Source organism: Mustelus asterias, chromosome 14 (assembly GCF_964213995.1).
Source record: "Mustelus asterias chromosome 14, sMusAst1.hap1.1, whole genome shotgun sequence".
Classification (NCBI taxonomy): domain Eukaryota; kingdom Metazoa; phylum Chordata; class Chondrichthyes; order Carcharhiniformes; family Triakidae; genus Mustelus; species Mustelus asterias.
In genome coordinates, this window is record NC_135814.1 from 653,539 (window position 1) to 797,717 (window position 144,179).

A 144,179-nucleotide genomic window follows, 5' to 3' on the forward strand; every position below is an offset into this window, starting at 1 on the left:
AAAGCTACAGCACAAACAGGCCCTTCGGCCCACAAGTTGCGCTGAACATGTCCCTACCTACTAGGCTTACCTATAACCCTCTATCTTACTAACTTCCATGAACTTATCTAAAAGTCTCTTTTGACTTTAACCTGGTGTTGTTAAACTTCTTACTGTGTTTACCCCAGTCCAACGCCAGCATCTCCACATCACAGGAGAGGTGCCAGAGGACTGAAGGACAGCTAATGTGGTTCCATTATTCAAGAGGGGAGTAGGGGGGGGGGGGGGAGGGAACAGGTAATTAACATCAGTGGTAGGAAAAGTATTGGAAAAAATTGCAAGCTTCAGAATTAATCTCCACTTGGAGCAGCAAGAATTAATCAAGAATAGTCAGCAAGGCTTTGTCAGGGGCAAATTGGGTTTAATAATTAAATAATTAATCTGTGCAGAGGGATCTGGGTGTCCTTGTACATGAATCACAAAAAGTTGATTTGCAGGTAATTAAGACGGCGAGGTTATGTTGCAGCTGTACAAGGTGCTGGTGAGGCCACACCTGGAGTACTGTGTGTAGTTTTGGTCTCCTTATTTGAGAAAGGATATACTGGCACTGGAGGGGGTGCAGAGGAGATTCACGAGGTTGATTCCAGAGTTGAGAGGGTTGGCTTATGAGGAGAGACTGAGTAGACTACGACTATGCTGTTTAAAAACAGCTGCAGGGAAAAGCCTGGGAACTACAGGCCAGTGAGCCTCGCATCTATGGTGGGTAAATTGTTGGAAGGTATTTTGAGAGACAGGATCTACAGGCATTTAGAGAAGCAAGGACTGATTAGGGACAGGCAGCATGGCTTTGTGAGTGGAAAATCGTGTCTCACAAATTTAATAGAGTTTTTTGAAGGGGTAACCAAGAAGGTAGATGAGGGCAGTGCAGTTGACGTTGTCTACATGGACTTTAGCAAGGCCTTTGACAAGGTACCACATGGTAGGTTGTTGCACAAGGTTAAATCTCACAGGATCCAGGGTGAGGTATCTAAATGGATACAAAATTGGCTTCTGTCGTGGTTGTAGAGAATTGTTTTTCAAACTGGAGGCCTGTGACCAGCGTTGTGCCTCAGGGATCAAAGAACAAAGAACAGTACAGCACAGGAAACAGGCCCTTCGGCCCTCCAAGCCTGTGCCGCTCCTTGGTCCAACGAGACCAATCGTTTGTATCCCTCCATTCCCAGGCTGCTCATGTGACTATCCAGGTAAGTCTTAAACGATGTCAGCGTGCCTGCCTCCACCACCCTACTTGGCAGCGCATTCCAGGCCCCCACCACCCTCTGTGTAAAAAACGTCCCTCTGATGTCTGAGTTATACTTCGCCCCTCTCAGCTTGAGCCCGTGACCCCTCGTGATCGTCACCTCCGACCTGGGAAAAAGCTTCCCACTGTTCACCCTATCTATACCCTTCATAATCTTGTACACCTCTATTAGATCTCCCCTCATTCTCCGTCTTTCCAAGGAGAACAACCCCAGTCTACCCAATCTCTCCTCATAGCTAAGACCCTCCATACCAGGCAACATCCTGGTAAACCTTCTCTGCACTCTCTCCAATGCCTCCACGTCCTTCTGGTAGTGCGGCGACCAGAACTGGACGCAGTACTCCAAATGTGGCCTAACCAGAGTTCTATACAGCTGCATCATCAGACTCCAGCTTTTATACTCTATACCCCGTCCTATAAAGGCAAGCATATCATATGCCTTCTTCACCACCTTCTCCACCTGTGTTGCCACCTTCAAGGATTTGTGGACTTGCACACCTAGGTCCCTCTGTGTTTCTATACTCCTGATGACTCTGCCATTTATTGTATAACTCCTCCCTACATTATTTCTTCCAAAATGCATCACTTCGCATTTATCCGGATTAAACTCCATCTGCCACCTCTCCGCCCAATTTTCCAGCCGATCTATATCCTGCTGTATTGCCCGACAATGCTCTTCGCTATCCGCAATTCCAGCCATCTTCGTGTCATCCGCAAACTTGCTGATTACACCAGTTACACCTTCTTCCAAATCATTTATATATATCACAAATAGCAGAGGTCCCAGTACAGAGCCCTGCGGAACACCACTGGTCACAGACCTCCAGCCGGAAAAAGACCCTTCGACCACTACCCTCTGTCTCCTATGGCCAAGCCAGTTCTCCACCCATCTAGCCACTTCTCCTTGTATCCCATGAGCCTTAACCTTCTTAACCAACCTGCCATGTGGGACTTTGTCAAATGCCTTACTGAAATCCATATAGACGACATCCACGGCCCTTCCTTCTTCAACCGTTTTTGTCACTTCCTCAAAAAACACCACCAAATTTGTAAGGCACGACCTCCCTCTTACAAAACCATGCTGTCTGTCACTAATGAGATTGTTCCGTTCTAAATGCACATACATCCTGTCTCTAAGAATCCTCTCCAACAACTTCCCTACCACGGACGTCAAGCTCACCGGCCTATAATTTCCTGGGTAACCCTGCTACCCTTCTTAAACAACCGGACCACATTCGTTATCCTCCAATCCTCAGGGACCTCACCCGTGTCCAAAGATTTCCGTCAGAGGCCCAGCAATTTCATCTCTCGTCTCCCTGAGCAGTCGAGGATAGATGCCATCAGGCCCTGGGGCTTTGTCAGTTTTAATGTTCCCTAAAAAACCTAACACTTCCTCTCTTGTAATGGAGATTTTCTCTAACGGGTCAACACCTCCCTCCGAGACACTCCCGGTTAACACGCCCCTCTCCTTCGTGAATACCGATGCAAAGTATTCATTTAGGATCTCCCCTATTCCCTTGGGTTCTAAGCATAATTCCCCTCCTTTGTCCCCGAGAGGTCCGATTTTCTCCCTGACAACTCTTTTGTTCCTAACGTATGAATAGAATGCCTTAGGATTCTCCTTAATCCTGCCTGCCAAGAACATCTCGTGACCTCTTTTTGCCCTTCTAACTCCCCGTTTGAGATCTTTCCTACTCTCTCTGTATTCCTCCAGAGCTCCATCTGTTTTCATTTGCCTGGACTTAACGTACGCCTCCCTTTTCAGTTTAATCAGATCCTCAATTTCCCTGGTTATCCACGGCTCTCGAATCCTACCTTTCCTTTCTTTCCTTTTTACAGGCACATGCCTATCCTGCAGCCTTATCAATAGTTCCTTAAAAGACTCCCACATGCCAGACGCGGACTTACCCTCGAACATCCTCTCCCAATCAACATCCACCAATTCCTGCCTAATCCGGCTATAGTCAGCCTTCCCCCAATTTAGCACCCTGCCCGTAGGACAGCACTCATCCTTGTCCATTACTATCCTAAAGTTAACAGAGTTGTGGTCACTATTTGCCACATGTTCCCCTACCGAAACTTTGACGACCTGACCGGGCTCATTTCCCAGAACTAGGTCCAGTATAGCCCCCTCTCTAGTCGGGCTATCTACATACTGTTCCAAAGAACCTTCCAGTACGCATTTTACAAATTCCTCCCCGTCCGGTCCCCCAGCTCTAAGCACTTTCCAGTCTGTGCCAGGGAAATTAAAGTCCCCCACTACAACAACCCTATGTTTTCTGCACCTGTCCAGAATCTCCTGACATATCCTTTCCTCCACTTCCCGTGGGCTGTTGGGTGGTCTGTAGTACACCCCCAGCATAGTGACTGCACCCTTCCTGTTTCTGAGTTCCACCCACAGCGACTCAGTACATGACTCCTCTAAGTTGTCTACCCTCTGCACCGCGGTAATATGCTCCTTAACTAATATCGCTACTCTCCCACCTTTTTTAGCCCCTCCTCTGTCTCGCCTAAAACACTTATACCCCGGAATATTCAGCTGCCAGTCCTGTCCTTCTTTTAACCAAGTTTCCGTCACCGCAACCACATCCAAATTCCGCACAAGCATTAAGGCCCTAAGTTCGTCTGTTTTACCCGTTACACTCCTCGCATTGAAGCAGATGCACTCCAGACCTCCAGGCCCAGTCAGGTCCTCCTCCTCCAGAGTGCTCCTCTTCTTAGCTAGCCTTGCCCTGGCCCCCAGCTCGACCCCAGCCTCAGTATTTACTGACCTCCTGTTTTGTTCCCCACCCCCCTGCCACACTAGTTTAAATCCTACCGAAACACTCTAGCAAAACTCCCAGCCAGGATATTTGCTCCCTTCCAGTTAAGGTGTAACCCATCCTTTCTGTACAGTTGCCATCCTGACTTGAAGATTTCCCAGTTATCTATGAATTTAAAACCCTCCCTCTTGCACCAGTCCTTTAGCCACGCGTTCAACTGTAGAATCTCCCTGTTCCGAGCCTCACTTGCACTAGGCACCGGGAGCAGTCCAGATATTGCTACCCTGGAGGTCTTACTTTTTAGCCTAGCACCCAACTCCCTGAATTTCTCTCGTATGGCCCCCCTGCTCTTCCTACCTACATCATTTCAACCAATGTGTACAATCACATCCGTTTGACTACCTTCCTTTTTAAATATGCTTCCTACCCTCTCGGAGACATCCAGTACCCCGGCACCAGGGAGGCAGACTACCATCCTGGATTCTCGTTCAGTCCCACAGAAGCGCCTGTCCGTGCCTCTAACCATTGCGTCCCCCACAACTATCGCTCTCCTAAACCCCTTCTTTCCCTTCCGGACCCCTGAGCCTGTCTCCGTGGAGGCGATCTGGTCCTCGTGGCTTACCCCTGGAGGGTCATCCCCCTCCACAGAATCCAAAACAAGATACCTATTTTGGAGGGGGACAACCACAGGGGATCCCTCCACAGACTGCTCACTCCCTTCCCTTCTCCCATCTGTTGCCCATTCCTTTCTTTTATGGGAGACTGCCACTGGGGTATTTTCTGGCACATCACCCTTCTGACTATTACCCCTCCTAACTGTGCCCCACGTGTCTTCCTTCCGAGACCCTGGTGTCACTACCTGACTATAACTTTTATCTATTACTCTCTCATTTTCCCTAACTAAACTGAGTTCATCGAGCCTCAGCTCCAGCTCCCTTACACGATCCTTCAGGAGATGCAGTTCCACACATCTGGCACAGATATGGACTTCCGGGAGGCAAGTTGTCTCCAGGAACTCCCACATCCCACACCGAATGCAGTATACTGGCCTCCCACTCATACCAGCCATGTCCTTTTTAGTTTTGGGGATAAAACAAAAAGGGGGTGTAACCGAAGAAAAACAAACAAACAACCTTCCTCGCCTTCGCCGAAGCCCTGTGAGCCAAAGCCCTTTTAGCTCTCACTCTGTCCCCTGCTCACTCCGCTGCCCGCTAATGACGCTGCCCGCTCAAAGGTAAGGATACATTTTTGAACAGTAAAGGAATTAAGGGTTATGGTGAGAGGGCGGGTAAGTGGGGCTGAGTTCAAGAAAAGATCAGTCATGATCTTATTGAATGGTGGAGCAGGCTCAAGGGACCAGATGGCCTACTCCTGCTCCTAGGTCTTATGTTCTTAAATAAATTTGAGTGTATTTTTCAAGGTGGTGACCAGGTGTGTAGATGAGGGCAGTGCAACTGATGTAGTCTACATGGGCTTCAGTAAGGCTTTTGACAAGGTCTTGCATGAGAGACTGGTCAAGAAGGTAAAAGCCCATGGGATTCAGGACAATTTGGCAAATTGGATCCAAAATTGGCTTTGTGGCATGATGTGGAGATGCTGGCATTGGACTGGGGTAAGCACAGTAAGAAGTCTCACAACATCAGGTTAAAGTCCAACAGGCTTATTTGGTAGCACAAACTTTCGGAATGTCGCTCCTTCTTCAGGTGAAGGAGGAGCAACACTCCGAAAGCTTGTGCTACCAAATAAACCTATTGGACTTTAACCTGGTGTTGTGAGACGTCTTTTTGTGGCATGAGGCAGAGGGTGATGATCAAAGGTTTTTGGGATTGAGACTGTGTCCAGTGATGTGCCGCAGGGATTGGTGTCAGGTCCCTTGTTGTAGTGTATGTTAATGATCTAGATGAGGCACGATCAGTAAGTTGCATGCGATACGAAAATTGATGGTATGGTAAATGGCAAGAAGAAAGCCTTTGCTTACAGGATAATATAGGCAGGCTGGTCAGATGGACAGAACAGTGGCAAATGTTACCCTGAAGTGTGAAGTGATGCATTTTGGGAGGACTAACAAGGCAAGGGAATACACAATAAAGTAGGATGTTAGGAAGTACAGGGAACCAGAGGGACCTTGGGGTCCATGTCCAAAGATCCTTAAAGGCAGCAGGACAGGTAGATAAGGTGGTTAAGAAAGCATATGGGATACTTGCTTTTATTAGCAGAGGCATAGAATATAAGAGTAGGGAGGTTACGATGGAACTGTATAAAACGCTCATTAGACCACAGCTAGGGTACTGTAAGCAGCTCTGGTCACCACACTGCAGGAAGGATGTGATTGTGCTGGAGAGGGTGCAGAGGAGATTCACCAGGATGTTGCCTGGACTGGAACGTTTCAGCTATAAAGAGAGGCTGGTTAGGCTGGGGTTGTTTTCCTTAGAGCAGAGAAAGCTGAGGGAGGCACTGATCGAGGTGTATAAAATTATAAGAGGGTGGATAGTAAGGAACCTCACCCTTTAGTAGAGGGATCAATAACCAGGGGGCACAGACTTAAGGTAAGGAGTAGGAGATTTAGAGGGGATTTGAGAAAAAAAACTTTTTCACCCAGAGGGTGGTGGGAATCTGGCACTTTCTGCCTGAAAGGGTTGTAGAGGTGGGAACCCTCAACATTTAAGCAGCATTTAGATGAGCATTTTAAATGCCAAAGTGTACAAGGCTACAGTCCCAAGTGCTGGAAGATGAGAATAGAATAGACAGGTGCTTGATGGCCAACGCAGACACAGTGGGCTGAAGGGTCTCTTTCCATGTTGTAAATCTCTATGACACTCTCTGCCTGGCTGGCCTTGTCTGTCCAGTAACAGATAAATGTGAGGACGTGTCTCAAGAGAGTGTCAGTGACGAGCTTGACACAACTGTGCCGGGCTGATTGAGACACAGCACACAGATCCCTCTGGAAAGAATCGAAGTTGAGGGTCACTGGAATGGGTGATCCCCCACACAGCTGGAAATGTTTCCCAGCCCAATTGCCATCACTGAGCTTCTTGTGACGACAAGGGACCTCGGACATTCGGAGGTGGTTGGAGGGTTGCTGCAGATTCTAGCTGCTGGAGTCACCTGCAGACACGACCACATTGACCATCCTGTTGGCACTGCATCAACAGAGCCTGTGCCCCTCCTCCCAAAGGTCCCTCCCTGAGACTCTCACCTGGCCTCCTCTGCCTCCTGTACTCTATTCCTCTCCAGAGGAGGTCCCTGTACCCAAGTATACAATCCCCATTGTTTCTCGCAACTAAGGGTCCACTTTGCTGCAATCCTCAGACAAAGCTTCCAGGGAAGAGGAAGTCCTCAAAAACAGCTAGACAGGCTTAAAAACTACAGCAATCAAAGAAATCTGGCAAAACACTGAACTAAGAGCAACAAATTCATAAATAAACTGAAAGTTTGTGGGGCCAAATTCCCTCCAACTTGATTTTCAAATTTGCTGACAACACCACCGTAGTGGGTCGGATCTCAAACAATGACGAGACAGAGTACAGGAATAGGCCGGTTAGTCTTACTTCGGTGGTCAGTAAGTTGATGGAAAAGGTCCTTAGGGATAGGATTTACGACCATTTAGAAAGATGCAGCTTAATCCGGGATAGTCAGCACGGATTTGTGAAGGGCAAGACTGGCCTCACAAATTTGATAGAATTTTTTGAGGAGGTAACTAAATATGTCGATGAAGGTAGTGCAGTTGATGTCATATACATGGATTTTAGTAAGGCATTTGATAAAGTCCCCCACGGTTGGCTTATGAAGAAAGTAAGAATGTGTGGGATAGAGGGAAGTTTGGCCGATTGGATAGGTAACAGGCTATCTAACAGAATGTGGAGATGCCGGCGTTGGACTACAGAAGACAGAGGGTGGTGGATGGAAATTTTTTGGACTGGAAACCGGTTACCAGCGGAGTGCCACAGGGATCAGTGCTTGGTCCTCTGCTATTTGTAATTTTTATAAATGACTTGGAGGAGGGGGCTGAAGGGTGGATCAGTAAATTTGCTGATGACACCAAGATTGGTGGAGTAGTGGATGAGGTGGAGGGCTGTTGTAGGCTGCAAAGAGATATAGATAGGATGCAGAGCTGGGCTGAGAAATGGCAAATGGAGTTTAACCCTGACAAATGTGAGGTGATTCATTTTGGTAGGACAAATTTAAATGTGGATTACAGGGTCAAAGGTAGGGTTCTGAAGAATGTGGAGGAACAGAGAGATCTTGGGGTTCATATCCATAGATCTCTGAAGTTTGCCACTCAAGTGGATAGAGCCGTGAAGAAGGCCTATAGTGTGTTGGCGTTCATTAACAGGGGGTTTGAGTTTAAGAGCCGTGGGGTTATGCTGCAACTGTACAGGACCTTGGTGAGACCACATTTGGAATATTGTGCGCAGTTCTGGTCACCTCACTATAAGAAGGATGTGGAAGCGCTGGAAAGAGTGCAAAGGCGATTTACCAGGATGCTGCCTGGTTTGGAAGGTAGGTCTTATGAGGAAAGGTTGAGGGAACTTGGGCTTTTCTCTTTGAGCGGAGGAGGTTGAAAGGAGACTTGATAGAGGTTTATAAGATGATGAGGGGGATAGATAGAGTGAACATTCAAAGACTATTTCCTCGGGTGAATGGAGCGGTAACTAGGGGGCATAACTATAGGGTTCATGGTGGGAGATAGAGGAAGGATGTCCGAGGTAGGTTTTTTTACTCAGAGTGGTTGGGGTGTGGAATGGACTGCCTGCAGGGATAGTGGAGTTAGAAACTTTAGGAACATTTAAGAAGCTATTGGATAGGCACATGGAGTACTTCGGGATGATAGGGAGGAAATAGCTTGATCTGGGTTTCAGACAAAGCTCGGCACAACATCGTGGGCCGAAGGGCCTGTTCTGTGCTGTACTGTTCTATGTTCTATGAGATAGAGAATCTGGTGAACTGGTGCGGCAACAATAACCTCTCCCGCAATATCAACAAAACGAAGGAGATAGTCATCGACTTCAGGAAGCGTAGTGGAGAACATGCCCCTGTCTACATCAACGGGGATGAGTTAGAAATGGTCGAGAGCTTCAAGTTTTTAGATGTCCAGATCACCAACAACCTGTCCTGGTCCCCCCCATGCCGACACAATAGTTAAGAAAGCCCCACCAACGCCTCTACTTTCTCAGAAGACTAAGGAAATTTGGCATGTCAACTACGACTCTCACCAGTTTTTACAGATGCACCATAGAAAGCATTCTTTCTGGTTGTATCACAGCTTGGTATGGCTCCTGCTCTGCCCAAGACTGCAAGAAACTACAAAAGGTCATGAATGTAGTCCAATCCATTACGCAAACCAGCCTCCCATCCATTGACTGTCTACACTTCCCTCAGCAAAGCAGCCAGCATAATTAAGGACCCCACGCACCCCAGACACTCTCTCTTCCACCTTCTTCCATCAGGGGAAAGATACAAAAGTTTGAGGTCATGTTTCAACTGACTCAAACAGTTTCTTCCCTGCTGTCAGACGTTTGAATGGACCTACCTCACATTAAGTTGATCCTTCTCTACACCCTAGCTATGACTGTAACACTACATTCTCCACTCTCTCCTTCCTTCTTTATGAACAGTATGCTCTGTCTGTATAGCATGCAAGGAGCAATACTTTTCACGGTATCCCGATACACATGACAATAATAAATCAAATGAAATCAAAACGTACTTGTGCTCTGGAGGCCTTTTATCCCACCCTTGGACAGCAATTTGCTAAATAAATGTTGCATGCCTGTCTGTTTAACCATGCAACGTGCGAAAAATTGCACGGCAATGGGAAATTGCAGCCATTCGGCTTTGCAATGGCTTTAATTGACCCTTTAATTGCTGGCGACTACAGCTCTAATCCTCGCAGGTAGCTGCTGACCTCAGTATTACACAATTACATTGGGATTCCTGACCAACGTCAGTGTGTGCAATTTTATACGCGTTAGGGTCGAACTTACGCTCTACATCGGAATGTAACAATTAGACCATAAGCATTGGCAGATATTTATAAAAACATACAACTCTCAACAATATATTTCATTGAGAAAAATGAGAAGGATCTGTGGCTGACTAAGGACGTTTAGGGTGGTATCGAATTGGAAGAATAAAATATTACAGATTAATGGTCGGCCAGAAGATTGGGAATTACTGTTTTTTAAGAGAACAGCAAAGGAGAACTATAAATTACAACGAGTGTAAACTAGTGAGAAATATAACAAGAGGTTCTACAAGTCTCTAAAAAACTAATGGGACTAAAAGCTGCCAAGTCTCCTGGAGCTAATGGCCTGCATCCCAGGATCTTAAAGAAAGTGGCTCAGGAGATAGTGGAAGCATTGTTTTGATTTTTATTCTTTCATTAGGATAGAGAGTATATCACTCCTCCTTTTCACCAGTATCTGAAAAGTCGGGGGCTCATTCTCTTCCATGGCCAGGTATTGTTGAACAATATAATATTCAGAAATGATTGGACAGAGTGCTGCAGGAATATAAGGAGATGTGATAGCACAGCAGGGATAAAGCGAGCGGGCCAGGGGGCACCGCCACCGGGCACCACAACAGGGGGAGCAGGCACCATGACAGGGCCAGAGGGGGAGCGGGCACCATGACAGGGCCAGAGGGGGAGCGGGCTCTACAATAAATCTGGAGCTGAAAGCTCGTCTCAGTAATGGGGACCATGAAACCATAATTGATTGTCATAAAAACCCATCTAGCTCACTAATGTCCTTTAGGGAGGGAAATCTGGTGTCCTTAATCCAGTCTGGCCTGCAAGCGACTCCAGACCTACAGTGTTTGACTCTTAACGGCCCTCTGTCATGTCTAATAGGCCACTTCAAGGGCAATTAAGCATGGGCAACAAATGCTGGCCCTGCCAACAATGCCCACATCCCATGAAAGAGTAAAAAAGACGAGTTAAACTAATTAAACTACAAATGAGTAAAGCATTAAAGCTAACTCCTTATAAAATAAAGTGACATCAGCAAAAAGGAAGCAGCTAACTGGTGTCGCTATTTATTTAAGTCTTAACGTTCAGTGGGAGTGCTCTGAAGGATCACCAGCTGAAACTTTACCTCCATTTCTCTCCACAGTTGCTGCCAGGGCAGCAGGAGCACAAATATAAAAAGGAATTGGTGCTAAATCTTTACAAATCATTGGTTTGGCTACAGCTGGAATATTGTGCACAGTTCCGGGCAGTCACAGCACAGGGATGATGATTAGGGCTTTCGAGACATCTGCACTCACTTTCTCACAGACACCTCCACGTGGAGTGCTGCACTGTCAGAGGTGCTGTTTTTCAGATAAGACTAAAAAGAGGCTGTCTGCTCTCAGGTGGGTATAAACGCGCCTACATACTATTCTGAAGAGCAGGGTTGTTCCCCCCGCCCCCAGTGTCTGGGCTCAATAGTTATCCCTTGACCAAGGTCACTAAAAAGAACAGTTCTGGTTATTATCACAGTGCGGTTTGTGGGATCTTTTCTACAAACCAGTTGTCACAATTTATACATTACATCAGTGAGCACACTTCAGAAATAGCATCCTCAAACTGTGAAAGACACAAGAGTGATGCGAGTCTTCCTTTTGCATTCACACTCTCACAGCCCCTTTGCCCATTTAGTCACCTCTGAACCCAGGGAGCACTCAGCATCATCCTGGGCGAGGTTAGATCGGTCAGCACAGATCAGGGATGGAGCATGGGGTTTTCAGGCTGTGTGTAACTCAGTACCACATCAGGCAAAGCATTAACCAACTGAAGAAAATCTAGTCAATAAATTTAATGAGCTGTGTACTAAGTAAACATTGCTGCTCTTGTAATGAGAATGTGTGTCTGTGGGAACGATAACCCACTGAAGAGGCTTTTCACCTTGGACTGGAGACAGAGGTCCAGTAGTACTACACAATAAGGGACTGGGGAAATAGGTCTGGGAATGGCAGTGCCACACACACCAAGGGACCAGGCATGGGTTCAGGGGAGGTTCGATGCCAAACAATGAGGGGCACAGCAGGTCTTTCTAACTAACCCAGTAGGCAGGCTAGCTTCTGACACTAGCTCTTCCTGAACTGCTGGTCTTCTGTAACCTGCAACGTGCTCTGTCCCCTGTCCACCTGTCTGAGTTGCTCATTCAGACCAAGCTCTTTGTCCATCTGATCCAGCTCTCCCTGGTCCAGCAGCTCAAAATCATCCACCTCCTCGTGGGATTCTCCCTCTTGCGGTTCCAATTCCATCGATCCCACCCGGGAGAGGCGCTGCTGCGATTCAGTGGGAAGAAATTCTGAGCTCTCGGAGTGGCTCTCTGTCAGTGGATTAGAAAGCAGGGCAGATAGTGTGTTCTGGACCACCGTGCTGATTGTTGAGTTTACAATCTCCTCACTGAAGGCCTGTAGATTCAAGCTTAGAGCAGACACTTGGTCAGTCTTTGGATTGTTCATTGTTGCCTCATTCCCATTGAAATGTGTGTTTACAAAGTGCAGAGGGGAGCTCAGGGTCTGAATGAAGAATTGAGTGTCCAGACTGCTGATACCGGGCTCCGACGAGACCTGCGAGGGGTTCCCATCATTAGCCAGGTCCTCCACAGAGGGAAACTGCGGCAGGTCTTTAGCAAAAGCTTCTTCTGGTTCACTGTGCAAGCTCTGCTGGTCCAAATCTGAAATCACAGGAAGGTGATCACAATCTTACTGCACAGGAAGAGTTTATTCAACACAAGTACCTGTGCTGGCTCTTTGAAAGAACTATCCAATTGGTGTCACTCCCTCTGCTCTTTCCCCATACCCTGGCAAATCTTTTCCTTTTCAAGAATCTGGAGGAAAATGAGAAATGTTTGAAACAGTGAAAAATGATTCAATTGTAACGTTCCAAAGGGAACGGGATAAATATTTGAAGGGGGAACTATTTATGATGCGATGGGAAAGAAGGAGGGAGTGGGGTTAATTGGATAGATTTTTCAGAAAACTGGCACACATACGATGCGCTGAACAGCCTCCTCTGTGCTAAAGGATTCTACAAATATACCAGCGCCTTACAGGACATCTGACTTACCTTCTGACACATCTGAGAGTTGTGGGGTTGTCCCTCGGGACATTGTGAATCCTCCACTTTCTAGAATAGAAGCCTCTTCGTCCGACAGTTCTGAGTCGGTGATAGCAAAAGCCAGAGCAGTCGTCCTGACATCTACCTGCCAATATTGAGAAAGTCTCAGACTGAGCAGCTCACACATGGACAACTTTCCCTTCCCCACCAAAACTTCACCCTCATTGATGCCAACCTCTGGAAAACCCCAGATATCCAATCTCACCTCCATCCACACACCCACTACACGTCCCCGTCTACAACCACAACTCTCCAACCCCAAATCCTCCGACCTTCATCATTTCCGACTGATATTCCCATCCTGACCTTGCTGATTCACACACCTCTGACCCCAATCCTGAACCCCACCAGCTCTGCGCCCAATAACCTCCCTGACCTCCAATAACTTAAAACCATAAGAAATAGGAACAGGAGTAGGCCATTCGGCTCCTCGAGCCTGTTCTGCCATTCAATAGGATCATGGCTGATCCGACATTCCTCATGTCCACTTTCCTGCCTCCCCCCCCCCCCCCCCCCAACCCTTGATTTCCTTACTGATCAAAAATCTATCTCAGCCTTAAACATACACAAGGGCTCTGTTCCCACAGCTCTCCAAGCTCCAAAGACTCTCAACCCTCAGAAGAACACATCGGATGCTCGAGGAGTATAAAAAGTGCAAGAAGCTACTTAAGAGGGAAATCAGGAGGGCTAAAAGAAGACATGAGGTTGCTTTGGCAGACAGAGTGAAGGAAAATCCAAAGAGCTTCTATAGGTATGTTAGGAGCAAAAGGATAGTGAGGGATAAAATTGGTCCTCTTGAAGACCAGAGTGGTAGACTGTGTATGGAACCAAAAGAGATGGGGGAGATACTAAATGGTTTTTTTGCATCCGTATTTACTGAGGAAACGGGCATGGAGTCTACGGAAATAGGGCAAACTGGTAGGGAGGCCATGGAACCGTTACAGATTAAAGGGGAGGAGGTGCTCGCTGTCTGGAGGCAAATCAGAGTGGATAAATCCCCAGGACCGGACAGGGTATTCCCACGGACCTTGAGGGAAGCTAGTGTTGAACTTGTAGGGGCCCTGGCAAACATATTTAAAATGTCAGTATTCACGGGGGAGGTGCCGGATGATTGGAGGGTGGCTCATGTTGTTCCGTTGTTTAAAAAAGGTTCCAAAAGAAATCCGGGAAATTATCGGCCAGTAAGTTTGACGTCGGTGGTGGGCAAGTTATTGGAATGTGTGATAAGGGATAGGATCTACAAATATTTGGATAGACATGGACTTATTAGGGAGAGTCAACATGGCTTTGTGCGTGGTAGGTCATGTTTGACCAATCTATTAGAGTTTTTCAAGGAGGTTACCAGGAAAATGGATGAAGGGAAGGCGGTGGATGTTGTCTACCTGGATTTCAGCAAGGCCTTTGACAAGGTCCCTCATGGGAGGTTAGTTAGGAAGGTTCAGTCGCTAGGTATACATGGGGAGGTAGTAAATTGGATAAGACACTGGCTCAATGGAAGAAGCCAGAGAGTGGTTGTGGAGGATTGCTTCTCTGAGTGGAGGCCTGTGACTAGTGGTGTGCCGCAGGGATCAGTGTTGGGTCCATTGTTGTTTGTCATCTATATCAATGATCTGGATGATAATGTGGTAAATTGGATCAGCAAGTTTGCTGATGATACAAAGATTGGAGGTGTAGTGGACAGTGAGGAAGGTTTTCAAAGCTTGCAGAGGGATTTGGACCAACTAGAAAAATGGGCTGAAAAATGGCAAATGGAATTTAACGCAGACAAGTGAGAGATATTGCACTTTGGAAGGACAAACCAAAGAAGAACGTACAGGGTAAATGGTAGGACTCTGAAGAGTGCAGTTGAACAGAGGGATCTGGGAATACAGGTACAGAATTCCCTAAAAGTGACGTCACAGGTGGATAGGGTCGTAAAGAGTGCCTTTGGTACATTGGCCTTTATAAATCGGAGTATCGAGTATAAAAGTTGGAGTGTTATGGTAAGGTTATATAAGGCATTGGTGAGGCCGAATTTGGAGTATTGTGTACGGTTTTGGTCACCTAGTTACAGGAAGGATGTAAATAAGATTGAAAGAGTGCAGAGAAGGTTCACAAGGATGTTGCCGGGACTTGAGAAGCTGAGTTACAGAGAGAGATTGAATAGGTTGGGACTTTATTCCCTGGAGCGTAGAAGATTGAGGGGAGATTTGATAGAGGTGTATAAGATTTTGATGGGTATAGATAGAGTGAATGCAAGCAGGCTTTTTCCGCTGAGGCTAGGGGAGAAAAAAACCAGAAGGCATGGGTTAAGGGTGAAAGGAGAGAAGTTTAAAGGGAATATTAGGGGGGGCTTCTTCACGCAGAGAGTGGTGGGAGTGTGGAATGAGCTGCCGGATAAAGTGGTCAATGCGGGGTCACTTTTAACATTTAAGAAAAACTTGGACGGGTTCATGGATGAGAGGGGTGTGGAGGGATATGGTCCAAGTGCAGGTCAGTGGGACTAGGCATAAAATGGTTCGGCACAGACAAGAAGGGCCAAAAGGCCTGTTTCTGAGCTGTAATTTTCTATGGAAATTCCTCCTCATCTCATACCATTAAATTGGCACCGCTTTATTCTCAGACTGTGCCCTCTGGTCCTAGACTCTCCCATGAGGGGAAACATCCTCTCCGCATTTACCCTGTCGAGCCCCTTCAGAATCCAATATGTTTCAATGAGATCACCTCTCATTCTGCTAAATTCCAATGAATCGCAGCATAGAACATAGAACATAGAAAGCCACAGCACAAACAGGCCCTTCGGCCCACAAGTTGCGCCGATCACATCCCCACCTCTAGGCCTATCTATAGCCCTCAATCCCATTAAATCCCATGTACTCATCCAGAAGTCTCTTAAAAGACCCCAACGAGTTTGCCTCCACCACCACCGACGTCAGCCGATTCCACTCACCCACCACCCTCTGAGTGAAAAACTTACCCCTGACATCCCCCCTGTACCTACCCCCCAGCACCTTAAACCTGTGTCCTCTCGTAGCAACCATTTCAGCCCTTGGAAATAGCCTCTGAGAGTCCACCCTATCCAGACCCCTCAACATCTTGTAAACCTCTATCAGGTCACCTCTCATCCTTCGTCTCTCCAGGGAGAAGAGACCAAGCTCCCTCAACCTATCCTCATAAGGCATGCCCCCCAATCCAGGCAACATCCTTGTAAATCTCCTCTGCACCCTTTCAATGGCTTCAACATCTTTCCTGTAATGAGGTGACCAGAACTGCGCGCAGTACTCCAAGTGGGGTCTAACCAGGGTCCTATAAAGCTGCAGCATTATCTCCCGACTCCTAAACTCAATCCCTCGATTAATGAAGGCTAGTACGCCATACGCCTTCTTGACCGCATCCTCCACCTGCGAGGCCGATTTAAGAGTCCTATGGACCCGGACCCCAAGGTCCTTCTGATCCTCTACACTGCTAAGAATGGTACCCTTCATTTTATACTGCTGCTCCATCCCATTGGATCTGCCAAAATGGATCACTACACACTTATCCGGGTTGAAGTCCATCTGCCACTTCTCCGCCCAGTCTTGCATTCTATCTATGTCTCGCTGCAACTTCTGACATCCCTCCAAACTATCCACAACACCACCTACCTTGGTGTCGTCAGCAAACTTACCAACCCATCCCTCCACTTCCTCATCCAGGTCATTTATGAAAATGACAAACAGCAAGGGTCCCAGAACAGATCCCTGGGGCACTCCACTGGTCACTGACCTCCATGCAGAGAAAGACCCCTCCACAGCCACTCTCTGCCTTCTGCAGGCAAGCCAGTTCTGGATCCACAAGGCAACAGCCCCTTGGATCCCATGCCCTCTCACTTTCTCAAGAAGTCTTGCATGGGGGACCTTATCGAACGCTTTGCTGAAGTCCATATAGACCACATCCACCGCTCTTCCTTCGTCAATGTGCTTGGTCACATTTTCAAAGAACTCAACCAGGCTCGTAAGGCACGACCTGCCCCTGACAAAGCCGTGCTGACTACTTTTGATCATACTAAACTTCTCTAGATGATCATAAATCCTGTCTCTCAGGATCCTCTCCATCAACTTACCAACCACTGAGGTTAGACTCACCGGTCGGTAATTTCCCGGGCTGTCCCTGTTCCCTTTCTTGAATATAGGGACCACATCCGCAATCCTCCAATCCTCCGGAACCTCTCCCGTCTCCATCGACGATGCAAAGATCATCGCCAAAGGCTCCGCAATCTCCTCCCTCGCCTCCCACAGTAACCTGGGGTACATCCCATCCGGTCCCGGCGACTTACCAACCTTGATGCCATTCAATAGTTCCAACACATCCTCTTTCTTTATGTCCACATGCTCGATCCTTTCTGTCCTCCGCAATCCAGCAGTACAACCACCCAGATCCCTTTCCACCGTGAATACCGAGGTAAAGTATTCATTAAGCAGCTCCGCCATTTCTAACGGTTCCGCACAAACTTTTCCCCCTTCACCTTTTAAGGGTCCTATGCCTTCACATCTCATCCTTTTACTCTTGACATATTTGTAGAAAGCCTTGGGATTCTCCTTAATCTTACCCGCCAAGGTCTTCTCATGACCCCTTCTCGCTCTCCTAATTTCCTTCTTAAGCTCCTTCCTACATCGCGTATACTCCTCTAAATCCTTAACACCTCCTAGCTCTCTGAACCTTCTGTACGCCTCTCTTTTCTTATTCACCAGGTTCATCACAACCTTCGTGCACCACGGTTCCCGTACCCTACCAACACCCCCCTGTCTCATCGGAACGTTGTCATGCAGAGCTCCAGACAAACATTCCTTGAAAATCCTCCACTTTCCTTCGGTACTTTTCCCCAAGAATGCCTCCTTCCAATTTACCCGTCTAATTTCCTCCCTGATGACACTGTATTTCCCTTTACTCCAGAGAAACACTTTCCTAGCCTGCCTGACCCTATCTCTTTCCAATGCTATCGTGAAGGAGATAGAATTATGATCGCTATCCCCAAGATGCTCACCCACCGAGAGATCCTCCACCTGTCCAGGTTCATTAGCCAGCACCAGATCAAGAACAGCCTCTCCTCTAGTAGGCTTATCCACATACTGTGTCAGGAAACTCTCCTGGACACACCTAACAAACTCCTCTCCATCCAAACCCCTAGCCCTAGGGATATTCCAATCTATGTTTGGGAAATTAAAATCTCCCATCACGACAACTCTGTTATTCCTACATCTCTCCAGGATCTGTTTCCCCATCTGCTCCTCAACATCTCTGTTACTATTGGGCGGCCTATAGAAAACACCCAGCAAAGTTACCGACCCCTTCCTGTTCCTAACATGTTTAACCTTTCCTCATTAGACAATCCCTCCATATCTGGGATCATCCTAGTGAACGTTTTCTGAACTGTCTCCAATAAAATAATATCTTTCCTTCAATAAGGGGCGACATGGTAGCACAGTGGTTAGCACTGCTGCTTCACAGAAGCCAGGGACCTGGGTTCGATTCCCGGCTTGGGTCACTGTGTGGAGTTTGCATGTTCTCCGTGTCTGCGTGGGTTTCCTCCGGGTGCTCCGGTTTCTTCCATATTCTGAAAGTCGTGCTACTTAGGTGCATTGTCCTGAACAGGTGCAGGACTCTGTCGACTAAGGGAATTACAGTATCACAGTAACTTCATTGCAGTGTTAATGTAAGCCTTACTTGTGATTAATAAATAAACTTTAAGGGAACTAACACTGCTCACAGTGCTCCAGATGTGGTCTCACCAGTACCTTGTACATTTGCAGCAAGGCTTCCCTACTCTAATACTTCAAAAGTTTAGTTTAAAAAGTTTATTTATTAGTGCCACAAGTAGGCTTACATTAACACTGCAATGAAGTTACTGTGAAAATCCCCTAGTCGCCACACTCCGGCGCCTGTTCGGGTACACTGAGGGAGAATTTAGCATGACCAATGGACCTAACCAGCACGTCTTTTGGACTGTGGGAGGAATGCTGCAGCTTTATAGGACCCTGGTTAGACCCCACTTGGAGTACTGCGCGCAGTTCTGGTCACCTCATTACAGGAAAGATGTTGAAGCCATTGAAAGGGTGCAGAGGAGATTTACAAGGATGTTGCCTGGATTGGGGGGCATGCCTTATGAGGATAGGTTGAGGGAGCTTGGTCTCTTCTCCCTGGAGAGACGAAGGATGAGAGGTGACCTGATAGAGGTTTACAAGATGTTGAGGGGTCTGGATAGGGTGGACTCTCAGAGGCTATTTCCAAGGGCTGAAATGGTTGCTACGAGAGGACACAGGTTTAAGGTGCTGGGGGGTAGGTACAGGGGGGATGTCAGGGGTAAGTTTTTCACTCAGAGGGTGGTGGGTGAGTGGAATCGGCTGACGTCGGTGGTGGTGGAGGCAAACTCGTTGGGGTCTTTTAAGAGACTTCTGGATGAGTACATGGGATTTAATGGGATTGAGGGCTATAGATAGGCCTAGAGGTGGGGATGTGATCGGCGCAACTTGTGGGCCGAAGGGCCTGTTTGTGCTGTGACTTTCTATGTTCTATGTTCTATGAAACCGGAGCACCCAGAGAAAACCCACGCAGACACGGGGAGAATGTGGGAACTCCGCATAGATAGTCATCCAAGCTGGGAATCGAACCCAGGTCCCTGAAGCTGTGAGGCAGCAGTGCTAACCACTGTGCCGCCCCCTTCAATACCCTTGCTGGGAATATTTTTGCTGGACATACCATATTTCCACATTGCAGGTACATGCCAGTATTGTAGCTGAATGGAACAGCTTGGCTGGGAAAACAGCAAGTCTGGAGCACAAGTTTTCAGCACTATTGCTGGAATGTTGTCAGGGTCCACACGCTTTGCAGTATCCAGTACCTTCAGCCATTTCTCAATAACCATATTGAGTGAATTAAATTAACTGAGGACTGATATCTGTAATGCTGGGTACCCAGTAAGAGTTTTAACAACACCAGGTTAAAGTCCAACAGGTTTATTTGGTAGCAAATACCATTAGCTTTCGGAGCGCTGCTCCTTCGTCAGATGGAGTGGAAATCTGCTCTCAAACAGGGCACAGAGACACAAAATCAAGTTACAGAATATTGATTAGAATGCAACATCTCTTTAACCTGTGCTTAATGCTCCCTCCACTCACATTGTCTGTATCTTTAAGATCTGGTTGGTTGTAGGGATTCGCATTCTAATCAGTATTCTGTAACTTGATTTTGTCTCTGTGCCCTGTTTGAGAGCAGATTTCCACTCCATCTGACGAAGGAGCAGCGCTCCGAAAGCTAATGGTATTTGCTACCAAATAAACCTGTTGGACTTTAACCTGGTGTTGTTAAAACTCTTACTGTGTTCACCCCAGTCCAATGCCAGCATCTCCACATCATGCTGGGTACCTCCAGGGGAGGTCGAGGTGGCTCATCCACTCGGAACTTCTGGCTGAAGTTTGTAGAAAATGTTTCAGCCTTATCTTTTGCACTGATGTGCTGGGCTCCTCCATCATTGAGGATGGGGATAATAGTGAAGTCTCCTCCTCCAGTGAGTTGTTTAATTGTCCACCACCATTCAGGGCTGGATGTGGCAGGATTGCAGAACTTGGATCACATCCGTTGGCTGTGTAATTGCTTAGCTCTATTACTTGCTGCTTATACTGTTTGGCACACAAGTAGTCCTGTATCATAGCTTCACCAGGTTGACACCTCACCTTTAGGTGCACCTGTTGTTACCCCTGGCATGCCCTCCTGCACTGTTCATTGACCTGTTGGACTTTAACCTGGTGTTGTTAAACTTCTTACTGTGTTTACCCCAGTCCAACGCCGGCATCTCCACGTCATGACTCTTCATTGAACCAGGGTTGATCCCCTGGCTTGGTGGTAATGGTAGAGTGGGGGATATTCCAGGCCATGAGGTTACAGATTGTGGTTAAGTACAATTCTGCTGCTGATGATAGCTCATTGCACCCCATGGATGCTCTGTCTTGAGCAGCAAGATCTGTAAGATCTGTTCCAATTTAGCATGGTGATAGTGCCACAACCATGATGGAGGGTATCCTCAATGTGAAGACAGGACTTTGTCTCCATGAGGACTGTGTGAGTCATTCTTACCGATACGGTCGTGGACAGATGCATCTGCAGCAGGCAGGTTGGTGAGGATGAGATCAAGTATGTTTTTCCCCTCTTGTTAGTTTACTCCACCAGCTGCAGTCCCAGTCTAGCAGCTGTGTCCTTTCGGACCTGGACAACTTGATCTGTGGATGCTACCAAGCCACTCTTGGTGATGGAAACTGAAGTCCCCCACACTCAGTGCTTCTTCCAAGTGGTGTTCAACATGGTGAAGGACCGATTCAATAGTGGTGGTAATCAGCAGGTGATTTTGTTGTCCATGTTTGAACCTGGTGCCATGAGACTTCATGGGGTCCAGAGTTGATGTTGAGGACTCTCAGGGCAACTCCCACCTGACTATATGCCACTGTACCGCCACTCTGCTGAATCTGTCCTGCTGGGAATTATTTGAATATAATGGTGGTAACTAGGACATTATCTGCAAGGTATGATTCTGTGAGTATGATTATGTCAGACTGCTGCTTGACTAGTCTGAGAGACAGCTCTCCCAATTTTGGCACAAGCCCCAGTGTTAGTAAGGAGGGCTTTGCAAGGTCAAGAGGGCGGGGTTTGCCAGTCATTTCTGGTGCCTGGATCAATATCAGGTAGTGCATCTGACTTCATTCCTTCTTGTTTTCTTTGTAGTGTTGAATACAAATGAGTGGCTTGCTAGGGCATTTAAGATTCAACTACATTGCTGCAGATCTGTCATATCTGGGCCAGATCAGGTAATGACGACTAGTGTCATTCCCTAAAGCAGTGTTTTTCAAAGTGGGTGTCATGACCTGCGAGCTGTGCATGGGATGCTGAAAAAAATGGGTCATCAAAAGTGATCCCCAAAGATTGCCTGACCTTTTCTTCCCATTTTCTCTCTGGGTAAATTCTTGCCAATTGACTTGGTGCCAATTTTCTTTCCCTTTCCGGTAGGCTGAGTATAGGCATGCATCATTTTATTATACTAAAGGGAGGGCCAGAGACAAGTAGTAAGTGAATGTGGTGTGAGTCACGAGGGAAAGCCATTTAGTAAAAGTGACTCACCAGAAAAAAAGTGCAGAGGGATCTGGGTGTCCTGCTACATAATGCTCAAAAAATTAGATTGCAGGCACAGTAAGTGATTAGGAAGGGAGATGGAATGTTGGTGTTTATTGCAAGGGGAATGAAATATAAAACTAGGAACGTTTTACTGCAGCTGTACAGGGCCTTGGTCAGACCACATCTGGAATACTGTGCCCAGTTTTGGTCTCATTATTTGAATATATAATTGCATTGGAGACAGTTCAGATAAGGTTACCTGACTAATCCCTGCAATGAGGGGCTGCTTGTCTTTTGAAGAAAGGTTGAACAGGTTGGGTCTATACCCACTGAAGCTTAGAATAAGAGATTACCTGAATGAAACATCCTAGACTCTGAGGGGACACCCGGTGGATGTTTCCACTCCTGAGAGAGACTAGAACCAGGGGACGCAGTTTAAGAATAACAGGTCTCTATCTTTTAAGACAGAAATGAGGAAATGTTTTCTCTCAGAACGTCATTAGCAGGTTGAATGGTCTTCCCCAGAAAGCAGTGGAGACTGGGCCATTAAACCTATTGAAGGCAGAGTTAGATAGATTTTGACAAGGGAGTCAAGAATCACGGGCAGGGGTGGAGGGGCAGACAGGGAGCTGAGAACACAACCAGATCAGCTCTGATCTCACTTGAGTGGCGTGTGCTTAAAAGCAGGAAAGTTAGGCGAAAACTTTATGAAGCTCTGGTTCCACCACAATTAGAGTACTGCATCCAGTTCTGCTCACCACACTTCAGGAGGGATACAAGAGTCTTGAGGGAGAGCAAGGGAGATTTTTCTGAATGGTTCCAGGGATGGAGGAGTTTAACTACAAGTGTGGATTGAAAAAACAGGGTCTGTTCTCTTTTGAGAAAAGGAGATTGGACGGAGAGTTGATAGAAGTATAAAGGGTAACAAGTTTGAATAAGGTAGACAAAGAATAGCTGTTCCCATTAGCTGATTGTATAAAGATAAGGGAATATAGGTTTTGGGCAAGAGATATAGGAGGATCTGGGAAAGAAGTTTTTTTTACACTAATAAGCAACAACTCATTGCTCATGAGGGTGGTGGAAGCAAAGGCCATTAATAATTTCAAATGGAAATTAAATAGGCATTTAAGGGAAATAAATATGCAGGGTTATGGTGTTGCAATAGGGGAATGGGACTGACTAAATTGACAGAGGGCCAGAATAGATTCAATGGGCTAAATAGCCTCCTGCTGTGCTGTTATAATTCTGCAGGGCAGAGGGATATTGATGTGTATGTTGTGATGATACTATACTATTAATATATTTTATGTTTTGTTACAAGCAGTCGGCTTGTCTGGTAGGAATGCAACAGATGTTGCAAAAGCAGAATAATTACTCATTTTAGCCACGTTAAGTGTCTAGTTAGCAGAAGGTGTTTTCTTGATTAATTTGGGTGATTTAGGTATATGGAACAGAATGCGATATTAGAAATGGGAGGAACTAGATTTGTCGCAAACACAGTTTCATTTTCATTTTAAAATAAAGCACAGGTGCTACCTGGAACTGGCAGAAAGAAGAAGCTCTCTCTCCCTCCCGCTTTCCAGAAGTTTTTTTCAAAGCTCCAAGACTATTAACAAAGGTTAAAGCAAGTATGCCTGGGTTTTGCTAACTGTTCAAAGTAGGTTTTAAGTCTATAAGAGAAATATTGCTTGATTGGAACTGATCTAGCGATAAGTTAGAACTTAGAATTGTAAGGTTAAGCTAATTAATTTGTTATAAACTGTGTTTATAAATGAGGTTTCTGATAAAAGCTCCCTAAGTTTGTCAGTAGAATCATACCTGGGGCTAAACATCCTATCCTCACACTAAAGCCAAAATAGAAAATAGTTCAGGTCTAGTTTGGCTTCATAATATACCTTGGGGCTCTGAGCAGAGGCGGCAGAGAGACTTCACTGAGTGGCATTCTGGGAGTCGTCGCCGCAGTCACTCTGACTGTACAGTGGGTAGAGGAAGAACTGGTGTCAAAGAGAGCATCGTGGATATCACGTATGGAGAGGTGGTCACACCACAGGCTCAGACTCCACAGGCAGGAAGGGAATGGGTGACCACCAGGCAGAGCAAGAGAGATAGGCAGGTAGTGCAGGAGTATAGCTGTGGCTATTCCCTTGCAGATGTACTGTTTTGATACTGTTGAGGGGAATGACCTTTCAGGGGAAAACAGTAACAGCAAAATCCATTGCACTACTGTTGGTTCTGCTGCAAAGGGGAAGAGTAAAACGTGTGGGATTGCAATAGTTATCGGGGATTCAATTGTAAGGGGAATAGACAGGCGTTTCTGTGGTCACAAATGAGACTCCTGGATAGTATGTTGCCTCCCTGCTGCTAGGGACAAGGATGTCTCAGGACATTCTGAAGGGGGAGGGCGAGCAGCTCGTGGTTGGTACAAACGACTTGGGTAAAAAAAGGAATGAGGTTCTAAAAGCAGAATATAGGGAGATAGGAAGCAAGCTGAAAAGTGGGACTTCAAAAGGTAGTGATCTCAGGATTACTACCTGTGCCACATGCTAGTCAGAGTAGAAACAGCAAGATAGATAGGATGAATACGTGGCTGAAAAGATGGTGTGAGGGGGAGGGTTTCAGATTCCTAGGGCTTGGGACCGGTTCTGGGGGAGGTGGGATATTTTACAGATGTTAGATATAGCTCTTGGGGCTAAGGGATATGGGGGAAGGGGCGATCAGGATATTGAATTTGATGATCAGCCATGATCAAAACGAATGTCGGAGCAGGCTCGAAGGGCCGAATGACCTACTGCTGCTTCTAGTTTCTATGATCTGGCATTCTAACAATGTACACAAAAATATTAAAGAAAGTTGGCTTTATGCTTACAATTAGCCTTTTTCCCAGGGTAGAAGAGTCAATTACTAGGGGGCACAGGTTTAAGGTGCGAGGGGCAAGTTTTAAAAGAGATGTACGAGGCAGATTTTTTACACAGAGAGTGGTGGGTGCCTGGAACCCATTGCCGGGGGAGGGAAGCGGATACGGCAGTGACTTTTAAGGGGCATCTTGACAAGTACATGAATGAGATGGGAATAGAGGGGTATGGTCCCCGGAAGCGTAGGGGGTCTTAGTTAAGTCAAGCAGCATGGTCGGTGCAGGCTTGGAAGGCTGAAGGGCCTGTTCCTGTGCTGTAATTTTCTTTGTTCTTTACTGTGTTTTTCCCAAGTCTTTGACCCACCTTTTGAATTCCAACCGCAGCAATCTGCAGATTTGTCACATTCACTGCACTTTATCCATTTAGAATTGTATTTGTTCTTGTTTGACCTTGTTTGGAATGTATTTCGCTGGCATGTTCACCGTTATACCTTCTATTAGCCTTCTACTGAAGTATGTCAGCACAGAAACAGATCAGTTGACCAAAACGTTCCACGTGTTTATGCTCCACCTGAGCCTCCTCACATTCCTCTTCATCTAACACCATCAAAATATCTTTTCCTTATGGAGTTATCTAGCTTCTCCTTAAATACATCTATTCATCTCAATCATTCCCTTTGGCAGCAAGTTCCAGAATCTCAACGCTGGGTAAACAGGTCTCTTCTCTATTTCCTATTTAACTTAAATTTGACGATCATATTTATGACCCATCCCTCTTCTTTTAGTCTCCCCGACAAATGGAAATATCATGCCCACTTTAGTACAATCTTTTACAATTTTAAATACCGCTATCGGATCACCCCCTCAATCTTTTTCTGGAAAAGGCAGCCCAAGCCTGTTCAGTATAACTCATCCATTCTGGTATCATCCCAGTAAATCTTCTATATGGGGACACGATTCTTTGCAAATTTTGTGCAACACAGGCATGTACCCGGCACAGAGCAAGCCTCAGGGAACTTGGCATTAATTAATGGTGAATCAGACCTTGGAACAAACAAGTTAAGGTAATTGTAAGGTCAGGTGTGGCTAGTCCAGTACCTTTGAATTAAAGCAGGAAAGCTCAGCCTCACTCTCACTTTCAGTCTCCGCTGTTGGCTCATCACAGCTTTCCAATTTCATCAGCGCTTTCTCTGAAAAACATAAACAAACAATCTCCCAGAAACAAAACCCACACAGACTGAAATGAGAGAGGATGGATCATTCTAATCGAGGCAAGCACAGACCAAACGGTAGAAAAGGTGATAGATGAAATATGTAATCTGATGTGAAATGCATAAGGATGTAGAATATTAACAATGGGATAGAACTACCTCTAAATAAACTGGCAGCTAGAGGTTAATGAAAAGTGCAGAGGGGAAGGGAGCTTTTACAGTGACTGCAGGATTTCTTCCTCGTCCAGTTTATTTTTGAGAGGAGAAGAAAGAAACTATAGGCCAGTGAGCCAAACATCTGTCATTGAGAAATGACCGGAATCATTGAGGAGGTTGTAGCATTTTTAGGTCATCACTTTCAGGGTCCAAACTGTAACTAGTGAGAGGAGTACCACAGTACCAGTGATGGAGCCGCGACTATTTACAATCTATATTAATGATTTGGAAGAGGGAACTAAATGTATTATCTCCAAATTCGCAAACGTTGGGTGGGAGGGTGAGCTGTGAGGAGGATGCGGAGACGCTTCAGTGTGATTTAGACAGGCTGAGTGTGGGGGCATCTGCATGGCAGATGCAGCATAATGTGGGTAAATGTGAGGTTACCCACTTTGGTAGCAATAATAGGAAGACAGATTATTACTTAAATGGGTCTAAATTGAGAGGTGGATGCTCAACAAGACCTAGGTGAACTTGTGCATCAGTAGCTCAAAGTAAGCGTGCAGGTACAGCAGGTAGAGAGGATTTGAGTATAGGGATAGGGATGTTTTACTGCAGTTGTACAGGGCGATGGGAAGGCCACACCTGAAGTATTGTATGTAGTTTTGGTGTCCTTATCTGAGGAAGGATGTCCTTGCTATAATGGGAATTCAGTGAAATTTACCAGGCTGATTCCTAGGATGGCAGGTCTGTCATATGAGGAGAAACTAAGTCGTTTACAATTGTATTCATTGAAGTTTAGAAGAGTGAAAGGGGATCTCATAGAAATTATAAAATTCTAACAGGGTTGGACAGGGTAGATTCAGAAAGAATGTTCCCAATGGTGGGGGGGGGGGGGGGGGGGGGGGGGGGGAGTCCAGAACTAGGGGTCATAGTTTAAGGATAAGGGGCAAACCTTTTAGAACTGAGATGAGGAGAAATTTCTTCACCCAGAGGGTGGCGAATGTGTGGAATTCACTACCATAGAAAGTAGTTGAGGTCAAAACATTGCCTGTTTTTAAGAAATTAGATATAGCTCTTGGGGCTAAAGGGATCAAGAGAAATGCGAAGGGGGATCATGATATTAAATTCAATGATTAGCCATGATCAAAATAAATGGCGGATCAGGCTCAAAGGGCCGAATGGTCTACTCCTGCTTCTAGTTTCTATGATTTGGATGAAGAAACAGACTATTTACAAATAGTAATAGAGATGTGGAGGAAGAAATTCCAAGGCAGATTATGGATAGATGTGGAGGTCACAGGGTAGTTATCATGGGTGACTTTAACTTTCCAAATATTGATTGGAACCTTTATAGGTCGAATAGTTCGGATGGGCTAGTTTTTGTACAGTGTGTGCAGGAGGGTTTCCTGACACAATATGTGGATAGACTGACAAGAGTTGGGGCCACATTGGACTTGGCACTGGGTAATGAACTGGGCCAAGTGTTAGATTTGTTTGTGGGAGAACACTTTGGAGATAGTGACCACAATTCGGTGTCTTTCATTATTGCAATGGAGGGGGTAGGGCCATACGGCAGGGCAAGGTTTATAATTGGGGGAGGGGTAATTATGACACGATTAGGCAAGAATTAGGGAACATAAGATGGGAACAGAAACTGTCAGGGAAAGGCACAAAACTAGAAAAACTAGAACCAGAGGACACAACCTCAGACTAAAGAGACGATCCTTTAAAACAGAGAGGAGGATGAATTTCTTCAGCCAGAGAGTGGTGAATCTGTGGGACTCTTTGCCGCAGAAGGCTGTGGAGACCAGATCATTGAGTGTCTTTAAGACAGATAGATAGGTTTTTGATTAATAAGGGGATCAGGGGTTATGAGGAAAAGGCAGGAGAATGGGGATGAGACAAATATCAGCCATGATTGAATGGCGAAACAGACTCGATGGCCGAGTGGCCTAATTCTGTTCCTGTGTCTTACTTCTGTTGTGGGCAAAGTATTGGAAAGGATTATAAGAGATAGGATTTATGATCACCGAGAAAGGAATAATTTTATTAGGGATACTCAGCACGGTTTTGTGAAGGGTAGGTCGTGCCTCACAAACCTTATTGAGTTATTTGAGAAGGTGACCAAAGAGGTGGATGAGGGTAAAGCGGTTGATGTGGTGTATATGGATTTCAGCAAAGCGTTTGATAAGGTAACACATGGTAAGCTTTTGCAGAAAATACGGACACATGGGATTGAGGGTGATTTAGTGGTTTGGATCAGGAATTGGCTAGCTGTAAGAAAACAAAGGGTGGTGGTTGATGGGAAATATTCATCCTGGAGTTCAGTTACTAGTGGTGTACCGCAAAGATCCGTTTTGGGGCCACTGCTGTTTGTCATTTTTATTAATGACTTGGATGAGGGCGTGGAAGGATGGATTAGTAAATTTGCGGATGACACTAAAGTCGGTGGAGTTGTAGACAGTGCGGAGGGAAGTGGCAGGTTACAGAGGGACATAGATAAGCTGCAGAGCTGGGCTGAGAGGTGGCAAATGGAGTTTAATGCGGAAAAGTGTGAGGTGATTCACTTTGGAAGGAGTAACAGGAATACAGAGTACTGGGCTGATGGTAAGATACTTGGTAGTGTGGATGAACAGAGGGATCTGGGTGTCCATGTGCATAGATCCCTGAAAGTTGGCACCCAGGTTGATAGGGTTGTTAAGAAGGCGTACGGTGTGTTAGCTTTTATTGGTAGAGGGATTGAGTTTCGGAGCCAGGAGGTCATATTGCAACTCTACAAAACTCTGGTGCGGCCGCATTTGGAGTATTGCGTACAGTTCTGGTCGCCGTATTATAGGAAAGATGTGGAAGTGTTGGAAAGGGTGCAGAGGAGATTTACCAGGATGTTGCCTGGTATGGTGGGAAAATCGTATGAGGAAAGGCTGAGGGGCTTGAGGTTGTTTTCGTTAGAGAGAAGAAGGTTAAGAGGTGACTTAATAGAGGCATACAAGATGATCAGAGGATTAGAGAGGGTGGATAGTGAGAGCCTTTTTCCTCGGATGGTGTTGGCTAGCACGAGGGGACATAGCTTTAAATTGAGGGGTGATAGATATAGGACAGATGTTAGAGGTAGGTTCTTTACTCAGAGAGTAGTAAAGGCGTGGAATGCCCTGCCTGCAGCAGTGGTGGACTCATCAACGTTGAGAGCGTTCAAGTGGATATTGGATAAACATATGGATGATATTGGAATAGTGTAGATTAGAGGGGCTTTAGGTTGGTACCACTGGTCGGCACAACATCGAGGCCGAAGGGCCTGTACTGCGCTGTAATGTTCTATGTGTCTTACGGTCTTATGGTCAAATGAAAAGTGGAGCTTGTTCAAGGAACAAATACTGCATGTCCTTGATAGGTCTGTCCCTGTCAGGCAGGGAGGAAATGGCAGAGTGAGGGAACCATGGTTCTCAAAAGAGATTGAATATCTAATCAAGAGGAAAAAGGAAGCGTATGTAAGGATGAGAAAACAAGGTTCAGTTGGGTCACTTGAGGGCTACAAGGTAGCAAGGAATGAGCGAAAAAAAGGGCTTAGGAGAGCTAGGAGGGGGCATGAGAAGTCCTTGGCGGGTCGGATCAAGGAAAACCCCAAGGCTTTTTACTCTTATGTGAGGAATAAAAGAATGACCAGGGTGAGGTTAGGGCCGGTCAAGGATAGTAGTGGGAACTTGTGCATGGAGTCAGAAGAGATAGGAGAGGCGATGAATGCATACTTTTCTTCAGTGTTCACCAAGGAGAGGGGCCATGTTTTTGAGGATGAGTGTGTGATACAGGCTGACAGGCTGGAGGAGGTGGATGTTCTGAGGGAAGATGTATTAGCAATTTTGAAAAACCTGAGAGTCGATAAGTCCCCTGGGCCAGATGAGATATATCCTAAGATTCTTTGGGAGGCAAGAGATGAGATTGCAGAGCCTTTGGCTTTGATCTTTGGGTCCTCACTGTCCCAAAGGGGATAGTGCCAGAGGACTGGAGTGTGGTGAATGTTGTTCCTCTATTCAAGAAATCATAGAAACCCTACAGTGCAGAAGGAGGCCATTCGGCCCATCGAGTCTGCACCAACCACAATCCCACCCAGGCCCTACCCCCATATATTTACCCGCTAATCCCTCTAACCTACGCATCTCAGGACTCTAAGGGGCAATTTTTAACCTGGCCAATCAACCTAACCTGCACATCTTTGGACTGAAAGGAAATAGGAATGACCCTGGTAATTATAGGCCGGTTAGTCTTACTTTGGTGGTCGGTAAGTTAATGAAAAAGGTCCTGAGGGATAGGATTTATGACCATTTGGAAAGATGCAGCTTAATCCGGGATAGTCAACACGGATTCGTGAAGGGTAAGTCTTGCCTAACAAATTCGATTGAATTCTTTGAGGAGGTAACTAAGTGTGTAGATGAAGGTAGAGCAGTTAATGTCATATACATGGATTTTAGTAAGGCGTTTGATAAGGTTCCCCATGGTCGGCTCATGAAGGAAGTAAGGAGGTGTGGGATAGGGGGAAATTTGGCCGATTGGATAAGTAACTGGCTATCTCATAGAAGACAGAGGGTGGTGGTGGATGGAAAATTTTCAGACTGGAGACCAGTTACCAGCGGTGTACCACAGGGATCAGTGCTGGGTCCTCTGCTTTTTGTGATTTTTATCAATGATTTGGAGGAGGGGGTTGAAGGGTGGGTCAGTAAATTTGCTGATGACACCAAGATTGATGGAGTAATGGATGAGGTGGAGGGCTGTTGTAGGTTGCAAAGAGACATTGATAGGATGCAGAGCTGGGCTGAAAAATGGCAGATGGAGTTTAACCCTGATAAGTGCGAGGTGATTCATTTTGGTAGGACTAATTTGAACGCGGATTACAGGGTCAACGGCAGGGTTCTGAGGAATGTGGAGGATCAGAGAGATCTTGGGGTTCATATCCACAGATCTCTGAAGGTTGCCATTCAAGTGGATAGAGCCGTGAAGGCCTATATTGTGTTAGCGTTTATTAACAGGGGGTTTGAGTTTAAGAGCCGTGGGGTTATGCTGCAACTGTACAGGACCTTGGTGAGACCACATTTGGAATAGTGCGTGCAGTTCTGGTCACCTCACTATAAAAAGGATGTGGAAGCATCGGAGAGAGTGCAGAGGAGATTTACCAGGATGCTGCCTAGTTTGGAGGGTAGGTCTTATGAGGAAAGGTTGAGGGAGCTAGGGCTTTTCTCTTTAGAGCGGAGGTGGATGAGAGGCGACTTAATAGAGGTTTATAAGATGATGAGGGGGATAGAGTGGACATTCAGAGACTATTTCCTCGGGTGGATGTAGCTGTTACTAGGGGGCATAACTATAAGGTTCATGGTGGGAGATATAGGAGGGATCTCCGAGGTAGGTTCTTTACTCAGAGTGGTTGGGGTGTGGAATGGACTGCCTGCTGTGATAGTGGAGTCAGACACTTTAGGAACTTTCAAGCGGTTATTGGATAGGCACATGGAGCACACCAGAATGATAGGGAGTGGGATAGCTTGATCTTGGTTTCAGACAAAGCTCGGCACAACATCGAGGGCCGAAGGGCCTGTACTGTGCTGTACTGTTCTATGTTGTAAGAAGTTTAACAACACCAGGTTAAAGTCCAACAGGTTTATTTGGTAGCAAAAGCCACACAAGCTTTCGAGGCTCTAAGCCCCTTCTTCAGGGGTTAGGGTTAGGGTTAGGAAGAAGGGGCTTAAGAGCCTCGAAAGCTTGTGTGGCTTTTGCTACCAAATAAACCTGTTGGACTTTAACCTGGTGTTGTTAAACTTCTTACTGTGTTTACCCCAGTCCAACGCCGGCATCTCCACATCTGTTCTATGTTGGCCAGATTTGCCGGTGATACAGATAGACAGGAAAGCAAGTTATGAGGAGGATACAATGGCTCTTCAAAGGGGTATAGATAGGTTGGATGAGTGGGCAAAGATTTGACAGAATGCAGGTAATGAGGGAAAATCTGGGGTTGTCTACTTGGGAAGAAAGAATGGAAAAGCAAAACATTAAAATGGAGAATGACTGCAGAAAGCTGCAATATAGAGGGATCCGGACATCCTTGTACATGAATCACTAAAATGTAGCATGTTGGCATGACAAGTAATTACAAATGGAATGTTGGGCTTTCGTGCAAAGGGCTTGTCATATAAATGTAGGGAAGTCTTCCTACAACTGCTCAGGACATTAGCGAGATCATACCTGGAGTACTGTGCATAGTTTTGGTCTGTTTATTTAGGGAGATATATATTTGCATCGGGAGTTCATAGAATCCCTGCAATGCAGAAGGAGGCTATTTAGCTCATCGAGCTTGCACCAACAATCCCACCCTTGCCCTATCGCCGTAATCCCATGCATTTACCCCACTAATCCCCTGGCACTAAGGGGCAATTTAGCATAATCCAGCCAACTATATCTTTGGACTGTGGGAGGAAACCTGAGCACCCAGAGGAAACCCACGCAGACACGGGGAGAATGTGTAAACTCCACAGTCACCCAAGGCCAAGATTTGAACCCGTGTCCCTTTGCTGTGAGGCAGCAGTGCTAACCACTGTGGCACCGTGCTGCAAGGTTCATTAGATCAATTCCTTGGATGAAGGGGTTGCCTTCTGTGTAAAAATGTTTTTTTAAACTTTATGGGATGTGAGCATTGCTGTCGAGGCCAGCATGTTCATAGATACCATGTGGCGTAGGTACACTGATAGTGACGTGAGGGAGTGAATTCCAGGATTTTGACTCAGCGACAGTGATGTAACAGTGATCTAGTCCCAAGTCAGGATGGTGAGTGCTTTGGAGGAGAATCTCCAGTTGGTGGTGTTCCCAGGTATCTGCTGCCCTTGTCCTTCTAGATGGTTGCAGTCATGGGTTTGGAAGGTGCTGTTTAAGGAACATTGGTGAGTTTCTGCAATATATTTTGTAGATAGCAGCATGGCTGCCACTGTTCGTCAGTGGTGGAGGGAGCGAATGTTTGTGGAAAAGGTAGCAATCAAACAGGCTGCTTTGTCCTGGATGAGGTCCAGTTTCTTCAGTTGGAACTGCATCTATCCAGACAAGTAGAGAGTATTCTGTCAGACTCCTGACTTGTGCCTTGAGGACAGGCTTTGGGGAGTCACAAGGTAAGTTACTTGCTGCAGGATTCATAGCGCCTGACCTGCTCTTGCACACACACTATTTATATCATAGAATCTACAGTGCATTTGGCCCATCGAGCCTGCATTGATGACAATCCTATCCAGGTCCCATCCCCGTAACCCCACATATTTACCCTCCTAATCCCCCTGACACTAAGGGGCAATTTATCATGGCCAATCAACCTAACCCCGTACATCTTTGGACTGTGGGAGGAAACTGGAGCAGCCGAAGGAAAGCCATGCAGACACAGCGAGAATGTACAACTCCACACAGACAGTGACCCGAGGCCAGAATTGAATCGGGTCCCTGGCATTGTGAAGCAGCACTTCTAACCACTGTGCCACCGTACCGCCCAATGGCCAGTCTAGTTCAGTTTCTGATCAATGGTAACCCCCAGGATATTAATGGTGGGGAATTCAGCGACAGTAATGCCAGAATGTCAAGTGGAGATGGTTAGATTCTCTCTTGTTGGTGATGGTCATTGTGTGGCACAAATGATATTTGCCATTTGTCAACCCTGGATATTATATATATCCCCACTTCTGACCTTACGATGGAAGGAAGGTCATTGATGAAGCAGTTAAGATGGTTAGGCCTAGGACACTACCCTGAGGAACTCCTGCAGCAATGTCCTGGAGTTGAGATGATTGACCTCAAACCACCAGAACCAACTTTCTTCATGCCAAGTAGGACTCCAACCAGTGGAGAGTTCTCCCTTACCCCGATTCCCATTGACTCCAGTTTTGCTAGGGCTCCATGATGTCACACTCAGTCAAATGCAACCTTAATGACGGGCTGTCACATACCTCTGGAATCAAGTTGTTTTGTCCATGTTTGAATCAAGGCTGTAACGAATGGAATGTCCCTGGTGGAAACAACCTGAGCATCAGTGAGCAGGTTATTGCCAAATAATTGCTACCAGATAGTGCTGTTGATGACCCCTTCCATCATTTCACCTGATCACAGAGTAGACTGATGGGGTGGTAATTGCCGAGTTGGATTTGTCTTGCTTTGTGTGCGGATACACCTGGGCAATTTTCCACATTGCTGGATAGTTGCCAGTGCTGTAGCTGTACTGGAACAGCTTAGTTTGGGGAGCGGTAAGTTCTGGAGCACAAGTCTTCACTACTGCTGCTGTGGTATTATCAGGGCTCAAAGCCTTTGCAGAATCCAGTGGCTTCAGTCTTTTTCAGTTGCCACACTACCAGAAGGATGTGGAGGCTTTGGAGAGGGTACAGAAAAGATTTCCCAGGATGTTGCCTGATATGGAGGGCATTAGTTATGAGGAGAGGTTGGAGAAACTTGGTTTGTTCTCATTGGAACAATGGAGGTTGAGGGGGCGACCTGATAGAAGTCTACAAGATTATGAGAGGCATGGACAGAGTGGATAGTCAGAAGCTTTTTCCCCAGGGTGGAAGGGTCAATTACTAGAGGGCACAGGTTTAAGATGCAAGGGGCACGGTTTAAAGGAGATGTACTAGGGAGATTTTTTTTTTACACAGAGTAGTGGGGGGGGGGGGGGGGGGTAGTGGAAGCAGATAGGGTAGTGACTTTTAAGGGACGTCTTGACAAATACATGAATAGGATGGGAATAGAGGGATATGGTCCCCGGAAGGGTAAGGGGTTTTAGTTAAGTCGGACAGCATGGCCGGTGCAGGCTTGGAGGGCCGAAGGGCCTGTTCCTGTTCTGTAATTTTCTTTGTTCTTTTCTTGATTTCATCTGAAATGAATCCAATTGGCTGAAGACTGGCATCTGCAATGTTGGGATGACTGGAGGAGACTGAAATGGATCATCCACTCGGCACTTCTGGCTGAAGATTGCTGCGACTACTTCAGCCTCATCTTTTTCACTGATGTGCTGGGGTCGTCCATCATTGAGGATGGGGATATTTGTGGAGTCTCCTCCTCCGATGAGTTGGTCAATTGTCCACCACCATTCACAGCTGGAGGCGACAGAATTGCAGAGCTTAAATCTGACCCGGTGGTTGTGGAGTCACTTAGTCCTATCGATTATTTGCTGCTTGTGCTGTTTGTCATGCATGTGGGCCTGTGTTGCAGCTTCACCAGATTAATACCTCATTTTTTGATATGCTTGGTGGTGCTTCTGGCATGCCCTCTTGATCGAAGCTCTTTGTGATTTTTATTAATGACTTAGAGGAGGGGGCTGAAGGGTGGATCAGTAAATTTGCTGATGACACCAAGATTGGTGGAGTAGTGGATGAGGTGGAGGGGTGGATGAGGTGGAGGGCTGTTGTAGGCTGCAAAGAGACATAGATAGGATGCAAAGCTGGGCTGAAAAATGGCAAATGGAGTTTAACCCTGATAAATGTGAGGTGATTCATTTTGGTCGGACAAATTTAAATGTGGATTACAGGGTCAAAGGTAGGGTTCTGAAGACTGTGGAGGAACAGAGAGATCTTGGGGTCCATATCCACAGATCTCTAAAGGTTGCCACTCAAGTGGATAGAGCTGTGAAGAAGGCATATAGTGTGTTAGCTTTTATTAACAGGGGGTTGGAGTTTAAGAGCCGTGGGGTTATGCTGCAACTGTACAGGACCTTGGTGAGACCGCATTTGGAATATTGCGTGCAGTTCTGGTCACCTCACTATAAGAAGGATGTGGAAGCGCTGGAAAGAGTGCAGAGGAGATTTACCAGGATGCTGCCTGGTTTGGAGTGTCGGTCTTATGAGGAAAGGTTGAGGGAGCTGGGGCTGTTCTCTCTGGAGCGGAGGAGATTGAGGGGAGACTTAATAGAGGTTTATAAAATGATGAAGGGGATAGATCGAGTGAACGTTCAAAGACTATTTCCTCGGGTGGATGGAGCTATTACAAGGGGGCATAACTATAGGGTTCATGGTGGGAGATATAGGAAGGATATCAGAGGTAGGTTCTTCACGCAGAGAGTGGTTGGGGTGTGGAATGGACTGCCTGCAGTGATAGTGGAGTCAGACACTTTAGGAACATTTAAGCGGTTATTGGATAGGCACATGGAGCACAACAGGATGGTAGGGAGTGGGATAGCTTGATCTTGGTTTCAGATGAAGGTCGGCACAACATCGTGGGCCGAAGGGCCTGTTCTGTGCTGTACTGTTCTATGTTCTATGAAGCAGGGATGATCGCCTGGCTTGGTGGCAACGGTTGAGTGGGAGGATATGCTGGGCCATGAGGTTACAGATTGTGGTTGAGTGCAATTCTGCTTCTGTTGATGGCCCGCAGTGCTTCATGGATGCCCAGTTTTGAATTGTTAGATCTGTTTGAAGTCTATCCCATTTAACAGTGGCAGTGAAGATGGAATTTTGTCTCCACAAGGACCGTGCAGTGGATACTCTTAGTGATACCATCATGGATGCATCCGCAGCAGGCAGATGGTTCCCTTGCCTATGTGTGGCCTGATGCCATAAGACATCATGTGGTCCAGAGCCAATGTTGACTCCCCCCAGGGCAACTCCCTTCCGACTGTATACCATTGTGCTGCCACTTCTGCTGGGTCTGACCTGCTGGTGAAACATGACATACCCAGAGATGGTGATGTACAGAGCATGATCTGTTAGGTATGATTTTGAGTGTGTGACTATGTCAGGCTGCTTCTTCACTAATCAGGGAGACAGTTCTCCCAGTTTTGGCACAAGTCCCCAGATATTAGTAAGGAGGACTTTGCAGGGTTGACAGGGCTGGGTTTGTCGTCATCATTGCATCATGGCCGTTGATTGGGAGAGGCTGTTCGGGGGCAAGTCCACGTCTGGCACGTGGGAGTCTTTTAAGGAACAGTTGATAAGGCTGCAGGACAGACATGTGCCTGTAAAAAGGAAGGAAAGGAAAGGTAGGATTCGAGAGCCATGGATAACCAGGGAAATTGAGGATCTAATCAAAAAGAAAAGAGAAGCGAACGTTAGGTCCAGGCAACTGAAAACAGATGGAGCTCTGGAGGAATACAAAGAGAGTAGGAAAGAACTCAAACACGGAGTTAGAAGGGCAAAAAGAGGTCACGAAATGTTCTTGGCAGACAGGATTAAGGAGAATCCTAAGGCATTTTATTCACATGTTAGGAACAAAAGAGTTGTCAGGGAAAAAGTCGGACCTCTCAGGGACAGAGGGGAATTATGCTTAGAACCCAAGGGAATAGGGGAGATCCTAAATGGATACTTTGCATCGGTATTCACAAAGGAAGGGGACTTGTTGACTGGGAGTGTCTCAGAGGGAGGTGTTGACCCGTTAGAGAGAATCTCCATTACAAGGGAGGAAGTGTTAGGTTTTTTAGGTAACATTAAAACTGACAAACCCCCAGGGCCTGATGGCATCTATCCTCGACTGCTCAGGGAGATGAGATGTAATTGCTGGGCCTCTGACGGAAATCTTTGTCTCTTCATTGGACACAGGTGAGGTCCCTGAGGATTGGAGGATAGTGAACGTGGTACCGTTATTTAAGAAGGGTAGCAGGGATAACCCGGGTAATTATAGGTCAGTGAGCTTGACGTCCGTGGTAGGGAAGTTGGAGAGGATTCTTAGAGACAGGATGTATGCGCATTTAGAACGGAATAATCTCATTAGTGACAGACAGCATGGTTTTGTAAGAGGGAGGTCGTGCCTTACAAATTTGGTGGAGTTTTTTGAGGAAGTGACAAAAACGGTTGACGAAGGAAGGGCCATGGATGTCGTCGATATGGATTTCAGTAAGGCATTTGACAAAGTCCCTCATGGCAGATTGGTTAAGAAGGTTAAGGCTCATGGGATACAAGGAGAGGTGGCTAGATGGGTAGAAAACTGGCTTGGCCAGAGGAGACAGAGGGTAGTGGTCGAAGGGTCTTTCTCCAGCTGCAGGTCTGACCAGTGGTGTTCCGCAGGGCTCTGTACGGGACCTCTGCTATTTGTGATATATATAAATGATTTGGAAGAAGGTGTAACTGGTGTTATCAGCAAGTTTGCGGATGACACGAAGATGGCTGGACTTGCGGATAGCGATGAACATTGTCGGACAATACAGCAGGATATAGATAGGCTGGAAAATTGGGCGGAGAAATGGCAGATGGAATTTAATCCAGATAAATGCGAAGTGATGCATTTTGGAAGAACTAATGTAGGGGGGAGTTATACAATAAATGGCAGAGCCATCAAGAGTATAGAAACACAGAGGGACCTAGGTGTGCAAGTCCACAAATCCTTGAAGGTGGCAGCACAGGTGGAGAAGGTGGTGAAGAAGGCATATGGTATGCTTGCCTTTATAGGACGGGGTATAGAGTATAAAAGCTGGAGTCTGATGTTGCTGCTGTATAGAACACTGGTTAGGCCACATTTGGAGTACTGAGTCCAGTTCTGGTCGCCGCACTACCAGTAGGACGTGGAGGCTTTAGAGAGAGTGCAGAGAAGGTTTACCAGGATGTTGCCTGGTATGGAGGGTCTTAGCTATGAGGAGAGATTGGGTAAACTGGGCTTGTTCTCCCTGGAAAGACGCAGAATGAGGGGAGACCTAATAGAGGTGTACAAAATTATGAAGGGTATAGATAGGGTGAACAGTGGGAAGCTTTTTCCCAGGTCGGAGGTGACGATCACGAGGGGTCACGGGCTCAAGGTGAGAGGGGCGAGGTATAACTCAGATATCAGAGGGACGTTTTTTACACAGAGGGTGGTGGGGGCCTGGAATGCGCTGCCAAGTAGGGTGGTGGAGGCAGGCACGCTGACATCGTTTAAGACTTACCTGGATAGTCACGAGCAGTCTGGGAATGGAGGGATACAAACGAATGGTCTAGTTGGACCAATGAGCGGCACAGGCTTGGAGGGCCGAAGGGCCTGTTTCCTGTGTGTACTTTTCTTTGTTATTTCCAGTCCCTAGGTCGATGGCTGAGCAGGTTGTGCCTATAATCATCGGAGTTTCAAAGATTGCTTGGTGATCATATTGAAACACAAAAGATTCTGAGTCAGAATAGATTCTTGACAGAATAGATGATGCAAGAATATTGCCCATGCTGTTCAATCCAGAACTAGGGGATACAGTTTCAGAATAAGAGGATTCCTATTTGGGACAGTGATGTCCTCTTCGACCAAATTCTTTGGCATTCTCTTCCCCAGAGAACAGGCGTAGCTGGGTCATTTAATATATTCAAGAATGAGTTAGACGGATTTTTGATCTACAAGGGAGTGAAGGGCTCGGGGAGACAACAGGAATGCAAAGCCATGATCTTATTGAGTGGCAGAGCAGACTCAAGGGGCCAATTGCCTACTCCAATTTATGTTATGCAAGTTAATACATAGAACATAGCACATTACACCGCAGGACAGGCCCTTCGGCCCTCGATGTTGCGCCGACCAGTGAAACCAATCTAAAGCCCATCTAACCTACACGATTCCAATATCATCCATATGTTTATCCATTTATTTAAATGCCCTTAATGTTGGTGAGTCCACTGCTGTTGCAGGCAGGGCATTCTACGCCCTTACTACTCTGAGTAAAGAACCTAACTCTGACATCTGTGCTATACCTATCACCCCTCAATTTAAAGCTATGTCCCCTCATGTTAGCCATCACCATCCGAGGAAAAAGGCTCTCATTGTCCACCCTATCTAATCCTCTGATCATCTTGTATGCCTCTATTAAGTCACCTCTTAACCTTCTTCTCTCTAACGAAAACAGCCTCAAGTCCCTCAACCTTTCCTCATACGACCATCCCACCGTACCAGGCAACATCCTGGTAAATCTCCTCTGCACTCAGAATGAGTGCCTTGTTCGAGTCTTTATGTCGCTCGTCGACGTAAATGCGGCGACCAGAACTGTACGCAATACTCCAAGTGCGGCTGCACCAGAGTTTTGTGCAGCTGCAACATGACCTTATAGCTTCGAAACTCAATCCCTCTACCAATAAAAGCTAACACACCGTACGCCTTCTTAACAACCCTATCAACCTGGGTGACAACTTTCAGGGATCTATGCACATGGACACCGAGATCTCTCTGCTCATCCACACTACCAAGTATCTTACCATTAGCCCAGTACTCTGTATTCCTGTTACTCCTTCCAAAGTGAATCACCTCACACTTTTCCACATTAAACTCCATTTGCCACCTCTCAGCCCAGCTCGGAAGCTTATCTATGTCCCTCTGGTTCGATCAATCAGACGCAGCATGGATTCATGAGGGGAAAGTCGTGCTTGACGAACATGTTGGATTTTTATGAAGATGTGACTAGGGCGGTTGATGGAGGAGAACCGGTGGATGCGGTGTTTTTGGATTTCCAAAAGGCGTTTGATAAGGTGCCCCATAAAAGGCTGCTGAAGAAGATTAGGGCACACGGAGTTGGGGGTAGTGTGTTAAAGTGGATTGGGGACTGGCTATCCGACAGGAAGCAAAGAGTCGGAATAAATGGGTGTTTTTCCGGTTGGAGGAAGGTAACTAGTGGCGTGCCGCAGGGATCGGTACTCGGGCCGCAACTATTTACCATTTATATAGATGATCTGGAGGAGGGGACGGAGTGTAGGGTAACGAAGTTTGCGGACGACACAAAGATAAGTGGAAAAGTGAATCGTGTGGAGGACGGAGAAGATCTGCAGAGAGATTTGGACAGGCTGAGTGAGTGGGCGAGGATATGGCAAATGGAGTATAACGTTGATAAATGCGAGGTTATACACTTTGGAGGAAATAATAACAAATGGGATTACTATCTCAATGGAAACAAATTAAATCATGCTACCGTGCAAAGGGACCTGGGGGTCCTTGTGCATGAGACGCAAAAGCCCAGTCTGCAGGTACAACAGGTGATCAAGAAGGCAAATGGGATGTTGGCCTATATTGCGAGGGGGATAGAATATAAAAGCAGGGATGTCTAGATGCACCTGTACAGGGCATTGGTGAGGCCGCAGCTGGAATACTGTGTGCAGTATTGGTCCCCTTATATGAGGAAGGATATATTGGCATTGGAGGGAGTGCAGAGAAGGTTCACCAGGTTGATACCGGAGATGAGGGGTTTGGATTATGAGGAGAGGCTGAGGAGATTGGGTTTGTACTCGTTGGAGTTTAGAAGGATGAGGGGGGATCTTATGGAGACTTATAGGATAATGCGGGGGCTGGATAGGGTGGAGGCGGAGAGATTCTTTCCACTTAGGAAGGAAGTTAAAACTAGAGGACACAGCCTCAAAATAAAGGGGGGTCGGTTTAAGACAGAGTTGAGGAACATAGAACATAGAACATTACAGCGCAGAACAGGCCCTTCGGCCCACGATGTTGCACCGACCAGTTAAAAAAAAAACTGTGACCCTCCAACCTAAACCAATTTCTTTTCGTCCATGAACCTATCTACGGATCTCTTAAACGCCCCCAAACTAGGCGCATTTACTACTGATGCTGGCAGGGCATTCCAATCCCTCACCACCCTCTGGGTAAAGAACCTACCCCTGACATCGGTTCTATAACTACCCCCCCTCAATTTAAAGCCATGCCCCCTCGTGCTGGATTTCTCCATCAGAGGAAAAAGGCTATCACTATCCACCCTATCTAAACCTCTAATCATCTTATATGTTTCAATAAGATCCCCTCTTAGCCGCCACCTTTCCAGCGAAAACAATCCCAAATCCCTCAGCCTCTCCTCATAGGATCTCCCCTCCATACCAGGCAACATCCTGGTAAACCTCCTCTGCACCCTCTCCAAAGCCTCCACATCCTTCCTGTAATGTGGGGACCAGAACTGCACACAGTACTCCAAGTGCGGCCGCACCAGAGTTGTGTACAGTTGCAACATAACGCTACGACTCCTAAATTCAATCCCCCTACCAATAAACGCCAAGACACCATATGCCTTCTTAACAACCTTATCTACTTGATTCCCAACTTTCAGGGATCTATGCACACATACACCTAGATCCCTCTGCTCCTCCACACTATTCAAAGTCCTCCCGTTAGCCCTATACTCAACACAACTGTTATTCCTACCAAAGTGAATTACCTCACACTTCTCCGCATTAAACTCCATCCGCCACCTCTCGGCCCAACTTTGCAACCTGTCTAAGTCTTCCTGTAGACTACGACACCCTTCCTCACTGTCTACCACACCACCGACTTTGGTGTCATCAGCAAATTTGCTAATCCACCCAACTATACCCTCATCCAGATCATTAATAAATATTACAAACAGCAGTGGCCCCAAAACAGATCCCGGAGGTACACCACTTGTAACCGCACTCCATGATGAATATTTACTATCAACCACCACCCTCTGTTTCCTATCCGCTAGCCAATTCCTGATCCAATTTCCTAGATCACCCCCAATCCCATACATCTGCATTTTCTGCAGAAGCCTACCATGGTGAACCTTATCAAACGCCTTACTAAAATCCATATATACCACGTCCACTGCCTTGCCCCCATCCACCTCCTTGGTCACTTTCTCAAAAAACTCAATAAGGTTAGTAAGGCACGACCTACCTGCCACAAAACCATGCTGACTATCACCTATCAATTCATTACTCTCCAAATAACTATAAATCCTATCCCTTATAATTTTTTCCAACATCTTGCCGACAACAGAAGTGAGACTCACCGGTCTATAATTCCCGGGGAAGTCTCTGTTCCCCTTCTTAAACAATGGGACAACATTCGCTAACCTCCAATCTTCTGGTACTATACCAGAGGCCAACGACGACCTGAAGATCAGAGCCAGAGGCTCTGCAATCACTTCTCTTGCCTCCCAGAGAATCCTTGGATAAATCCCATCCGGACCAGGGGATTTATCTATTTTCTGACCCTCCAGAATATCCTGCACATCCTCCTTATCAACTGTAATACTGTCTATTCTACTCCCTTGCAACCCAGTGTCCTCCTCAGCTATATTCATGTCCCCTTGCGTGAACACCGAAGAGAAATATTGGTTCAATGCTTCACCAATCTCCTCCGGTTCCACACATAACTTCCCTCTGCCATCTATAACTGGCCCTAAACTTGCCCTAACCAACCTTCTGTTCTTGACATACCTATAGAACGCCTTAGGATTCTCTTTAACCCTATCCGCCAAAGTCTTCTCATGTCCCCTTTTAGCCCTTCTAAGCTCGCTCTTCAACTCCCTCTTAGCCAATCTAAAGCTTTCTAGTGCACTACCCGAGTGCTCACGTCTCATCCGAACATAAGCCTCCTTTTTCTTTTTAACCAACAAAGAAACTTTTTTGGTGCACCACGGTTCCCTAGCCCTACCAATTCCTCCTTGCCTGACAGGGACATACCTATCACAGACTCGCAGTAGCTGCTCCTTGAAAAAACTCCACATGTCGGACGTTCCCAGTCCCTGTAATCTCCTAGTCCAACCTATGTTTCCTAATTCTCTCCTAATAGCCTCATAATTACCCTTCCCCCAGCTAAAACCACTGGCCCGAGGTTCATGCCTATCCCTTTCCATCACTAAGGTGAACGTAACCGAATTGTGGTCACTATCACCAAAATGCACACCAACTTCCAAGTCTAGCACCTGGTCTGGCTCATTTCCCAGCACCAGATCCAATATAGCCTCACCTCTAGTTGGCCTGTCTACATACTGAGTCAAAAAACCTTCCTGCACGCTTTGAACAAAAACTGACCCCTCTAACGAGCTAGAGCTATAACAATTCCAGTCAATATTAGTCAAGTTAAAATCCCCCATAACAATTGCCCTATTACTTTCACTCCTAAGCAGGATTGACTCCGCAATCCTTTCCTCAACCTCTCTAGAACTTTTAGGAGGTCTATAAAAGACTCCCAACAGGGTGACCTCTCCTCTCCTATTTCTAATCTCCGCCCATACTACCTCAACAGATAAGTCCTCATCAAACCTCCTCTCTGACACTGTGATACAATCTCTGACCAATAATGCTACCCCTCCCCCTCTTCTACCTCCTTCCCTACTTCGACTAAAACATTTGAACCCCGGGACCTGCAGCATCCATTCCTGCCCCTGCTCTATCCATGTCTCTGAAATAGCCACAACATCGAAGTCCCAGGTACTGATCCACGCTGCAAGTTCACCCACTTTATTGCGAATACTCCTGGCATTGAAGTATACACATTTCAAACCCTGCTCCACCCCACCTCTGCAATGCCGTGCATTGCAGTCCCCATCCATGCATCCCTCACTTTCAGCCCCACTACTCAGGATCCCTCCCCCCCCCCCGAATCAGTTTAAACCTCCCTGCATGGCCTTAGCAAATTTACCCCCCAGGATATTGGTCCCCTTCTGATTAAGGTGTAGACCATCCTTCTCATAGAGGTCACACCTTCCCCAGTACGAGCCCCAATTGCTTAAGTACCTGAACCCCTCCCTCCTGCACCATCCCCTCAGCCATGAATTCAAACCTTCCCTCTCCCTATTCCTCTCTAAACTATCCCGTGGTACAGGCAAGAGTCCAGAGATAACCACTCTGTCAGTCTTGGCCTTTAGTTTCCACCCCAACTCCATAAATCCCTGCCTAATATCCCCTTCCCCTATCCTCCCTATGTCGTGTGTCCCCACATGTACAATAACTTGTGGTTTATCTCCCTCCCCCCTAAGAGTCCTGAATACCCTGTCAGACACATCCCGGACCCCAGCCCCTGGTAGGCAACACACCAACCCTGAGTCCCTACCTTTAGTTCCGACCCTCCTATCTGTCCCCTTAATTGTGGAGTCCCCAATCACAAGGCCCAGTCTTTTACAGCCCCTAACCACCTGAGCTTTCTCACTCGGCTCACCCCCAGAGATCTGCTCTCTATGCTCAGTTGATTCCTCCTCAACTGTAGCCTCCAGCACCGAAAACCTATTATGGAGGGGAACCGCCCCAGGGGATTGTCTTCCCGATTGCTTCTTACCCCTCCTCCTGGCATTGACCCAAGCCTCATTTCTAGGAGTTACTATTTCTCTATAACTCCTATCAACTTCCACCTCCGCCTCCCGAATTATGCGGAGTTCCTCTAACTCCCCCTCCAGCTCCTTTACACGCTCCTCCAGAAGCTGCAATCTAATGCACTTCTTACAACTAAAATCTCCTGAAACACTACTGGATTTCCTCACCACATACATCCCACAGGAGATGCAGCATACTGCCTGAAATGCCATCCCTGAAGCCATTACCAGCAAGAAAAAAAGAAAACAAAAAACTTCCCCACACTTATAATTAGGTTAGAGGAGGATGGAAGGGTGGGATCCTCTACCAGTGTAGAGGATCGGGTATCTCCTCTGCACCAATTTATAGGGCTAGGGGCCCGAGAGGAAAAAAAACTACTACTGAGGGGGAACCTCCCAGGTAACTGACTTTTAAAGTTAAAATAAAAACCCTTCCCAGACTCCTTTGCTGCCCACTTCTAGTTTTCACTTTAAACTTGAAAAACTGCTGTTAAAGTAAAGGCCAAAAAAATACACACACTAGCTGACTAATTAAATAAATAAACAATTCAATTAATCCAATTAATCTCTTACCAGCACTGCTGCTTTTCAATCACCCCTCTCAGCTGGCTCCAGTGGATCAATGAGGGGGAACCTCCCAGGTAACTGACTTTTAAAGTTAAAATAAAAACCCTTCCCAGACTCCTTTGCTGCCCACTTCTAGTTTTCACTTTAAACTTGAAAAACTGCTGTTAAAGTAAAGGCCAAAAAAATACACACACTAGCTGACTAATTAAATAAATAAACAATTCAATTAATCCAATTAATCTCTTACCAGCACTGCTGCTTTTCAATCACCCCTCTCAGCTTGCTCCAGTGGATCAATGAGGGGGAACCTCCCAGGTAACTGACTTTTAAAGTTAAAATAAAAACCCTTCCCAGACTCCTTTGCTGCCCACTTCTAGTTTTCACTTTAAACTTGAAAAACTGCTGTTAAAGTAAAGGCCAAAAAAATACACACACTAGCTGACTAATTAAATAAATAAACAATTCAATTAATCCAATTAATCTCTTACCAGCACTGCTGCTTTTCAATCACCCCTCTCAGCTTGCTCCAGTGGATCAATGAGGGGGAACCTCCCAGGTAACTGACTTTTAAAGTTAAAATAAAAACCCTTCCCAGACTCCTTTGCTGCCCACTTCTAGTTTTCACTTTAAACTTGAAAAACTGCTGTTAAAGTAAAGGCCAAAAAAATACACACACTAGCTGACTAATTAAATAAATAAACAATTCAATTAATCCAATTAATCTCTTACCAGCACTGCTGCTTTTCAATCACCCCTCTCAGCTTGCTCCAGTGGATCAATGAGGGGGAACCTCCCAGGTAACTGACTTTTAAAGTTAAAATAAAAACCCTTCCCAGACTCCTTTGCTGCCCACTTCTAGTTTTCACTTTAAACTTGAAAAACTGCTGTTAAAGTAAAGGCCAAAAAAATACACACACTAGCTGACTAATTAAATAAATAAACAATTCAATTAATCCAATTAATCTCTTACCAGCACTGCTGCTTTTCAATCACCCCTCTCAGCTTGCTCCAGTGGATCAATGAGGGGGAACCTCCCAGGTAACTGACTTTTAAAGTTAAAATAAAAACCCTTCCCAGACTCCTTTGCTGCCCACTTCTAGTTTTCACTTTAAACTTGAAAAACTGCTGTTAAAGTAAAGGCCAAAAAAATACACACACTAGCTGACTAATTAAATAAATAAACAATTCAATTAATCCAATTAATCTCTTACCAGCACTGCTGCTTTTCAATCACCCCTCTCAGCTTGCTCCAGTGGATCAATGAGGGGGAACCTCCCAGGTAACTGACTTTTAAAGTTAAAATAAAAACCCTTCCCAGACTCCTTTGCTGCCCACTTCTAGTTTTCACTTTAAACTTGAAAAACTGCTGTTAAAGTAAAGGCCAAAAAAATACACACACTAGCTGACTAATTAAATAAATAAACAATTCAATTAATCCAATTAATCTCTTACCAGCACTGCTGCTTTTCAATCACCCCTCTCAGCTTGCTCCAGTGGATCAATGAGGGGGAACCTCCCAGGTAACTGACTTTTAAAGTTAAAATAAAAACCCTTCCCAGACTCCTTTGCTGCCCACTTCTAGTTTTCACTTTAAACTTGAAAAACTGCTGTTAAAGTAAAGGCCAAAAAAATACACACACTAGCTGACTAATTAAATAAATAAACAATTCAATTAATCCAATTAATCTCTTACCAGCACTGCTGCTTTTCAATCACCCCTCTCAGCTTGCTCCAGTGGATCAATGAGGAACTTCTTCTCCCAGAGGGTGGTGAATCTCTGGAATTCTCTGCCCACTGAGGTGGTGGAGGCTACCTCGCTGAATATGTTTAAAGCGCGGATGGATGGATTCCTGATCGGTAAGGGAATTAAGGGTTATGGGGATCAGGCGGGTAAGTGGTACTGATCCACGTCAGATCAGCCATGATCTTATTGAATGGCGGGGCAGGCTCGAGGGGCTAGATGGCCTACTCCTGCTCCTATTTCTTCTGTTCTTATGTTCTCTGTAACCTGCAACATCCTTCCGCACTGTCCACAACTCCACCGACTTGTGTCATCCGCAAATTTACTAACCCATCCTTCTAAGCCCTCATCCAGGTCATTTATAAAAATGACAAACAGCAGTGGCCCCAAAACAGATCCTGGCGGTACACCACTAGTAACTGAACTCCAGGATGAACATTTCCCATCAACCACCACCCTCTGTCTTCTTACAGCTAGCCAATTTCTGATCCAAACCGCTAAATCACCCTCAATCCCATGCCTCCGTATTTTCTGCAATAGCCTACCGTGGGGAACCTTATCAAACGCTTTACTGAAATCCATATACACCACATCAACTGCTTTACCCTTATCCACCTCTTTTGGTCACCTTCTCACAGAACTCAATAAGGTTCGTGAGGCACGACCTACCCTTTACAAAACCGTATTGACTATCCCTAATCAAAATATTCCTTTCTAGATGATTATAAATCCTATCTCTTATAATCCTTTCCAAAACTTTGCCCACAACAGAAGTAAGGCTCACCGGTCTGTAATTACCAGGGTTGTCTCTATTCCCCTTCTTGAACAAGGGGACAACATTTGCTATCCTCCAGTCTTCTGACACAATTCCTGTAGACATTGATGACAAAGATCAAAACCAAACACTCTGCAATCTCCTCCCTAGCCTCCCAGAGAATCCTAGGATAAATCCCATCCAGCCCAGGGGACTTATCTATTTTCACACTTTCCAGAATTGCTAACAACTCCTCCTTATGAACCTCAATCCCGTCTAGTCTAATAATCTCAGTATTCTCCTCAACAACATTGTCTTTTTTCTGTGTGAATACTGACGAAAAATATTCATTTAGCACCTCTATCTCTTCGGACTCCACGCACAACTTCCCATACCTTTACTACTCAGAAATCTGTCTTGAATATACTCAAATTGAGCGCTGATGAATTTCTGGGGTAGAGAATTCTAAAGATTCACAACCCTCTGAGTGAAGAACTTTCTCTCCTCACTTTCATCTTAAACACTTTATTTTCAGACTGTGACCCCGGGTTCTAGATTCTCCATGCAGAGGATACATTTTTTCAACATCTACTCTGTTAAAACCCCTTAATAATTTTATATATTTCAATTCAATCACTTCTCATTCTTCTCAACTATACGGAATATAGGCCTGACCTACTCAATCTTTCGTCATAAGGCAATCCCCTCATCCTAGGAATCATTCTAGGTAAGGAAGCCAAAACTGCATCATCCCTCAAGATGTGGTCTCGCCAATGCCTTATGTGGATTATAGAGTATGAGGCAGATAGATTTCAATGCTGGAAAGTAGGAGTTCATCCACTTTATGGAAAATACAAACATGAGTATTATTTAAATTGTGTAAAGCTAGGATCATTTGCAGTCTAAAGAACATTTGTGATCCTAAAGTGTAATTACCAGGTACAAAAAAAATCAAAATTACCAATGGAATGTTAGCCTGTTCAACCAGAAGGCTAGAATATAAAAGAGGAGGTTTGTTACAACCGAAGTCTCAGAGGATATATTGATGTGGAGATGCCGGCGTTGGACTGGGGTAAACACAGTAAGAAGTTTAACAACACCAGGTTAAAGTCCAACAGGTTTATTTGGTAGCAAAAGCCACACAAGCTTTCGAAGCTCTAAGCCCCTTCTTCAGGTGAGTGGGAATTCTGTTCACAAACAGAGTTTATAAAGACACAGACTCAATTTACATGAATAATGGTTGGAATGCGAATACTTACAACTAATCAAGTCTTTAAGAAACAAAACAATGGGAGTGGAGAGAGCATCAAGACAGGCTAAAAAGATGTGTACAATACAATAGACTTGATTAGTTGTAAGTATTCGCATTCCAACCATTATTCATGTAAATTGAGTCTGTGTCTTTATAAACTCTGTTTGTGAACAGAATTCCCACTCACCTGAAGAAGGGGCTTGCAGCTTCGAAAGCTTGTGTGGCTTTTGCTACCAAATAAACCTGTTGGACTTTAACCTGGTGTTGTTAAACTTCTTACAGGATATATTGACCCAGGGAGAAATGCATCCCAGACTCCCCAGAATGTTACCAGAACTCTAAGGGTTAGATTATGAAGTGAGATTGCATAAACTAAATTTAAACTCTCATGAACTTCCTGATCTCATCATATTAAATCATCCCTGATCACTTCCTCATGTCATTCACTACCCATAACCCACTCAATCCAGTCATATTTCCTTCTGTATCCATCACTGGAAAAAACCCCACTGACATCTATCATTTTAAATTGTCATCTGTCTAGTCTTTGACCCTTCGTTTGCCAGAACATTTCTGCAGCTACTGATTTACTCACTCACACTATCACCTCCACCTTTAATGCTCTCATTCCCAATAAAACTATTATTCTCTCACCGTAGCCATTCTCCCAGGTACAACCACATCGTTGCTACCTTAAATCCAGGAGATGCAGACTTGAAAGGTGGACAACTGGTTTAGCCATCCACCACGATGCGTCGCTGGACTATTTAAAACAGGATCATGAACCATAGAATCCCTAAAGTGCAGAAAGAGGCCGTTCGGCCCACCAAGTGTGCACTAAGTCTCTGAAAGAGCATCCCACCAGGGCACATCCCCTCCACCATATCCCGGTAACCCCGCACACTTACCATGGTTAACCCACCTAACACATCATTGGACTGTTGGAGGAAACCGGAGCACCTAGAGGAAACCCACACAGACACGGGGAGAACGTGCAAACTCCACACAGTCATCCAAGGTCAGAATTGAACCCAGTCCCTGGTGTCACGAGGAAGCAGTGCTAACTACGGTCACTATGCTGCCCCTACTCTTGTCTTGTTTGCTACATTTGCTAACTATACCAGGATCAAAGATACAAAGATAACCCCTGGCTTCATTTCCCTACTGCAAATCTTTTTAAACATCACATCCCTGACCCCTCCACCCTCACCTCCAACAATCAGTGCAAGAAGCTCATGGAATTCTTTAATCAGTAAGATGAAGGCCATCCAATCAGTTGCCTCTGCCATATCCCTTCGAGCCGACCTGGCTAAACCTCCTCCAAAGACACCCGCTGCCCTGGCCCTACATGTTTTCTAGTTTCGCTCTCATCTCTCCAGATGCCCTCTGTGCTCACCTTGCCCACATCACACCACCTGTTTTCTTGATCCTATTCCAACTAAACAGATCAACCAGCTTCCTCTCCTAATCTCCACATTGGAAGATATTGTCAACAGCTCTCTCTCTCCTTTAGATCTGCTGTCATCAGCCCTCTCAAAAACCAAGCCTTGGCCTCACCATCCTTACAAACTCCCATCCCATTGCCAAGCTCTCATCTCCAAGCCCCACATTTTCTCATCCAGCCCCACATCCGTTCTAGATATAGGCTCCATCAGTCCTGGCTTCTAACGCATCCTTAATTCCAATTACTCCACCATTAGTGGCCATGCCTTCAGTTGCCTAGGCCGCAAGCTCTGGAATTCTCTCCCTAAACCTCACCATCTCTCAACCTCTTTTGGCCTTCGAACACCTCATGTGGCTTGATGTCAATTTGTTTTAAAATGCTACAGGATCCAAAGACGTGCGTGTTGGGTGGATTGGCCATGCTGAATTGCCTCTTTGTCAGGGGGACGAGCAGGGTAAATGTGGAGCTACAGGGATAGGAGCTGGGTGGGACTGTTGTTGATGCAGGCTCAATGGGCCGAATGGCCACCTTCTGAAATGTAGGGATTCTATGATTGCTCTTATGAAGTGCCTTAGGTTGTTTTATTATGTTAAAGGCATTATATAAATACAAGTCTTGTTGCTTCATTCCCAGGCATATGGAACACAGGGTGATTTGACAGATCTTTAGGATTTGAAAGGAATTTATTGGGTAGACAGAGAGAAACATTCTGGAAAATGAGATGCTATACATTAATAAAGTGCCTTCAAAGTGAGTGACATATCTGTGGGGTTCTTGCTCCTGCTGTGTGTCCATGGGTAAAGACAGCTCAATATTATGGAACAGAACAGTCCAGAATGTTTCTGTCGCTGGAGCAGTTGGGGACCCAGAACTTCATGGCTGTGTGCACTGGATCAGATGCTCCAGTAGAGGGTGCAATTCTAGCACAGGGTAGTGCAACGACCAGCAGAGTGACAGTAGTTGCCTCAGACTCAGGACAGCTACACTGTCATCCTGACACAAGCACCTTCGAATAAACCAATAATTTGGAACAGGAGATGATGATGCAATCCCTCAGCCTGTCCCAACACCAAGATCCTGAGGGAGACAGGAAATGTGTGGCCATCAGACAGAGGAAGAGTAGGAAGGCAGTGCAGGGGTCCTCTGCGGTCATCTCCCTCCAAAACAGATATACCGTTTGGATACTGCTGGGGGAGGTGGCTCACTAGGGGAAGGTGGCAGCAGTCAGGTTCATGGTGCCTTGGCTGGAGGGCAGGAAAAGAGTGGCAGGGTTATAGTGATAGGGGATTCAATTTACATTTGGAATACTGCGTCCAGTTCTGGTCGCCACACTACCAGAAGGACGTGGAGGCTTTGGAGAGAGTGCAGAAAAGATTTACCAGCATGTTGCCTGGTATGGAGGGTATTAGCTATGAGGTGAGATTGAGTAAACTAGGGTTGTTCTCCCTGGAAAGACGGAGGCTGAGGGGCGACCTAATAGAAGTTTATAAAATTATGAAGGGCATAGATAGGGTGAACAGTTGGAAGCTTTTTCCCAGGTCAGAAATGACAAACACAAGGGGTGACAAGTTCAAGGTAAGGGGGGCAAGGTTCAATACAGATATGCGGGGGATGTATTTTACACAGAGGGTGGTGGGGGCCTGGAATGCACTACCAAGCAAGGTGGTTGAGGCAGACGCACTAGGATCATTTAAGACTTATCTAGATAGCCACATGAACAGACTGGGAATAGAGGGATACAAACGGATGGTCTAGTTAGGAACACATTATTGGTGCAGGCTTGGAGGGCCGAAGGGCCTGTTCCTGTGCTGTATTCTTCTTTGTTCTAAGGGGAATAGACAGGCGTTTCTGCAGACGCAAACGAGATTCCAGGATGGTATGTTGCCTCCCTGGTACAAGGGTCAAGGATGTCTAGGAGCGGCTGCAGGACCTTCTGGAGGGGAAGGGTGAACAGCACGAAGGAGGGGCTGTTGGAAGGAGAGAGAGAAGGGAGTTGCGTTTTTGATTAGGGAGAACATCACGGCAGTACTGAGAGGGGATATATCCGAGGGTTCACCCACTGAGTCTATAAGGGTAGAACTGAGAAATAAGAAAGAAGAGATCACTTTGATATGGTTGTATTATAGGCCCCCAAATAGTCAGTGGGAAATTGAGGAGCAAATATTTAAGATTACAGATAGCTGCAAGAAAAATAGGGTGGTAACAGTAGGGAACTTTCCCAACATTGACTGGGACAGCCATAGCATTGGGGGCTTGGATGGAGAGAAATTTGTTGAGTGTATCCAGGAGGAATTTCTCATTCAGTAAGTGGATGGCCCAACAAGAGAGGGGGAGGAAGTGTTAGGTTTTTTAGGGAATATAAAGACTGACAAATCCCCAGGGCCTGATGGAATCTATCCAAGGCTGCTCAGGGAGACGAGAGATGAAATCGCTGGGCCTCTGACGCAAATCTTTGTCTCGTCACTGGACACAGGTGAGGTCCCAGGGGATTGGAGGATAGTTAATGTGGTCCCGTTATTTAAGAAGGGTAAGAAGGATAACCCAGGAAATTATAGGCTGGTGAGCTTGACGTCCGTGGTAGGGAAGTTGTTGGAGAGGATTCTTAGAGATAGGATGTATGCGCATTTAGAAGGGAATAAACTCATTGATAGTCAGCATGGTTTTGTGAGGGAGGTCATGCCTCGCTAACCTGGTGGAGTTTTTTGAAGAAGTGACTAGAATGGTTGACGAGGGAAGGGGCGTGGATGTCGTCTATATGGACTTTAGTAAAGCGTTTGACAAAGTCCCTCATGGTAGGCTGGTGCAAAAGGTTGGATCTCATGGGATAAAGGGGGAGGTGGCTAGATGGGTGGAGAACTGGCTTGGTCACAGAAGACAGAGGGTGGTAGTGGAAGGGTCTTTTTCCGGCTGGATGCCTGTGACTAGTGGTGTTCCGCAGGGCTCTGTATTGGGACCTCTGCTGTTTGTGATTTATATAAACGATCTGGAAGAAGGTGTAACTGGGGTGATCAGTAAGTTTGCGGATGACACGAAAATGGCTGGACTTGCAGATAGTGAGGAACATTGTCAGAGGCTACAGAAGGATACAGATAGGCTTGAAATTTGGGCAAAGAAATGGCAGATGGAGTTCAATCCAGATAAATGCAAAATGATGCATTTTGGTAGAACTAACGTAGGGGGGAGCTATACGATAAATGGCAGAACCATAAAGGGTGTAGATACGCAGAGGGATCTGGGTGTGCCAGTCCACAGATCCTTGAAGGTGACGTCACAGATGGAGTAGGTGGTGAATAAGGCATATGGCATGCTTACCTTTATAGGACAGGGCATAGAGTATAAAAGTTAGGGTCTGATGTTGCAGCTGTATAGAACATTGGTTCGGCCGCATTTGGAATACTGCGCCCAGTTCTGGTCGCCACACTACCAGAAGGACGTGGAGGCTTTAGAGAGAGTGCAGAGGAGGTTTACCAGGATGTTGCCTGGTATGGAAGGGCTTAGTTATGAGGAGAGATTGGGTAAACTGGGGTTGTTCTCACTGGAAAGACAGAGGATGAGGGGTGACCTAATAGAGGTGTATAAAATTATGAAAGGCATAGATAGGGTGAACGGTGGGAAGCTTTTTCCCAGGTCAGTGGTGACGTTCACGAGGGGTCATAGGTTCAAGGTGAGGAGGGGGAGGTTTAACACGGATAACAGAAGGACGTATTTTACACAGAGGGTGGTGGGGGCCTGGGATGCGCTGCCGGGCAAGGTGGTGGAGGCGGACACGGACACACTGGGAACGTTTAAGACTTATCTAGATAGCCACATGACTGGAGTGGGAATGGAGGGATACAAAAGAATGGTCTAGTTTGGACAAGGGAGCGGCGCGGGCTTGGAGGGCCAAAGGGCCTGTTCTTGTGCTGTATTGTTCTTTGTTCAAATCTTGACCTCCTCTTGGGAAATAAGAAAGGGCAGGTGACAGACGTGTTAGTGAGGATCACTTTGGTACCAGTGACCATAATTCCATTAGTTTTAAGATAGCTATGGCCCAAACATTAAAATTCTAAATTGGGGCAAGACCAATTTTGATGTTATTAGACAGGAACTTTCAAAAGTGAATTGGGGGAGTCTGTTAGCAGGCAAAGGGACATCTGGTAAGTGGGAGGCATTCAAGTGTGTTAACCAGGGTTCAGGGTAAGCACATTCCTTTTACAATGTAGGGCATGGCTGGTAGAAGTAGAGAACCCTGGATGACTTGGGATATTGAGGCTCCGGTCAAGAAGAAGAAATAGGCATATGACATTCATAGGCAGCTGGGATCAAGTGGATCCCTTGAAGAGTATAGAGGTTGGAGTAGGGTTAAGAGTGAAATCAGGAGGACAAAAGAGGGGGCATGAGATTGCTTTGGCAGAAAAGGCAAAGGAGAATCCAAAGAGCTTCACAAATACATAAAGGGCAAAAGAGCAACTAGGGAGAATAGGGCATCTTAAGGATCAACAAGGTCATCTATGTGCGGATCCACAAGAGATGGGTGAGATCCTAAATTAATATTTCTCATCGGTATTTACTGTTGAGAAAGGCATGGATGTTAGGGAACTTGAGGAAATAAATAGTGATGTCTTGAGGACTGTACACATTACAGAGGTGGTGGTGCTGGAAGTGTTAAAGCGTATCAAGGTAGATAAATCCCCAGGACCTGATGAAACGTATCCCAGGATGTTCCCATCAGGTCCCGGGGATTTATCTACCTTGATGCACTTTAAGACTTCCAGCACCTCCTTCTCTGTAATATGTACACTCCTCAAGACATCACTATTTATTTCCCCAAGTTCCCTAAATCCATGCTTTTCTCAACAGTAAATACTGATGAGAAATATTAATTTAGGATCTCACCCATCTCTTGTGGATCCGCACACAGATGACCTTGTTGGTCCTTAAGAGGCCCTACTCTCTCCCTTGTTACTCTTTTGCCCTTTATGTATTTGTAAAAGCTCTTTGGATTCTCCTTTGCTTTATCTGCCAAAACAATCTTGTGTCCCCTTTTTGCCCTCCTGATTTCTCTCTTAACTCTACTCCTACACGCCATATACTCTTCAAGGGATAATCCTCAATTCCACCTTCCCATCTTATCCCCATTACCCTGGATTCCCTTACATATCCCTTAAATATCTGCCGATCTCAGCCTTGAACATTTTTAACAACTCAGTCTCTACAGCCCTCTGTAGTAAAGAATTCCACTGCTCAGAAGAAATTCCTCCTCATCTCAGTGTTAGATAGGCGAACCTAAAAATTACCCATCAGGGTGCTGTTCCCTGGTAGTTAACCAATCCTCGATTCATGCTAATATATTCCCCAACACCATCAGCTCTTATCTCGCATGGTAATCTTTAACATGACACTATCAAATGCCTTACGGGTATCCAAATACACTATATCTACTAGTTCCTTTTATGTATCCTGCTTGTTACATCCTCAAAGAGCTCGAATAGATTTGTCAAACACGATTTCCTGCCCATTTAACAATGTGACTCTGCTTGATGGTATTATGATTTTCTAAATGTCCTGCTGCTACCTCCCTAATAAGAGTGGCGGACTCCCCCACAGTTTGTCCACCTTCGACTCCTTTAAACACCACTTAATTTTCTATACTTGAGGAATACAGACATTGACTATGCACTGTACTTGCAATTTAACCATTTCAACCCTGGGATAATACTGATAAATCTGTGCTGCACCACCTCCAGGGCCAATATCTCCTTCCTGAGGTGCGGGGGCCAGAACGGAACCCAGTTACTCCAGATGGGGTCGAAGCAGAGCTTTATACAACTGCAATCTCACTTCCCTCCCTTTGCATTCCAGGCAATACTCCATGAGGTTTTTGATTATTTTGTGTACCTGTGCACTAGCTTTTACTGAGTTCTGTCCCCCTCCTCGGGAGGGGTCAGTTCCGTTGCCTGTGACTTACTCTTCCTGTCCCTCTGTCGGTGCTGAGTGCCACCCTTCATACTGTAATCCAGCTTCATCAGCACAGGCTCCAGCCCCGTGTACATCTTCTGAATGAGCTCGTGGTAAACCACCAAAGGCCACAGGAGCAGGCTCAGTACTAGAACACACAATAAACAGCAAGTGAATTTTCCCCTGCCCCCTCATTTCAAGCTGTACCTAACTCTGCACTGTACCTGTCCTGGGAGTGTTTGATGGGGACAGCGTAAAGGGAGCTTTACTCCGTATCTAACCCCATGACGTACCTTTCCTGGGAGTGTTTTATTCAGACACTGGTGCTTGTAATGGAAAGCATTCCATTTTTTAACACTAATATCCTTCATTAAATAAGCACAAGACTTGATATTGAAATTGGTTATTTTGACTTAATGCAATGATTCCCAGTTTCATGGAGGTGCTTCTTAATTAAGTTATTCCTACTTTTATACAGTTTCCCTTGTTAATGCTTTGTGAATTGTATTGTCATAAACACTTTAATCACAGAATATTGTCCACCTTCAAGGATTTGTTTGAAGAGACACTGTCCTCTTAAAGGGCTGATGCAAGCACCGTCTTTTCCAGGAACGGCAGCAACCATTTTACAGAGAAAGGTAATTCAGCAGTTTCAAAGTTAGCAATATCTTGACCGTTTACAGAAGGGTCATATGGTGGTTTAGAGCTTTGAAAAAAAAACATGCCTGGAAAACTGCCTTTAAAAGCTGGGAGGGTGGTCTTGCTTTTGGTGGATCAACTGCTTTGGGGCTCGAATGCTCTGCCTGGAAGTGTGGTGGAGTCATATTTGATTGAGGCATTCAAGAGGGTATTAGATGATTACTTGAATAGAAACAACGTGCAGGGGTATGGGAAAAAGCAGGGAAATGGCAGGAAGTCATGTTGCTCATTCGGGAGACCCAGTGCAGACACAATGAGCCAATGGCCTCCTTCTGTGCTGTAACAGTTCTGTACTGGCAGTGAAGGAGCAGTGTATTATAGTTAATCCTGTTTTATTGACTACGTTTTATTCTTTTGTTACAAGTTAATGGGTAGTCCTGTGACTCTGTTCATTCATGTCCCTAAACAAAAATAAAAGTTACACTCTATTCAGCCAGGGTTCCATTCTGGGATCTGACTGTCCAATAGTATCAGCTGGGATCGTAACAATTAGGCAAGGGATAGGTCAGTAGTAGATATGCAGAAGCAGACATTTAAGAAAATATTTCATAACAGTCAGCAAAGATACATTGCAGTGAGAATAAAACACCCTAAGGGAAGGATACAACATCCATGGCTAATTAAGGAAATAAAAGATAGCTTCAAATTAAAAGAAAAAGTGTACAATTCTGCAAACATTAGGTAGAAGACAAAGAGAACCTAGAAATAGTGGGTGCATTGGTGGTCATTGTCCAAGATTCTATCGACTCTGGAACAATTCCTAGAGTGGAGGGTAGCTAATGTAACCTCATTATTTAAAAAAAGGAGGTAGAGGGAAAACGGTGAATCATAGACCAGTCAGCCTGACAGCAACGGTGGGGAAATTGCTGGAGTTCATTATAAAACATTTAATAGCAGAGCACTTGGAAAACAGTGACAGGATTGGACAGAGTCAGCATGGATTTACGAAAGGGAAATCATGTCTGAGAAATCGACTGGAACTCTTCGACAACGTAACTAGTGGAGTTGATGAGAGGGAGTAAGTTTGTGCTTTATTTGGACTTTCAGAAGGCCCCACATAAGAGATTAGTATGCAAAATTAAAGCACATGGGATTGGGAGTAGTGCATTGAGATGGATAGAAAATTGGTTGGCAGACAGGAAACGAAGAGTAAGAATAAACGGGTCTTGTTCCAAGTGGCAGTCAGTGGCTAGTGGGGTACTTGGACCCCAGCTTTCATATATTAATAACTTAGAGGGGGGAATAAAATGTAATATCTCCAAATTTACACATGACAAAGCTGGATGGCAGGGTGAGCTGGATGCAGAGATGCTTCAATGTGATTTGAACAAGTTGAGTGCATGAGCAAATGTACGGCAGAATCAGTATAATGTGGATAAATGTGAGGTTATTCATTTTGATAGCAGGAAGACAGATCATCATCTGACTGACAATAAATTGAGAAAGGGGAATGTGCAATAAATCCTGGGTGTCCTTGTACGCCAGTTAGAGTCTCTCAGCACAGAAACTGGCCTTTGGAAAAACATGTCTATGCCGACCATCAAATACCAATCTGTACAATATACGATACAGTGGTTAGCACTGCTGCCTCAGCACTAGGAACCCGGGTTCAATTCCTGCCCTGGGTCAGTGTGTGTGGAGTTTGCATGTTCTCCCCGTGTCTGTGTGGGTTTCCTCCAGGTGCTTCAGTTTGCTCCCAACGTCCAAAGATGTGCAGGTTAGGTTGATTCGTTGTACAAAATTACCCCTTAGTGTCAGGGGCACTAGCAGGGTGAATACATGGGGTTACAGGGATAGGGTCTGGGTGGGTTTGTTGTCAGTGCAGGTTCAATGGGCTGAATGGCCTCCTTCTGCACTGTAGGGATTCTATAAAAAAAAAAGCTATGCTATACAAATCCTATTTACCACTCGCTAAAGCAAGCATACAGATGTCGCAGGTGGTGAACACCACAAATTGTATGTTGGCCTTCATCGCAAGAGAATTGGACACAAGGCCTTGGGTGAGGCCACACCTGGGAAGTTGTGTGTTGTTTTGGTTTCCTTATCCGAGGAAGGATGTTTTTGCTGTGGAGCGAGTGCAGCAAAGATGTACCAGACTGATTCCTAGGATGGCAGGACTGACTTATGAGAGAGAGATTGGGTCAGTTAGGAGTTCTCATAGAAATGCATAAAATTCTAACAGGACTAGACAGGGTAGGGCAGGAAGGATGTTCCCGATGAAAAACAGAAAATGCTGGAAAATCTCAGCAGGTCTGACAGCATGTGTGGGGAGAGAATAGAACCAACGTTTTGAGTCTAGATAACCCTTCATCAGTCCTGCTCTGAGACCACCTAGACTCGAAATGTTGGCTCTATTCGCTCCCCACAGATGCTCATAGAATCCCTACAGTGCAGAAGGAGGGCCAATTGGCCCATCAAGTCTGCACTGACCACAATCACACCCAGGCCCTATCCCCATAACCCTACTTATTTACCATATAACCCCCTGACACTAAGGGGCAATTTAGCATGACCAATCAACCTAACCCACACATCTTTGGAGTGTGGGAGGAATACGGAACACCCGGAGGAAACCCATGCAGACACGGGGAGAATGTGCAAACCCTAAATAGACAGTGATCCAAGTTGGGAATCAAACCCGGGTCCCTGGCACTGTGAGGCAGCAATGCTAACCACTGTACAACTGTGCCGCTCTGTCAGACCTGCTGAGATTGTCCAGCATTTTGTATTTTTGTTTCAGATTCCAGCTTCCGCAGTAGTTTGTTTTCATCAGGATGTTCCTGATGGTGGGGGAGCCCAGAACAAAAGGGCCACAGACTTTTGACACAAATTACTACTGTCACATGTATTAGTTATACAATGAAAAATATTGTTTCTTGCACGCTATACAAAGCATACCGTACATAGAAAAGATTATGGAGATGCCGGCGTTGGACTGGGGTGGGCACAGTAAGAAATCTCAAAACCAGGTTAAAGTCCAACAGGTTTATTTGGAATCATGAGCTTTTGGAGCGCTGCCCCTTCATCAGGTGAGTGGAGGTTAGTTCACAAACACGGCATACTCATTGAGCACCTCTGCCATTTCTACTGGTTCCGTGCAGACTTTCCCGCCTTCACCTTTTATAGGCCCTATTCCGTCACGTCTCATCCTTTTACTCTTCACATATTTATAGAACGCCTTAGGGTTCTCCTTAATCCTACCTGCCAGGGCCTTCTCGTGACCCCTTCTGGCTCTCCTAATTTCCTTCTTTAGTCCCTGTTAGGGGGAAGTTTTTCACACAGAGGGTGGTGGGCGAGTGGAATCGGCTGCCGTCAGTGGTGGTGGAGGCAAACTCAATAGGGTCTTTTAAGAGACTCCTGGATGAGTACATGGGACTTAATAGGATGGAGGGTTATAGGTAGACCCAGAAGGTAGGGATATGTTCGGCACAACTTGTGGGGCCGAAGGGCCTGTTTTGTGCTGTAGTTTTTCTGTCTTTCCCCAATTAAATACTATTCTTTTGTTCTCCATTCCAAAATGAAGATCTTCACATTTTCCCGCATTATTCCACTTGCCAACTTTGTGCCCACTTACTTAAGCTATCAATATCTCTTTGCAAGCTGTTTGTATCCCTCAAACAATCTAACTCGCCACCTATTTTTGTGTTGCAAATTTGGCTACAGTACATTCACTTCCATCCTCCATGTCATTAATTGTAAACAGTTGCAGTCCCAGCACTGATCCCTGTGGAATCCCACTGGTTACAGGTCACCAACCTAAAAAATAACCCCTTACTCCTACTCGCTGTTTCCTGTCCATTAGTCAATTCTCTCTCTGTGCCAATATACGACCTGCAACACCATGGGCTCTTATCTTATTACTTAACTTTTTGAGAGTTACCTTGTCAAATGTCTTCTGGAAGTCCAATACAACACATCTACTAATTACCCTCTATCCATTCTGGTTGAGACTTCCTCGAAAAGCTCTTTATTAATCAGACTCGATTTCCCTTTCATGAAGCCATGCTGACTTTGCTGGATTAGATTATGGTTTTCCAAATGTGCTGCTATTACTGCCTTAGTAACTGACTCCAATATTTTTCATGATCATAATGAATGGCGGAACAGGCTCAAAGGGCCGAGTCGAGTGGCCTACCCTTTCTCCTACTTTCTATTTTTCTATGAATTCTCTTTCCCAGAGAGCAGTGGTGGCATGGTCATTGAGTATTTTTCAGGCTACAGATTGAATCCCCGTCACTCAAGAATCAAAGGGTACAAGGCATAGACAGAAAGGTTGAGGCCACAATCAGATCAGTCATGATCTTTTCAGATAACAGAACAGATGTGTGGTGTCAAATAATCTATTCCTGTTTCTAATTTGTATGTTGATACGCAAGCGCCATGTCTTACATTATGAAGTCATTTTCTCTCTCGTCTTTGATTTGTTTTGGAATATTGAGCATTATGTTTTGATTTAAAGAAAAGAGGGATTTCTGTTAATGTTCTGTTAACCGTATTAAGTTTAAGGATATACAGGTGGAGGATACAGTGTTAGTCAGGGAGACAGGCATTTTGGTTTCCTACTTTATCATCTGGATTCAGAATGAATTAACGTTCCTGTCTTGCAGAAAGAATATACTCACTGAAGATGTAGGATATCATGATTCCAGGGATATAATGTCCAACTGCAGCAAACACCGAGCACCCAAGACACATCTTCAAACAGAACTGAGAAAGGGAGGAACACAAACATTCAGTATCTGTTAAAGGAACCCCATCCCTCAAACAGATGCATGCAGACACTTAATGGCAACTCACCTCAAATAAACTCAGAACAGACAGCGAGCAGATAGTAAAACTTGGATCCATGCCACACTTGGCGTCCCTCAACCCCTCTTTCCACCTCCCCCACCCCACTTGGCTCCCCCCCCCCCACCCTACTTGGCTCCCCACAACCCTCCCCTCCTGTCCCACTTGGTGCCCCCTGCCACACAGCACCCCTCGCCATGTCACCGCCACACCCCCATCAAGACCTACCTTTCCTGGGTTCTGCCTCTTGAATTCCAGCACTTCTTTTAGATAGAGGTTAAAGGCCACGCAGCTCTCAGCAAGATAGTGGCAAAGATCAGGCAGCCTGAGAAGTCGAGGCCTTGTGGAGTTTCCATCACTGGATGCAGAGACATCACAGATTACATATAAACATACGAATTAAGAACAGGAGGAATAGGCAATTTGGTCCCTTGAATCTGCTTGGCCATTCAAGGTCACGCCTAATCTGATTGTGGCATCTACTTCAACTCTTCTTCTCTAATCCATATCCTCCGACTCCCTTGTGAATCAAGCATCTACCTAACTCAGTCTTAAAAATATTCAATGACACTGCCTCCACGGCTCTCTGGGGAAGAGAATTCAGTTCTCCTCATCTGTCTTATCAGGAGACCCTATATTTTTGAATTATGTTCCTTTGGTCTATACACCCCTACAAGGAGAAACAAACATTCTCTCAGCAGCCACCTTCTTGTCAAATGCTCTCAGGATCTTGAATGTTTCAATGAAGATCACCTCTCCTTCTAAACTCCAGTGGCTGCAGACCCAACTTCCCATCAGAAGATAACCCCACCATCCAAGGAATCAGTTGAGTGAATCTTCTCTGAATTGCTTCAAATGTAATTTTATCCTAGATAAAATTACATTTGAAGCAATTGGATAGGCTGAGGGAGCTTGATCTTTTCTCCTTGGCGAGACATAGGATGAGAGGAGACCTAATAGAGGTATATAAGATGTTGAGAGGCATAGATCGGGTGGACTCTCAGAGGCTTTTTCCCAGGGTGGAAATGGCTGCTACGAGAAGACACAGGTTTAAGGTGCTGGGGCTAGGTACAGGGGAAATGTTAGGGGGAAGTTTTTCACAGAGGGTGGTGGGCGAGTGGAATCGGCTGCCATCAGTGGTGGTGGAGGCAAACTCAATAGGGTCTTTTAAGAGACTCCTGGGTGAGTTCATGGGATTTAATAGGATTAAGGGTTATAGGTGGCCTAAAAGGTAGGGATATGTACGGCACAACTTGTGGGGCCGAAGGGCCTGTTTTTGTGCTGTAGTTTTTCTATGTTTCTATTACGAGACCAAAACTATACATAGAACTCCAGATGGTCTCACCATAGCACATTATACTCAATCTGCTGATTTTTGTGCCCACTCACTTAACCTGTCTATATCCCTCTTACTAACTTACTCTCCTACCTTTGTATCATCAGCAAATTTATCAACCAATCATTGGATCCCTTCATCCAAGTCATCAATATAGGATACAAATAGTTAAGGTTCCAGCACTGTGGCACTCCACTTATCACATCTTGCCAACCAAAAAGATCCATTTATCACAACTCTCTGCTCCCTTTTAGCTAAGCAATCCTCTATCCTCGCTAATGTTATCCCTGCACCATGAACTCTTATTTTCCATTATAATATTTGACATGGCACCTTGTCAAATGCCTTTTGGAAATACAGGTACACCACATCGACCGGTTTCCCATTATCCACCCTTCTTGCTAAGAATCTTAATAGTCAAACATGATTTCCCTTTCACAAAGCCACGTCGAGTCTACTCCAAGTGTCTTGTTATAACATTTTTAATAATAGATCCTAGCATTTTTCCGATATTAGGGTAACTAGCCTGTGGTTTTCTACTTTGTCTCTCTCAAGAGTACAAATGGAGGACATTTGCTATTTTTCAATCTGATGGGACGGTTCCAGAATCTAGAAAATTTTGGAAAATTAAGATCAATGTATCTTGGATCCGAGAATGAAGTCCATCATGACTCGGGACTTCTCAGCCTTTAGCCGGATAGTTCTTTTCACTACCTGCTTATTGCAAGTTTTAAGCTCCTCTGGCCAAAGTAGACTACTTATAGGAAAATTCTCATCAGGGACTATACCATCAAACCATAAGATTTAGGAGCAGAAGTAGGCCACTCAGCCCATCAGGTCTGCTCCAGCTTTCACGAGATAATGATTGATCTGATAATCTTCAGTTTTCTCCCACTTTCTCAAATATCTTCCACTTTCTATGCCTTTTAGCTTTGACAAAGGGTCATCTGGACTCGAAATGTCAGCTCTTTTCTCTCCTTACAGATGCTGCCAGACCTGCTGAGATTTTCCAGCATTTTCTCTTTTGGTTTTAATCCTCCGCTTTCCCACCTATCCCCATAACCTTGATTCCCTTACTGATTAAACTTCTGTCCATTTCTGCGTTGAACAAGCCTAACAACCCAACCTCTACAGCCCTCTGCAGTAAAGAATTCCACAAAGTCACTGCCCTCAGAAGAAATTTCTCCTCATCTGTCTTCAATGGATGAGGGCAATGCAATTGACGTAGTCTACATGGACTTCAGTAAGGCTTTTGACAAGGTCCTGCATGGGAGACTGATCAAGCAGCTAAGAGCCCAAGGGATCCAGAACAATTTGGATTCAAAATTGGTTTAGTGACAGGAGGCAGAGGGTGATGGTCAAAGGTTGTTTTTGTGACTGGAAGCCTATCCAGTGGTGTATCACAGGGATCGGTGCCGGGTCCCTTGCTGTTTGTAGTGTACATTGATGATCTAGACATGAATGTGGGAGGTAAGATCAGTAAATTCGCAGATGATACAAAAGTTGGTGGTGTGGTAAATAGTGCGGAGGAAAGTTGCAGATTACAGGACTATATGGATTGGGCAGAACAGTGAGGTGATGCATTTTGGGAGGACTAACAAGGCAAGGGAATACACATTGATTGGTAGGACACTAGGAAGTACAGAGGACCAGAGGGACCTTGGGGACCATATCTAAAGATCTCTGAAGGCAGCAGGAGAGGCCAGTAAGGCGTCATATGGGATACTTGGAGGGGGGGGTTTAAGGCTGCCAGTTGCCTGTGGTGAGGTGGAGCCTGTTCTGTTTGCACTGCCCAGATAACAGACATCTCCGTCAGCTCCCAATTACTGCAGCAGGAATCAGCCCATCACAGGATGGCCTGTGTAAAGTTTTATTCAGTAAGAAGTTTAACAACACCAGGTTAAAGTCCAACAGGTTTATTTGGTAGCAAAAGCTACCAAAGGCATGGAGGTAGCAAAGGCATGGAGTGTGGCTTTTGCTACCAAATAAACCTGTTGGACTTTAACCTGGTGTTGTTAAACTTCTTACTGTGTTTACCCCAGTCCAACGCCGGCATCTCCACATCATAAAGTTTTATTCACAGGGCCGAGTGGTCAGTCCCAATGAAGAAACAAACACAGCTTCATCAATCTCAGGAAAATTAACAACTCTCCGCTTTCCTGCACTCTATGCCCCAGCTTATCACTCTGATCCTCACCAAAGGTTAATGGTATCAATCCTAGTCCACAGTGTAACGCAAGCTGATGCAAAACGGTCTGGGAATGAAGACTGAACCTCTCCTGCCGCGAGGGTGGGGGCTCAGTACCAGAGGCCAAGATAGCAACTCAGCCTTTCCTACATTCAGACACTTTGCTTGCTCACATTTAACGTGGAAAAATGATTGAGCCTGGTGCAACTGATGAAAACGTACCTCTCGCCTTCATCCATGGGGCGCTGGACTGCAAGAGAAAAGGGGAAAACATCACGCTCTGCACACACCAATTATAATTGGGAATTTTCACAGTAACTTCATTGCAGTGTTAATGTAAGACTACTTGTGACTAATTTTTAAAAACTTTTAAGATCCCACTTTAAGATAATTGCTATGTTTCAGTGGAGGCACCGCCTGGTATCAAAGGAACAAATAGGCTGAAAACAAGAGGACAGGGGCTCAGCTTCAGATATCAACCCGGGGAGGCCCAGAAAGGAGGGGACTTCAGGCAAATGGGTAGGTGGTATACATCAGGAACTCAGAGGGACGCTGTTCTGAGGCATGGAGTGAGGGGGGAGAAGAAAGGTACTCAGGAGGCCTGCAGGCTGGTGTACATCAGGCACTGAGTGTGCAGAATAAGACTCAGCTTACCCATGACGTGGGGTAACAACTCGTTCTTCCAATGGTCTAGGAATACGATGGCCAGCACCGACAAGCTGATCAAGAAGATTGGACGCAGTGAAGTGGACGAAAACAGCCTGAGTAGGGGGGAGAATTAATTTGAGAGAATCAATTCACGCATACACACCCTCACAGTAACTGCAGTCCAGCTCTCCTACCGGATTACCCACCCCCATCAACTTGCTCACCATCCCCCCCCTCCATGTAATCAGATCACAACCTCATCCACCTGGCATTTGGCAGGTAGTTAATTAGAAACATAGAAGAAGCCATCTGGTCCATTGTTAGTGTGTGCTCTGCGGGAAACTATCCTATTCCAGGTTCCCGCTACTTATGTTTGCTATGCACCGCTGACTTATTGCACTCTTGTGGTTCCTTTAAGATTGATGCACACCCACACAGCTCGTGAATAGCCTCTTTGGTCTGTGCGTGGTATATTACGGTTTACTGTATGGTCATGCACCAATATGGCTGAAGGGAAAAATTGTTCCTCTATTTTTCCCACTTCAATTTTCTCCCCTTTATTTATCCAATTCAATTCTGAAGGTTCCTGTTGAATCTGCTTTCGCCGCTCTTTCAGATTACATCAACTTGCTGTTTCAAAAAAGTTTACAATGTTGCCTCTGGTGATTTTGTCAATCACCTTAACTCTTGGGTTGGCCAGTTACTGCCCCTCCTGCCAATGAAAACAGCTTCTTATTTATTCTATCAAAACTCGCCACAATTTTGAACACCTCAATTAAATCTCCCTTGAACATTCTCTGCTCAAAGATCAATCCCAGTCCCTCCAGCCTGCTCTTCTAATCATTAAAATGGCTGATTGTCTACATCAATTCTACTTTTCCACCCAATCCCTTGATCCTGTCCAAGAATTTATTGATGTTGGTCTTGAATCAACTGATAGAAAAGAGTAGGCCATTCAGCCCATCAAGCCTGCTGCTGTTCCATGTGATCATAGCTAATACTCCCACTCTCTCCCCATAATCATTGATCCCTTTAATGTCTAGAAATCTATTTATTTCTTAAATAGTGACTTGGCCTCCATAGCTCTCTGTGGTAGGGAATTCCACAGGTTCACCTCCCTGAGTGAAGAAATTTCTCCTCCGCTCAGTCCTAAATGGCTAACCCAGTATCCTGAGACTGTGACTCCTTATTCTAGAGCACGCGCAACTAGGGCAGAAAGATCACCCTGAATCCAACCCTGTCAGAATTTTATACATTTCAATCAAATCCCCAGTCATTCTTCCAAAATCTAATGAATTCAGGCCGAGTTGACCCTGTTGAGTATTGGAGACATGATAGAATCATAGAGTCATAGAGGTTTACAGCATGGAAACAGGCCCTTCAGCCCAACTTGTCCATGCCACCCTTTTGTTTTAGAACATAGAACATAGAACATTACAGCGCAGAACAGGCCCTTCGGCCCACGATGTTGCACCGACCAGTTAAAAAAAAAAACTGTGACCCTCCAACCTAAACCAATTTCTTTTCGTCCATGAACCTATCTACGGATCTCTTAAACGCCCCCAAACTAGGCGCATTTACTACTGATGCTGGCAGGGCATTCCAATCCCTCACCACCCTCTGGGTAAAGAACCTACCCCTGACATCGGTTCTATAACTACCCCCCCTCAATTTAAAGCCATGCCCCCTCGTGCTGGATTTCTCCATCAGAGGAAAAAGGCTATCACTATCCACCCTATCTAAACCTCTAATCATCTTATATGTTTCAATAAGATCCCCTCTTAGCCGCCGCCTTTCCAGCGAAAACAATCCCAAATCCCTCAGCCTCTCCTCATAGGATCTCCCCTCCATACCAGGCAACATCCTGGTAAACCTCCTCTGCACCCTCTCCAAAGCCTCCACATCCTTCCTGTAATGTGGGGACCAGAACTGCACACAGTACTCCAAGTGCGGCCGCACCAGAGTTGTGTACAGTTGCAACATAACGCTACGACTCCTAAATTCAATCCCCCTACCAATAAACGCCAAGACACCATATGCCTTCTTAACAACCTTATCTACTTGATTCCCAACTTTCAGGGATCTATGCACACATACACCTAGATCCCTCTGCTCCTCCACACTATTCAAAGTCCTCCCGTTAGCCCTATACTCAACACATCTGTTATTCCTACCAAAGTGAATTACCTCACACTTCTCCGCATTAAACTCCATCCGCCACCTCTCGGCCCAACTTTGCAACCTGTCTAAGTCTTCCTGCAAACTACGACACCCTTCCTCACTGTCTACCACACCACCGACTTTGGTGTCATCAGCAAATTTGCTAATCCACCCAACTATACCCTCATCCAGATCATTAATAAATATTACAAACAGCAGTGGCCCCAAAACAGATCCCTGAGGTACACCACTTGTAACCGCACTCCATGATGAATATTTACTATCAACCACCACCCTCTGTTTCCTATCCGCTAGCCAATTCCTGATCCAATTTCCTAGATCACCCCCAAGCTAATTGGGGGGTGATCTAGGAAATTAGCTTGGGGGTTTTAAACCCCCAAGCTAATCCCAATTGCCAGCATTTGGCCCATATCCCTTTATACCCATCGTACCCATGTAACTATCCAAATGCTTTTTAAAAGACAAAATTGTACTCGCCTCTACTACTACCTCTGGCAGCTTGTTCCAGACACTCACCACCCTCTGTGAAAAAATTGCCCCTTTGGACACTTTTGTATCTCTCCCCTTAAACCTATGCCCTCTAGTTTTAGACTCCCCTACCTTTGGGAAAAGTTATTGACTATCTAGCTGATCTGTGCCCCTCATTATTTTATAGTCCTCTATAAGATCACCCCTCAGCCTTCTACGCTCCAGAGAAAAAAATCCCAGTCTATCCAGCCTCTCCTTATAACTCAAACCAGCAATTCCCGGTAGCATCCTAGTAAATCTTTTCTGCACTCTTTCTAGTTTAATATTATCCTTTCTATAATAGGGTGACCAGAATTACCATAGAACCATTGAAAATTACAGCTCAGAAACAGGCCTTTTGGCCCTTCTTGTCTATGCCGAACCATTTTTTGCCTAGTCCCACTGACCTGCACTTGGACCATATCCCTCCAAACCCCTCTCATCCATGAACCCGTTCAAGTTTTTCTTAAATGTTAAAAGTGAGCCCACATTTACCACTTTATCCGGCAACTCATTCCACACTCCCACCACTCTCTGCGTGAAGAAGCCCCCCCTAATATTCCCTTTAAACTTTTCTCCTTTCACCCTTAACCCAGGCCCTCTGGTTTTTTTCTCCCCTCGCCTCAGCGGAAAAAGCCTGCTTGCATTCACTATCTATACCCATCAAAATCTTATACACCTCTATCAAATCTCCCCTCATTCTTCTATGCTCCAGGGAATAAAGTCCCAACCTATTCAATCTCTCTCTGTGACTCAGCTTCTCAAGTCCCGGCAACATCCTTGTGAACCTTCTCTGCACTCTTTCAACCTTATTTACATCCTTCCTGTAACTAGGTGACCAAAACTATACACAATACTCCAAATTCGGCCTCACCAATGCCTTATATAACCTTACCCTAACACTCCAACTTTTATACTCGATACTCCGATTTATAAAGGCCAATGTACCAAAGGCACTCTTTACGACCCTATCCACCTGTGACGTCACTTTTAGGGAATTCTGTACCTGTATTCCCAGATCCCTCTGTTCAACTGCACTCTTCAGAGTCCTACCATTTACCCTGTACGTTCTACTTTGGTTTGTCCTTCTAAAGTGCAATATCTTACACTTGTTTGTGTTAAATTCCATTTGCCATTTTCCAGAATTGTACACAGTATTCCAAGTGTGGCCTTACCAATGTCTTGTACAACTTCAACAAGACATTCCAACTCCTGTATTCAATGTTCTGACCGATGAAACCAAGCATGCCGAATGCCTTCTTCACCACTCTGTCCACCTGTGACTCCACTTTCAAGGAGCTATGAACATGTACCCCTCGATCTCTTTGTTCTGTAACTCTCCCCAATGCCCGACCATTAACTGAGTAAATCCTGCCCTGGTTCAATCTACCAAAATGCATCACCTCACATTTGTCTAAATTAAACTCCATCTGCCATGCGTCAGCCCACTGGCCCAATTGATCAAGATCCCGTTGCAATTGGAGATAACTTTCTTCACTGTCCACTATGCCACCAATCTTAGTGCCATCTGCAAACTTACTAACCATGCCTCCTATGTTCTCATCCAAATCATTAATATAAATGACAAATAACAGTGGACCCAGCACTTATCCCTGAGGCACACCGTTTGTGCCTCCAGTTTGAAAAACTCTTTACAACCACCCTCTGGCTTCTGTCAAGCAGTAAGAAGTTTAACAACACCAGGTTAAAGTCCAACAGGTTTATTTGGTAGCAAAAGCCAGACAAGCTTTCGGAGCTGCAAGCCCCTTCTTCAGGTGAGTGGGAATTCTGTTCACAAACAGAACAGAATTCCCACTCACCTGAAGAAGGGGCTTGCAGCTCCGAAAGCTTGTGTGGCTTTTGCTACCAAATAAACCTGTTGGACTTTAACCTGGTGTTGTTAAACTTCTTACTGTGTTTACCCCAGTCCAACGCCGGCATCTCCACATCATGTCTGTCAAGCAGGACAGACTTTAGTTAAAAACAAATGGAGCTTTATTAGTGGTGTGTGATCTCTTCCATGGCTGCTTCACTCAAAGATATATATATATATAGCAGGACAGGTAGCATTGAACATAACATAAGAACTAGGAGCAGGAGTAGGCCAACTGGCCCATCGAGTCTGCTCCGCAATTCAATAAAACGGAGGAAGCAGGGTGGCTGCAGAAGGACTTGGACAGTTTAGAAGAGTGGGCAAAGAAGTGGCAGATGGAATACAATGTGGAAAACTGAGAGGTTATGCACTTTGGAAGGAGGAATGGAGGCATAGACTATTTTCTAAATGGGGAAATGCTTCGGAAATCAGAACCACAAAGGGACTTGGGAGTCGTATGAGGAACGGTTGGGGACTCTGGGTCTGTACTTGGAGTTTAGAAGAATGAGGGGGGATCTTATTGAAACTTACAGATACTGCGAGGCCTGGATAGGGTGGATGTGGAGAGGATGTTTCCACTAGTAGGAAAAACTAGAACCAGAGGGCACAACCTCAGGCTAAAGGGACAATCCTTTAAAATAGAGATGAGGAGGAATTTCTTCAGCCAGAGTGTGGTGAATCTGTGGAACTCTTTGCCACAGAAGGCTGTGGAGGCCAGGTCATTGAGTGTCTTTAAGACAAATAGATAGGTTCTTGATTAATAAGGGGATCAGGGGTCATGGGGAAAAGGCAGGAGAATGGGGATGAGAAAAATATCAGCCATGATTGAATGGCGGAGCAGACTTGATGGGCCGAGAGGCCTCATTCTGCTCCTATGTCTTATGGTTTCCCATGCAAGGTCCATTCCATCATTTCAGTGCATAGAAAACAGAAGCAGTAGGCCATTCAGCCTTTCGAGCCTGCTCCACCATTCATTTCGATCAAGGCTGATCATCAAATCCTAATCCCCGCCTTGCCCACCCATATCCCTTGATCCCTTTAGCCCCAAGAGCCATGTCTAATTTCTTCTTGAAATCGGACAGTTTCAGCCTCAACTGCAGGGGAGGCGATGGCTTACTGGTATCATCACTAGACGATGAATCTAGAAACTCAGCAATGTGGCTGACTCTCAACTGCCCTCCAAGGGCAACTAGGGATGGGCAATAAATGCTGGCCAGCCAGCAACACCCATGTCCCACAAATGAATAAAAACAAACTTTGTTAGTGAATTCCACACATTCACCACCCTCTGGGTGAAGAAATTTCTCCTCACCTCAGTTCTAAACTTAGTAACTATGACCCCTCGTTCTGGACTCCCCCACCATCGGGAACATTCTTTCTGAATCCACCCGTTGCAAAATTCTAAGTTTCTACGAGATCCCTTCTCACCCTTCTAAACGCCAGTGAATATAATCCCAACCATGACAGACCTGCCATCCCAGGAATCAGCCTGGTAATCTTCGCTGCACTCCCTCTATAGCAAAAGCCATCCTTCCTCAGATAAGAACACCAAACTGCACACAGTCTCCAGGTGTGGCCTCACCAACACCCTATACAATTGCAGTAAAACATATCTATTCCTATACTCAAATCCTCTTGCTAGGAAGGCCAACATACCATTTGCCTTCTTTATTGCCTCCTGTACCTGTGCACTTACTTTCAGTGACTGATGCACGAGAACACCAAGGTCTCACTGAGCATCCAACTTTCTCAATTTATACCCATTCAAATAATAATCTGCCTTCCTATTATTGCTACCCAAGTGGATAACCTCACATCTATCCACATTATACTGCATCTGCCAAGCATATGCCCACTCAGCCTGTCCAAATCATGCTGAAGAATTTGTGCACCCTTCTCGCAGCTCACCAGACCAACCAACTTTGCATCATCTGCAAATTTGGAGATAATACATTTCATTCCCTCTTCTAAATCATTATTCTGAACAGTTGGGGTCTTATAATAGATCGCTACGGAACCCCACTAGTCACTGCCTGTCAATCAGAAAAAGAACCACGTGAACCAACTTTTTGCTAACCAGCTTTCTAACCATCTCAAGACACTACCTGCAACCCCATGCATTTTAATTTATGTAGTAGTTTGCTATGCGAGAACTTGCTGAAAGCCTTCTAGATGACATCCACAGGCGCTCCTTGGTCAACTCCATTTGTTACTTCGTCAGAGAATTCTAACAGATTTGTTGAGCATTTCTCCTTGTAAATCCATGCTGACTTTGTCTGATTATACCACTGCTTTCCAAACGCTGAGCTATAAAATCCTTGACAAGGCACTCCAGCAACTTCCCCAGTACTGACATTAAGCTCACTGGTCTATAATTCCCTCTTTTCTCTCTATCTCCCTTTTGAATAGTGGGCTTACATTAGCTACCTTCCAATCTGTAGGAACCAGACAGAGTCCAAAGAAATTTGGAAAAAGACCACCAATGGATCGACTATTTCCCGGGCCACTTCCTTACGTACTCTGGGATGAAGATCAGGCCCTGGAACGCCTTCAATCCCAATTTTCTTAAAACCATTTCTCTACTAATGCTGATTTCCTTCAGCTCCTCACTAAAACTTGTTTCTCTCAGAACTTCTGGTACATTGCTTCTGTCTTCACAAAGCAAGACAAGTATAAATTTACTTTCTCAGCCAGTTCTTTATTCCCCGTTATGAATTCACCTGTTTGATTGTAAGGGGCTTTCATTCATTTTTTTCAATGTTTTTTTCAATGGATAGTCACATGAGCAGCCTGGGAATGGAGGGATACAAACGATTGGTCTAGTTGGACCAAGGAGCGGCACAGGCTTGGAGGGCCGAAGGGCCTGTTTCCTGTGCTGTTCTTTGTCCTTCTCTTTACATATCTACAGAAACTTTTACAGGCAGTTTTTATGCTCCCCACTAGCTTATTTTCATACTCCATTTTTTCCTTCTTAATCAATCCCTTGGTCCTCCTTTGCTGAATATTAAACTGCTCCCAATCCGCAGGTCCGCCAATTTGTATGCTTCTTCCTGGAATCTGATACTATCTCTAATTTCCCTTGTAAGTTATGGTTTGTCCAAAGTTCCCTTACCACTTGTGCCAAACTGGAATAAAAATCTTCTGGAGTTCACCTATTCGTTCTTTAAATGTCTGCCATTGCCTGTCCACTCTCTTTCCTTTCAGCAGGGGAGTGGGAACGAAAGCAAAGATGAATTAGCTGAAGGGGGAACCAAGAGTAGGGCCAGTAAGACTCAGAGAAACAGCAGGCAGGGTGTGGTTGCTAATCAACGAGAGTCTGGTGGGCTGAAGTGCATTTGTTTCAATGCAAAACGTATAACAGGTACGGCACATGAACTTAGAGCTTGGATTAGTACTAGGAACTACGATGTTGTTGCCATTACAGAGACTTGGTTAAGGGAAGGACAGGATTGGCAGCTTAATGTTCCAGGATACAGATGTTTCAGGTGGGATAGAGTGGAATGTAAAAGGGGTGGGGGAGTTACACTACTGGTTAAGGAGAATATCACAGCTGTACTGCGGGAGGACACCACGGAGGGCTCGCACAGCAAGGCAATATGGGTAGAGCTCAGGAATAGGAAGGATGCAGTCACAAGGTTGGGAGTTTACTATAGGCTGCCCAACAGCCAGCGGACGATAGAGGAACATACGCAGGCAGATTTTGGCAAGGTGTAAAAGTAATACATAGAACATAGAACAGTACAGCACAGAACAGGCCCTTCGGCCCACGATGTTGTGCCGAGCTTTATCTGAAACAAAGATCAAGCTATCCCACTCCCTACCATCCTGGTGTGCTCCATGTGCCTATCCAATAACCGCTTAAATGTTCCGAAAGTGTCTGACTCCACTATCACTGCAGGCAGTCCATTCCACACCCCAACCACTCTCTGCGTAAATAACCTACCTCTGATATCCTTCCCATATCTCCCACCACGAACCCTATAGTTATGCCCCCTTGTAATAGCTCCATCCACCCGAGGAAATAGTCTTTGAACCTTCACTCTATCTATCCCCTTCATCATTTTATAAACCTCTATTAAGTCTCCCCTCAGCCTCCTCCGCTCCAGAGAGAACAGCCCTAGCTCCCTCAACATTTCCTCATAAGACCTACCCTCCAAACCAGGCAGCATCCTGGTAAATCTCCTCTGCACTCTTTCCAGCGCTTCCACATCCTTCTTATAGTGAGGTGACCAGAACTGCACACAATATTCCAAATGTGGTCTCACCAAGGTCCTGTACAGTTGCAGCATAGCCCCACGGCTCTTAAACTCCAACCCCCTGTTAATAAAAGCTAACACACTATAGGTCTTCTTCACAGCTCTCTCCACTTGAGTGGCAACCTTTAGAGATCTGTGGATATGGACCCCAAGATCTCTCTGTTCCTCCACAGTCTTCAGAACCCTACCTTTGACCCTGTAATCCACATTTAAATTAGTCCTACCAAAATGAATCACCTCACATTTATCAGGGTTAAACTCCATTTGCCATTTTTCAGCCCAGCTCTGCATCCTATCTATGTCTCTTTGCAGCCTACAACAGCCCTCCACCTCATCCACTACTCCACCAATCTTGGTCATCAGCAAATTTACTGATCCACCCTTCAGCCCCCTCCTCTAAGTCATTAAAAAAAATCACAAAGAGCAGAGGACCAAGCACTGATCCCTGCGGCACTCCGCTAGCAACCTGCCTCCAATCCGAAAATTTTCCATCCACCACCACCCTCTGTCTTCGATCAGACAGCCAGTTACCTATCCAATCGGCCAACATTTCCCTCTATCCCACACCTCCTCACTTTCATCATAAGCCGACCATGGGGGACGTTATCAAACGCCTTACGAAAATCCATGTATATGACATCAACTGCCCTACCTTCATCAACACACTTAGTTACCTCCTCAGAAAATTCTATCAAATTTGTGAGGCACGACTTGTCCTTCACGAATCAGTGCTGACTATCCCGGATTAATCCGCATCTTTCTAAATGGTCGTAAATCCCATCCCTAAGGACCTTTTCCATCAATTTACCAACCACCGAAGAAAGACTAACCGGTCTATAATTACCAGGGTCATTTCTATTCCCTTTCTTAAACAGAGGAACAACATTCGCCACTCTCCAGTCCTCTGGCACCATCCCCGTGGACAGTGAGGACCCAAAGATCAAAGCCAAAGGCTCTGCAATCTCATCCCTTGCCTCCCAAAGAATCCTAGGATATATTTCATCAGGCCCAGGGGACTTATCGACCTTCAGTTTATTCAAAACTGCCAGGACATCCTCCCTCCGAACATCTATTTCCTCCAGCCTATTAGCTTGTAACACCTTCTCTTCCTCAAAAACATGGCCCTTCTCCTTGGTGAACACTGAAGAAAAGTATTCATTCATCACCTCGCCTATCTCTACTGACTCCATACACAAGTTCCCACTACTGTCCTTGACCGGCCCTAACCTCACCCATGTCATTCTTTTATTCCTCACATAAGAGTAAAAAGCCTTGGGGTTTTCCTTGATCCGACCCGCCAAGGACTTCTCATGTCCCCTCCTAGCTCTCCTAAGCCCCTTTTTCAGCTCATTCCTTGCTAACTTGTAACCCTCAATCGAACCATCTGAACCTTGTTTCCTCATCCCTACATAAGCTTCCCTCTTCCTTTTCACAAGACATTCCACCTCTTTCGTGAACCATGGTTCCCTCACTCGGCCATTTCCTCCCTGCCTGACAGGGACATACCTATCAAGGACACCCAGTATTTGTTCCTTGAAAAAGTTCCACTTTTCATGAGTGCCTTTCCCTGACAGTTTCTGTTCCCAACTTATGCCCCCTAATTCTTGCCTAATCGCATCATAATTACCTCTCCCCCAATACCTTCCCCTGCCGTACGGCCCTATCCCTCTCCATTGCAATAACAAAAGACACTGAATTGTGGTCACTATCTCCAAAGTGCTCTCCCACAACCAAATCTAACACTTGGCCCGGTTCATTTCCCAGTACCAAATCCAATGTGGCCTCACCTCTTGTCGGCCTATCCACATATTGTGTCAGGAAACCCTCCTGCACACACTGCACAAAAACTGCCCCATCCGAACTATTTGACCTACAAAGGTTCCAATCAATATTTGGAAAGTTAAAGTCCCCCATGACAACTACCCTGTGACCCCCACACACATCCATAATCTGCTTAGCAATTTCTTCCTCCACATCTCTATTACTATTTGGGGGCCTATAGTAAACTCCTAACAACGTGACCGCTCCTTTCCTATTTCTAACCTCAGCCCATATTACCTCAGTGTGCAGATCCCCCTCGAAGTGCCTTTCCGCAGCCGTTAAACTATCCTTGATTAACAATGCTACTCCTCCACCTCTTTTACTAGCTTCCCTACACTTACTGAAACATCTATACCGCGGAACGTCCAACAACCACTCCTGTCCTTGTTCTACCCACGTCTCTGTAATGGCCACAACATCGTAGTCCCAAGTACCAATCCACGCCCCAAGTTCATCTACCTTGTTCCGGATGCTCCTTGCATTGAAGTAGACACACTTCAACCCACCTTCCTGTCTACCGGTACCCACCCCTGACCCTAATACCTTCCCCAATACCTCACCACCCTCACTGACTTCTGGACGACAACTCCTTTTCCCACTCCCCTGACAAATTAGTTTAAACCCTCCTGAAGAGCCGTAACAAATTTCCCTCCTAGGATATTGGTGCCCCTCTGGTTCAGGTGCACCTAGTCCTGTATGTACAGGTCCCACCTTCCCCAGAATGTGTTCCAATTATCCACGTATCTGAAACCCTCCCTCCTGCACCATTCCTGCAACCACATGTTTAACTGCACTCTCTCCCTGTTCCTCAACTCGCTATCACGTGGCACCGGCAACATATCAGAGATGACCACATGTTTTGTCTTGGCTCTCAGCTTCCAGCCCAGCTCCCGAAATTCCTGTTTTAAATCCCCGTCCCTTCTCTTACCTATGTCGTTGGTACCAATGTGTACCAACAACATAGGGTAATAGGGTTGTTGTGGTGTGAGATTAACTTCCCCTATATGGACTGGGACTCACTTAGTGCTAGGGGCGTAGATGGGGCAGAGTTTGTAAGGAGCATCCAGGAGGGCTTCCTGAAACAGAATGTAGATAGTCTAACTAGGGAAGGGGCCATACTGGACCTGGTATCGGGGAATGAGCCCGGCCAGGTGGTCGATGTTTCAGTAGGGGAGCAGTTCGGAAAGAATGACCATAATTCAGTAAGATTTAAGATACTGATGGATAAAGATAAGTGGAGTCCTCAAGTGAAGGTGCTAAATTGGGGAAGGCCAATTACAACAGTATTAGGCAGGAACTGAAGAATATAGATTGGGGCAGATGGTTGAGGGCAAATCAGCATCTGGCATGTGCGAGGCTTTCAAGTGCAAGTTGATAGGGATTCAGGACCGGCACATTCGTGTAAGGATGGAGGATAAGTATGGCAAGTTTTGGGAACCTTGGATAATAACAGATATTGTGATATCTAGTCAAAGAGAAAAAGGAAGCATTTGTCAAAGCTAGGAGGCTGGGAACACACAAAGCAAGTGTGGAATACAAGGAAAGTAGAAAGAAACTGAAGCAAGGAGTAAGGAGGGCTAAAAGGGGGTCATGAAAAAGCATTGGCCAGCAGGATTAAGGAAAATCCCAAGGATTTTTATACATATATAAAGAGCAAGAGGGTAGCCAGGGAGAGGGTTGGCCCTCTCAAGGTCAAGGGAGGGAACCTATGCGTGGAGCCTGAAGAGCTGGGCAAGGTATTAAAGGAGTACTTTGCATCAGTATTCACCAAAGAGAAGTACTTAGTGGATGATGAGTCTGAGAAAGGATGTGTAGATAGTTTGAGTCATGTTGAGATCAAAAAGGTGGTATTGGGATTCTTGAGAAATATGAAGGTAGACAAGTCCCCAGGGCCTGATGGGATATACCCCAGAATACTGAGAGAGGCAAGGGAGGAAATTGCTGGGGCCTTGAGAGAAATCTTTGTATCCTCACTGGCTACAGGGGAGGTCCCAAAGGATTGGAGAATAGCCACTGTTGTTCCTTTATTTAAGAAGGGTAGCAAGAATAATCCAGGAAATTACTGGTCGGTGAGCCATACATCAGTGGTAAGGAAATTATTGGAGAGGGTTCTTCGAGACAGAATTTATTCCCACCTGGAAATAAGTGGGCGTATTACTGAGAGGCAACATGGTTTTGTGAAGGGGAGGTCATGTCTCACGAATTTGATCGAGTTTTTCGAGGAAGTGACGAAGATGATTGATGAGGCTAGGGCAGTGGACGTTGTCTACATGGACTTCAGTAAGGCCTTTGACAAGGTCCCTCATGGCAGACTGGTGCAGAAGGTGAAGTTGCATGGGATCAGAGGTGAGTTGGCAAAGTGAATACAAAACTGGATCAGTCAAAAAAGACAGAGGGTAGCGTTTCTAAATGGAAGGCTGTGACAAGTGGCGTTCCTCAGGGATCAGTGCTGGGACCGTTGCTATTTGTAATAAATCTATATATATTTTTGTAATAAATATATATGAATATAAAATATATAAATGGAGGAAAATGTAACTGGTTTGATTAATAGGTTTGCGGACGACACGAAGGTTGGTGGATTTGCGAATAGCGATGAGGACCATCAGAGGATACAGCAGAATATAGACCGGTTGGAGACTTGGGCGGAGAGATGGCAGATGGAGTTTAATGTGGACAAATGTGAGGTAATGCATTTTGGAAGGTCTAATACAGATAGGAAATATACAGTAAATGGCAGAACCCTTAGGAGTATTGATAAGCGAAGGGATCTGGGTGTACAGGTACACAGGTCACTAAAAATGGCAATGTAGGTGGAGAAGGTAGTCAAGACATACGGCATGCTTGCCTTCATCGGCTGGGGCATTGAGTTTAAAAATTGGCAAGTCATGTTGCAGCTTTGTAGAACCTAAGTTAGGCTGCACTTGGAATATAGTGTTCAGTTCTGGTCGCCACACTACCAGAAGGATGTGGAGGCTTTGGAGAGGGTACAGAAAAGATTTACCAGGATGTTGCCTGGTATGGAGGTCATTAGCTATGAGGAGAGGTTGGAGAAACTTGGTTTGTTCTCACTGGAACGACGGACGTTGAGGGGCGACCTGATAGAAGTCTACAAGATTATGAGGGGCATGGACAGAGTGGATAGTCAGAAGCTTTTTCCCAGGGTGGAAGAGTCAATTACTAGGGGGCACAGGTTTAAGGTGCGAGGGGCAAGGTTTAAAGGAGATGTACGAGGCAGATTTTTTACAGAGTAGTGGGTGCCTGGAACTCGTTGCCGGGGGGGATAGTGACTTTTAAGGGGCGTCTTGACAAATACATGAATAGGATGGGCATAGAGGATATGGTCCCCGGAAGGGTAGGGGGTTTTAGTTCATTCGGGCAGCATGGTCGGTGCAGGCTTGGAGGGCCAAAGGGCCTGTTCCTGTGCAATAATTTTCTTTGTTAATGTTTTTTGAGGGAATAAAATGTAACATCTCAAAGTTTGCAGATGATAGCAAGTTGGGTGCGAGGATGAACTGTGACGAGGATGCAGAGATCCTTCACAATGATCTGGACAGGTTGGGTGAGTGGGCGAATTAATGGCAGATGCAGTATAAATTGGATACGTGAGAGGTTATTCACTTTGGAAGCAAAAATAATGCAGCAGATTACTACCTGAAAGGCTGTAAATTGGGAGAGGGGAGTGTGCAGCGGGACCTGGGTGTCCTTGTGCACCAGTCACTGAAGGTAAGCATGCAGGTGGTAAAGGCGGCAAATGGTATGTTGGCCTTCATTGCAAGAGGCTGAGTACAGGAGCAAGGATGTGTTGATGCAACTATACAGGGCCTCGGTGAGGCCACACCTCGAGTAGTGTGCCCAATTTTGGTCTCCTTTTTTGAGGAAGGATGTTCTTGCTCTCGAGGGAGTGCAGCGAAAGCTTACCAGGCTGATTCTGGGAATGGTGGGACTGATGTATGAGAAGTTGACTAGATTAGGATTGTTTTCGCTGGAGTTCAGATGAATGAGGAGGAGGATCAGAAAGGGGGATCCTTTCAGAAAAGGGATATACTGGCACTGGAGGGGGTGCAGAGGAGATTCACTAGGTTGATTCCGGAGTTGAGAGGGTTGGCTTATGAGGAGAGACTGAGTAGACTGGGGCTATACTCATTGGAGTTCAGATGAATGAGGGGAGATCTTATAGAAACATATAAGATTATGAAGGGAATAGATAAGATAGAAGCAGCGAAGTTGTTTCCACTGACAGGTGAAACTAGAACTAGGGGGCATAGCCTCAAAATAAGGGGAAGCAGATTTAGGACTGAGTTGAGGAGGAACTTCTTCACACAAAGAATTGTGAATCTGTGGAACTCCCTGCCCAGTGAAGCAGTTGAGGCGACCTCATTAAATGTTTTTAAGGCGAGGATAGATAAATTTTTGAACAGTAAAGGAATTAAGGGTTATGGTGAGCGGGCGGGTAAGTGGAGCTGAGTCCACAAAAAGATCAGCAATGATCTTATTGAATGGTGGAGCAGGCACAAGGGGCCAGATGGCCTACTCCTTGTTCTTATGTTATGATCTCAGAGGCTTTTAAAATTCTAACAGGTCTAGACAGGATAGATGCAGGGAAGATGTTCCCGATGGTGGGGGAGTCCAGAACCAGGGATCACGTTGAGGATTCAGGGTAGACCATTTAGGATGGAGGGAAGGAGACATTTCTTCACCCAAAGAGTGGGGAGCCTGTGGAATTCATTACCACAGGAAGTAGTTGATGCCAAAACGTTGAATACATTCAAGAGGCAGCTGGATATAGCACTTGGGGCAAATGGGATCAAAGGTTATGGGGAAAAAGCAGGATTAGGCTATTGAGTTGGATGATCAGCCATGATAATGACTGGTGGAGCAAGCCTGAAGGGCCACATGTCTTTCTCCTACTCCTATCTTGTGTTTTTTTTCTATGTCATCCCCAAGGGCTCTCTCAAAGTAGATTACCAACTAATCCTTTCTCATTGCACAATACCCAGTCCAAGATAGTCTGTTCACTTGTTGGTTCCTCAATGTATTGGTCCAGAAAACCATCCCATATACAGTGCAGAAATTCCTCCCCTATTGTAACCTGACTAATTTGACTCTCCCAATTTATATGCAGATTAAAGTCACCCACAATCACAAATGTTCCTTTAACACATGCATCTGATTTCCTGCTATTCCCAACATTACCACTACAGTTTGGTGGTCTGTATACTACCCCCTGAGATGTTTTTTGTCCCTTGATGTTTCTTAATTCAACCCATAGATTCCACATCATCTGTGCTAATATCTTTCCTTAATATCACATAACAGCACAGTTCTACTGAGCCAACAGAAATAAATACAAATACATAACATTTCCTCCTTCCTTGAACTGAACATCCCCAACAAGTTGAGTTTGTCAAATGGCTTGGAGGTTGTTGCTCTTGGAAGGGTTGACAGCGAAACTCTGGCGTAGTCTTCTCCTTCACATTGATGAGAACTTCTGCAGTTTTTGTACTGATGTCATCAGTGGCTGCTTTAACCGGCATTGACTTAGGAACAAGAGGTTGTCCCTGCATCTGAACAGATGAGGTGTTGCTTTCCTCAACGGTGTCTGGTAGTGTAGGAAGGTTCAAATGAGGACATAGTAAATCTGATCCTGAATTTTCAATGGGCAGATTTGTTCTTCCAGCCAGATCTACATGTCTCCTCCAGGTAATGTCATCTCTGCTCTGGACACAATAAGGCAGGTCTGGTCTGTGCAGGGACCATGGCAGGAATCCATTTCTTCCCTGTGGAGTAGTTCCAAGCCAAATTTCCGTGTCCCGGAAAATGCTGCGCTTTGCTTTCCCATTATTCCTCTTACTTGTTGCGGCCGTCACAAAATCTCCTTAGTTTTTGAAGAGATCGAATGTGGAATGTAACAGCTTTTTTAAAAATTGGCAAGACAGGAGGGGCCTTGGTTGTGAAATGTGGGGTATTCTGGCAGATCACAAAGAATTTATAGTGTTTTGATAAGTACATTTGGGTGCTTTCAAAGTGTGTTTCTAGGTTTGGAGGAAGCGTTTTGCTAGTCCATTAGTAGGGTGATACGATTTGGAAGCAACTTGTTGAATACCATTTTCTTGAAGGAAGTTCTCAAATTCCTGCAAGACAAACTGAGGTCAGTATATTGAGTAAAATGAGATAGACAGATTTTTAATTAATGTGGTGAAGGATTATTGGAGAAACGGTAGGAAAGGGAAGACGAGGCAGAGATGGGATCAGCTATGATCGCATTGAGTGGCAGAGAAGGCTCGAGGGGCTGAATTGCCTACACCTATTCCTGGTTCTTATGGTCACCTGATAGAATGATTTGGGAGACCACAGCCACACCATAAGGAGACAAGTTAACTGTATGGGTAAAGTAGAATCAAAGTGTGAAAGAGCTTCAGACTTGGGTAACGCTTCATCCAACCACTTCCACATCTTGTTTTGGCATAAGAGGTTATGTAATGGTTTCAAGTTTGGGAGAAATCTTCCATAATAATTCAACAACCCCAGGAAGGAATGGGAACTTGTTAATATTCCGAGGTTCAGGCACCTCTAATGGCCTTAACCTTAGAAAGAGGAGGTTTGTGAAGGCCTGTGGCATCAATCACGTGTTCCAAATACTTAACTGAGGATTGGAAAAACTCACTTATCCTTATGGACTCAGACCATAGTCTCCCAATCTCTGGAGAGTGGCATCCAAGTTTCAAAGGTGTTCCCCTTCTCTTCCTGTGACGAGGGCGTCATCCAGATAACAATGGGCTGCATTCAGTCCACTCAGAATCTGATCCATTGCCCTTTGAAACAAGGCCAGAGCATGAGAGATACCAAATGACAATCTTTGGTACTGGAACAAGTCGTTACGTGCCATGATTGTCAGAAGTTCCTGACTTCTTGTCTGCATTCATCTGCAAGTAAGCCTGGCTCAGATCAATTTTGTCCTTTTGTTAATTCCACAGGTCTTCAGTGCGAGCTAACAGGTCCTGTTCAACATGTAACAGGATTTATTATGACCTTAATTACCACAAATCCTTAGAGATTAACCCGTCTTGATGACCGGAACAATTGGTGTGTCCCATTCACTGATGCCGAGAGGTTCTAGAACTCCAGTCTTCGTCAGTCGTTCCAAGTCAGCCTCCAATTTCAGCCTAATAGCATGTGGTACAGACCTTGCCTTCCATCTTTTATTTTCAGTTTGACTGTAATTTCCTTCATGCTCCTAATTCTATCAAAAACTGCGCTTTTATAACATTTTCAGAGGCCTGATTCTCCATTGGTCCTGTTGACTTCAGCCCAGTTCAGTCAAATCTTCTCCAGCCACATACGACCCAGCAACATCATGTCGTTTCTCTTCAGTGTGTGAGAAGGCAAACAGCAATCAGGTTGCACAGCTATTTCAATGCAACCCTTCAGAGGAACCACTTCACCTGTGTACGTCTTCAGCACTATCCTTGATGGCCTTAAGGGAATGTGTTTCAGTTTCACCGTGTAGTCTCTGGCATCAGCGAGACTGCAGCCCCAATGTCAACTTCCACCTTTACTGGCTGTCCATCCAGCAGTGGAGTAACCCAGTATGTGCACGTAGTACCAGTGATGGCTAGCATATTCAGTGGTAACTCCTCCTCTGAATGTCTTCACTCTTTTCAATCCTTTTGCACAGCATGGACATTTCTCCTTTTATTTTGTTTAAATGGTGTCTTGGTTTGTTCTTGCATCTTATTTTTAATTCACAGCTCGCTTTTTCTTCCTGCAGGCATGCTCCATTTGTCCTTTTCCCCACAGCTTCGACATTCCATGTCTATACATCGGTATTCAGCAGCAGAATGTCCTGGCTTTGCATACCGGCAACATACGAGTCTCGACCACGTTGGGTGTGATTCAGCAGACATTTTGTGTTTTTAAGTACACAAACTCAATTGCTGGGCTCCCTTTGCAGCCAGTTCCATAGAAACAGCGATTTCAATGGCCTTTCCCAGAGTAAGATTACTCTCAGTTAACAGACATTTTAATGTCACTTCAATGCGTAGACGACAAACAAACCTGTCCTAAAGAGTGTCATTCAACACATCTCCTAACACTCAATATTCTGCAAGTCCATTCAGCACAGCCACAAATTGCAAAATTGACTCCCCTTCCTCTTGGTTTCTTTGATGGAATCTAAAGCACTCTGCAATCGCTCGGGGATTCAGTGGAAAATGTGCTTGCAGAATGTCCACAATCTGTACGTTTTAGTGCCAGGTTTGTCAAGTTGCACCAAACTACAGAGTAGAAGAGTTCCCCCCTCACCCCCAACACCCTCAGGAAAGTGGGCATGTTAATATCTTCAGCTATTTTGTATGCCTGCACAAAATAGTCAAAATGCTCGGTATGAGAGCTCCATCTCTCCACATTTTCATCAAAAGCTCTCATGATGCCGAGAACTCCCACCATTGTTTTCACTTTAGGTATCCCACATGCACACTTTTCAAACGTGTTTCCAGCAGCTACCTCGATTTTCTTGCACATAATGTACCTAATCGAGTTTCAGCCTTCAATTTATCACAACCAGCTCTATAATCTGCTTGCAGAGTATTGTTTATTCACTTCCACCTAGCCCGTTAGTCTCTAAAGCACGTGAGAACATTCCTTTCCCTACTTTTCCTTGATTAATTTCTTCTTTCCATGTGGCTATCAGCGTGCGTCCATAGTCCTCGTTGCCAGTTTTTGTTGTGTTTTGGAGACATGATACATAATTTTTAACAGAAATCTGTCCTAACAAAGCTTTATTAATGGTGTGTGATCTCTTCCACGGCTGCTTCTACTCACTGTTTCCCATGGTAGGTCTTTTACATAATTTCCGGTGCATACACTAACACAGCATGGCGCTAGTGAGCCAGTAGGAATAAATATAAGCACATAACAGACTCAATCTCACCTCACATAACAATCTTGCCATCCCAGGAATCAGTCTGGTGAACCCTTGCTGCACTCTCTCTATGGCAGTGTGTCTTATCTTGGGTAAGGAGAATAAAACTGCACACAGTACTCCAGATGTGGTCTCACCAAGGTTCTGTACAGCTGCAGTAAGCCATCCTTGCTCTGCTACACAAATCCTCTTGCAATGAAGGCCAACAAACTATTTGCCTTCCTAATTGCTTGCTGCGCCTGTATGTTTGCTTTCTATTGCTGGTGTACAAAGACACCTAGGTCCCTCTGTACATCAAAGGTTCCCAATGTATCACCACTAAAATAGCACTCTGCCATTCTGTTTTTCCTACCAAAGTAGGTAAATTCACACTTACCCACATTATCCAGCATCTGTCATGTATTTATCCACTCACTCAAACTTGTCTAAATCACCTTGAAGCCTCTTAATATCCTCCTCACCGCTTATTCCCACCAAGTTTCGTATCAAACTTGGAACATTTAAGTTATAAAGAGAGGTTGGATAGGCTTGGAGCAGAGTAGCTGAGGGGCAACCTGATTGCGTTCAAGATTATGAGGGGCATAGGCAGGGTGGATAGGGAGCAGCTATTCCCCTTAGTTGAAGGGTCAGTTACGAGGGAAAATTAAACGCGAGAGGTGGGAGGTTTCGGGGATTTGAGGAAAAATATTTTTACCCAGAGGGTGGTGACGGTCTGGAATGCACTCCCTGGGAGAGTGGTGGAGGTGGGATGCCTCAGATCCTTTAAAAAGTACCTGGATGAGTACGTCTTAACATTCAAGGCTATGGGCCAAGTGCTGGCAAGTGGGATTAGGTGGGCAGGTCAGGACCTTTCATGCATTGGTGCAGACTCGATGGGCTGAAGAGCCTCTTCTGCACTGTAGTATTCTGTGATTACGTTTGAGTTCCACATCCAAATCACTGATGTATATTGTGAATAGCTAGGGCCCAGGCAATGATCCCTGTGGGACCCCACTAGTCACTGCTGTCACTTTGAAAAAAGACCAGTTTGTTCCAACCCTCCATTTCCTGTCTGGTACCCAATTCTCAAACCATGCTAATCTACTACTTCCAATCTCATGTGCTTTACTTTTGCACATCAACCTCTTATGTGGGACTTTATCAAAAGCTTTCTGAAAATCCAAATACACCACATCCACTGATTCACCTTTATCTATTCTACTAGTTACATCCTCAAAAAACTCCAGCAGGTTTGTCAAAGATGATTCCCTTTCATAAATCCATGCTGGCTTTCCTGTTGCTCTTTCCTAAGTGCCCTGTTATCACATCCTTTATAATAGACTCTAGCATTTCCCTACTATTGATGTGAGGCTAACCAGTCTGAAATTCTGAGTTTTGTCACTGTCTCCTGTTTTGAATAGTGGGCTTACACTTGCTACCTCCAATAGAACATAGAACAGTACAGCACAGAACAGGCCCTTCGACCCACGATGTTGTGCCGAGCTTTATCTGAAACAAAGATCAAGCTATCCCACTCCCTATCACCCTGGTGTGCTCCATGTGCCTATCCAATAACCGCTTAAATGTTCCTAAAGTGTCTGACTCCACTATCACTGCAGGCAATCCATTCCACACCCCAACCACTCTCTGCGTAAAGAACCTACCTCTGATATCCTTCCTGTATCTCCCACCACGAACCCTATAGAACATAGAACATTACAGCGCAGAACAGGCCCTTCGGCCCACGATGTTGCACCGACCAGTTAAAAAAAAAAACTGTGACCCTCCAACCTAAACCAATTTCTTTTCGTCCATGAACCTATCAACGGATCTCTTGAACGCCCCCAAACTAGGCGCATTTACTACTGATGCTGGCAGGGCATTCCAATCCCTCACCACCCTCTGGGTAAAGAACCTACCCCTGACATCGGTTCTATAACTACCCCCCCTCAATTTAAAGCCATGCCCCCTCGTGCTGGATTTCTCCATTAGAGGAAAAAGGCTATCACTATCCACCCTATCTAAACCTCTAATCATCTTATATGTTTCAATAAGATCCCCTCTTAGCCGCCGCCTTTCCAGCGAAAACAATCCCAAATCCCTCAGCCTCTCCTCATAGGATCTCCCCTCCATACCAGGCAACATCCTGGTAAACCTCCTCTGCACCCTCTCCAAAGCCTCCACATCCTTCCTGTAATGTGGGGACCAGAACTGCACACAGTACTCCAAGTGCGGCCGCACCAGAGTTGTGTACAGTTGCAACATAACGCTACGACTCCTAAATTCAATCCCCCTACCAATAAACGCCAAGACACCATATGCCTTCTTAACAACCTTATCTACTTGATTCCCAACTTTCAGGGATCTATGCACACATACACCTAGATCCCTCTGCTCCTCCACACTATTCAAAGTCCTCCCGTTAGCCCTATACTCAACACATCTGTTATTCCTACCAAAGTGAATTACCTCACACTTCTCCGCATTAAACTCCATCCGCCACCTCTCGGCCCAACTTTGCAACCTGTCTAAGTCTTCCTGCAAACTACGACACCCTTCCTCACTGTCTATAGTTATGCTCCATCCACCGAGGAAATAGTCTTTGAACGTTCACTCTATCTATCCCCTTCATCATTTTATAAACCTCTATTAAGTCTCCCCTCAGCCTCCTCCGCTCCAGAGAGAACAGCCCTAGCTCCCTCAACCTTTCCTCATAAGACCTACCCTCCAAACCAGGCAACATCCTAGTAAATCTCCTCTGCACTCTTTCCAGCGCTTCCACATCCTTCTTGTAGTGAGGTGACCAGAACTGCACACAATATTCCAAATGTGGTCTCACCAAGGTCCTGTACAGTTGCAGCATAACCCCACGGCTCTTAAACTCCAACCCCCCGTTAATAAAAGCTAACACACTATAGGCCTTCTTCACAGCTCTATCCACTTGAGTGGCAACCTTTAGAGATCTGTGGATATGGACCCCAAGATCTCTCTGTTCCTCCACAGTCTTCAGAACCCTACCTTTGACCCTGTAATCCACATTTAAATTAGTCCTACCAAAATGAATCACCTCATATTTATCAGGGTTAAACTCCATTTGCCATTTTTCAGCCCAGCTTTGCATCCTATCTATGTCTCTTTGCAGACAACAACAGCCCTCCACCTCATCCACCAATCTTGGTGTCATCAGCAAATTTACTGATCCACCCTTCAGCCCCCTCCTCTAAGTCATTAATAAAAATCACAAAGAGCAGAGGACCAAGCACTGATCCCTGCGGCACTCCGCTAGCAAGCTGCCTCCAATCTGAAAATTTTCCATCCACCACCACCCTCTGTCTTCGATCAGACAGCCAGTTACCTATCCAATCGGCCAACTTTCCCTCTATCCCACACCTCCTCACTTTCATCATAAGCCGACCATGGGGGATCTTATCAAACGCCTTACTAAAATCCATGTATATGACATCAACTGCCCTACCTTCATCAACACACTTAGTTACCTCCTCAAAAAATTCTATCAAATTTGTGAGGCACGACTTGCCCTTCACAAATCCGTGCTGACTATCCTGGATTAATCCACATCTTTCTAAATCTGCTGGGACTGATCCAGAATTTTAGAAGATACCCACCACCACATCTACTTTTTCCATGGCCACCTTGGAATGGAAATTGTCAGGCCCTGGGGATTTATCAGCTTTCAGTCCCATTAATTTCTGCAGCACTTTTTTTCTAGTATTAATTTCCTTCAATTCCTCCTTTTCACTCGACCCTTGCTTCTCTAGAATTTCTGGGAAGTTATGTGTCTTTTTCTGATTGAGAATGCACAGCTTTACTTGGTAGAGGACTCCAAAGATTCACAATCCTCAATGGCCAACTCCTTTCCAAGACTGCCCTGTGTTCTGAACTCTCTAGAATAGTCGCTCAGTGTCGACCCTGTCATGTCCCCTAAAAATGTCATGCATCTCAATGAGATCTCACCATACCCTTCTAAACTGCTGGGAACATAAGACCATTGAATGCAATATCTCCAAATTTGCAGGTGACACTAAGTTGGGTGGCAGTGTGTGCTCGGAGGAAGATAATTGGAATACTGTGTACTGTTCTGGTCACCCTATTATAGAAAGGATATTATTAAACTAGAAAGTGTGCAGAAAAGATTTACTCGGATTCTACTGGGACTTGATGGCTTGAGTTATGAGAGGCTGGATAGACTGGGACTTTTTTTCTCTGGAGCGTAGGAGGCTTAGGGGTGATCTTATAGAGATCTATAATAATGAGGGCACAGATCAGCTAGATAGTCAATATCTTTTCCCAAAAGTAGTAGTCTAAAACTAGAGGGCAAAGGTTTAAGGTGAGAGGGGAGAGATACAAAACGGTTCAGAGGCACAATGTTTTCACAGAGGGTGGTGAGTGCCTGGAACAAGCTGCCAGAGGTAGTAATAGAGATGGGTATAATTTTGTCTTTTAAAAAGCGTTTGGACAATTACATGGGTAAGATGGGTATAGAGGGATATGGGCCAAATGCAGGCAATTGCTTAGGGGTTAAAAAAACAGGCGGCATGGACAAGTTGGGTTAAAGTGCCTGTTTCCATGCTGTAAACCTCTGACTATGACACTAAGAGGCTGCATGGTGACTTGGACAGGCTGGCTGAGTGGGCAAATAAAATATGTGGATAAATGTGAGGTTATTCACAATGGCGGCAAAAACAGGAAGGAAAATTATCTGAATGGTGGCAGTTTAGGAAAAGGGGAAGTGCAACGTGGCCTGGGTGTCATGGTGGAACAGTCGCTGAAGGTTGGCATGCAGGTACAGCAGGCAGTGAGGAAAGTTAATGGCATGCTGGCCTTTATAGCAAGAGGATTTGAGTATAGGAGTAAGGATGTCTTGCTGCAGTTATACAGGGCCTTGGCGAGGCCACACCTTGAGTATTGTATTTTGGTCTCCTAGTCTGAGGAAGGACATGCTTGCTATTGAGGGAGACCAGCGAAGGTTCACCAGACTGATTCCTGGAATGGCAGAACTGACATAAGAGACTGGATCGATTGGGCTTGTACTCACTGGAATTTAGAAGAATGAGGTGGGATCTCATAGAAACATATAAAATCCTGATGGTACTGGACAGGCTAGATGCAGGAAGAATGTTCCCAATGTTGGGGAAATGCAGAAATAGGGGTCACAGCCTAAGAATAAGGGGCAATAAGGGGTAAGCCATTCAGGACTGAAATGAGGAAGAACTTCTTCACTCAGAGTGGTGAACAGAAAGCTGTTGGGGCCAGTTTGTTTGATATGTTCAAGAGGGAGTTGGATGTGGCCTTCATGGCTAAAGAGATCATGGGGTCTCGAAAGAAAGTGGGAAACTGAAAGTGCATGATCATGTTGAATGGTGGTGTAGACTTGGAGGACCAAATGGCCTGCTCCTGCACCTATTTTCTATGCTTCAATTCCATTCGCTAAAAGCAAAATACTGCCGATGCTGGAAATCTGAAATTGAAGCAGAAACTGCTGGTAAACCCCAGCAGGTCTGGCAGCATCAGTGGAGAAAGGTACAGTTAACATTGAGTCAGCTGAAGTTATTTGGACTAATAATGTGAAATGTTTCTGTTGCCACACATGTTGCCAGACCTGCTGAGTTTCCCAACATTTTGTTTTTATTTCACCATGCCATTCAATCTGTCCTCATCAATCTAGTGAACTTATATTTATAATAGGGCTTTTAACACAATACATGTCCCATGGTGTTTCACAGGAACCATATAAAGCAAAATCTGATACTCAGACACAGGAGGAGATATTAGGACAGGTAGCCAAAAGCTTGGTTAAAGATGTAGATTTGAAGGAAGAGATATGCACAGGTTTAGGGGAGACATTCTAGAGTTTAGGGCACAGCCAGCTGAAGATATGACTGTCAGTGATGGAGTAATTAAAATCAACGATGTTCGTGACGCTAGAATTGGAGAATTTTGTTGCAGCCCATTAAAACAAAATATAACCGTTGTTGGGTAAGGAAACTCAAACAGTGCGCTGTTTGAGAGCGCATTTCCACTCCATCTGACGAAGCAGCAGCGCTCCGAAAGCTTATGGTATTTGCTACCAAATAAACCTGTTGGACTTTAACCTGGTGTTGTGAGACTTGTTACTGTGTTCACCCCAGTCCAACGCCGGCAGCTCCACATCATGTTAATACATGTGACAATAATAAATCTAAATCAAATCAGAATTAAACATAAGACTCCAGCTGGGGCCTAGTGATCTATAAATTTTCAGCACAATTTCCTTTCTATTAATAAAGCCAAGTTCCTATCTGCTTTTTAAACACCCTTTTCAACTTATCCTGACTACTTAATGATGTGTACAGATTCGCCCAACTCTTTTCCTGCACCTCTTTAAAATTGCACCATTTAGTTTACATTGCCCCGCCTCATTATCAAAATTTATCACTGCACTTATCCACTTGTACTTTCACCTACCATGTCTGTCCATCTCACCATTCTGACTGTTACCATCCTCCTCACTGTTCTCTATTAGTTTCATCGACAAGCTTTGAAATTTGAACGTCTCGTCTACCTGGTCATGCATCAGAAAGAGCAGTGGTCACAGTACCAATCTCTGGAGATCACCACCATATACCATTCTCTGTCTAAAAAACAACCATACACAGCTGTCATTCAAATAATTTTCTATCCGTGCTTTCACTACCCCTTTAATCCCTTGACTTTTGCAAACAAGCCTATTATATGTGAAACATTATCAAACACCTTCTGAAAATCCATTTACAAAGAAAATGAACCATGCTACCTCAACTAATTCTTTAATTCAAAGAATTCAATCTAATCAAACAATTTGCCTTTAACAAAATCCATGCCAAGATGTAGATTTTAAAACTAAGAGATTATGCTATGTACATCACTGGTTAGGCCCCAAATGGAGGAATGTGTACACTTCCAGGCACCACACCTCAGGAAATGTGTAAAGGCCTTAAAAAGAGAGCACAGGAGATTTACCAAGATACTATCCAAAATCAAGGAATTCACTCAGCAAAAGCTCGGAATATTCTCCCTGGAACACAGCAAATTAGGAAGAGATCCAAATGTAGGTTTTCAAAATGATGAGAACAAAGAACAAAGCAGCACAGGAAACAGGCCCTTCGGCCCTCCAAGCCTGTGCCGCTCCTTGGTCCAACTAGACCATTCGTTTGTATCCCTCCATTCCCAGACTGCTCATGTGACAATCCAGGTAAGTCTTAAACAATGCCAGCGTGTCTGCCTCCACCACCCTACTTGGCAGCGCATTCCAGGCCCCCACCACTCTCTGTGTAAAAAACGTCCCTCTGATATCTGAGTTATACCTCGCCCCTCTCACCTTGAGCCCGTGACCCCTCGTGATCGTCACCTCCGACCTGGGTAAAAGCTTCCCACTGTTCACCCTATCTATACCCTTCATAATTTTGTACACCTCTATTAGGTCACCCCTCATTCTGCGTCTTTCCAGGTAGAACAAGCCCAGTTTACCCAATCTCTCCTCATAGCTAAGACCCTCCATACCAGGCAACATCCTGGTAAATCTTCTCTGCACTCTCTCTAAAGCCTCCACATCCTTCTGGTAGTGCGGTGACCAGAACTGGACGCAGTACTCCAAATGTGGCCGAACCAGCATTCTATACAGCTGCATCATCAGACTCCAGCTTTTATACTCTATACCCCGTCCTATAAAGGCAAGCATACCATATGCCTTCTTCACCACCTTCAAGGATTTGTGGACTTGGTTTTCAGGGAGATTGAAACCTTCTTAACCAACCTGCCATGAGGGACTTTGTCAAATGCCTTACTGAAATCCATATAGATGACATCCACGACCCTTCCTTCGTCAACCGTTTTTGTCACTTCCTCTAAAAACTCCACCAATAGGGACCTAGGTCCCTATGTTTCTATACTCTTGATGGCTCTGCCATTTATTGTATAACATTAGATCTTCCAAAATGCATCACTTCGCCTTTATCTGGATTAAATTCCGTCTGCCATTTCTCCACCCAATTTTCCAGCCTATCTATATCCTGCTGTATTGTCCGACAATGTTCATCGCTATCCGCAAGTCCAGCCATCTTTGTGTCATCCGCAAACTTGCTGATAACACCAGTTACACCTTCTTCCAAATCATTTATATATATCACAAATAGCAGAGGTCCCAGTACAGAGCCCTGCGGAACACCACTGGTCACAGACCTCCAGCTGGAAAAAGACCCTTCGACTGCTACCCTCTGTCTCCTGTGGCCAAGCCAGTTCTCTACCCATCTAGCCACCTCTCCTTGTATCCTATGAGCCTTAACCTTCTTAACCAACCTGCCATGAGGGACTTTGTCAAATGCCTTACTGAAATCCGTATAGATGACATCCACGACCCTTCCTTCGTCAACCGTTTTTGTCACTTCCTCTAAAAACTCCACCAAATTTGTAAGGCACGACCTCCCTCTTACAAAACCATGCTGTCTGTCACTAGTGAGATTGTTCCGTTCTAAATGCGCATACATCATGTCTCTAAGAATCCTCTCCAACAACTTCCCTACCACGGACGTCAAGCTCACTGACCTATAATTACCCGGGTTATCCCTGCTACCCTTCTTAAATAATGGTACCACATTCGCTATCCTCCAATCCTCAGGGACCTCACCCGAGTCCAATGAAGATACAAAGATTTCCATCAGAGGCCCAGCAATTACATCTCTTGTCTCCCTGAGCAGTCTTGGATGGATGCCATCAGGCCCTGGGGATTTGTCAGTTTTAATGTTACCCAAAAAACCTAACACTTCCTCCCTTGTAATGGAGATTCTCTCTAACGGGTCAACACGTCCCTCTGAGACACTCCCAGTCAACAAGTCCCTCTCCTTTGTGAATGCCGATGCAAAGTATCCATTGAGGATCTCCCCTATTCCCTTGGGTTCGAAGCATAATTCCCCTCCTTTGTCCCTGAGAGGTCCGACTTTTTCCCTGACAACTCTTTTGTTCCTAACATATGAATGGGCTGCTCCCAATGCCTCGTGCCAGTGAGGCTAAGAATAGGGAGTTAGTACAATTGAATGCTTGGCTAAAGGACTGGTCCAGGAGGGAGGGCTTCATTTTCCTAGATCAATGGGAAGCTTTCAGGAGAGGATGGCACCTGTACAAGAAGGACGGGTCACAACTAAGTTGGAAGGGCACGAATATCCTGGCTGGGAGTATTGCTAGTGCAGTTCAGGGGGGTTTAAACTAGTATGGCAGGGGGTGGGGATCAAAATATTAGGTCTACAAGTGTAGAGGCTGGGGACGAGCTTGGGGCTGGGACAAGGCTGGCAAAGAAGAAGAGCACTCTGGGGGAGGATGACCTCACTGGGCCTGGAGGTCTGGAGTGCTTATACTTCAATGCAAGGAGCGTAGCAGGTAAGACAGACGAACTTAGGGCCTTAATGCTCACGAGGAATTTGAATGTGGTTGCGGTGACAGAGACTTGCTTGAAAGAGGGACAGGACTGGCAGCTGAATATTCCGGGGTACAAGTGTTTTAGGCGAGACAGAGGAGGGGCCAAAAGAGGTGGGGGAGTAGCAGTATCAGTTGGAGAGCATATTACAGCGGTGCAGAGGGAGGACAATTCAGAGGGGTCGTGTAACGAGTCTTTCTGGGTGGAGCTTAGAAACAGGAAGGGTGCAGTCACTATGTTGGGGGTATACTACAGGCCTCCCAACAGCCCAAGGGAAATGGAAGAATGGATATGTCAGGAGATACTGGATAGGTGCAGGAAAAATAGGGTTGTTGTAGTGGGAGACTTCAATTTCCCTGGTATAGACTGGAAATCGCTGAGAGCTGGGACTCTGAATGGGGAGGAATTTGTAAAATGCGTACAGGAGGGTTCTTTGGAATTATATGTAGATAGCCCGACTAAAGAGGGGGCTATACTGGACCTAGTACTGGGGAATGAGCCCGGTCAGGTCTTCAAAGTTTCGGTAGGGGAACATGTGGCAAATAGTGACCACAATTCTGTTAGCTTTAGGATAGTGATGGAAAAGGATGAGTGGTGTCCCAAGGGTAAGGTGTTGGATTGGGGGAAGGCTAACTTTAGTGGGATTAGGCAGAAATTGGCAGCTCTTGATTGGGAGAGACTGTTTGAGGATAAATCCACATCTGGCATGTGGGAGTCTTTTAAGGAACAGTTGTTAGGGCTGCAGGACAGGCATGTGCCTGTAAAAAAGGATAGGAAGGGTAGGATTCGAGAACTGTGGATAACCAGGGAAATTAAGGGACTGGTCAAAAAGAAAAGAGAGGCGTATGTTAGGTCCAGGCAGCTAAAAACGGAGGGAGCTCTGGAGGAGTACAAAGAAAGTAGGAAAGAACTCAAACGGGGAATTAGAAGGGCAAAAAGGGGTCACGAAATGTCCTTGGCAGACAGGATTAAGGAGAATCCCAAGGCATTTTATTCATACGTTAGGAACAAAATGGTTGTCAGGGAAAAAATCGGACCTCTCAGGGACAAAAGTGGGGAATTATGCTTGGAGCCCAAAGAAGTAGGGGAGATCCTAAATGAATACTTTGCGTCGGTATTCACAAAAGAGAGGGATGCGTTGACTGGGAGTGTCTCGGAGGGGAGTGTTGAACCGTTGGAGAAAATCTCCATTACAAGGGAGGAAGTGTTAGGTTTGTTAGAGAATATAAAGACTGACAAATCCCCAGGGCCTGATGGAATCTATCCAAGGCTGCTCAGGGAGACGAGAGATGAAATCGCTGGGCCTCTGACGCAAATCTTTGTCTCGTCACTGGACACAGGTGAGGTCCCAGAGGATTGGAGGATAGCTAATGTGGTCCCATTATTTAAGAAGGGTAGGAAGAATAATTATAGGCCGGTGAGCTTGACGTCCGTGGTGGGGAAGTTGTTGGAGAAGATTCTTAGAGATAGGATGTATGCGCATTTAGAAAGAAATAAACTCATTGACGATAGTCAGCATGGTTTTGAGAGAGGGAGGTCATGCTTCACTAACCTGGTGGAGTTTTTTGAAGAAGTGACTAGAATGGTTGACGAAGGAAGGGCCGTGGATGTCGTCTACATGGACTTTAGTAAAGCGTTTGGCAAAGTCCCTCATGGTAGGCTGGTGCAAAAGGTTGGATCTCATGGGATAAAGGGGGAGGTGACTGGATGGGTGGAGAACTGGCTTGGTCACAGAAGACAGAGGGTGGTAGTGGAAGGGTCTTTTTCCGGCTGGAGGCCTGTGACTAGTGGTGTTCCGCAGGGCTCTGTATTGGGACCTCTGCTGTTTGTGATTTATATAAACGATCTGGAAGAAGGTGTAACTGGGGTGATCAGTAAGTTTGCGGACGACACAAAATTGGCAGGACTTGCAGATAGTGAGGAGCATTGTCAGAGGCGACAGAAGGATATAGATAGGCTGGAAATTTGGGCAAAGAAATGGCAGATGGAGTTCAATCCTGATAAATGCAAAGTGATGCATTTTGGTAGAAATAATGTAAGGAGGAGCTATACGATAAATGGCAGAACCATAAAGGGTGTAGATACGCAGAGGGACCTGGGTGTGCAAGTCCACAGATCCTTGAAGGTGACGTCACAGGTGGAGAAGGTGGTGAAGTAGACATATGGCATGCTTGCCCTTATAGGACGGGGCATAGAGTATAAAAGTTGGGGTCTGATGTTGCAGATGTATAGAACGTTGGTTCGGCCGCATTTGGAATACTGCGTTCAGTTCTGGTCGCCACACTACCAGAAGGATGTGGAGGCTTTGGAGAGAGTACAGAGGAGGTTTACCAGGATGTTGCCTGGTATGGAGGGGCTTAGTTATGAGGAGAGATTGGGTAAACTGGGGCTGTTCTCCCTGGAAAGACAGAGGATGAGGGGAGACTTCATAGAGGTGTATAAAATTATGAAAGGCATAGATAGGGTGAACAGTGGGAAGCTTTTCCCCAGGTCGGTGGTGACGTTCACGAGGGGTCATAGGTTCAAGGTGAAGGGAGGGGAGGTTTAACACAGATATCAGAAGGACATATTTTACACAGAGGGTGGTGGGGGCCTGGAATGCGCTGCCAGGCAAGGTGGTGGAGGCGGACACACTGGGAACGTTTAAGACTTATCTAGATAGCCACATGAACGGAGTGGGAATGGAGGGATACAAAAAAATGGTCTAGTTTGGACCAGGGAGCGGCACGGGCTTGGAGGGCCGAAGGGCCTGTTCCTGTGCTGTATTGTTCTTTGAATAAAATGCCTTAGGATTCTCCTTAATCCTGTCTGCCAAGAACATTTTGTGACCTCTTTTTGCCCTTCTAACTCCCCGTATTCTCTGTATTCCTCCAGAGCTCCATCTGTTTTCAGTTGCCTGGACCTAACATACGCCTCTCTTTTCTTTTTAATCAGATCCTCAATTTCCCTGGTTATCCACGGCTCTCGAATCCTACCTTTCCTATCCTTCCTTTTTACAGGCACATGCCTGTCCTGCAGCCTTATCAACTGTTCCTTAAAAGACTCCCACATGCCAGACGTGGACTTACCCCCGAACAGCCTCTCCCAATCAGCGGCCACCAATTCCTGCCTCATCCGGCTATAGTTAGCCTTCCTACAATTTAGAACCCTACCCTTAGGACAACACTCGTCCTTGTCCATTACTATCCTAAAGTTAAGAGAGTTGTAATCACAATTTGACACATGTTCGCCAACCAAAACTTTGACGACCTGACCGGGCTCATTTCCCAGAACTAGATCCAGTATAGCCCCCTCTCTAGTTGGGCTATCTGCATACTGTTTCAAAGAACCTTCCAGTCCGCATTTTACAAATTCCTCCCCATCCACACCCCCAGCTCGAAGCACTTTCCAGTCTATACCAGGGAAATTGAAGTCTCCCACTACAACAACCCTATTTTCTTCTGCACATATCCAGAATCTCCTGACATATCCGTTCCTCCACTTCCCGTGGGCTGTTGGGTGGCCTGTAGTATACCCCCAGCATAGTGATTGCACCTTTCCTGTTTCTGAGCTCCACCCACAGCGACTCATTACATGACCCCTCTAAATTGTCCACCCTCTGCACCGCTGTAATATGCTCCCTAACTAATACCGCCTAATACTCCCCCACCTTTTTTTGCCCCTCCTGTCTCGCCTAAAACACTTATACCCCGGAATATTCAGCTGCCAGTCCTGTCCTTTTAACCATGTTCTATACACCTGCAACATCATATGCCAACTTTCATATTCTATGCCCCGTCCAATAAAGGCAAACATGCCATATGCCTTCTTGACCGCCCTCTCCACCTGTGCTGCCACCTTTAAGGATCTGTGGACTTGTACACCCAGGTCCCTCTGTGTGTCTATACTCCTGATGGTTCTGCCATTTATTGTATCGCTCCCCCTTACATTAGATCTACCGAAATGCATCACTTCGCATTTATCTGGATTAAATTCCATCTGCCATTTCTCCGCCCAATGTTCCAGCCTATCTATATCCTGCTGTATTCTCTGACAATGTTCATCACTATCCACAACTCCAGCAATCTTTGCGTCGTCCGCAAACTTACTGATCACACCAGCTATATCTTCCTCCAAATCATTTATATATATCACAAATACCAGAGCTCCCAGTACAGAGCCCTGCGGAACACCACTAGTCTTGTCTGGAGACAATACACATCTTTTTAGCCTGTCTTGATGCTCTCTCCACTCCCATTGTTTTGTTTCTTAAAGACTTGATTCGTTGTAAGTATTCGCATTCCAACCATTATTCATGTAAATTGAGTCTGTGTCTTTATAAACTCTGTTTGTGAACAGAATTCCCACTCACCTGAAGAAGGGGCTTAGAGCTTCGAAAGCTTGTGTGGCTTTTGCTACCAAATAAACCTGTTGGACTTTAACCTGGTGTTGTTAAACTTCTTACTGTGAACACCACTAGTCACAGACCTCCAACCGGAAAAACACCCCTCCACTGTTACCCTCTGTCTTCTATGGCTAAGCCAGTTCTCCACCCATCTAGCTCACTCACCTTTTATCCCGTGAGATTTAACCTTTTGCACCAGCCTGCCATGAGGGACCTTGTCAAACGCTTTACTAAAATCCATATAGACGACATCCACGGCCCTTCCCTCGTCAATCATTTTTGTCACCTCAAGAAAACTCAACCAAATTTGTGAGGCATGACCTCCCTCGTACAAAACCATGCTGTCTATCGCTAATGAGATTATTCAGTTCTAAATGCGCATATATCCTATCTCTAAGAATCTTCTCCAACAATTTCCCTACCACGGACGTCAAGCTCACCGGCCTATAATTACCTGGGTTATCCTTGCTACCCTTCTTAAATAACGGGACCACATTTGCTATCCTCCAATCCTCTGGGACCTCATATCTGTGATGTGGAGATGCCGGCGTTGGACTGGGGTAAGCACAGTAAGATGTTTCACAACACCAGGTTAAAGTCCAACAGGTTTATTTGGTAGCAAATACCATAAGCTTTCGGAGCGCTGCCCCTTCGTCAGATGGAGTGGATATCTGTTCTCCAACAGTGCACAGACACAGAAATCAAGTTACAGAATACTAATTAGAATGCAAATCTCTACAGCCAGCCAGGTCTTAAAGGTACAGACAATGTGGGTGGAGGGAGCATTCAGCACAGGTTAGAGAGATGTGTATTGTCTCCAGACAGAACAGCTAGTGAGATTCTACAAGCCCAGGAGGCAAGCTGTGGGGGTTACTGATCATGTGACATAAATCCTTAGGGATGGGATTTACGACCATTTAGAAAGATGCGGATTAATTCGAGATAGTCATAAGAACATAAGAAATAGGAGCAGGAGTAGGCCATCTAGCCCCTCGAGCCTGCCCCGCCATTCAATAAGATCATGGCTGATCTGACGTGGATCAGTACCACTTACCCGCCTGATCCCCATAACCCTTAATTCCCTTACCGCTCAGGAATCCATCCATCCGCGCTTTAAACATATTCAGCGAGGTAGCCTCCACCACCTCAGTGGGCAGAGAATTCCAGAGATTCACCACCCTCTGGTCAGCACGGATTCGTGAAGGGCAAGTCGTGCCTCACAAATTTGATAGAATTTTTTGAGGAGGTAACTAAGTGTGTTGATGAAGGTAGGGCAGTTGATGTCATATACATGGATTTTAGTAAGGCGTTTGATAAGGTCCCCCATGGTCGGCTTATGATGAAAGTGAGGAGGTGTGGGATAGAGGGAAAGTTGGCCGATTGGATAGGTAACTGGCTGTCTGACCGAAGACAGAGGGTGGTGGTGGATGGAAAATTTTCGGATTGGAGGCAGGTTGCTAGCGGTGTGCCGCAGGGATCAGTGCTTGGTCCTCTGCTCTTTGTGATTTTTATTAATGACTTAGAGGAGGGGGCTGAAGGGTGGATCAGTAAATTTGCTGATGACACCAAGATTGGTGGAGTAGTGGATGAGGTGGAGGGCTGTTGTAGGCTGCAAAGAGACATAGATAGGACGCAAAGCTGGGCTGAAAAATGGCAAATGGAGTTTAACCCTGATAAATGTGAGGTGATTCATTTTGGTAGGACAAATTTAAATGTGGATTACAGGGTCAAAGGTAGGGTTCTGAAGACTGTGGAGGAACAGAGAGATCTTGGGGTCCATATCCACAGATCTCTAAAGGTTGCCAGTCAAGTGGATAGAGCTGTGAAGAAGGCCTATAGTGTGTTAGCTTTTATTAACAGGGGGTTGGAGTTTAAGAGCCGTGGGGTTATGCTGCAACTGTACAGGACCTTGGTGAGACCACATTTGGAATATTGTGTGCAGTTCTGGTCACCTCACTATAAGAAGGATGTGGAAGCGCTGGAAAGAGTGCAGAGGAGATTTACCAGGATGCTGCCTGGTTTGGAGGGTAGGTCATATGAGGAAAGGTTGAGGGAGCTAGGGCTGTTCTCTCTGGAGCGGAGGAGGCTGAGGGGAGACTTAATAGAGGTGTATAAAATGATGAAGGGGATAGATAGAGTGAACGTTCAAAGACTATTTCCTCGGGTGGATGGAGCTATTACAAGGGGGCATAACTATAGGGTTCGTGGTGGGAGATACAGGACGGATATCAGAGGTAGGTTCTTTACGCAGAGAGTGGTTGGGGTGTGGAATGGACTGCCTGCAGTGATAGTGGAGTCAGACACTTTAGAAACATTTAAGCGGTTATTGGATAGGCACATGGAGCACACCAGGATGATAGGGAGTGGGATAGCTTGATCTTGGTTTCAGATAAAGCTCGGCACAACATCGTGGGCCGAAGGGCCTGTTCTGTGCTGTACTGTTCTATGTTCTATGTTCTATCCCGGTTTAGGCCGTCCTCATGTGTGCGGAACTTGGCTATCAGTTTCTGCTCAGCAACTCTGCGCTGTCGTGAAGGCCGCCTTGGAGAACGCTTACCTGAAGATCCAAGGCTGAATGCCCGTGACTGCTGAAGAGCTCCCCAACAGGAAGAGAACAGTCTTGCCTGGTGATTGTCGAGCGGTGTTCATTCATCCGTTGTCGTAGGGTCTGCATGGTTTCCCCAATGTACCATGCCTCGGGACATCCTTTCCTGCAGCGTATCAGGTAGACAACGTTGGCCGAGTTGCAAGAGTAAGTACCATGTACCTGGTAGATGGTGTTCTCACGTGAGATGATGGCATCCGTGTCGATGATCCGGCACGTCTTGCAGAGGTTGCTGTTGCAGGGTTGTGTGGTGTCGTGGTCACTGTTCTCCTGAAGGCTGGGTAGTTTGCTGCGGACAATGGCCTGTTTGAGGTTGCGTGGCTGTTTGAAGGCAAGAAGTGGGGGTGTGGGGATGGCCTTGGCGAGATGTTCGTCTTCATCAATGACATGTTGAAGGCTCCGGAAGAGATGCCGTAGCTTCTCCGCTCCAGGGAAGTACTGGACGACGAAGGGTACTCTGTCCACCGTGTCCCGTGTTTGTCTTCTGAGGAGGTCGGTGCAGTTTTTCGCTGTGGCGGGTCGGAACTGTTGATCGATGAGTCGAGCGCCATATCCTGTTCTTATGAGGGCATCTTTCAGCGTCTGGAGGTGTCTGTTGCGATCCTCCTCATCTGAGCAGATCCTGTGTATTCGGAGGGCTTGTCCGTAGGGGATGGCTTCTTTTACGTGTTTAGGGTGGAAGCTGGAGAAGTGGAGCATCGTGAGGTTATCCGTGGGCTTGTGGTACAGTGAGGTGACCGTCCTTAATGGAGATGCGTGTGTCCAAGAATGCAACCGATTCCGGAGAGTAGTCCATGGCGAGTCTGATGGTGGGCTGGAACTTGTTGATGTCATCATATAGTTGTTTCAGTGATTGCTCACCATGACTCCAAAGGAAGAAAATGTCATCGATGTATCTAGTGTATAGCATCGGTTGAAGGTCCTGTGCGGTGAAGAAGTCTTGTTCAAACCTGTGCATGAAGATGTTGGCATATTGAGGTGAGAATTTTGTCCCCATGGCTGTTCCGTGTGTCTGGATGAAGAACTGGTTGTTGAAGGTGAAGATATTGTGGTCCAGGATGAAGCGGATGAGTTGTAAAGTTGCATCTGGAAACTGGCAGTTGATGGCATTGAGTACTGAGGCCGTTGCAGCAATGCCATCATCATGGGGGATGCTGGTGTAGAGTGCCGAGACATCCATTGTGACGAGGAGTGCTCCTGGTTCAACTGCTCCATGTGTGTTGAGTTTCTGTAGGAAGTCCGGAGTGTCGTGACAAAAGCTGGGGGTTCTTTGTACAATGGGTTTCAAGATGCCCTCGACATAGCCGGAGAGGTTCTCGCACAGGGTTCCATTTCCTGAAACGATGGGACGGCCGGGTATATTTGCCTTGTGTATTTTTGGGAGGCAGTAGAGATCTCCAACGTGTGGAGTACGTGGGATGAGAGCACGGGGGGTGCTCTGAAGGTCCGGATCAAAGGTTTTGATCAGAGTGTTGAGTTGTCGGGTGTGTTCTTTGGTCGGATCTGTGGGTAACTGTCTGTAGTGTTCTTCGTTGTTCAGTTGTCGGTACACTTCTTTGCAGTAATCCGTTCTGTTCAGTATGACGATGGCTCCTCCTTTGTCTGCTGGTTTGATGACAATGTTGCGGTTGGTCTTGAGAGCATGGATGGCGTTGCGTTGTGCTTGGGTGATGTTTGGTGCTGTCTTGTGAGTGCGGCTGATGAATTTGGTGTTGATGCACCTCCTGATGTCTTGGGCATACATGTCAAGTCGAGGGCAGCGGCCTTCCGGAGGAGTCCAATTCGACTCTTTCCTCTTCGGTTGCACTGCGGATCTCTCTGTCTGCTGTTCCGGTTCATTGGCTGTCTCATTGTGTTCGCTGTTGGCCTCTTGGGGTTTGTGGAAGAACTCCCGCAGCCTCATTCGCCTGATGAATTCCTCTGAGTCCGCTGCGAGACTGATGGGGTCTATTTTGGTAGTGGGGCAAAAGTTGAGCCCTCGGCTGAGAACTTCGATTTCATCTGGCTGAAGTGTGTAGTCCGATAAGTTGACAATGGACTTCCCTGCAGTGGTACTGTTTTCTACTGTGGTATCGGGGGAGGCTTAGGGCTTACTGTGGTACCGCTAAGCGGAAACTGATAGCCAAGTTCCGCACACATGAGGACGGCCTAAACCGGGATGTTGGATTTATGTCACATTATCAGTAACCCCCACAGCTTTCCCCCTGATCTTGCAGAATTTCACTAGCTGTTCTGTCTGGAGACAGTACACATCTCTTTAACCTGTGTTGAATGCTCCCTCCACCCACATTGTCTGTACCTTTAAGACCTGGCTGGCTGTAGAGATTTGCATTCTAATTAGTATTCTGTAACTTGATTTCTGTGTCTGTGCACTGTTGGAGAACAGATTTCCACTCCATCTGATGAAGGAGCAGTGCTCCGAAAGCTTATGATATTTGCTACCAAATAAACCTGTTGGACTTTAACCCGGTGTTGTGAGACTTCTTACTGTGCTTACCTCATCTGTGTCCAGTGAAGAGACAAAGATTTCTGTTAGAGGCCCAGCAATTTCATCTCTTACCTCCCTGAGTCTAGGATAGATGCCATCTGGCCCTGGGGATTTGTCTGTCTTAATGTTTCCTAAAAAACCTAACACTTCCTCCCTTGTAATTGAGATTTTTTCTAACGGGTCTACACATCTCTCCGAGACACTACCAGTCAACATGTCCCTCTCCTTTGTGAATACTGATGCAAAGTATTCGTTTAGGATCTCTCCTACTTCCTTTGGTCCCAAGGATAATTCTCCTCCTTTGTCCCCGAGAGGTCTGATTCTTTCCCTAACAACCCTCTTGTTCCTAATGTATGTATAAAAAGTCTTGGGATTCTCCTTAATCCTGTCTGCCAAGGACATTTCGTGACCCCTTTTTGCCCTTCTAACTCCGTTTGAGTTCTTTTCTGCTTTCTCTGTATTCCTCCAGTGCTCCATCTGTTTTTAGCTGCCTGGACCTCATGTATGCCTCTTTTTTCTTTTTGATTAGACCCACAATTTCACTGGTTATCCACGGCTCCCGAATCCTACGTTTCCTGTCCTTCCTCTTTACAGGCACATGCCTGTCCTGCAGTCCTATCAACTGTTCCTTAAAAGACTCCCACATGCCAGATGTGGATTTACCCTCGAACAGCCTCTCCCAATCAACAGCCACCAAATCCTACATAATCCAGCTGTAGTTAGCCTTCCCCCAATTCAGCACCTTATCCATCGGACAACACTCATCTTTTTCCATGACTATCCTAAAGTTTACAGAATTGTGGTCACTATTTGCCACATGTTCCCCTACTGAAACTTTGATGACCTGACTGGGCTCACTCCCCAGTACTAGGTCCAGTATAGCCCCCTCTCTAGTTGGACTGTCAACATATTGTTCCAAAGAGCCTTCCTGTACGCATTTTATAAATTCTTCCCCGTCCAGGCCCCCAGCCCTAAGCAATTTCCAGTCTATACAAGGGAAATTAAAGTCTCCCACTACAACAACCCTATTTTTTCTGCACCTGTCCGGAATCTCCTTACATATCTGTTCCTCAACTTCCTGTGGGCTGTTGGGAGGCCTGTAGTATATCCCCAGCATAGTGACTGCGCCCTTCCTGTTTCTGAGCTCCACCCACAGTGACTCATTACCTGACCCTTCCAAATTGTCCACCCTCTGTACCGCTGTAATATGCTCCCTAACCAGCATTGCTACTCTCCCACCTCTCCTAGCCCCTCTCTGTCTCACCTAAAACACTTATACCCCGGAATATTCAGCTGCCAGTCCTGTCCTTCTTTTAACCAAGTCTCCATCACTGCAACCACATCCAAGTTCCACGCAAGCATTACGGCTCTAAGTTCGTCTGTCTTGCCCGTGATGCACCTTGAATTGAAGCAGATGCACTCCAGGCCCACTGAGGTCATCCTCCCCCAGAATGCTCTTCCTCTTAGATAGCCTTGTCTTGGCCCCAATCTCGTCCCCAGCCTCTATGCTTATTGACCTATTGTTCCGATCCCCACTCCCCTGCCACATTAGTTTAAACCCACCCGAACCACACTAGCAAAACTCCCAGCTAGGATATTCGTGCCCCTCCAGTTTAGGTGCAACCCATCCTTCTTGTACAGGTGCCATCCTCTCTTGAAGACTTCCCAGTGATCCACGAATTTGAAACCCTCCCTCCTGCACCAGTCCTTTAGCCACGCATTCAGCTGTACAATCTCCCTGTTCCTAGCCTCACTAGCACGTGGCACTGGGAGTAGTCCAGAGATCGCTACCCTAGGGGCCCTGCTTTTTAGCCTACTCCCAACTCCCTGAATTGCTCTCAGGACCTCCCTGCTCTTTCTGCCTACGTCATTTGCACCAATGTGGACAATGACGTCTGTCTGGTTACCCACCCCCTTTTAGGATGCTTCCTACCCTCTCAGAGACATCCAGGACCCCGGCACCAGGGAGGCAGACTACCATCCGATTCCGTGCCAGTGACTTGGTCACCGCGGCTTATCCCTGGAGGGTCCCCCCCCCCCCCCCCCCCCCCCCACAGTATCCAAAACGGTATACTTATTTGGGAGGGGGACAACCACAGGGGATCCCATCACTGACTGCTCTCTCCCCTCCTCTCTCCCGTCTGACACCCATCCCTTACTGTTAAGGGGGACAACCACCGGGGTACTCTCTGGTACGTGACCTTTACCCTTCCTAACCATGACCCACGTGTCTTCCTCTCGTGGCCCTCGTGTGACGACCTGCCTGTAACTTCTCTCTATTAACTTCTCATTTTCCCTGACTAGACTAAGGTCATCAAGCCGCAGCTCCAGTTCCCTAACGCGGTCTCCGTCACTGAGGATGAGTGGATCAAGAAAAGTTACCCCCTCTGGCTAGTGGAAAATAACTAGACGTTACAGATTCAAAATTATTGGGCAAGGTTCTAGAGGAAAGATAAGGAGAATGTTTTCACTCAGAATTGTTGGGATCTGGATCACTTGACTGGAAAAAGCGAATGAAGCTGATTCAAGTAACTTTAAAAGGGCATCAGATATTAATCTCGTCCCAGATTGTCTCTAAAAGTTACCCAACCGCTGACATGGGGTTGCTGGGTTTATCCCTCTCAGTAAGAGTTTTAACAACAACCAGGTTAAAGTCCAACAGGTTTATTTGGTAGCAATGCCATTTACCCCTCTCCACAGGGCTTTAACATCCTCAATCTTCTACCACCACCCTCATAACTAAAAAGGATTTGAAGATTGTGACCAGAGTTGCCACCCTTACTTCACTCAAAAGTAGAACAATAGAAAATGTGTTATTGAAATCTAAAAAAGATCAGAATGACTGAGCACTTAAAATAATTTGAGCGAATAGAGAAGCCAATATGGATAGATCCAAAGATAGAATCCGTGGAATCCTACAGTGCAGGGGGCCGCCATTCGGCCCAGAGTCTGTAGCATAAGACACAGGAGCAGAATTAGGCCACTCGGCCCATCGGGTCTGCTCCGCCATTCAATCATGGCTATTTTTTTCTCATCCCCATAACCCCTGATCCCCTTATCAATCAAGAACTTATCTATCTCTGTCTTGAAGACATTCAATGACTTGGTCTCCACAGCCTTCTGCGGCAAAGAGTTCCACAGATTCACCACTCTCTGGCTGAAGAAATTCCTCTTCCTCTCTAGCATGGCCAATCCACCCAAGGTGTGCAGGTTAGGTTGATTGACCATGATAAATTGCCCCTTAGTGTCAGGGAGGTTAGCAAGATAAATACATGGGGGAATGGGGATCGAACCTGGGTGGGATTGTGGTCGGTGCAGGCCCGATGGGCCGAGTGGCCGCCTTCTGCACTGCAGGGATTCTATGATTCTAGGTCATATGCACTGAACCTAATTGGAATATTTGAAGAACGGTGGGAAAGTTTGTATGGAACCGGAAGAAATAGCAGAGGTACTTAATGAATACTTTGCTTCAGTATTCACCATGGAAAAGGATCTTGGTGGTTGTAGTGCAGACTTGCAGCGGACTGAAAAGCTTGAGCATGTAGATATTAAGAAAGAGGATGTGTTGGAGCTTTTGAAAAGCATCAAGTTAGATAAGTCACCGGGACTGGATGATATGTACCCAGGCTACTGTGGGAGGCAAGGGAGGAGATTGCTGAACCTCTGGCGATGATCTTTGCATCATCAATGGAGACGGGAAAGGTTCCGGAGGATTGCGGATGTTGTTCCTTTATTCAAGAAAGGCAGTAGAGATAGCCCTGGAAATTATAGACCAGTGAGTCTAACCTCAGTGGTTGGTACGTTGATGGAGAAGATCCGGACAGGCAGGATTTCTGAACATTGAGGGGTATAATATGATTAAGAATAGTCAGTATGGCTTTGTCAAAGGCAGATCATGCCTTACGAGCCTGATTTAATTTTTTGAGGATGAGACTAAACACATTGATGAAGGAAGAGCAGTAGATGTAGTATATATGGACTTCAGCAAGGCATTTGATAAGGTGCCCCATGCAAGGCTTATTGAGAAAATGAGGGGGCATGGGATCCAAGGGGACATTGCTTTGTGGATCCAGAACTGGCTTGCCCACAGAAGGCAAAGAGTGGTTATATATGGGTCATATTCTGCATGGAGGTCAGTCACCAGTGGAGTGCCCCAGGGATCTGTTCTGGGACCCTTACTCTTTGTGATTTTTATAAATGACCTGGATGAGGAAGTGGAGGGATGGGTTGGTAAGTTTGCTGATGACAAAGGTTGGAGGTGTTGTGGATAGTGTGGAGGAATGTCAAAAATTGCAGTGAGACATTGATAGGATGCAAGACTGGGCGGAGAAGTGGCAGATGGAGTTCAACCCAGATAAGTGTGAGGTGGTTCATTTTGACAGGTCAAATAGGATGGCGGAATATAATATTAATGGTTGGACTCTTGGCAGAGTGGAAGATCAGAAGGATCTTGGGGTCCGAGTTCATAAGACACTCAAAGCAGCTGTGCAGGTTGAGGCTGTGGTTAAGAAGGCGTATGGTGTACTGGCCTTCATCAATCGAGGAATTGAGTTTAGGAGTCGTGAGATAATGTTGCAGCTATAAAAGATCCTGGTCAGACCCCACTTGGAGTACTGTGCTCAGTTCTGGTCGCCTCATTACAGGAACGATGTGGAAGCCATAGAAAGGGTGCAGAGGAGATTTACAAGGATGTTGCCTGGGTTGGGGAGCATGCCTTATGAGGATAGGTTGAGTGAACTTGGTCTTTTCTCCTTGGAGAGACGAAGGGTGAGGGGTGACCTGATAGAGGTGTATAAGATGTTGAGAGGTATTGATCGAGTGGATAGTCAGAGGCATTTTCCCAGGGCTGAAATGGTTGCCACAAGAGGACACAGGTTTAAGGTGCTGGGGGGTAGGTACAGAGGAGATGTCAGGGGTAAGTTTTTCACTCAGAGGGTGGTGGGTGCGTGGAATGGGCTGCCAGCAACGGTGGTGGAGGCGGATTCGATAGGGTCTTTTAAGAGACTTTTAGATAAGTACATGGAACTTAGTAAGATAGAGGGTTATAGGTAAACCTAGTAATCGCTAAGGTAAGGACATGTTCGGCACAACTTTGTGGGCTGAAGGGCCTGTATTGTGCTGTAGTTTTTCTATGTTTTTATGTTTCTAACTAAAGTGGAAAATGTCAGATTGAATTTACAGAAGTTTTTTTTACAACAATGGCCATCTCAAAGCAGTTTACAGCAATGAAGTACTTTAAATTACAGTCACTGTAATTCTGCACAAAACATTGCAGCCAATTTGCACACATTAAGCTTCCATTAACAGCAATATGAAAATAGCCAGGCAATCTGTTATAGTGACATTAACTGAGGAAGATGCAGAGTAAACATAAGAACTAGGAGACTTAATAGAGGTTTATAAAACGATGAAGGGGATAGATAGAGTGAACGTTCAAAGACTATTTCCTCGGGTGGATGGAGCTGTTACAAGGGGCATAACGATAGGGTTCGTGGTGGGAGATATAGGAAGGATATCAGAGGTAGGTTCTTTACGCAGAGAGTGGTTGGGGTGTAGAATGGACTGTCTGCAGTGATAGTGGAGTCAGAAACTTTAGGAACATTTAAGTGGTTATTGGAGCACACCAGGATGATAGGGAGTGGGATAGCTTGATCTTGGTTTCAGATAAAGCTCGGCACAACATCGTGGGCCGAAGGGCCTGTTCTGTGCTGTACTGTTCAATGTTCTATCTATGTTCTATGTAACTAGGAGTTGGCCATTTTGCCCCTCAGGCCTGCAATGCCATTCAGCAAGATCTTGGCTGATCTTTTCATGGACTCAGCTCCACTTACCCGCCACTCACCATAACCTTAATTCCTTTAGCATTCAAAAATCTGTTTATCTTTGCCTTAAAAACATTCAACAAGGTAGCCTCAACTGCTTCACTGGGTAGGGAGTTCCAAGATTCACAATCCTTTGGGTGAAGTTGTTCCTCCTCAACTCAGTCCTAAATCTGCTCCCCCTTATTTTAAAGCTATGCTCCCAGTTCTGGTTTCACCCACCAGTGGAACCAACCTCCCTGCTTCTATCTTATCTATTACCTTCATAATTTTATATGTTTCTGTAACATCGCCTCTCATTCTTCTGAATTCCAATGAGTATAGCCCCAGTCTACTCAGTCTCACGTCATAAGCCAACCCTCTCAACTCTGGAATCAACCTACGGAATCTCCTCTGCACCCCCGCCAGTGTCAGTACATCCTTTCTCAAGTGAGACCAAAACTGTACACAGTACTCCAGGTGTGGCCTCAGCAGCACCTTATACAGCTGCAACATAATCTCGCTGTTTTTCAACTCCATTCCTCTGGCAAAGGAGAAAATTCCATTTGCCTCCTTAGTTACCTACTGCACCTAAGAACATAAGAACATAAGAAATAGGAGCAGGAGTAGGCCATCTAGCCCCTCGAGCCTGCCCCGCCATTCAATAAGATCATGGCTGATCTGACGTAGATCAGTACCACTTACCCGCCTGATCCCCATAACCCTTAATTCCCTTACCAAGCAGGAATCCATCCATCCGCGCTTTAAACATATTCAGCGAGGTAGCCTCCACCACCTCAGTGGGCAGAGAATTCCAGAGATTCACCACCCTCTGGGAGAAGAAGTTCCTCCTCAACTCTGTCTTAAACCGACCCCCCTTTATTTTGAGGCTGTGTCCTCTAGTTTTAACTTCCTTACTAAGTGGAAAGAATCTCTCCGCCTCCACCTTATCCAGCCCCCGCATTATCTTATAAGTCTCCATAAGATCCCCCCTCATCCTTCTAAACTCCAACGAGTACAAACCCAATCTCCTCAGCCTCTCCTCATAATCCAAACCCCTCATCTCCGGTATCAACCTGGTGAACCTTCTCTGCACTCCCTCCAATGCCAATATATCCTTCCTCATATAAGGGGACCAATACTGCACACAGTATTCCAGCTGCGGCCTCACCAATGCCCTGTACAGGTGCATCAAGACATCCCTGCTTTTATATTCTATCCCCCTCGCGATATAGGCCAACATCCCATTTGCCTTCTTGATCACCTGTTGTACCTGCAGACTGGGCTTTTGCGTCTCATGCACAAGGACCCCCAGGTCCCTTTGCACGGTAGCATGATTTAATTTGTTTCCATTGAGATAGTAATCCCATTTGTTATTATTTCCTCCAAAGTGTATAACCTCGCATTTATCAACGTTATACTCCATTTGCCATATCCTCGCCCACTCACTCAGCCTGTCCAAATCTCTCTGCAGATCTTCTCCGTCCTCCACACGATTCACTTTTCCACTTATCTTTGTGTCGTCTGCAAACTTCGTTACCCTACGCTCCGTCCCCTCCTCCAGATCATCTATATAAATGGTAAACAGTTGCGGCCCGAGTACCGATCCCTGCGGCACGCCACTAGTTACCTTCCTCCAACCGGAAAAACACCCATTTATTCCGACTCTTTGCTTCCTGTCGGATAGCCAGTCCCCAATCCACTTTAACACACTACCCCCAACTCCGTGTGCCCTAATCTTCTTCAGCAGCCTTTTATGGGGCACCTTATCAAACACCTTTTGGAAATCCAAAAACACCGCATCCACCGGTTCTCCTCCATCAACCGCCCTCGTTACATCTTCATAAAAATCCAACATGTTCGTCAAGCACGACTTTCCCCTCATGAATCCATGCTGCGTCTGATTGATCGAACCATTTCTATCCAGATGCTCTGCTATCTCCTCTTTAATAATGGATTCCAGCATTTTCCCTACTACAGACGTTAAGCTGACCGGCCTATAGTTACCCGCCTTTTGTCTCCTTCCTTTTTTAAACAGCGGCGTAACATTAGCCGTTTTCCAATCAACCGGCACTACCCCAGAATGCAACGAGTTTTGATAAATAATCACTAACGCAGCCGCTATTACCTCTGACATTTCTTTCAATACCCTGGGATGCATTCCATCCGGACCTGCAAACCAACTCCTTGATTTTTTTACCATTTAAATAATAGTAAGAAGTCCCCTGTTCTACAATGTACATTTCCACATCATGACTACAGTGTAATACCCGGGATTGTTCACATCCACCCGAGAGGCTCCATGTCAATGCCTCAGAAAGACAGTCTCACTGACAGTAAAGGACCAGCTGGATCTTTACCAGAAGAGGCCGCTGAGGCCCAGCAGCATCAGGCCGCTCTGTAGCGGCCGCTCCCACACCAACAGGCTCTGTAGGTATATCAGAGCCGGCTCACACCGACACAGCAGCCGCCTCAGCTTCTCCTCAGCTCGCTGCAGATCAGCACCGTCCCCGGGGCCGCCATCAACCGGAGCCGGACCAAACCCCAGCTCCCCATCCGACCTGGCAGCCACTACCCCCGGCGCCGTACCCGCTGCTCCCGTTCCCTCTCCCCCCGCTCCTGGTCCGGTTACCCCGGGCCCCGCTCCGCTTGGCGCTCCATCTCCCCCCGGCCCCGCAGCCGGGAAATCTCCCTCAGCCGCCGCCATCTTGTATTGTTGTTGCTAATGCGTCACCACCCGGAACTGACGTAATCATACCGCTCCCAGTTCCGGTTGGGTAAAAGGAACTACCTCGTGAAGCCATGGCAACAGGCTCCGCCTCTAAGCCTAAACAGCTCCCCATTCCCAAACCCCGCCCCTAGACACAAACCCCACCCCTAACTCCAAGCCCCGCCCCGGACAGCAAGCCCCGCCCCTAACTCCAAGCCCCGCCCCCAAGACCAAGTTCCGCCCCTAATTCCAAGCCCCGCCCCAAGACCAAGTCCCGCCCCTAACTCCAAGCCTCTCTCCCTTGGCTGCCATTTTGCTCCATTCCTTGTGTTTTGACCCTGACCCCAGCTTGGGCCTCTATTGACCCCGACCCCAGCCTGGGCCTCGATTGACCCCGACCCCAGCCTGGGCCTCTATTGACCCCAACCTGGGCCTCTATTGACCCCAACCCCAGCCTGGGCCTCTATTGACCCCGACCCCAGCCAGGGCCTCGATTGACCCCGACCCCAGCCTGGGCCTCTATTGACCCCGACCCCAGCCTGGGCCTCTATTGACCCCGACCCCAGCCAGGGCCTCTATTGTCCCCGACCCCAGCCAGGGCCTCGATTGACCCTGACCCCAGCCTGGGCCTCGATTGACCCCGACCCCAGCCTGGGCCTCTATTGACCCCAACCTGGACCTCTATTGACCCCAACCCCAGCCTGGGCCTCTATTGACCCCGACCCCAGCCTGGGCCTCTATTGACCCCGACCCCAGCCAGGGCCTCTATTGTCCCCGACCCCAGCCAGGGCCTCGATTGACCCTGACCCCAGCCTGGGCCTCGATTGACCCCGACCCCAGCCTGGGCCTCTATTGACCCCAACCTGGACCTCTATTGACCCCAACCCCAGCCTGGGCCTCTATTGACCCCGACCCCAGCCAGGGCCTCGATTGACCCCGACCCCAGCCTGGGCCTCTATTGACCCTGACCCCAGCCAGGGCCTCGATTGACCCCAACCCCAGCTTGGGCCTCTATTGACCCCAATCTTGGCCTGGGCCTCTATTAGTTTCCTGACAGTGATCCAAGCCGGGAATCGAACCCGGGGAACGCTGACACGGTGAGGCAGCTGTGCTAACCACTGTGCCATCGTGCCACCCTCAGCACCCTCCCATCTCCGCCCAGTTCCTGAACACAGCCACCACTGAGCGTGTTGTCTGACTTTGTCCTTTCATTGTCCATTTGTTCCACGTGACCCCACTGCCCTTTGACCCAGGCAGTGCCGAGGGTCACCGCTTGCTATCGACCAATTACCCTGGTGTCTGCGCAGACCAATCACTATCCAGCCTGCCCCCTGGGGAAGGGGCTAGTCTCCAAGTCTCTCTGTCAGGCTGGGGGCTATTTGTGGCTCCTGGGAATCTATGTCAGGAGTGACTGAATCAGGGTCTCTGGTGGGGATCCGGGTGCGTTTGGCAGGCCTGATTGCGGGGGTGGGGGGGGGGGGGGGGGCTGCGGGGTGGTGGGGTGATCTGGTGGTAGGCCAGGATCAGGGAATGGGGCATCCAGTTTCAGGCCTGAGTCCAGGGTATCAGGCTGCTGAGTAAGTCTATCAGAGAAAGGAGTTGGACATAGATCTTTGTGTTTGGGCATTAGAGAGCAGCATGCCGTGAGGCTGGGGTGGAGGGCGCAAACTGGAGATAAGGTATTTTGTGTGTGGAATGTTGCAAGGGACATAGTTTTATATTTGGGCAACTCTTTGGGCATTCTTGACCCTGTTGACATTGTCCACGCTGCTGTTCTGAAGCCCCCCCTAATACTGACCCCTTGATTCTCAGCCCTGCTACTTTTGCTCATTCAGACCCATTGATTTTACTGAGCAAATGCAAATCCCCAAAGCCAAGCATTCACCGGCTGAGTGTGTAGAGAGGACACGTCTCGGTAATGTGCAGCAGTGGGTGTTTCTATTTACATGTATAACATTTCGATTTGATTTGATTTGATTTATTATTGTCACACGTATTAACATACAGTGAAAAATATTGTTTCTTGCGCGCTACACAAACAAAGCATACCATTCATAGAGAAGGAAATGAGAGAGTGCAGAATGTAGTGTTACAGTCATAGCTAGGGTGTAGAGAAAGATCAACTTAATGCGAGGTAAGTCCATTCAAAAGTCTGACAGCAGCAGGGAAGAAGCTGTTCTTGAGTCGGTTGGTACCTGACCTCAGACTTTTGTATCTTTTTCCCGATGGAAGAAGGTGGAAGAGAGAATGTCCAGGGTGCATGGGGTCCTTAATTATGCTGGCTGTTTTTCCGAGGCAGCGGGAAGTGTAGACAGAGTCAATGGATGGGAGGCTGGTTTGCGTGATGGATTGGGCTATATTCACGACATTTTGTAGTTTCTTGTGGTCTTGGGCAGAGCAGGAGCCATACCAAGCTGTGATACAACCAGAAAGAATGCTTTCTATGGTGCATCTGTAAAAGCTGGTGAGAGTCGTAGCTGACAATGTTCTGCTCAATGAAACCAAGCATGCTGAATGCCTTCTTCATCACTCTGTCCACCTGTGACTCCACTTTCAAGGAGCTATGAACATGTACCCTTAGATCTCTTTGTTCTATAACTTTCTCCAACGCCCTATCATTAACTAAGTAAGTCCTGCCCTGGTTCAGTCTACCAAAATGCATCACCTCACATTTACCTAAATTAAGTTCCATCTGCCATTCATCAGCCCACTGGCCCAATTGATCAAGATCTTGTTGCAATCTGAGATAACTTTCTTCACTGTCCAGTATGCTACCAATCTTGGTGTCATCTGCAAACTTACTAACCATGTCCCCTAAATTCTCATCCAAATCATTAATATAAATGACAAGAGGTTGAAGATGTCTGTGAATACCCCCGCTAGAATTTATAAAACGCAGACAGGAAGGTTCTTTGGAACAATATGTTGACAGTCCAACCAGAGAGGGGGCTATACTGGACCTAGTACTGGGGAATGAGCCCGGTCAGGTCATCAAAGTTTCAGCGGGGGAACATAGAAATCATAGAAACCCTACAGTGCAGAAGGAGGCCATTCGGCCCATCGAGTCTGCACCGACCACAATCCCACCCAGGCCCTACCCCCACATATTTACCTGCTAATCCCTCTAACCTATGCATCTCAGGACTCTAAGGGGCAATTTTTAACCTGGCCAATCAACCTAACCCACACATCTTTGGCAAATAGTGACCACAATTCTGTAAACTTTAGGATAGTTATGGAAAAAGATGAGTGTTGTCCTATGGGTAACGTACTGAACTGGGGGAAGGCTAACTACAGCCGGATTAGGCAGGATTTGGTGGCTGTTGATTGGGAGAGGCTGTTCGAGGGTAAATCCACATCTGGCATGTGAGAGTCTTTTAAGGAGCAGTTGATAGGAGTGCAGGACAGGCATGTGCCTGTAAAGAGGAAGGACAGGAAAGGTAGGATTCGAGAGCCGTGGATAACCAGAGAAATTGTGGGTCTAATCAAAAAGAAAAACGAGGCATACATAAGGTCCAGGCAGCTAAAAACAGATGAAGCACTGGAGGAATACAGAGAAAGTAGAAAAGAACTCAAACAGGGAGTTAGAAGGGCAAGAAGGGGTCACGAAATGTCCTTGGCAGACAGGGTTAAGGAGAAACCCAAAGCATTTTATACATACATTAGGAGCAAGAGGGTTGTCAGAGAAAGAGTCGGACCTCTCAAGAACAAAGGAGGGGAATTATGCTTAGAACCCAAGGAAGTAGGTGAGATCCTAAACGAATACTTTGCATCAGTATTCACAAAGGAGAGGGACACGTTGATTGGTAATGTCTCAGAGGGATGTCTAGACCCATTAGAACAAATCTCAATTACAAGGGAGGAAGTGTCAGGTGTTTTAGGAAGCATTAAGTTAGACAAATCCCCAGGGCCAGATGGCATCTGTCCTAGATTACTGAGAGAGACAAGAGATGAAATTGCTGGGCCTCTAACAGAAATCTTTGTTTCTTCATTGGACACAGGGAGGTCCCAGAGGATTGGAGGATAGCAAATGTGGTCCCGTTATTTAAGAAGGGTAGCAAAGATAACCCGGATAATTATAGGCTGGTGAGCTTGACGTCCGTGGTAGGGAAATTGTTGGAGAAGATTCTTAGAGATAGGATATATGTGCATTTAGAACTGAATAATCTCATTAGCGATAGACAGCATGGTTTTGTACGAGGGAGGTCATGCCTCACAAATTTGGTTGAGTTTTTTTGAGGAGGTGACAAAAACAATTGACGAGGGAAGGGCTGTGGATGTCGTCTATATGGATTTTAGTAAAGCATTTGACAAGGTCCCTCATGGCAGGCTGGTGCAAAAGGTTAAATCTCACGGGATAAAAGGTGAGCTAGCTGGATGGGTGGAGAACTGGCTCAGCCATAGAAGACAGAGGGTAACAGTGGAGGGGTGTTTTTCCGGTTGGAGGTCTGTGACTAGTGGTGTTCCGCAGGGCTCTGTACTGGGACCTCTGCTGATTGTGAGATATATAAATGATTTGGAGGAAGATGTAGCTGGTGTGATCAGTAAGTTTGCGGACGACACAAAGATTGCTGGAGTTGCGGATAGTGATGAACATTGTCAGAGAATACAGCAGGATATAGATAGGCTGGAACATTGGGCGGAGAAATGGCAGATGGAATTTAATCCAGATAAATGCGAAGTGATGCATTTCGGTAGATCTAATGTAAGGGGGAGCTATACAATAAATGGCAGAACCATCAGGAGTATAGACATACAGAGGGACCTGGGTGTACAAGTCCACAGATCCTTAAAGGTGGCAGCACATGTGGAGAGGGTGGTCAAGAAGGCATATGGACTGCTTACCTTCATTGGACGGGGCATAGAATATAAAAGTTGGCATATGATGGGCATATGATGTTGCATCTGTATAGAACGTTGGTTAGGCCACATTTGGAATACTGCGTCCAATTCTGGTCGCCACACTACCAGAAGGACGTGGAGGCTTTGGAGAGAGTACAGAAAAGGTTTACCAGGATGTTGCCTGGTATGGAGGGTCTTAGCTATGAGGAGAGATTGGGTAAACTGGGGTTGTCCTCCCTGGAAAGACGGAGGATGAGGGGCGACCTAATAGAGGTGTATAAAATTATGAAGGGCATAGATAGGGTGAACAGTGGGAAGCTTTTTCCCAGGTCGGAGGTGACGAACACAAGGGGTCACGGGTTCAAGGTGAGGGGGCAAGGTTCAACACAGGTGTCAGGGGGACGTATTTTACACGGAGGGTGGTGGGGGCCTGGAATACACTGCCAAGCAAGGTGATTGAGGCAGACACGCTGGGATTGTTTAAGACTTATCTAGATAGCCACATGAACAGACTGGGAATAGAGGGATACAAACGGTCTAGTTGTGCACATGAGTGGCGCAGGCTTGGAGGGCGTAGGGCCTGTTCCTGTTCTGTATTGTTCTTTGTATCTTTGTATCTTTGCTAGCTGATCCGTGCAGGATCTGAATGCTCGTCCGGGTACCCCATCCGGGCCAGTCGCTTTCCGTGGGTTGACCTTAGAGAAAGCTGCTTTGACATCTCAATGGTGACCCCAGATACAGGTTCATCCAGGGCTTCTAGGGTGGAGGGCATGCTCTCACTGACCACTTGCTCAAAACAGGCGTGGAATGCATTGAGCTCATCAGGGAGGGGTGCATGGAGCCGGCGATTTTACATGCCTTCATCTTGTAGCCTGTTATGCCTTGCAGACCTTGCCATAGTCAGCGGGGGGTTTGTGTGGCTAGCCTGGGACTCTAGCTTGGTCCGGTACCGTCTTTTGGCACCTTTGATGGATCTCCTTAGATCGTATCTGGCTTTATTGTATAAAGCCAGATTGTATGGGGCATGGTGGCACAGTGGTTAGCACTGTTGCCTCACAACGCCAGGGACCCGGGTTCGATTCCTGGCTTGGGTCACTGTCTGTGTGGAGTTTGCACATTCTCCCAGTGTCTGCGTGGGTTTCCTCTGGGTGCTCTGGTTTCCTCCCACAGTCCAAAGGTGTGCTGGTTAGGTGCATTGGCCGTGCTAAATTCTCCCTCAGTGTACCCAAATAGGCGCTGGAGTGTGGCAACTAGGGGATTTTCACTGTAACTTCATTACAGTGTTAATGTAAGCCTACTTGTGACTAATAAATAAACCCTGGTATAGGACCCTGGTCAGACCCCACCTGGAGTACTGTGCCCAGTTCTGGTCGCCTCATTACAGAAAGATGTGGAAGCCATAGAACGGGTGCAGAGTAGATTTACGAGGATGTTGCCGGGATTAAGTGGTATGCCTTATGAGAATAGGTTGAGAGAGCTGTTGAGAGAGATGTTAGGGGTAAGTTTTTCACTCAGAGGGTGGTGGGTGCGTGGAATCGGCTGCTGGTAGTGGTGGTGGAAGCGGATTCGATTGAGTCTTTTAAGAGACTTTTGGATAGGTTCATGGAGGTTAGAAGATAGAGGGTTATAGATGAGCCTAGAAGGTAAGGAAATTGTTCGGCGCAACTGGTGGGCCGAAGGGCCTGTTTGTGCTGTAGCTTTTCTATGTTCTAAACATTACTTTATTGTATCGGTCAGAGTTGCCTGACTTGATTGACCTCCAACCACCACAATCATCTTCCTTTGTGCCGGGTATGACTCCAACCAGCAGAGAGTTTTCCCCCTGATTCCCATTGACTCCAGTTTTGCTGGGGCTCATCGATGCTACACTTGGTCAAATGCTGCCCCGATGTCAAGGGCTGTCACTCTCACCTCACCTCTGGAGTTCAGTTTTTTGACCATGTTTGGACCAAGGCTGTGATGAGATCAGGGGCTGTGACCTGGTGAAACCCAAACCCAAACTGCCACAGGGAGAACATACAAATTCTGCAGAGACAGTCAAGGCTGGAATTGAACCCGTGTCCCTGGCGCTGTGAGGCAGAAGTGCTAACCACTGTGCCACTGTGCCACTGTGCTGCCCTTACACTGGTTTGTGAGTGAATGTCAGCACTGAGATTAATTGATCAAGAGACCCCCCCAGCAACTCCCCCACCCATGATGATAATCTAATTCTTTAATAGGATTAACTCTGACATCTCTCAGTTTCAATAATCCATTTATGTATAGTGATCCAGGATTTAATTACATTACACATCCAGCACAGAAAAAGCTGTGCTCTCTTCCCCCCTCTCTTTTCACTCTTCCCTTCTGTCTCTTCCTCGACCTCCTTCTTCCTCTCTCCGCCTCTCTTTCTTTCCCTCTCTCCCCTCTCTCATCTCCCTCACTCCTTCGCTCTCTCGCTCACTTTCTCTTTTCCCGTCTCTCTCCTCGTGGGTGAAGATGATGGGAATAGCACTCAGTGCATTGGTCATTTGGAGAGCTGGTGCAGACCTGATGGCTTGAACAGCCCCCTTGTATGTGGAACAGCTCAGCGATTCTCTCACTCTCTTAGTGTGTTAGTGCACTGAAAGTGCCATGTTGCAGTCACGTGTTCTGCCAAGGGAATGCATCAATTCTCCAAATCGACTGGTGTAAAATATCATGAGGTCGACTTGATCAATCTTTAATGTGAAATGATTGCTTGAAGCTCCTTTGTGTTGTGTTGAGAATCTGATGGTCACTGGCTTGCAGAAAGTTCCTGAATTCTTGGGACAGTAACAAACACAGCAAGACTCAATCTGTGCTTTGAGTGACTTCTCAAATCTTCTTTCCATTGCATATCAGTGATAAACAAGGCAACAAAAACACAAAATGCTGGAGAGATCTGACAGCATCTGTGGAGAGAGAATAGAATCAATGTTTCGAGTCTGGATGACCCTTCCATCCAGCACTGTACTGTTGGATTCAATAAGACACAGAGAGCAGGACAGGCCCAAACTCCTTTCCTGACCTGAGTTTGACTCGGCTGATGTCACCCTGTGTGCTTAAGAACATAAGAACATAAGAAATAGGAACAGGAGTAGGCCATCTAGCCCCTCGAGCCTGCCCCGCCATTCAATAAGATCATGGCTGATCTGACGTGGATCAGTACCACTTACCCGCCTGATCCCCATAACCCTTAATTCCCTTACCGATCAGGAATCCATCCATCCGCGCTTTAAACATATTCAGCGAGGTAGCCTCCACCACCTCAGTGGGCAGAGAATTCCAGAGATTCACCACCCTCTGGGAGAAGAAGTTCCTCCTCAACTCTGTCTTAAACCGACCCCCCTTTATTTTGAGGCTGTGTCCTCTAGTTTTAACTTCCTTACTAAGTGGAAAGAATCTCTCCGCCTCCACCTTATCCAGCCCCCGCATTATCTTATAAGTCTCCATAAGATCCCCCCTCATCCTTCTAAACTCCAACGAGTACAAACCCAATCTCCTCAGCCTCTCCTCATAATCCAAACCCCTCATCTCCGGTATCAACCTGGTGAACCTTCTCTGCACTCCCTCCAATGCCAATATATCCTTCCTCATATAAGGGGACCAATACTGCACACAGTATTCCAGCTGCGGCCTCACCAATGCCCTGTACAGGTGCATCAAGACATCCCTGCTTTTATATTCTATCCCCCTCGCAATATAGGCCAACATCCCATTTGCTTCTATCGTGCCCCATGACCTTTCCCAAAGCTCATGTTCACAATCCCAAGTCCATTGTTCCATATCTTGTGTTACGTGTCCCTTTTCTTGTGTTCACTGTCCCATGTCAGGCAGGGAGGAAATGGCCGAGTGAGGGAACCATGGTTCACAAAAGAGGTGGAATGTCTTGTGAAAAGGAAGAGGGAAGCTTATGTAGGGATGAGGAAACAAGGTTCAGATGGCTCGATTGAGGGTTACAAGTTAGCAAGGAATGAGCTGAAAAAGGGGCTTAGGAGAGCTAGGAGGGGACATAAGAAGTCCTTGGTGGGTCGGATCAAGGAAAACCCCAAGGCTTTTTACTCTTATGTGAGGAATAAAAGAATGACCAGGGTGAGGTTAGGGCCGGTCAAGGACAGTAGTGGGAACTTGTGTATGGAGTCAGTAGAGATAGGCGAGGTGATGAATGAATACTTTTCTTCAGTGTTCACCAAGGAGAGGGGCCATGTTTTTGAGGAAGAGAAGGTATTACAGGCTAATAGGCTGGAGGAAATAGATGTTCGGAGGGAGGATGTCTTGGCAGTTTTGAATAAACTGAAGGTCGATAAGTCCCCTGGGCCTGATGAAATGTATCCTAGGATTCTTTGGGAGGCAAGGGATGAGATTGCAGAGCCTTTGGCGTTGATCTTTGGGTCCTCGCTGTCCACGGGGATGGTGCCAGAGGACTGGAGAATGGCGAATGTTGTTCCTCTGTTTAAGAAAGGGAATAGAAATGACCCTGGTAATTATAGACCGGTTAGTCTTACTTCGGTGGTTGGTAAATTGATGGAAAGGGTCCTTAGGGATGGGATTTACGACCATTTAGAAAGATGCGGATTAATCCGAGATAGTCAGCACGGATTCGTGAAGGGCAAGTCGTGCCTCACAAATTTGATAGAATTTTTTGAGGAGGTAACTAAGTGTGTTGATGAAGGTAGGGCAGTTGATGTCATATACATGGATTTTAGTAAGGCGTTTGATAAGGTCCCCCATGGTCGGCTTATGATGAAAGTGAGGAGGTGTGGGATAGAGGGAAAGTTGGCCGATTGGATAGGCAACTGGCTGTCTGACCGAAGACAGAGGGTGGTGGTCGATGGAAAATTTTCGGATTGGAGGCAGGTTGCTAGCGGTGTGCCGCAGGGATCAGTGCTTGGTCCTCTGCTCTTTGTGATTTTTATTAATGACTTAGAGGAGGGGGCTGAAGGGTGGATCAGTAAATTTGCTGATGACACCAAGATTGGTGGAGTAGTGGATGAGGTGGAGGGCTGTTGTAGGCTGCAAAGAGACATAGATAGCATGCAAAGCTGGGCTGAAAAATGGCAAATGGAGTTTAACCCTGATAAATGTGAGGTGATTCATTTTGGTAGGACAAATTTAAATGTGGATTACAGGGTCAAAGGTAGGGTTCTGAAGACTGTGGAGGAACAGAGAGATCTTGGGGTCCATATCCACAGATCTCTAAAGGTTGCCACTCAAGTGGATAGAGCTGTGAAGAAGGCCTGTAGTGTGTTAGCTTTTATTAACAGGGGGTTGGAGTTTAAGAGCCGTGGGGTTATGCTGCAACTGTACAGGACCTTGGTGAGACCACATTTGGAATATTGTGTGCAGTTCTGGTCACCTCACTATAGGAAGGATGTGGAAGCGCTGGAAGGAGTGCAGAGGAGATTTACCAGGATGCTGCCTGGTTTGGAGGGTAGGTCATATGAGGAAAGGTTGAGGGAGCTAGGGCTATTCTCTCTGGAGCGGAGGAGGCTGAGGGGAGACTTAATAGAGGTGTATAAAATGATGAAGGGGATAGATCGAGTGAACGTTCAAAGACTATTTCCTCGGGTGGATGGAGCTATTACAAGGGGGCATAACTATAGGGTTCGTGGTGGGAGATACAGGACGGATATCAGAGGTAGGTTCTTTACGCAGAGAGTGGTTGGGGTGTGGAATGGACTGCCTGCAGTGATAGTGGAGCCAGACACTTTAGAAACATTTAAGCGGTTATTGGACAGGCACATGGAGCACACCAGGATGATAGGGAGTGGGATAGCTTGATCTTGGTTTCAGATAAAGCTCGGCACAACATCGTGGGCCGAAGGGCCTGTTCTGTGCTGTACTGTTCTATGTTCTATGTCCTGCGTCTAATGCCTCAAATAGTGCTGCTTATTTAAGAAAAGATATCACGAGAGGCAGTTCAGAGAGGGTTCGCTAGGATGATCCTCAGTACAGAGGTATTATCTAATGAGGAAAGGTTAATTGGTATTTAGAAGAATGAGAGGTGATCTCATTGAAACACACAGAAGTCTTAGAGTCACAAGAGGTTAGGAACAAAAGAGTTGTCAGGGAGAAAATCGGACCTCTCAGGGACAAAGGAGGGGAATTATGCTTAGAACCCAAGGGAATAGGGGAGATCCTAAATGAAAACTTTGCGTCGGTATTCACGAAGGAGAGGGACGTGTTAACCGGGAGTGTCTCGGAGGGGGATGTTGACCCGTTAGAGAAAATCTCCATTACAAGGGAGGAAGTGTCAGGTTTTTTAGGGAACATTAAAACTGACAAAGCTCCAGGGCCTGATGGCATCTATCCTAGACTGCCCAGGGAGATGAGAGATGAAATTGCTGGGCCTCTGACGGAAATCTTTGTCGCTTCTTTGGACACAGGTGAGGTATCTGAGGATTGGAGGATAGCGAATGTGGTCCCGTTGTTTAAGAAGGGTAGCAGGGATAACCCGGGTAATTATAGGCCAGTGAGCTTGACGTCCGTGGTAGGGAAGTTGTTGGAGAGGATTCTTAGAGACAGGACGTATGTGCATTTAGAATGGAACAATCTCATTAGTGACAGACAGCATGATTTTGTAAGAGGGAGGTCGTGCCTTACAAATTTGGTGGAGATTTTTGAGGAACTGACAAAAACGCTTGACGAAGGAAGGGCCGTGGATGTTGTCAATATGGATTTCAGTAAGGCATTTGACAAAGTCCCACATGGCAGGCTGGTTAAGAAGGTTAAAGCTCATGGGATACAAGGAGAAGTGGCTAGGTGGGTGGAGAACTGGCTTGGCCATAGGAGACAGAGTGTAGCGGTCGAAGGGTCTTTTTCCGGCTGTAGGTCTGTGACCAGTGGTGTTCATGATGTGGAGATGCCGGCGTTGGACTGGGGTAGGCACAGTAAGAAGTCTCACAACACCAGGTTAAAGTCCAACAGGTTTATTTGGTAGCAAATACCATAAGCTTTCGGAGCACTGCTCCTTCGTCAGATGGAGTGGATATCTGCTCTCAAACAGTGCACAAACACAGAAATCAAGTTACAGAATACTAATTAGAATGCGAATCTCTAAAGCCAGCCAGGTCTCAAAGGTACAGACAATGTGGGTGGAGGGAGCATTCAACACAGGTTAAAGAGATGTGTATTGTCTCCTGACAGAACAGCTAGTGAGATTCTACAAGCCCAGGAGGCAAGCTGTGGGGGTTACTGATAATGTGACATAAATCCAACATCCCGGTTTAGGCCGTCCTCATGTGTGTGGAACTTGGCTATCAGTTTCTGCTCAGCGACTCTGCGCTGTCGTGTGTCGTGAAGGCCGCCTTGGAGAACGCTTACCTGAAGATCCAAGGCTGAATGCCCGTGACTGCTGAAGTGCTCCCCCACAGGAAGAGAACAGTCTTGCTTGGTGATTGTCGAGCGGTGTTCATTCATCCGTTGTCGTAGCGTCTGCATGGTTTCCCCAATGTACCATGCCTCGGGACATTGTTTCCTGCAGCGTATCAGGTAGACAACGTTGGCCGAGTTGCAAGAGTAGGTACTCGTGGGGGAGCACTTCAGCACTCACGGGCATTCAGCCTTGGATCTTCAGTTAAGCGTGCTACAAGGCGGCCTTCATGACACACGACAGCGCAGAGTTGCTGAGCAGAAACTGATAGCCAAGTTCCGCACACATGAGGACGGCCTAAACCGGGATGTTGGATTTATGTCACATTATCAGTAACCCCCACCGCTTACCCCCTGGGCTTGTAGAATCTCACTAGCTGTTCTGTCTGGAGACAATACACATCTCTTTAACCTGTGTTGAATGCTCCCTCCACCCACATTGTCTGTACCTTTAAGACCTGGCTGGCTGTAGAGATTCGCATTCTAATTAGTATTCTGTAACTTGATTTCTGTGTCTGTGCACTGTTTGAGAGCAGATATCCACTCCATCTGACGAAGGAGCAGTGCTCCGAAAGCTTATGGTATTTGCTACCAAATAAACCTGTTGGACTTTAACCTGGTGTAGTGAGACTTCTTACCAGTGGTGTTCCGCAGGGCTCTGTACTGGGACCTCTGCTATTTGTGATATATATAAATGATTTGGAAGAAGGTGTAACTGGTGTTATCAGCAAGTTTGTGGATGACACGAAGATGGCTGGACTTGTGGATAGCGATGAGCATTGTCGGGCAATACAGCAGGATATAGATAGGCTGGAAAATTGGGCGGAGAGGTGGCAGATGGAATTTAACCCGGATAAATGCGAAGTGATGCATTTTGGAAGAAATAATGTAGGGAAGAGTTATACAATAAATGGCAGAGCCATGAAGAGTATAGAAACACAGAGGGACCTTGGCGTGCAAGTCCACAAATCCTTGAAGGTGGCAACACAGGTGGAGAAGGTGGTGAAGAAGACATATGGTATGCTTGCCTTTATAGGACGGGGTATAGAGTATAAAAGCTGGAGTCTGATGATGCAGCTGTATAGAACGCTGGTTAGGCCACATTTGGAGTACTGCGTCCAGTTCTGGTCACCACACTACCAGAAGGACGTGGAGACATTAGAGAGAGTGCAGAGAAGGTTTACCAGGATGTTGCCTGGTATGGAGAGCTTAGCTGTGAGGAGAGATTGGGTAAACTGGGCTTGTTCTCCCTGGAAAGACGGAGAATGAGGGGAGATCTAATCGAGGTGGACAAGATTATGAAGGGGATAGATAGGGTGAACAGTGGGAAGCTTTTTCCCAGATCAGAAGTGACGATCACGAGGGGTCACGGGCTCAAGGTGAGAGTGGCGAAGTATAACTCAGATATTAGAGGGATGTTTTTTACACAGAGGGTGGTGGGGGCCTGGAATGCGCTGCCATGTAACGTGGTGGAGGCAGACATACTGATATCGTTTAAGACTTACCTGGATAGTCACATGAGCAGCCTGGGAATGGAGGGATACAAACGATTAGTCTAGTTGGACCAAGGAGCGGCACAGGCTTGGAGGGCCGAAGGGCCTGTTTCCTGTGCTGTACTGTTCTTTGTTCTTTGTTCTTTGTTTACAGCATGGAAACAGGCCCTTCAGCCCAACTTGTCCATGCCGCCCTCCAAATTGCCCATATTTGGCCCATATCCCTCTATACCCATCTTACCCATGTAGCTGTCTAAATGCTTTTTAAAAGACAAAATTGTACCCACCTCCACTCCTACTTCTGGTAGCTTGTTCCAGACACTCACCGCCCTCTGTGTGAAAGAATTGCCCCACTGGACACTTTTGTATCTCTCCCCTCTCACCTTAAACCTATGCCCTCTAGTTTTAGACTCCCCTACCTTTGGGAAAAGATACTGACTATCCAGCTGATCTGTGCCCCTCATTATTTTATAGACCTCTATAAGATCATTCCTCAGCTTTCTATGCTCCAGAGAAAAAAAGTCCCAGTCTATCCAGCCTCTCCTTATAACTCAAACCATCAAGTTCCGGTAGCACCCTAGTAAATCTTTTCTGCACTCTTTCTAGTTTAATAATATCCTTTCTATAATAGGGTGAACAGAACTGTACACAGTATTCCAAGTGTGGTCTTACCAATATTTTGTACAACTTCAAAAAGACGTCCCAGCTCCGGTATTCAATGTTATGACCAATGAAACCAAGCATGCTGAATGCCTTCTTCACCACTCTGACCACCTGTGACTCCACTTTCAAGGAGCTATGAACATGTACCCCTCGATCTCTTTGTTCTGTAACTCTCCCCAACGCCCTACCATTAACTAAGTAAGTCCTGCCCTGGTTCAATCTACCAAAATACATCACCTTGCATTTATCTAAATTAAACTCCATCTGCCATTCGTCAGCCCACTGGCCCAACTGATCAAGATCCTGTTGCAACCCGAGATAACTTTCTTCACTGTCCACGATGCCACCAATCTTGGTGTTAAGTGCAAGCTTGCTAACCATGCCTCCTATATTCTCATCCAATTCATTAATATAAATGACAAATAACATTGGACCCAGCATGTATCCCTGAGGCACACCGCTGGTCACAGGCCTCCAGTTTGAAAAACAACCCTCTACAACCACACTCTGGCTTCTGTCATCAAGCCAATTTTGTATCCATTTAGCTACCTCACCCTGGAACCCTTGAGATTTAAGAACATAAGAACATAAGAAATAGGAGCAGGAGTAGGTCATCGAGCCCCTCGAGTCTGCCCCGCCATTCAATAAGATCATGGCTGATCTGAAGTGGATCAGTTCCACTTACCCGCCTGATCCCTATAACCCCTAATTCCCTTACCGATCATGAATCCATCTATCCGTGATTTAAACATATTCAACGAGGTAGCCTCCACCACTTCAGTGGGCAGGGAATTCCAGAGATTCACCACCCTCTCAGAGAAGAAGTTCCTCCTCAACTCTGTCCTAAACTGACCTCCCTTTATTTTGAGGCAGTGCCCTCTAGTTCTAGTTTCCTTTCTAAGTGGAAAGAATCTCTTCATCTCTACCCTATCCAGCCCCTTCATTATCTTATAGGTCTCTATAAGATCCCCCCTCAGCCTTCTAAATTCCAACGAATACAAACCCAATCTGCTCAGTCTCTCCTCATAATCAACACCCCTCATCTCTGGTATCAACCTGGTGAACCTTCTCTGCACTCCCTCCAAGGCCAATATATCCTTCCGCAAATAAGGGGACCAATACTGCACACAGTATTCCAGCTGCGGCCTCACCAATGCCCTGTACAGATGCAGCAAGACATCTCTGCTTTTATATTCTATCCCCCTTGCGATATAGGCCAACATCCCATTTGCCTTCTTGATCACCTGTTGCACCTGCAGACTGGGTCTCATGCACAAGGACCCCCAGGTCCCTCTACACAGCAACATGTTGTAATTTCTTTCCATTTAGATAATAATCCAATTTGCTATTATTTCTTCCAAAGTGAATAACCTCGCATTTGTTAACGTTAGGTTTTTTACTCAGAGAGTGGTTGGGTTGTGGAATGGACTGCCTGCAGGGATAGTGGAGTCAGAAACTTTAGGAACATTTAAGAAACTATTGGATAGGCACATGGAGTACTTCGGGATGATAGGGAGGAAATAGCTTGACCTGGGTTTCAGACAAAGCTCGGCACAACATCGTGGGCCGAAGGGCCTGTTCTGTGCTGTACTGTTCTATGTTGGGGGGGACAGCCCGCCTGGGGGAAGCAGCAGTGGCCGTGTCTCCACAGTGGAGTCCAGCCCTGTAACTCAGAGGGCTAAGGAAAAGAGGAGGAAGGCGGTATTAATCGGGGACTCGATGGTGAAGGGGACAGACAGGCGTTTCTGCGGAGGTAGGCGGGATTCTCGCATGGTGGTCTGCCTCCCTGGGGCCGGGATCCAGGATGTCGCTAGTCGCGTCCCGGAAATCCTGAGGTGGGAGGGAGAGGAGCCTGAGGTAGAGGTACATATTGGTACCGCTGATGTGGGTAGGAAGGGAGAAGGGGTCATGAAAAGGGAGTACAGGGAATTAGGGAGACAGCTGAGAAAGAGGAAAGCAAAGGTAGTAATCTCAGGATTACTGCCTGTGCCACAGGAAGGTGAGGGCAGGAATGGAGTGAGGTGGAGGATGAATGTGTGGCTGAGGGACTGGTGCAGGGGGCAGGGATTCAGGTTCCTGGACCATTGGGACCTCTTTAGGGGCAGGGGTGATCTGTATACAAAAAACGGGTGGAACTTGAATCACACGGGGACCAATATCCTGGCCGGTAGGTTGGGAATTAAGGGTTATGGGGATCAGGCGGGTAAGTGGTACTGATCCACGTCAGATCAGCCATGATCTTATTGAATGGCGGGGCAGGCTCGAGGGGCTAGATGGCCTACTCCTGCTCCTATTTCTTATGTTCTTATGTTCTATGTTATACTCCATCTGCCAGATCCTCGCCCACTCACTCAGCCTGTCCAAATCTCTCTGCAGACTTTCTACGCCCTCCACACTATTCACTTTTCCACTTATCTTTGTGTCGTCTGCAAACTTTGTTACCCTACACTCAGTCCCCTCCTCCAGATCATCTATATAAATGGTAAATAGTTGAGGCCCCAGTACCGATCCCTGCGGCACGCCACTAGTTACCATCTGCCAACCAGAAAAGCACCCATTTATTCCGACTCTCTGCTTCCTGTCGGATAGCCAATCCCCAATCCATGCTAACACCCTACCCCCAACTCCGTGTGACCCAATCTTCTTCAGCAACCTTTTGTGAGGCACCTTATCAAACGCCTTTTGGAAATCCAAAAACACCGCATCCACCGGTTCCCCTCCGTCAACCGCACTAGTCACATCTTCATAAAATCCAACAAGTTCGTCAAGCACGACTTTCCCCTCATGAATCCATGCTATGTCTGCTTAATCGAACCATTCTTATCCAGATGGCCTGCTATTTCTTCTTTAATGATGGATTCCAGCATTTTCCCAACTACAGACGTTAAGCTAACCAGCCTGTAGTTACCCGCCTTTTGTCTATTTCCTTTTTTAAACAGCGGCGTAACATTAGCCATTTTCCAATCCGCCGGCACTACCCCAGAATCCAACGAATTTTGATCAATAACCACTAACGCATCCGCTATTACCTCTGACATTTCTTTCAGTACCCTGGGATGCATTCCATCCGGGCCCGGGGACTTGTCCACCTTCAGTCCCGTTAGTCTACCAAGCACTGCCTCCCTGGTAACATTAATTGTATTGAGTACCTCTCCTCCTACCAACCCTCTATTGTTAATATTCGGTAAACTATTTGTGTCTTCCACCGTGAAGACCGACACAAAAAACTTATTTAAAGTTTCAGCCATTTCCTCATTTCCCACTATTAAATCCCCCCTCTCGTCCTCCAAGGGTCCAACATTCACTCTGGCCACTCTATTCCTTTTTATATATTTGTAAAAGCTTTTACTATCATTTTTTATATTTAGGGCTAGCCGAGCTTCATAACCTATCTTTCCTTTCTTTATCGCTTTTTTAGTCGTTCTTTGTTGTTTCTTAAAGTTTTCCCAATCTTCCGATTCTCCACTATTTTTGGCCACTCTGTACGCATCGGTCTTTAATTTAATACTCTCCTTAATTTCCTTCGTTATCCACGGCTGGTTATCCCTTTTCTTACAACCCTTCTTTATCACCGGAATATATTGTTGCTGAGTACTGAAAAGGATCTCCTTAAAAATCCTCCACGGTTCCTCAGCTGTCCTACCTACCAGTCTGTTCTCCCAGTCCACCTGAGCCAATTCAGCCCTCATCCTATCGTACTTCCCTTTGTTCAAACAGAGGGCAGTGGTATGGGACCCTACTTTCTCCTCTTCCATTTGTATCAGAAATTCGACCATATTGTGATCACTTGACCCAAGAGGGTCCTTCACAAGAACATCCTTAACTCTACCTACCTCGTTACACATTACCAGATCTAAGATAACTCGTTCCCTCGTCGGTTCTGTAACATACTGTTCAAGGTAACTATCCCGACAGCATTCTAAGAACTCTTCCTCCATCCCACCCCTTCCAACTTGAGTCAGCCAATCAATATGCAGGTTGAAGTCCCCCATGATTATTGCTGTTCCGTTTTTGCACGCATCCATTATTTATGGATTGTTTATAGCCCTCCCCACCTCAACATTATTATTTGGGGGCCTATAGACCACGCCTACTCGTGTCTTTCTCCCCCTACTATTCCTTATCTCTACCCATAACGATTCCACGTTTTGTTCCTTAGAGCCTATGTCATCCCTAACTACTACCCTGATATTATCTTTTATTAACAGAGCTACCCCACCACCTTTTCCTTCCTGTCTATTCTTCCTAAATGCCTGATACCCCTGGATATTCATCTCCCAGTCCTGGTCTCCGTGCAGCCACGTTTCTGTAATGGCCACTAGATCATACCCATTAGTGCTGATTTGCACCATCAACTCATTAACTTTGTTCCGAATGCTTCTTGCATTCAGGCAAAGTGTCTTTATTCCAGCTTTTATCTGGACCCGATTTGATGAAACGCTATCAACCTCTCCCTCGCCCTCTACTCCTTTAACTACTTGAATGCCCTCATTCACTTGCACTCGCTCCCTCTCTTCTACCATTGATTTTGTAATTCCTCTTACCTCTGCACCCTCCCCCCCATAAATTAGTTTAAAACCCTATCTACAGCCCTAGTGATACGATTCACTAGGACTCTGGTCCCAGCATGGTTCAAACGGAGACCATCTCATCTATAAAGGTCCCATCTGCCCAAATACTGGTGCCAATGCCCCATGAATTCGAACGCATTCCTCCCACACCAAACCTTGAGCCAGGCATTCGTCTCCTTAATCCTATTAACCCTGCGCCGGTTTGTGCGTGGCGCAGGTAGTAATCCAGAGATTACCACCTTGTTGGCTCTGCTTTTTAATTTGTTCCCCAGCTCTTCATACTCCCTCTGCAGATCCTTAGTTCCTGTTTTGTCTATGTCATTGGCACCTAAATGGACCACAACAACTGGATTTTCACCCTCCCACTCCAGATTCCTCTGCAGCCCAGATGATACATCCTGGACCCGAGCACCAGGCAGGCAACACAACCTACGGTATTTCTTCTCCTGGTCACAGAGGACAGTGTCTATGCCCTTAACTACACTCTCCCCAAGTACTACTACATTTCTCTTTGATTTAACCTTATGCAACAACCTACCATGCGGTACCTTGTCAAAGGCCTTGCTAAAGTCCATGTAGACAACATCAACTGCACTGCCCTTATCTATCTTCTTGGTTACCCCTTCAAAAATCTCAATCAAATTTGTGAGACATGATTTTCCACTCACAAAGCATGCTGACTGACAGTCCTTGCATCTCTAAAAGCCTGTAGATCCTGTCTCTCAAAATACCTTTCAACAACTTACCCACCACAGATGTGAGGCTCACTGGCCTGTAGTTCCCAGGCTTTTCCCTGCAGCCCTTTTTAAACAAAGGCACAACATTTGCCACCCTCCAATCTTCAGGCACCTCACCCGTGACTATCGATGATTCAAATATCTCTGCTAGGGGACCTGCAATTTCCTCCCTCGCCTCCCACAATGTCCTGGGATACACTTCATCAGGTCCTGGGGATTTATCTACCTTGATCCGCTTTTAGACTTCCAGCACCTCCTTCTCTGTAATATGGACACTATTAAGGGGCTTGACAGGGTAAATGCTGAGAGGATGTTTTCCTCTCAGCATTTCATCTGGCGGCCTGGTGGCACAGTGGTTAGCACTGCTGCTTCACAGTGCCAGGGACCTGGGTTCAATTCCTGGCTTGGGTCACTGTCTGCGTGGAATTTGCACGTTCTCCCCATGTCTGCGTGGGTTTCCTCCGGGTGCTCCAGTTTCCTCCCACATTCTGAAAGACGTGCTGGTTAGGTGCATTGACCCAAACAGGCGCCAGAGTGTGGCGACGAGGGGAATTTCACAGTAAGTTCATTGCAGTGTTAATGTAAGCCTTACTTGTGACTAATAAATATTCTTTCATGGGAGAATCTAGGACCAGACGGCAGAGTTGCAGAATAAATGGGTGCAAATTCAAGATGAGGAGGAATTTCTTCTCTCGAGGTTGAGCGTGTTTGATCAGTAAGGGAATCAAGGGTTATGGGGAAAGGGCAGGAAAGTGGACGTGAGGAATGTTGGATCAGCCAAGATGCTATTGAATGGTGGAGCAGGCTCGAGGGGCCAAAAGGCCTATTCCTATTTCTTATGGTGTTATGAAATCCGATGCCCTTGCCCTCCCATGTCTCTCTCCCTCATGTCTCTCTCGCTCTCTCTCTCCAGTGTTGGGTGTCCCATTTCTTTGTCATCCCTTGTGCTGCATCCTCCATCACTTTATAGAATATCAATATCTTCCATTGCTCTGCAGTTTGAAGAATATTTCCAGTGGGGTGGCACCGTCAGGAATCAGCACACTCTGGTTTCCTGTTTGGCTCCAGAATAATGGAGACAGGTTCAGGAAATCAGAGTGTTAGTGATTATAGTCAGGCAAATTTCTGACTTCTTCTCATCAAAATAGCATGAGTAATGCAGAGGCAGAATCTGGACTCTGGGATCTTGCTACTCAGTGTGGATCTTAGTACCACACCAGCTGAGATCAGTTCATTGAGCACAAGACAGGGCTGGAGCCTCGGCTTTGCTCTCACTGCATCTGTCACTGAGCGTTGGATTGAAAATGATCCCTCAGGGAGTTTGATGTGGTTTCATTGCAGACCAAGTTGTTCTATAAATGATCAAAGGACTGGATTCTCAGCAGCAACAAAGGATGACTTGAAAGCTTGTGGACAGGGCAATTTTGTGAGGAGCAGTTAGTTAGAGAGAGAGGGGAGGACTGCAGACTGTGGCCTGCAGGATTAACTACGCTGCCTAAACTCAAGGAAAGGGTGGAGGCGACTGCTGCGCAACTTGGTGAGTCAGGACAGCAGCTGGACTGGGAACTCCTGAGCAGCAGAGTGACTCACTGAAACTGAGGGCTACAGTCCCAACATAGAACGCAGCGGCCTGTTCAAAAGATACCACTCCAAATAATTAGTTCCAGGCCCATTTCACACTGAACTCCTGTCAGAGGGTCTGTACTGAGGGAGTGCTGCACTGTCAGAGGGTCAGTACTGAGGGAGTGCCGCACTGTCAGAGGGTCAGTACTGAGGGAGTGCCGCACTGTCAGAGGATCAGTACTGAGGGAGTGCCGCACTGTCAGAGGGTCAGTACTGAGGGAGTGCCGCACTGTCAGAGGGTCAGTACTGAGGGAGTGCCGCACTGTCAGAGGGTCAGTACTGAGGGAGTGCCGCACTGTCAGAGGGTCAGTACTGAGGGAGTGCCGCACTGTCAGAGGGTCAGTACTGAGGGAGTGCCGCACTGTCAGAGGGTCAGTACTGAGGGAGTGCCGCACTGTCAGAGGGTCAGTGCTGAGGGAGCACTGCACTGTCAGAGAGTCAGTACTGAGGGAGTGCCGCACTGTCAGAGGGTCAGTACTGAGGGAGTGCCGCACAGTCAGAGGGTCAGTACTGAGGGAGTGCCGCACAGTCAGAGGGTCAGTACTGAGGGAGTGCCGCACAGTCAGAGGGTCAGTACTGAGGGACTGCTGCACTGTCAGAGGATCAGTGCTGAGGTAGTGCTGCACTGTCAGAGGGTCAGTACTGAGGGAGTGCTGCACTGTCAGAGGATCAGTGCTGCGGGAATGCCGCACTGTCAGAGGGTCAGTGCTGAGGGAGCACTGCACTGTCAGAGGGTCAGTACTGAGGGAGTGCTGCACTGTCAGAGGGTCAGTACTGAGGGAGTGCCGCACTGTCAGAGGGTCAGTACTGAGGGAGCACTGCACTGTCAGAGGGTCAGTACTGAGGGAGTGCCGCACTGTCAGTCAGTGCTGAGGGAGTGCAGCATTGTCAGAGGGTCAGTACTGAGGGAGCACTGTGTTGTCAGAGGATCAGCACTGAGGGGTACCCCAGTCCAACGCCGGCAACTCCACATCAGGAGTGCCGTACTGTCAGAGAGTCAGTACTGAGGGAGTGCCGCACTGTCAGAGAGTCAGTGCTGAGGGAGTGCCACACTGTCAGAGGGTCAGTACTGAGGGAGAACTGCACTGTCAGAGGGTCATTGCCGAAGGAGTGCTGCACTGTCAGAGGGTCAGTTCTGAGGGAGTGCCGCAGTGTCAGAGGGTCAGTACTGAGGGAGTGCCTCACTGTCAGAGGGTCATTGCCGAGGGAGTGCTCCACTGTCAGAGGGTCAGTTCTGAGGGAGTGCCACATTGACAGAGGGTCAGTACTGAGGGAGTGCTACACTGTCAGAGGGTCAGTACTGAGGGAGTGCCTCACTGTCAGAGGGTCAGTAATGAGGGAGTGCTGCACAGTCAGAGGGTCAGTACTGAGGGAGTGCCGCACTGTCAGAGGGTCAGTACTGAGGGAGTGCTGCACTGTCAGAGGGTCAGTACTGAGGGAGTACTGCACTGTCAGAGGGTCAGTACTGAGGGAGTACTGCACTGTCAGAGGGTCAGTACTGAGGGAGTACTGCACTGTCAGAGGGTCAGTACTGAGGGAGTGCTGCACTGTCAGAGGGTCAGTACTGAGGGAGTACTGCACTGTCAGAGGGTCAGTACTGAGGGAGTACTGCACTGTCAGAGGGTCAGTACTGAGGGAGTGCTGCACTGTCAGAGGGTCAGTACTGAGGGTGCGCTTCACTGTCAGAGGGTCAGTACTGAGGGTGCGCTTCACTGTCAGAGGGTCAGTACTGAGGGAGTACTGCACTGTCAGAGGGTCAGTACTGAGGGAGTACTGCACTGTCAGAGGGTCAGTACTGAGGGAGTACTGCACTGTCAGAGGGTCAGTGCTGAGGGAGTGCCGCACTGTCAGAGGGTCAGTACTGAGGGAGTGCCGCACTGTCAGAGGGTCAGTACTGAGGGAGTGCCGCACTGTCAGAGGGTCAGTACAGAGGGTGCGCTTCACTGTCAGAGGGTCAGTACAGAGGGTGCGCTTCACTGTCAGTGATACTTTATTTTAATCTTTGGCTCCAGCTACTCCTTGAGGTGAATGTGAAAGATCCCGTGGCCACTCTTTCAAAGAAGAATAGGGGAGTTCTGCCCAGTGTCCCTCAACCAGCATCACAGTACAAAATAATCTGGTGATAATCACGTTGCTGTTTGTGGGATCTTGCTGTACACAAATTAGCACAGATGACTTAGTAGCCTTAGTAGCATTTCATTGGCTGTTAAAGGCTTTGTGACCTCCTGGATTGGTGAAAGTTGAAATACAGATCTCTCTGCAGCGAGCAGTGAGTGGGAGTGTCCGCTTGGTACTCTTAGAGTCTGTGAGTTTGATTTCTGTCTCTGCTGATAGCACCTTAGGTAACCTGTCTGTGTGAGCCATCTGGCTGGGGCTGAAACTTCCTCTGCTCCTAGCACGAGAATAGGAATTCACCACAAACATTTCCCCTGGTCTGGACAGCAGGAATTGTGCTCCTCCGAGTCAGGAACAGGAAAATAACGTCACCTCAGTCACTCCAAGCTTTGTTTGTGATGGGGGAAGGGATCTGAGATTCTAATTATATTAAAAAACAGGAATGCTTTCTATTTGCTCCCTGCTGGCTGATTCACAGCTGCTGCTTTTGTCACTGAATGTCCCAGGATGGGGGAGAATGTGGATTCGCCAAGAGTGGGGGAGGGCGAGAGAGGATGGGAGGGGTGGGCATGCTCCAAAAAGCAATTAATGCAATGCCATATAACTGACTTGTGAGCAAGCTTATAGCCCGTGGCATCAAAGAAAAAGTAGCAATTTGGATATAACATTGGTTGAGTGACAGGATGTGAAGATTCCGGCATTGACAGGGAGTGATGGTTAATGGAAGGTTTTTATGCTGGTGGAAGGTTTGTAATCCCAACATCAGTGTTGGGATTCTTGTCCTTCCTGACATGTATGTTCATGACTGAGACCTTGGTGTCCAATGCACAATTTCAAAATTTGCAGATGATACAAAACTTGAAAGAATTGTGAACTGTGAGGAGGATAGTGTAGATTGTAATACTTCAAAATGTCAGACAGATTGATGGAATGGACCACAGGTGGTGGTGTTCCCAGGCACCTGTGCCCTTGTCCTTCTAGATGGTGGAGGTCATGGGTTTGGAAAGTGCTGTCTTGTAAATAGTACACGCGGCTGCCACTGTGCGTCAGTGGTGGAGGGAGCGAGTGTTTTTTGAAAGGGTAACGATCAAATGGGCTGCTTTGCCCTGGATGGTGTCGAGTTTCTTGAGTGTTGTTGGAGCTGCACTCATCCAGGATAAAGTTCAAAGCAGAGAAGTGTGAAATGATTCATTTTGGTATGAAGAATATAGATAGACAATGTAAAATTAAGGATAAAAATCTAAAGGGGGTGCATCATTTTTCTTTTCATTCATGGGATTTGGGCCTTGCTGGCTAGATGGTACACACTGTTGCCACTGATGGAGTGAGTGAATGTTTATGGCTCAGGTACCAATGTACAAGGCACAAATCAGGAGTGTGATGGAATACCTTGGAATATACTTGCCTGGATGAGTGCAGCTCCAAAAGCATTGAAGACACCATCTGGAACAAAGCAGCCCCGCTTGATTGCTACCCCAACCACAAACATTCACTCCCTTCACCACTGATGCACAGTGGCAGCTGTGTGTACCATCAAGATGCACAGCAGGAACTCGCCAAGGCTTCTTAGGCAGCATCTTCCTAACCTGCGATCGCTACCATCTAGAAGGACAAGAGCAGCAGATTCCTGGGAACATCCCCACCTGGAGGTTCCCCTCCAAGTCACTCACCATCCTGACTTGGAAATATATCTAGTAAGAAGTCTAACAACACCAGGTTAAAGTCCAACAGGTTTATTTGGTAGCAAAAGCCACTCGCTTTCGGAACAGGCTGTTCCTTCGTCAGGTGGGTGGGAGTTCTGATCATAAACAGGGCACAAAGACACAAACTCAATTTACATGAATAATGATTGGAATGTGAGTCTTTACAGCTAATCAAGTCTTAAAGGTACAGACAATGTGAGTGGAGGGAGCATTAAGCACAGGTTAAAGAGATGTGTATTGTCTCCAGACAGGACAGCGAGTGAGATTTTGCACACCCAGGCAAGTTGTGGGGGTTACAGATAGTGTGACATGAACCCAATATCCCAGTTGAGGCCGTCCTCATGTGTGCGGAACTTGGCTATCAGTCTCTGCTCAGCGACTCTGCGCTGTCGTGTGTCATGAAGGCCGCCTTGGAGAACGCTTACCCGGAGATCAGAGGCTGAATGCCCGTGACCGCTGAAGTGCTCCCCAACAGGAAGAGAACAGTCTTGCCTGGTGATTGTCGAGCGGTGTTCATTCATCCGTTGTCGTAGTGTCTGCATAGTTTCCCCAATGTACCATGCCTCGGGACATCCTTTCCTGCAGCGTAACAGGTAGACAACGTTGGCTGAGTTGCAAGAGTATGTACCGTGTACCTGGTGGATGGTGTTCTCACGTGAGATGATGGCATCTGTGTCGATGATCCGACACGTCTTGCAGAGGTTGCTGTGGCAGGGTTGTGTGGTGCCGTGGTCACTATTCTCCTGAAGGTTGTTAGACTTGGTGTTGTTAGACTTCTTACTGTGTTTACCCCAGTCCAACGCCGGCATCTCCACATCTTGGAAATATATCACCATTCCTTCACTGTTGTTCCTTCACAAGTAGATAAGGTTGTTAAGAAGGCATATGGTGTCTTGGCGTTTATTGGTAGGGGGATTGAATTTAGGAGTCGTAGTGTTATGTTGCAACTGTACACAACTCTGGTGCGGCCGCACTTGGAGTACTGTGTGCAGTTCTGGTCCCCACATTACAGGAAGGATGTGGAGGCTTTGGAGAGGGTGCAGAGGAGGTTTACCAGGATGTTGCCTGGTATGGAGGGGAGATCCTATGAGGAGAGGCTGAGGGATTTGGGATTGTTTTCGCTGGAAAGGCGGCGGCTAAGAGGGGATCTTATTGAAACATATAAGATGATTAGAGGTTTAGATAGGGTGGATAGTGATAGCCTTTTTCCTCTGATGGAGAAATCCAGCACGAGGGGGCATGGCTTTAAATTGAGGGGGGGTAGTTATAGAACCGATGTCAGGGGTAGGTTCTTTACCCAGAGGGTGGTGAGGGATTGGAATGCCCTGCCAGCATCAGTAGTAAATGCGCCTAGTTTGGGGGCGTTTAAGAGATCCGTAGATAGGTTCATGGACGAAAAGAAATTGGTTTAGGTTGGAGGGTCACAGTTTTTTTTTTTTTTAACTGGTCGGTGCAACATCGTGGGCCGAAGGGCCTGTTCTGCGCTGTAATGTTCTATGTTCTATGTTCTATGTTGCTGGGTCAAAATTCTGAAACTCCCTTCCTAACAGCACTGTCAGTGTACCGACACTACATGGACTGCAGCTGTTCAAGAAGACAGCTCACCCGATCTTCTGAAGGGCAGTTAGGAATGGGCAATAAATGTTGGCCTAGCCAGCAACACCCACAACCCATGAACAATATTTTTTAAATGGCATAATTAATTGAAGGTGAAAAAACAGGCTGGGAATGCAGTTAATAAAACACACAGTATTCTGAGCTTTATTACAGGGGCATAGAGTAAGAGCAAGGAGGTTGAGTTGAACTTGTCTTGGGCACTAGCTCAGCCTCAGCATGGGTATTTGGTCCAATTTTTGGCGTTGCACTTTTGGAAAGATGTGAAGCCATTGGAGAATGTACAGAAAACAATCAGCAGCATGGTTCCAGGAATGAAGATAAATTAGAGAAGTTGGGACTGTTTACCTTGGAGAAGAGAAGGATGAGAGAAGACTTGATCGAGCTATTGAAAATCATGAGGGATCTGGACAGCATTGATAGGGAGAAACTGTTCCCTCTCATTAAAAGGATCGAGAACGAGAGGACAAAGATTTAATCAATTGACAAAAGAAGCCAAAGTGATAACAGGAAAAATTATTTCACCCAGTGAGTGGTTAGGGTCTGGAATGCACTTCCTGAGAGTGTGGGTGGAGGCAGATTTAATCAATGCTTTCAAAGGGAAACTAGATTGTTATCTGATAAGGAAGAATGTGCAGAGTTATGCGGAGAAGGTGGGAGAATGGCACAATGTGAATTGTTCACTTAGAGAGCCGGGCTGAATGACCTCCTTCATTGCCGTAAGAATTCTGTGACAGTGCGGCACTCCCTCAGTACTGACCGTCTGACAGGGCGTCACTCCCTCAGTACTGACCCTCTCACAGTGCGGCACTCCCTCAGTACTGACCGTCTGACAGGGCGTCACTCCCTCAGTACTGACCCTCTGACAGTGCGGCACTCCCTCAGTATTGACCGTCTGACAGGGCGTCACTCCCTCAGTACTGACCCTCTGACAGTGCGGCACTCCCTCAGTACTGACCCTCTGACAGTGCGGCACTCCCTCAGTACTGACCCTCTCACAGTGCGGCACTCCCTCAGTATTGACCGTCTGACAGGGCGTCACTCCCTCAGTACTGACCCTCTGACAGTGCAGCACTCCATGAGTACTGACCCTCTGACAGTAAAGCACTCCCTCGTACTGACCCTCTGACAGAGCGGCACTCCCTCAGTGCCGACGCTCTGACAGTGCAGCACTCCCTCAGTACTAACCCTCTGATAGTGCGGCACTCCCTCAGTACTGGCCCTCTGACAGTGCAGCACTCCCTCAGTACTGACCCTCTGACAGTGCAGCACTCCCTCAGTACTGATCGTCTGACAGTGCGGCACTCCCTCAGTGCCGACGCTCTGACAGTGCAGCACTCCCTCAGTACTAACCCTCTGATAGTGCGGCACTCCCTCAGTACTGGCCCTCTGACAGTGCAGCACTCCCTCAGTACTGACCCTCTGACAGTGCAGCACTCCCTCAGTACTGATCGTCTGACAGTGCGGCACTCCCCAGTGCTGACTCTCTGACAGTGTGGCATTCCCTCAGTACTGACCCTCTGACAGTGCAGCACTCCCTCAGTACTGACCCTCTGACAGTGCGGCACTCCCTCAGTACTGACCCTCTGACAGTGCAGCACTCCCTCAGTACTGACCCTCTGACAGTGTGGCACTCCGTCAGTACTGACCCTCTGACAGTGTGGCACTCCCTCAGTACTGACCCTCTGACAGTGTGGCACTCCCTCAGTACCGACCCTCTGACAGTGCAGCACTCCCTCAGTACTGATTGTCTGACAGTGCGGCACTCCCCAGTACTGACCCTCTGACAGTGCAGCACTTCCTCTCAATGAATTGAAAGAATATGGCTTATGTGAATGTGGATTGGCCTGATAACGGGTCTGAAATGTCACTGGGTATGCAAGATGGGCTTGCTGGTGGAGATGGGATGTAAGTTGGTACTAGGAGGGGTATTGTTGGATTTGCTGGCTAGGCCAGCATTTATTGTCCATTCCTAAGTGCCCCTTGAGACTTTGGTGATGAGCCCCTGTCTTGCACCGTTCAGTTTATTGCTGGTGAATGACAGGATTATGCACAGTGGTGATGCCTTCCAATGCCAAATATTGTGGCCAAAGATCACCCACACCCACCCGGCTTCTTAATTCTTAAGGCAGCCAGTGCCCAGCCCTGCGTCCCCACGGGAAATGGACAAATTCCATGTGGTGGACCTCAGTTGTGCCTTTGTCCTATATGGACCACCGTTGTATGTGTTTGTCATACCTGGACACATCCCCTTCCAGTTTGGTTCCTCCCCTCAGCACCTAGTATAAAGGTGGCTGTCTCCTCCCCCTTGTTCAGTCCAGGTCGGTTAATTGTTGGGATCTGCTCCTGATTCTGTTGTGAATAAAAGCCTACACTTATATTGGCATATCGGTAGTCTTTCGCCTTATTGATAGCGCATCATTCCATCTCGGAGTAAGTGACTGAGAACTGGGGCTGCGGTCAGATTGGGAAAGGTCCTGCTGGATCCTGGGCCAGTGCTGGCTCAGCTGATTTTATTTTTAATATTCTGTCATGGGATGTGTGCGCCGCTGGCCGGACCAGCATTTATTGCCCCATCCCTCGTTGCCCTTGGGAGGACAGTTAAGAGACAACCACATTGCTGTGTGTCTGGACTCACATGTAGGCCAGACCAGGTAAGGACAGCGGATTTCCTTCCCTGAAGGACATTCGTGAACAAGATGGTTTTGTCAGCAGTGGTTTCATGGTCATCAGCAGATTTTCAATTCCAGATTTTTTTTGTTGAATTCAAACTTCACCATCTGCCATGGTGGGATTCGAACCCGGGTGCCCAGAGCATCACCCTGGGTCCACCCCATCTGGCTGAGCATGGGTCTGACTCTGCTTTGGCTTCAGTGCTGATGCCTCCCAGGGAAACCCAGGAGAATAGCCAGGAGTGAAGTGCTGGATTGTGAGGGGTTTCTCAGTCGGAAGCTGTGTCCTGGCTAAGGGGAATCTGGGGATTGCATTAAATAATCACATGCAGTTTGTAACAATAAAGAGTAGGTCAGTGTGTGTAATGAAATCAATGAAAGGCACATTGCTGAGATGTCCTCATATCAGGAACTGAGTGAGGTGGGCAGGAAAGAATTAAGCTCATGTTCTGTTTCTATTTTTGACACAAAAGACTTGGAAATGTAAAGCTTCCTTACTGAAACTCAGTTTGAGTAACTAGTATTTCTTCACTGCTTGCAGGTGATGTTCTGAGGCCTCAGGATCACCCCAAGTTTTTCAGAGACTGCAAAGGAAGTTGTAACAGACGGTGTTAGATTTCAAATGATTGTTTGGTTCTAAAGACCTTGAGTAGTGTTGAAGCAAGAGACATGGTGAAGCTTTTCCTCTTGTACAATTCAGGACAGTTCCCAAGACTATCAATATAAAGGGAAAACAACAAGTTATAATGTATGGGAAAAGAGTGCTGATTGGTTGGCAAACCGACTCTGATTGGTAGAGGCATTGCTATGGAGAATGCACCAGTTGATGGTGATTGATAGTTAACTGCCAAACATTGTTTGAAATCTAAACCAGGTGGCTTGACCCTGATTGGTCAAGGCGTTTCCCTGAGGAATGAGTCAGCAAATAACTGTCACTTATTTTGTTTAGCTGAAACAGGCACAATGTGCGTACGTTTTCTTTCTGTC

The 144,179-nt window shown here is 46.4% G+C and overlaps 1 protein-coding gene across 2 annotated transcripts; it reads right to left on the reverse strand.

The window, feature by feature from the left end:
- Nucleotides 1-11,822: 11,822 nt before the first annotated feature.
- Nucleotides 11,823-113,828, reverse strand: retreg2 (reticulophagy regulator family member 2). Of its 2 annotated transcripts, XM_078227766.1 has the most exons (9): nt 113,439-113,828; nt 66,825-66,931; nt 66,393-66,420; nt 62,875-63,004; nt 62,481-62,565; nt 57,170-57,307; nt 26,217-26,308; nt 13,100-13,235; nt 11,823-12,707 (listed from the first exon to the last, which is right to left on the reverse strand). In XM_078227766.1, exons 1-9 carry the CDS (start codon nt 113,783-113,785, stop codon nt 12,109-12,111), a joined length of 1,662 nt encoding a protein of 553 aa, XP_078083892.1. In that variant the 5' UTR covers nt 113,786-113,828; the 3' UTR covers nt 11,823-12,108. The 2 variants fall into 2 exon arrangements, with proteins under 2 accessions (XP_078083892.1, XP_078083893.1); XM_078227767.1 differs by lacking the exon at nt 57,170-57,307 and having other exon boundaries at nt 113,439-113,823.
- Between the last annotated feature and the right edge of the window lie 30,351 nt (nt 113,829-144,179).

Bases quoted from the DNA above. Each gene is read 5' to 3' on its own strand.
- retreg2 (XM_078227766.1), bottom strand. From the start codon at position 113,785: ATGGCGGCGGCTGAGGGAGATTTCCCGGCTGCGGGGCCGGGGGGAGAT. The intron at 66,421-66,824 runs GTAAGCTGAGTC...TTTCTCTTGCAG, and splicing joins GTTGTTACCCCACGTCATGG to TCCAGCGCCCCATGGATGAA. The intron at 13,236-26,216 runs GTACTGGACTAG...CAATATTGGCAG, and splicing joins TTTCCTGCTTTAATTCAAAG to GTAGATGTCAGGACGACTGC.